The following is a 142,835-nucleotide window of genomic DNA, read 5'->3' on the forward strand; positions in this document are numbered from 1 at the left end:
TGTGGGTGGGGGAACCAACTGCAGACACGATCTCTCGCATTTCGTTTCCTGGTTGCAACTACAATCTTCAGGAGACATCAACGAGGACGAGATTATGGTATCTTTCGACGTCACAGCTCTTTTTCCCAGCGTACCGGTCAAGGAAGCGATCAACCATTTGGAGGACTGGCTATTAACACAACGAGAGGATGCAGCATGGAGAAACAAGGTTCGGACGTACCTTAAGCTGACCCGCCTTTGTATGGAAGAGAACTACTTCTCTTTCCGAGGTAACTTCTACAAGCAGACGAAAGGAGCCCCAATGGGAAACCCCCTATCCCCCTTCTTGTGTGAACTTTTCATGGCCAACTTGGAGACAATCCTGAAGGAGAAAGGACTATTACCAAACCGTTGGTGGAGGTTTGTTGACGATATCTTCAGCGTAGTTAAACGGGAAGCCCTTCCACAAATTTTAGATGAGATCAACAGAATTCATAAGGATATCAAATTCACTCACGAGGTAGAAAAAGACGGGAAACTCGCATTTCTCGATCTTCTAGTCATCAGGGAATCGTCATCATCTTCCTCGCTTGAATACGAAATTTACAGGAAACCAACAAGCACCAAAAGAGTTATCCCCTATACTTCCAACCATTCGTTCCAGCAGAAAATGGCCGCCTTTCACCACATGATTCACCGAATGCAGACTCTTCCACTCAGCGATACAGGAAAGGTTAAAGAATTACAGTACATCTTCGAAACAGCAAGACTCAACGGATACAAGGAGACCACAATCCAGGCAATCATCGATAAAAAAGCGAGAATTCTACAAAGAAGATTATTTACAACCCTCACCACAGCACCTGAACCATTGAAACGAGTGTCCGTTCCATTTGATCAAGATATTACTTGTAAACTAAGACCACAGTTAAAACAATTCGGATTAGATTTAGTTTTCACCAGTAGACATAACCAGTTGAAATCATTGTTAGGATCCACTAAAGACCCAGTTAATGTTTTAGGTAAAGCAGGCGTATATAAAATAAGCTGTAATCATTGTAACAAAGTATATGTAGGACAAACCAAGAGAACTTTAGCAACTAGATTTAAAGAACATATAGCGGAGGTTAATAAGGCCAAAAAGCAAGAAGAAAAAGGCCTAACATATGATTTCAAATCAAAGGTTGCAGAACACATCTTCACAGAGGACCACCAACTATCGACGGAGGACATAACGATTTTACGAACCGTATCTACACCATGGAAATTGGATGTTGCAGAAAGCCTCGAGATCAACAAACAACGTAATTCAACTTTACTCAACAGGGATCAAGGAAACGGACACACATGGCTTTTCAAGTTACTACCTAGGACACATCAACGAGTAAGCAGCGGAGTACCTGGTCCTATAGAAAATTAAATTTAAGTTTACCTAGTTTCTAAGTGAAAATGTACCTGTGTTAATATATATTCGGTAAATGCGATGTTTTTCTTCAGTCGAGTATTAGTACAAGACACTGAAGAAGTCTGCACATTGTAGACGAAATACGCGTATCTGTCAAGGATAAGCAAATAAAGTAGTGGAATTAAATGGAAAATACTAATCCTTCTCTCTCTCATTATAATAATTTGTTGCCACGCTAAATTTAAAAACGGTCAAAAGTAGGATATTTTTTAAAGCTAAAAAAGTTTACAGCAGACAGTACACCTCTAAAACTAATCGCATTCCCACTGACTTCAACGTTAATCGTTCACAATCTGTCCCATTGTGCCTACAGGAACCCTTAGTTTACCCGTAGTCATTTACACAGTTGTCAGTCTCCGTAATGTTTGTCGTTTTTATCTACGTTGAGCCCCGTGCAACTACATCGGCAGCCAAACAATCAAATCCGGACCACCCCAACGTCTGTACTACATTCGTTATGGTATTACCATAGAGATAACTCTAAGACTAGAAGGTCCCGAAATAACGTGCTCATCTTTTGGCTCAGCTCTGGTACTCTCTTCGCTCCCAAGCTAATCGATTCACCCCTCGAAACATAGGAAAAACCAATAACCCCTCATTTTAGCTGTCAAACTTTCATAGCGAATCAAAACAAACAGTGCGTAGTACTAGAATTTCGACTAGAATGGGGTACGTTAATCGTTTGCTTGGGACCAATAGGCTAGTCAAGTAGTGAGCCAATTTCAAATCGTTAGTTTCGTATTGATTGTTGGTATTACCAAGCCAACACGATTGATTCCCCATCCAGTCGAGGTTTTTTTTCACGTTAGAAATTTTCTCGACTTCCCTCGGGATTGAGTATCATCATAGAGGTAACTCTAAGACAAGAAGGTCCCGAAGAAACGTGCTCAACTGTTTGGCTCAGCTCTGGTACTCTCTTTGGTCCCAAGCTAATCGATGCACCCCTCGAAACATGGGAAAATCCACGAACCCCTTATTTTATCTGTCAAACTTTCATAGCGAATCAAAACAAATATAGTGTAGTGCTAGAATTTCGACTAAAATGGGGTACGTTAATCGATTTGCTTGGGACCAATAGGCTAGTCAAGTAGGGATCCAATTAAAAATCGTTAGTTTCCACCGGTTGGTATCATTGCGCTTGCCACAGGATATACAAATTCATGCATTGGTTGGCATAGAAAGCTCGCAATTAATAATTGTGGAAGTACATCTAGAACAGTAAGTTGAGAGCCGGAAAATCGCTCGCAAAAGAAGCGTAGAAAACCTAGACGAAGAAGAAGCAAAAGTTAATTGCCGCTTAAAATGGCAATTACAGAAGTTTTAGTGAAAAGACAACTCATCAATGCCCACGTTGAGCGTTCCATGTTTCTGGTAGAACAAATTTCTTTCAGTACAGTATTGATTAGACAAACATAATTTTAGCGGGAGCCGATAATAGCAATAACACGCTGAACTTCATCTTTGCCAAAAGGCACGAAAACAACTCAGTTCAAGCAGAAGTGAAAATTTACCCAGGCCTCGAATCGAAAGGATAATAATACCACCCCCACCACCCCAGAACCACTACTAGGTCTATTAGGTAGAGCTATACACAAAATTCTGAACAGTGAAACTTTCCTCCCAATCATCACCGGCGCACCACTCGAAACCACACCGCTTTTTAGTAGCTGTATATCGTATATTTGGCTTTCCCATTGCGTACCTACTGAATAGATGACCTAGACGACCTGAAGAAGTTGGTGAATGGTGACGAGGCACGCGGAAGGGCCACACCACCGGCACCGGCACCGGCAACGACTCGACTAGCCTAATCGGTCGAAAAGCGATGAATTGTGGGAAGTTTATGGTTTTTCATTATTGTAACCCGCTTCCGCGACGACGTTCACCCGCCATCAAGGGTGCCCTTCATGCACGTTAATCGATGGAGAAAATTGCTTTCTTTTGACGAGCTAGTTCAGACTTTCTGCAGAGCGAGTGATTGCACGGAACTTGTTTTGTTTCAGTGCAATATCAAAATCGATACCCGAACGAAACTTTAACAATAATGTTTCCATCCCTTCGATGATGTATACTGCTAATTTAGATGGCTCTACTGTAAACACGTGAATTGATATCGTTCAAGAATTTATGTTTAGACATGTGCTACAACGATATCAACAACAGAAATAACGACAAAAAATAAAGCAAAAATACGGGTGCATGTTGTTCATGATACCACAGACAAACAGACGTAACTCTTTGAAAAGTTTTTCTTGAAAACATAGTATCTCAAAACATAGGACTTTAGTAACGACATCTCTCGGGCTTCGCGCGGAAAACAAGCTTGCTCGCTAACTCGCAAACAATATTGCATCAAAGTTCTATAGAATGTATAGAAACGTCAAAGTGATCCGATGCCAGCGCTGCGGTGAGTAGTTCGTGGAACTTGAAGTAATGAAATTAGGTTGTTAGCGGAATGCTTAAATAAAACAGCAAAAAAGGGGGTTAGATTTTGATAAGTTCTTTAGTAGGAAAGACACTGATGAAGACTGCACATTGTAGTCGAAATACGTATCTGTCATGGATACTAAAATTAATTAAGTGAAATTAAATGGAAGATAACATTTTTTTCGCGGAACTTATCAAATCAACCGTTAAATGCGCGAACGAAGATAAACAATGAAGTTTTACGTCTGTTTGTCTGTGATGGTACCTAGGTGCGCTGATGCCAAGCAATCAAGTACAAAATTTCAACAGCTTATTTTCAAGTGTCAAGGGCACGCAGTCCTACCGTATTTAACGAACGAACGAACGAACCGTTTAGCGAGCGATTTTAGATTCAATAATTTAAGGGAACTCACCAACATTGTTATTGTTTCTTCTGGACTTTGAAAATTGATGTGGCGTATTTTTTTTTCGGAAAAGGGATTTCCAATATTAAATTCCATTTTTGGGCCAATCGCTTAAATTCTGGTTAGAAGTAATCAGGGATGGAAAATCATTTACATTCATTTCATGCATTCATTTACATTCATTTGCCTCGAACTTTTGGGTTGGAAACTTTTGTAGGCTTTGATATTAGCTACATCTTTTGTCAACAACTCAAATCTGTATCTCTTATACATGATGAATAAGAGCGATAAGAACCCACCATTGTTTTTCAGTGAATGTAACTTGCATTCACTGGAAAACAATAACATGTTCTGCCAGCTCTATTTCGTCATGCATAAGAGATTCAGATTTTAGGTACTAACAAAAGTTGTAGTTAATATCAAAAGCTACAAAAGCTTCATAGATCATCTTACGGTATTCTGTTGATAAAAAAAGTTAGAAGTAAATGAATGTAAATGAATGCACTAAATGAATGTAAATGATTTTCCATCCCTGGAAGTAATGTTCTTCTTCATACGTTTAATGAAACAGAATGAAATTTCATAACACAGGAAAATCAGTGAACGCTACTTCAATAAAAGCTGCCGATTTGAGCGATAGTACTACAATAGAAGAATACACAGAAAAACATTCTGAATTTTAACTGTCACGTAAAATTTCCTTTCGTTTAATTTTGAGTTATAGTTGGGATAAACATCGAAATTTCTAACAAGCTTGTATGCAATATTGTAGCTTTATGCGGTATTGTGCATACATTTACTTGAAAGATCGTGTAAAATTTCGTCAAATCTGTGCGCTATACATCGCAGAAATTTCCATGAATGAAAACGGTGTAGGCCTAAATTATTTTCCGAAAACCTAATCAAACTTTCCAGAATGCTTTCAAGTTAGCTTACAAGTTAGGATGACTGCGGCAGATATTTGGGTCTTAAAAGGGTTCACATAATTTACATCAGCTTTACGTGGGCAAGGTTCTTCATAACACAGGACAATCAATAATCCGAGAAATAGATAACACCTATACATTTGTTAGTATAATTTATTACCTATTCATTGTTCAATAAATCTTCACAGTATTCTATTATCGACATTGACTCTTGTTTTTACGAGGCCACAGTAACTAACGTTCATTTAAATGCAAATCCAATTTGCAAGTATACACACTTCATGCCGCGCAGGTAATTTATAGATATCCAGGAACAATCTGCCACACGCTGCTCTAAGCGGCAGTTTACAATGGCCAGCTTAGAAAAGTGATATCAGTTTTGCTTACAGCAATCAGATAAATCTATTCACATCAAGAAACTATCAATAAAGTATACAAATATCATATGAATTAGAAGCGTTAAAAATTGTAGACTAGCACTAGCTTAGCACGATTCAGACAGGAGACTTTTGACGTTCATATTCATCTTTGGACAGTTCGTTCAACAGTTTGTACTTCTCCGTATCGGTCAGATTGATATAGCTGTTATTATCCATCAGCTCTTTCTTAATACTGTAAACCAAATCACAGGGTAGCTCAACATTCTTTTCATTCTCTATCTGCACCTGAGTGGTGTGCACTTCTAAACTACGAATCGAAGCAGTATCGTCATTCGTTTTGGACGGCTCATCGATTTCCACCTTGGTGTGATCACCTTTGAAACCTTGCGTCAACAGTTGCACTGCAGCCGACTCCCTCGGCAGTGCTTGAATCACCGTTTTCAGCAGTTTAGGAGACTTGTCATGATTAGGATTATTTATGACCACATCCGTATCACCATCGGTGGCGTCAATACTCTGCTGAGATTCCGCTTTCTCACGAGCTGCATTCTTGCGCATCAAACTCTTGGCACGTTTCTTCAGAATGGCTTGCGCATTCGGGTAGTATACAATTGCTTCATTTAGGTCCGATTTTGACAGAACGAACAAATTCGAGAATCCTTTCGATCGGACATCAGCCGTTCGACGATTGCCTTCGGCTCCATTGATCGCCAGTAAACTGATCTCCCCAAACACCGATCCTTCATACAGCGTAGCTAACACGACATCATTTCTAGGACCACCCATAACCTGAACTTGTCCAGTTTTCACGATGTACATCTCCTTCCCAACCTCCCCCTTACGGCAAACATGATCTCCTGGTAGGAAGGTTACCGATCTCAGCTTGAGCACCAGCTCCCGAAGCAATGCTTCCTCACAATCGGCGAACAGCTGTACCTTGGACAGAGTCTGAATGTGAACCGATATCGCAATATCGGTCTTCAAATTAGCCGGCAGAGCATCCATAATGTGCGTCTCATCCAAGCTACGTTGCTGTTCCCAGGTGAACGTGAACCACATCTTAACCCTCCGCTGGAGATCGGTCGGCAGGTTAAGCTGTCGCATGTACTCCAACGTTTCGTCCACCAGTTGTTTGTATTCGGATTTTGATCTGGTCGCAGTAGCAATGATGTCCCGAATCTGACCGATCAGCAACGCAAATACGAATACGCCCATCAACCAGGCAGCCGTCATGAATAGGAGCTCACCTTCCTTTTCCGGTTTGGGATTCTTGCCGATGGAGGTTGCTGTTTTCGTGGCAAAGGCAAAGCACCGGACGTACGCGTGGCCTTTGTCGTTGAACACCCACCGGTTCGAACCGAGACCTACGAGACAAAGAAATAGCATTGATTAGGATGTTTGTGTTTCTAAATTCAGGTTAAAATTGTTTTGCAGATGCACACACTTAAAATAATTGAACCCCCCTCCCCATGCTCCCTACACACTTAGAAATCTCTATTTTTACACGGGACGTAATCCATCGTTGACGTAAATCATGTGTCATGTGTGTAAAAATGAAGTGTCCCAAAACCTAAGCATTAGCATATCTACGAAAAGTGTGTTTGATTGTATTGAATGTCTCGTTTCATTTAACTGATTCTTCTGTCAGAAGGGCCACTTGCATGTGTCGGTCTCAGGGCACCGAAGTTTACATGACTTTTTCGTAGTGTGTATCAAAAGTCTGGTCCACTTAGAATCCGGACACATTATTTATTCCATAGCAGTGCCTCCAGTTGTCGGATATGGAAAATTTTGACAGCGATTTGTTTTGAAAGTACACGTGTTTCAGTGTCGATTCGTGCAGTATTAAAAAAAATGAACTAGGGAAGAGCGCTACTTCGTCGTAATCGCCCATTTCCGTTCTATCGAGCAGAAATCATCAATAATATCAATGATTTCACAATGCACAAAACAATAATACGTTTGTTCCGATGCGTTAGTTTATTAGCTACAACATAAATCCTTTTAGAGCGCATTGTATGAATATTTACACTCATTGTTCTCAAAACAAAAGAAGCCTCCTAGCGCATCCCATTTTTCTCCGTCTATCTGTAGGACGAAGAAAATCTAATGGCGTTTCAATGCGTTTGGACGGAATTGAAACGCGTAGGACGAATTTAGAAGCAAGAAGCAGTGTTAGATTTTTAATAATATCTCAACATTGTTTGACTCTTTATCAAATCCAACGGTACGTATGGAAAGGTGGATAAATTTAAAAGTTATCTTTGATGAAAACATTCCATATTTTGTTCAAACCCTTTCCAAAAAGCGTGGTAAAGTGCGCGATGGAAACTTTCATAGCGAATCAAAACAAACATTGCGTAGTACTAGAATTTCGACTAGAATAGGGTACTTTAATCGTTTGCTTGGGACTAATAGCAACAATCAATACGAAACTAACGATTTTAAATTGGCTCACCACTTTAGTAGCCTATTGGTCCCAAGCAAACGATTAACGTACCCTATTCTAGTTGAAATTCTATTACTACACTATGTTTGTTTTGATTCGCTATGAAAGTTTGACAGATAACATCAGGGGTGTGTGGATTCATGCATAACATGCAGGGGTGAGTGAAATAGCTTAGGACTGCTTGGGACCGTTGTTCTGGTACTGAGTGAGCCAAAAATAATAATGATTTTCTTCGGGACCCAGTGGTCTTAGAGTTACCTCAATGCTAATAGCACAAACGAAGTGACAGACGGAGCGGCTCGAAGTTTGATTTGACGCACTTTCATTTGAAATTTTCGAGTGTACCTCACGGCAACACTATCTACTCATATGTACTAGCTTAAAGTAGTTGATGCTATTGGGGCACCGCCTGTTATCTCTTTTTCTCTAACGAAAATTGAAAGGGAAAGCCTGTTGTCAAACAGCATGTCACTATGTTGTGTTCATTGTTATCTGCACTTCTTTTGTATAATGGAAGACCATAGGCCGAAATGATTAGGGGTAAACACATCGAGTTAACGTTTGCTTAGAAGTAAACGATGTTGAGCTGTCAATGACTCGCGCTTGTTGGCGGCAATTGTTGCTAAAGATTTCATCAGTCGGTGCTCCTAACCAAAGCCACGGTCATTCGCGACCGAGAAGACATCGTTGTTGGACGCCAAACAGAACCTGCCCGTGAAAAAAACCAATGATTTTGAATGGAGATTTTTGTTGATTAGGGGTAGGAGGGGCATAGAGAGCATTCCGCACTTTGGCTCTGAATCTCCAGCTGCATGAACCAAATCAACTGATAGTAGGTTGATATTGATCCTACCACCAACCAATTTGTTCCAAACGGCCGGAAGACCAAGCTGGGGCATGGGATCCTCACTATGCTCCTCTTACACCTACCATAAAATCACAACGAAAATCGTGGTATATGAGAAATGTACAGTAAAAAAGGGGGGTTGTTAAGCATCCTAACAATAAAAAAATAAAAAAAATCACTCGACAGCTCGGATTCGTCACATCCAGACGCTGTCTCTTACGTATTCCATTTATCGCGCCGTCGCGAGTGTTTTTCGTAGTGATTAGCTGTGAAACACATCGAGTCCGCTTCTCGGTCAACCTGGGAAGCGTTCTACAGTGGATTTCGGCCTGAGGGCAACGCGGTCAGTGGAAAAACCATAATTTAATTAGTGCCATCAACAGCACAGAGACGCTATCTTCGTGTCAGCCATCGCTGCTGACGATCATACGATCGTGGTGAAAAAGCTTTCAAGTCTGCGATCGACATAAGTGAATTACGGACTGCCTATCGAAAGGCGAAGATATTTGAGGTGGTGATTCGATAACCGTCGCCGTGCGTAGTGTCGCACTGCGTGTTATTCTTTCCTGTGTGGTGCGGTGCTAATCAACCGAAGAGTGATCGTTACAGGGATAGTTTTTTCTCTCCCCTCCAGCCATGGAGCTGGATAGGGATTTTCCTCACCTCCCTGGAGACACCGGGGGAGGATCAGCAAGCTACATAGATGGATCTCATGCTGGAGCAACGTTACCCAATTACATGGACCCCCATGATGAACACGGTGAGATTGTTGTTTTGAAGTTGCAGCCTGTTACCGGTAAATTACCGGAACATCCTTTCATGCTGCGTTCATCGGTAGAGAAATGGATAAACGGAAAAATTGAAGGTGCGTTTCCGGAAGCTCAAGGACAAGCCTATGCCCTGAAAGTCAGAAGTAAGTGGCAACTCAATCGACTTCTAAACATGACCCAACTAAACGACGGTACCGCAGTAAAGGTTACTAAGCACACGGGCCTAAACAGCGTCCGTTGCGTAATTAACTGCAGGCAGATGATGAAGGTCGATGATGAAGAAGTACTGGACTACATGAAGGATCAGAAGGTGACGAGCTTCCGGCGGATTACTCGCCGGGACGGTACTGAACAGGTTAACACGGCGACAGTCATACTAACCATCGAAGGTACCAGGATGCCGGAGCATGTAGACATAGGGTATCTACGGGTGAAGACGCGGCCGTATTATCCGGCCCCGATGCTATGCTACAATTGCTTTGTTTTCGGACATACCAAGGCTCGCTGTCAACAACAGGTTCCAACATGCGGCAACTGCTCTAAGCAACATTCGATCGTTGAGGGTGTTAGGTGCACAGATAACCCGTTCTGTCCCCGCTGCAAAACCATTGAACACTCCTTGTCGAGTAGAATCTGCCCCGTTTACAAAAGCGAAGACGCTATACAGCACATCCGAATCGATAAGGGGATCTCATATCCAGCGGCGAGGAAGCTGTTTGAGGCCTCGACGAGTCAAAGATCCTATGCCGGAGTCGCTAACGCCAGTAAAGATCAGGCGTTCGCAGACCTCTCAGCGAAGTTCGATAATCTCTCCAGCCAAATGGAGGAAAAGGACCGCAAGATCGCAGCCTTGGAGGAAAGGCTGCAACAAGGACCTACGACCACTAGCAGCTCTGAAATGCATGAACTCCGACAGATGATTGCGGACCTGCGAACGGAGGCACTTCGCAAAGACGAACGTATCCAAGCCCTGGAAGCAGCCCTAAAACGGGAAAATCGAATGGACATCACACGTAAACACGGGACCATTGAGGATTTAGTCGCCAGAGTTAAGATACTTGAAGCCGCCGTCTCCAACAAAGATAAGGAGGTCACTAATCTCCGGTTAGTGAACCAACAGTACAAGGAACTCATCGCACAGTCAAAATGCCCGAAACCATCTGTACCAAGAGAAGACAAAAAAAAGGAGCATGAACAACAAAAACCCCAATCTCAGCAACCAGAAAAACCCACTGGAGCGAAGAAAAAGATACTCAAGCAGACAAGCGGTGGAGCAGATCCGAAACGACCAAAAAACCACCCTACACCGGCATACATATCTGACACCGAAGTCGAATCCCAGACTTCTCCCTCTGGAGATAAGATTACCGTCGACGAGCTCATTTCCTCGGAAGACGAGGTGATGTCCGTGGAGGGTAGCCTAACTCCAATGGAAAATTAAACCTCCGCAGTCCAGTCCGTCTTCTAACGCATCAGAACCGAATTCCCACAACCTATCCACCAAGATGCATCCTACATCAACATCATCCTCTACTGAGGTTGAGAGCTATCAACAACCAGAGCGGACTGGATCTACCCCAACTATCAAAACAACGACATCGACCTCCAACGCACCGGATAAGGCCTCGGGCAGTCGGGGCCCTGTCAGTGCAGACGCCATGGACCAACCCGAACTGGCAGACACCCCCCGACGCTCGTTGGCAAACTCCGACGAACTCCGAAACCCTACCAACACAAACGACACGACTCGTTCCACCATCCCGGTTGAGCCACGGGGCAGTCGAGGCCCCGTCGGTGCGGAAGCCTTTGCCACACCGGAACCGGCGGACAACCCCCGTCACCCTGTGGCTACCGGAAGAGGGACGGAAAAGGGAGGCAACTCCTATTCCCCTGAGGACGACGTGGGAGTCAAGACAACTCTAGCCAACACTATACATACCGAGATTCAAGAACTGACGACCAAGCTGACGAATCTACTACTGGTGGGTCCCTCAGTGAAACCTCACTTGAGTAGAATATCACCGCTTATGGGAGCAAGAGCCCATCCCCCTCTGGACTACGTGGGAGTCAAGAGGGACGAGTCTGTCCAAAAACTATCACCGAAGGATGAAGTGAGAGGGAAGAAATCTCTGGCTAACAAAGTTACCGATGCAGCCGGGAAATCCGTGCCGGCGTTCAAAAACTCAATGCCTTCTTCCGGTGGAACCCTACCGGGTTCCGCTGTCATTCGTAGTGCGACGCACAAATCAACAAAGGACGATGGAATCAGAACTCCTCAAGTGCGTAGGAGAGTAGCCAGAATCAGATCGGGAAAGGCACTTCCCATTAGTGTTCTAGTCTGTGCGGATGCCTACGACAAAATGCAGCACCAACGGCTGGGAATTCCTTCTCCGGAAGCGGGCCCCTCAAATACGCCTTCGTCAAATGAGCGAGCAAGCCACGATCGCCACAAGCACCCAACTTCACACCTACTAACAGGAACCCTCACAATGGGGAACCGTTATAGAATGCAACCAGGTCAGTCCAACGCAAGCCTACTGGAGGCTTATCCCCTCACGAAACCTCCCCGCGGTAAGAGGACACCTAAGGATCCAGTCCATTATCCTACCTCTGCAACACGGATCCCTAGAAACCCAACGAACAAACTGTCAAAAAAACCACCGCTTGCTATACAGTGGAATATGAACGGCTTTTATAACAACCTTCCAGACTTAGAAAACCTAGTTCGTGATCAGATGCCCTCCATCCTGGCCATCCAAGAGGTCCACCGGGCCACCGTCAGCGGCATGAATCGTACGCTGGGCGGTCAATACCAGTGGACCTTAAAGAGAAACGAAAACATATTCCACTCAGCGGCAATCGGGGTCCTGGCACCAACACCGTTTTCGACCATACATCTAGACACAGACCTCCCAATCGTGGCGGTCAGACTCGAACACCCATTCCCGATTTCAGTTGTTTCCGCTTACCTTCCATGCGGGAAGATGCACAACCTTAAACAACACCTCAGCGATCTGCTTCAAGACCTCGAACGACCCATTCTGGTACTTGGGGATATGAACGGCCATCATCCAGCATGGGGAAGCCCAAAAACCAACCCCAGAGGCTCTACACTTATGGAAGTTGCAGAAGCCTCGGATCTCGTCGTTCTTAACGACGGGTCCATCACTTTCACCAGCGGACAGAGGGAATCCTCTGTAGACGTATCTCTTGCAAGCGCCAGCGTTGTCAGCAGGCTCCTCTGGAATGCCGAGGATGATCCCATGGGCAGTGACCATTACCCACTGGTAATCCAACTCGATGACCGACCGCAGGACACATTACGTAAACCACGATGGAAATACGACCAGGCTGACTGGTCCCTTTTTCAGAAGTCCGTCGACGCCGCATGGTCCAATTCATCACCGGGCAGTATCCAAGACTTCATTAGCTCCATCCATCAAGCGGCACTTTCATCAATTCCACGAACCAGTCCCAACCCGGGATCTAAGTCTCTACCATGGTGGTCCCCAGAGACCAAAGCAGCAGTTAAAGCCAGAAGGAAGGCTCTTCGGGCTGCTAAGCGGCTACCTTCAGACCATCCAACGAAAGAAGCGGCCATGGCCACCTACAGAGCAAAACGCAACGAGTGCCGACAAACTATCCGGTCTGCCAAGAGTTCAAGCTGGGAGCAATTTCTGGACAGCATTAATGCTGACCAGACGGCCACTGACCTGTGGGTTAAGGTCAACGCATTAAGTGGCAAACGGAAAAGCCGCGGAATGGCCATCCGGATAGATGGTACCACCACTAGAGACCCTGATAAGATCGCCCACGCTATGGGGGAATATTTTGCTTCTCTCTCGGCCATTGACGGGTACGATGATCGCTTTCGTCGTGTTAAAAACCTTTCGACACACTCCTTGGACAGCATCTACATCCCAGAGGATGAACTACCGCTGGAGATCAATCGGCCTTTCAGTCCACGGGAACTTGACCTAGCTCTATCCAAGGCTACCGGGAAATCGACCGGCCCAGATGACGTCGGGTACCCCATGCTAAAATACCTATCACCGGAATGCAAGACCACACTCCTCAGACTTCTCAATAGAGAATGGCTGGATAATTCCATCCCAGAAGACTGGAGACACAGCCTAGTCGTCCCGATCCCGAAGCAGGGCACCTCGGGTCGCGAACCGAAGGACTTCCGGCCGATATCTTTGACATGTTGCGTCAGTAAGGTGCTGGAGAGAATGGTCAACCGTAGACTCGTGCTCTACTTGGAGAGTAACGGCTACATTGACCACCGCCAGCACGCTTTCCGTCCTGGACACGGAGCCGGGACCTACTTCGCCACTTTGAACCAGGTACTTCGAGACGCGAGAGATTCTGACCAGCATGCTGAACTCGCTACGCTAGACATCTCTAAGGCTTATAACAGGACATGGACACCCGACATTCTTGCTCAACTCACGGACTGGGGTCTGTCGGGCCACGTTCTCCATTTTTTGAAGAACTTCCTCCGACACCGTACTTTCCAGGTATGCATCGGAAACCATAGATCAAGAGGATTCCCAGAAGAGACTGGCGTTCCACAAGGTTCGGTGATCGCAGTTACGCTGTTTCTAATACGGATGAACGGAGTGTTCCACAGCTTACCCAAAGAAATATACATCTTCGTGTATGCAGACGATATCGTCTTGGTGGCGGTCGGATCCACAGTGAAGGCCCTTCGCAGAAAACTCAACGCGGCCACGAATGCAGTTCTACGCTGGACTAAATCCGTCGGATTCCACCTATCGGTGGAGAAATGCGCATATACCCACATTTGTCCGTTCAATCACCAGGTGCTCCGCTCTCCTATCAGCGTCGACGGAAGGATCATGCCGTTTAAGAAGTCTATCCGCGTCCTCGGCATACGCCTGGATCGGCATTTAAACTTTGGAGACCATTTCAACGAAGTGAAAGGGAATTGCCAAACAAGAATCGGCTTGCTGCGGACATTAGCCAGGAGGCATCTAGCGAACAACCGTGCTGTCCGGATGCGCGTGGCTAAAGCGGTAGTCGATTCAAGATTAACATACGGTATAGAACTGACCTGCCTAGCTGCCGACAGGATGATTTCCCAACTGTCCCCGGTATATTATCAGGCCATTCGAATCACATCAGGTCTCCTCCCCTCCACCCCCAGGCTTGCAGCTTGCGTGGAGAGTGGAAGGTTACCCTTCGACAAATTTATCTTTGCTACCGTTTGCAAGAGGGCAGTTGGCTTCGCAGAGAAGACAACTGGAACAAGTGATGGAGTGTCCCTCCTTATGGAGGCGAACAAACTCCTGAAGGACGCCGCCGACCTGGAACTCCCCCCGGTAGCCAGGGTTCACTGGTGTGGAGCCAGGGGTTGGAACTCACCCGGACTTTCTATCGACTTGGCGATAAAGAACAGATTCCGGGCGGGAACCAACTCCCCCGCACTAGTGAGATCGGTGGCCGAACTACAATGAACCAAGTACCCAAATCACCTAGCAAGATACACTGACGGATCTCGAACAGGCGGAAGGGTAGGCATTGGGATATCCGATCCGGAGCTACGCACCTTCTACCGACTTCCGGACCCTTGCAGCGTTTTCTCTGCTGAAGCTGCCGCCATACTAGTAGCCGCCACCTCGCCTACCAACAAACCTGTCGCCATATTCTCTGATTCAGCCAGCGTACTAACAGCTCTTCAGTCCGATACAGCCAAGCACCCTTGGATCCAGGCTATCCAGAAGCTCGCTCACAAAGGAACAACTTTCATCTGGATCCCAGGACACTGCGGGATCAGAGGAAATGAGGAAGCGGATCATCTGGCGGCATCCGGAAGACAGGCAAACCTCTATACCCAAAAGGTCCCTGCTCAAGACATCAAGCGGTGGATCGTGACTTCAGTATGGAATTGCTGGACAAATGAATGGCTGCGATCTCAAGATCTGTTTATCCGGAAAATTAAAGGGGATACCAGAAGATGGGATGATCCGCCTGAACACCGATCTCAAGTAATTTTATCGCGGCTGAGAACCGGTCATACCAAAGCCTCTCATAACATGGGAGGCGGAGGTCCTTTTAGGAAGCAATGCGAGACTTGCAATGTACCACATACAGTGGAACATTTCCTATGCAACTGCCCCCAGTACTATGGACCACGCATCCAATACGGGATCTCAGCAAGCGTCAGGGACACCCTGAGATATGACCCCTCTAGCACCACAGCGCTCTTCTCATTTCTGCGGGAGACAGGATTGATCAACCAAATTTGATATATGACCCAATATGGACCCAAGCAACGACAACGGACAAAGGATTGAACTACTATTGGCAAAAACCACTGACTCAAAACGGACGAGCGACTATATTAAGATGATGCACGAATAAGGACACGAAAATGGACGGATGATGGCATAAAATTACGCACAGCGACAACAATGGAACTGAACACGGAAAACTACTACACATAAAAGCAAAATCATTACAATAATCGGACACAAGACCACGCGACGACAATGGATTATGACAAGGACCAACTACTAGATACACCGCAAGTTACCTGAATATCTGCCAACAAAATTAACTCCGTTATTATAACTCTGTCCAACACAATTGTACCCTGTACAGTCAGGGGGGCCTCTCTCCGAAGCCCTCTATCCCTTTTAAGTGACGAACCAGCCAGTGGCTGAAAGTCACTCTAATAAAGAAAAAAAAAAAAAAAAAAAAAACAATAAAAAAATTGATTTTTCTCGAACAAAATTGATCTCATCAAATTAATTTTCATTGATAATTGTTTCGTTAAAAACGAAATTTATTTTTTCTCCCGTCCAATAATTTAACAATAAATTTTTAATGTGCCCAAAATTCAACCGTAAAAATCATTGTAATTTCGTTATTTAACTATATTTTTTTGCGGCCATACTCGGTATGCATTCGCTCCTCCGTAGCGGAACCGGAAGCTCTCGACGAGGGCGATCTGAAGGAGGAAAATTTACTCCAAAATCATGTCGAGATCCATCGAATCAAAGAGGCGATCGACGTGCTGGAGGTGAGAATGAAGGAGGATCGGATGGAACCGATTTTTTTTTAAATTTATTACGGCTAAATATGCTGTATGTCAAGCGTTTGAGCATGATTGCGGTACGATGCTCTATTCTGGACCGGTCTACTAGACGTGAAAAAACTAGTCATTATACCTGCTACGTGTATCGTGTTACCTGAAGACGAGGAGGGAATCTTCGGATACATGGAGGAGGACTTCAGAAATGAGGAAGCTCGTATGCGAGGACAAAAGTGTTACATCTGCAAGAAACGGTATGCAAACGTTTTGTGTTGCGCGAAGAAGTGCTTCCGTGCATTTCATACGCCTTGTGGGATGCAGAATGAGTGCCTGTCGCATTACGTGCATACGTTCCAGTCGTGGTGCGATAAGCACGTAGAGCTGGTGGGTAAGGTGAAATACTCCGAGACCGAAAAGACGAACCACTGCTCGTTTCTTCGAATGGCAAATAAATCAGTCTGGAGGAACTGGTCAAGAAGATTCCACTCGAGATTCCACTGCCACGAGGAACTTCCGTCGAAAAATTGCTTCGAGCCAAACCGGTCGTAAGGCTCGAGAAGCTCAGCTCGGAAAAGATCAAATCATTGACTTCTTCGGACAATGAAGACGGAGCATCCTCCTCCGGATCGTCAACCGTGTGAAGTTAAACAAAAAGTAGTGCCGAAAATCGATGGTAGAATTGCAGTCGATCAAAGAGGTCATCCGTTCCGACACGGACACGCTAACGGATGCCTCGGTGGGACAGGAAATCGTGCGTCCCAAGACGCCTTACAGAAATCTTTTGAAAAGCTAATTGAAGCTTTTTGGGTCGAAACCCGACCCACGAAAACGGTCCCTCAGCGAGTCTGATACGGAGTACGTTACAGCGAAGAAAATTAGGTTGATTTAATTTTAATGGCGACCTTCCTTAGACGGCGAATTTTCCAGCGCTAGTCAGGTCTTTCCCACGGCGCAGTAGATTACTGCCAACGGTGCCACCTCAGTGGGAATGCGATTCGAAACCGGGTTGATGTTGATGCTCAAAAGTGAGAAAATGTTCCGGATTTCACATATTAAGCGAATGTCAGCTGGTATCACGTTGCTTGCAGGTACTGAGGGAGAACCTTCCAAAACTTCTAGTGTTTGGACTGGTGGTATAGAGATTGCTAAAGTATGATTGTGTCAGTGATTTGTTTTCATCGGGAAAATTTTTCGCTATGAAGTTTTTTTTTCTCCCGATGAAAACATTTTGCGTATACGTATACGTGACGTAGTGTGCGTACGATAAACGTCAGCAATCACTATGCACAAATAATGCACCTGAAACCGACGGAGAATCGCAAGTGCTGTGATCACTGTGATTGGTCAGGCAGAAGGAAAGAAGTCAGCACTTTCATTATCACGACGTTCTTATGCATAATCTAGTGTGACGAAACGTTGGATCATGCGTAAGAACACCGTGAGAACGAAAGTGTCGACTACATTCCTTCTGCCGCACCTATAGTAACGCACACGGTTCCCGCGCTGACTGTTCCTTACTTTCTCACTCTAATCAAAATTTCCTTCGATGAGTGAGAAAACAGCTCCCCGTCAACGCGAGCGAGAACGCGAGTTGCCAGATCATTGCACACAAAACCAACTTGAATTAATTCAAAACAAAAATACTAACGAACCTGGCGGTGAGGGGCGGAAGGTGGACTAAAATTCTATTACTGAGAACCACATTATTTTAATTATTTTCTTCGGAGAAAGTCGTCTGTCACTTCGTTTGTGCTAATAGGCTAGTCAAGTGGTGAGCCAGTTTAAAATCGTTAGTTTCGTATTGATTGTTGGTGGTACCACGATAAAAGGTGGATTTCGCCCGCAAATCCGCCCAATCAAACAAACAAAAATCGCCAATGATCAAGCGGAAGTTAAATGAAAATGGATGGCTTGATGAACAAATATTGATATCATGTATGGCTTCATCTCCGCTCTTCTTTAGCACCCAGTTGGTGCAAAGGATATCCGGAATTGGTTCAAGAGATATCTGGAGTTTATTCCAACATTGCAAAAACATGGCCGCTGAAGTTGACCAGTCCAGTGTGCGCCAGATGAGTAATTTAATAAATTTTTATGAAAGTACTATCAAATATCTTAATTTTGACTAAATTACATTTTTCTTACGTCAAATCAATAACGAAAAACACCTGGATTTATGTGTCCGGATTATAAGTGGACCAGACTTTATATAGTTAGAGGAATAAACTCCAGATATCTCTTGAACCAATTCCGGATATCCTTTGCACCAACTGGGTGCTAAAGAAGAGCGGAGATGAAGCCATACATGATATCAATATCGCACGGAACTTTGAGGCGATGGTGAAAACGTTCTTCACACTGAAAGCTGAAGTCAAGCTGATTGGACTTGTCATTAATGCACATTAGACGAAATAGAATCCAGAGGAAGCCAGTAAGGTTTCAAAAATCGGAAGAAAATTCTAAAGGGTGTCCCACATCGAATTGCATCACGGAAAAAACGCTGTAGAAAATTACCTAGTTGACCAATCCTTTTCAAACTTTCAGACAATAAAATATAACCCATCAGTAAACTTTTGACATATTTATTTCATTCAACTTCAATACCATAACCGTACGCTCGCACCTTACGCTTAACCATAGAGGTAACTCTAAGACCACTGGGTCCCGAAGAAAATCATTATTATTTTTGGCTCACTCAGTACCAGAACAACGGTCCCAAGCAGTCCCAAGCTATTTCACTCACCCCTGCATGTTCTGCATGAATCCACACACCCCTGATGTTATTTGTCAAACTTTCACAGCGAATCAAAACAAACATAGTGGAGTAATAGAATTTCAACTAGAATAGGGTACGTTAATCGTTTGCTTGGGACCAAAAGGCTACTAAAGTGGTGAGCCAATTTAAAATCGTTAGTTTCGTATTGATTGTTGGCTTAACTCCACTCATTCGGTTCTGTACAACATCTGGATGCAGCTTCTTCTGTACGGAAACCCACTTTTTCTTCATGTCTTCCTCAGATTTGACCTCCTTGGGATGCTTCCGTAGTGCCTGCCTCATAATAAAGGGCGAACACGAAATTATTACGACACATTCAACAGGGCATAACTTTTTTTCCATTGGGTAAAAATCAACCAAATTTTGCACACTTGATGTGTATTGTGTACATGCTGTCAAACTCGAAGTCGTGTTTTTCGATTCAACGAAAATGGAGGTGAACCAACGCGAGTTGAGAGAACAAATTCTTTCCAAACACCTGGAATTTCCTGACCTGTCGCACCGGCAGTTGGGAAAAATGTTGAACATTCACCATTCAACCGTCTCCAGAGTGTTGAAGCGGTTCCAGGAGCGGTTGACGTTGGACCACGGCAAAGGAGCTGGAAGAAAACCGGGACCCGAGAACAAAAAGACGGAGGGAAAGGTGAAGCGGATGATTAAAGCAAATCCCAACGTCTCAAGCCGTGATTTGGCTAAAAAGATCGGCATGTCGCAGAGCTACGTCCAGAATGCAAAGAAGAGAGCTGGACTACATACATACACGGTACAGAACTTCCCAAACCGTGATGAGCGGCAACAATCGATGGCTAAAACTCGGGCACGGAAGCTCTACGAGAAGATGCTGACAAAATATGGCTGCTGTGTGATGGACGACAAAACGTATATAAAAGCCGATTTTAAGCAAATTCCGGGGTTGGAGTTTTTCACCGGCAAGAGCAAGTTCGATGTGGACGACAAATTTAAGAAGAAGAAAATGTCGAAGTTCGCCTCCAAATATCTCATTTGGCAGGCCATCTGCTCTTGCGGACTGAGGAGTGAGCCTTCGGTGACAAAGGGCACAGTAAATGGCGAGATCTACAAATCTGAGTGCCTCGAGAAGCGCCTTTTGCCGTTCTTGCAGCAGCACGACAAAGCTCCGCTATTTTGGCCAGATTTGGCATCATGCCACTATTCTAAAAGTGTCCTGGAGTGGTATGAGGAAAATTCTGTCCATTTTGTTCCAAAGGACATGAATCCGCCAAACTGTCCGGAGCTGCGCCCGGTGGAGCAGTACTGGGCAATAATGAAGCGGCAACTTCGGAAGAGCAAGAAGACAGTCAAAGACGAGAAGGACATGTTAAGAAAATGAAAAAAAAAACTGAGAAACTGGTACCGGATGACACTGTAAAGACTTTGATGGAGCGCATCAAGCGAAAATGCGTTCAATTTTACACTCAAAGCTCCATCGATTAACTTTTTTTTTTGATTTTTGAAGTAAATATATGTATAAAACTACCCTAAAATTTTGGTTTGATTCTAAACATTATAAGAAAATTGGCATGACATTTTCGGTGTCGCAATAATTTCGTGTTCGCCCTTTAGCCCAGTATTTTTCGATGGGCCTTTTTTTTCGGTGCGTTGAGGGGGTTCATGTCCTTGGGTACGAAAGTGACCCGGTTGGCTTCGTACCACTACAGGACAACATTTGAATAGTGGCACGAAGCTAGATCCGGCCAGAAGATCGTAGGGCCCTCGTGTTGTTTCAACATAGGAAGCAGTCACTTCTGTAGACACTCCTTGAGGTAGATCTCCCCGTGCACTCCGTTTGCCACATGAGCAGATCGCTTGCCAAATAATGTATTTCTTGGCAAACTTTGAAAGTTTCTGCTTCCTTACTTCCTCCGGAACATCAAACTTGTCCTGAGCGGTGAAGAACAGTAGGCTCGGAAGCTGCCGGAAGTCCGCCTTGACGTAAATCTCATCATCCATGATGAGACAATGAGGCTTCGTCAGCATCTGGGTGTACAGTTTCCGAGCCCGTGACTTTCCCACCGTATTTTGCCGTTCGTCACGATTTGGAGCCTTCTGCACTTTGTACGTATGCAGTCCCTCCCGGTCCTTGGCTCTCTGAACGACTAGGACAGATTCAACTTTTTGATCACATCCCTGACCGAAGCATTGGGATTCCACTGAAAAGCTTTCACGATACGCTTGTGATCCTGATCACTAATAGAACATTCATTCTGACCGCATTTTTCCTTCCGTTCGATGCTCAGAGTTTCGTAGTAACGTTTAATTGCACGACTCGTCGTTGACTGCACCATTCCGAGTTGTTTTCCGATGTCCCGATGAGAGAGTTGAGGATTCTCAAGGTGCTTGCGCAAAATCAATCCGCGACGTTGCTTTTCGGGTGACGCCATTTTTTTCAACTTTCGGAAAACTGACAGCGATAAAAATACAGTGTAAACAGTACACTCTAAACTACTTCTACCCAAATTTTCAAGAGAAAATACCCCATGGGTTATTTTCTACAGCGCTATTTCCGCGATGCAATTTGATGTGGGACATCCTTTAGGAGCAGCAATTTCCAGGGGAAGCCAGAATAAATTCGGAAAAACCTTCCAATAGAAGTCAAAATAAACCTCCGGAGGAAGCTTATGAAAAAAAACTTCCACAGATGGCGGAAATGTACATCAGACTGAAGGCTGAAGAAGCTAGGCGGATTGGACTTGCCATCAACGTATCGAAGACGAAATACATGAGAGAAATGTTTGGCCTCCCATCCCGAGTTTAGATTGACAGTGACAAAGTCGAGGTGGTCGACGAGTTTGTGTATTTGAGCTCACTGGTGGTGACCCGCTGAAAATGGTACCAGCAGAGAAATTCTAAAGACGCATTATGGCAGGGAATCATACCTTCTTTGGACTCCGGAGGACAATCCGGTCGATTAAAATTAGCCGCCACACAAAGTTCATTATCTACAAAACGCTGATTAGACCGGTTGCCCTCTATGGCCACGAGACCTGGACTATGCTCATGGAGGACCAACCCTTGATGTTTTCTAACGGAAGGTGTTGTGTACCATCTACGGTGGAGTGCAGATGGATGACCGAACGTGGTGGAGGCGAATGAACCACGAATAGCTTCTGCTGTTAGGTGAACCATCCTGTCGTGACTGGACCGGTCACGGTTCCACGAATCTGCCGCTCAGCTGGTGGTCTGATGTAGTTACTGGACCGAGGTTTCCAGCCTCAGTCACGGTTCCACTGCTGCTCCCTCTGTTGGTCCGCTAGTGAAGCTACCCCTTCTGCTGGTGGTCCTTTGCTGGTCGTCCGCTCTCTTCACAGTCCATGTAGTAGATATAGTTAGTCCACACTGCAAAAATTGGGCGACTTCGGTGGGCTGAGCACGCCGTAAGAATGCCGGACAACGAACCAGTGAAAATGGTTCTCGAAAGCGACCCAACAGGAACAAGAAGAAGACGCGTGCAGCGGGCAAGGTGGATCGACCAAGTAGAAGGCGACCTGCGGACCCTGCGCCAGACTACGAGCCTGGCGACGTGTGGCCATCGATCGAGTAGAGTGGAGATGACTTTGTCGGATAGCCGAGGACATCAAGGCCTTAGGTAAGGTAAGTAAGTTAAAAAATGAACATTCTGATGGACCTGTTTGGTTACATAATAGATAAAAGTATTTTCCTATTACCTGGATTAACCGGGATGAGCCATCCGCTGTTTCTCGATTTCTGGGTAGTCGAAAACGGCGAAAAAATGTCACTGGTCGAAAGAATATCAAGCATAAAGTAATATTAAAGATTCATAACTTTGTTTGCATTGTGAGAGACTTTTATCTTTTTGAATGGGGCGACCCCGACGTAGTGGTTAACATCCATACCACTCACGCCAAAGTCACGAGTTCAAATCTCACCCCCGGACAAGTCACAAATGACCCAAGAGTGTTAAAGTGACTATAATGAAAAAAAGAAGAAGAAAAACGATCTTTTTGAATATCTCAAATTTTAAGAGCGTTCAATCTAAAGAGATCCACAATAGTTTCTCAGAAATTTAGGCGCAGGTAAGCAATAATAATTTTGATTACCATAAATTGAGGTGATGTTGATCATTGAGGTGAAAGTTGATTGCTATACCCTTCAATTTCCGTTTCTCAACAATCCATTTTCATGATATTGTAATAATATAATTTGTTTAGTATTTCATCAAGTACTTTTGAAACGTTTCCCTTAACCAGGCTTGATGCGAGGCTTGATGCCTCATTCGCGAGTTTGAAATGAGCTGAGCGTAGCATTTTTCTGAGGAGTAGAATTCGCCTTGACACCAGTCCCGAAGTGACGTTTCTTCACACACATTTTGACAGTTCCTTATGGGGTTTTGCGTTGGAGTGAGACAATAAGAAAAAGTCCGCCATGTTTCACACATAGACTGACAGTTACATATACGAGGTTACATATGAGATTTCTCCATAGGAGTAAAGAGTTAAGGGGTTACGCCTACCTGTAAACTTTCAAAAAATCGATTTTTTATTGTCCTAATCGAAAGTATATAAAGTCAAGAATATTTCCTTAAAAGATCAAGTTGATCCGATGAAAATTGTGAAAGTTATGCGACGTACAAGAGTGTGGACTTATAGTGGACTAAACCCAATTTGAAACTTTAAACGCGATTATCTCGGAATCATATTTTCAAAACCGGTGCCAAAAATTTCTCGAAATGTATACATTCGATTCGTCCGATTCGTTTTGATTTCTGTTCAGTACTATTTTGTGCAGTCCACGATCGTTCGGATTTCGTCTATCATTTGATTTCGATTTTTTACAGCCGATCAAAGACAAATTTTAAGGATAAAAAATCGGCACTTCAACTTTGCAAGGCTGCCATTTTGTCAAAAAATTTAAAAAAAAAACCGAACGATCAAGGGCACATGCTTAACGATTTGGCATGGTTTTTTTTTTTTATTTCAGATGATTACATCACAAACCGCAGTTGGCACCGCAAAAAGCGTTTTTTAGAACATCGTCCACGGGGAGCAGCCGTGCGGGGCACCAGGACCTCGTTTTTACAGCATCGACTGATGAATGTACCATTTAATGTGTGTTCAATAAACGGCAGAAAACCGATTTGCAATATGTTGCGTCATTTTCGAGAAAAAAAAATCCAAACTTTCGCTTTTTTTCGGTCTTGCAGGTAGGAGTAATCCCTTAAAGAGCTCGCGTCAACGCCAATGCCTACTGCCATGGGAAGTAAAGCCGTTGGTCCCCGGTTCATGAGTTGATGGGTCGATAGGTAGGGTCCAGGTGTGGGAGCTGCCTTCCTGACACGTCGGTAGCATTGGTGCTCAGCACGGAAAACAAGATCGACGGAAAAAAAAACAAACCAAAGGAAAAAAAAGCCATCTGGAGTCTAGAAAAGCGCACCTCACGTCAAATCATCCTCTCGCTGAAGTTCACTCTCGCTCTCTCTCGAGGAGTTTTTGTTTACTTCTTCCATATTCCTGCCGCCACTCACTCGAGGTAAGGGCTGGCTAAACTCGCAGGACAAGAGTGTTTTAAAACCTCCAGTAAGTTTGTGCCTTAACACACGATGCATTCTACCACTCTAAACGTACAATTTTGTGGAAGTAATACAATATGACCTGTTTAACTGTTCCTAAACTGATGACTGGTTGGTCGGTTTCACACGACGTCAACATTTATGTCGTATTTTTTATGAATTTAACATATAATTATAAAAAAAATCGTGATTAGGGGAAAGATCTGCCTTTCTTGTTTCTAATAATAACATAAAAAGTTAAATATTATGAACAAATGATTTTATAAAACTTTTTTATTCAGTAAAGAATTATGATGTTGGTTGGACCTATACTGATCTTGATTGGACCTAAAATATGATGATGGTTGGACCTATTTTTGCAAATGCTAGTTTAGCCCATATTTGTTCAAAAACTTTGTTTAGAGCTTATTGGTATAATGAAAAAAAACCCTTTTTATACAGTTTTTATGAATTTGCTATTTAAAAAAATCAATAAATTTGAGTTTAACTTCGTTTTTAAAAAAGTTCACTTTCCACGCATTAGCTATTCATCATGGCTCATTTTCTCGGAAATCATTGACCCGACTTGGAATTTTTTTTAACGTGTAACTATAGGTATTGTGGTCCAATTGAAAGCTATCGAATAATTTTGAAATCGGTCAACTGGTTCCGGAGATATGGCCGGAACAAGTTCCAGGGTATATGGAACATGGACCTAATTTTGACATGGAAGGAATAAAACCTATCATGCGACACTTCACAATACTTCCAAATTCGATAACAAAATCAATAACAAAATTCAGTGCCTTGGACCACATTGGTCAGTTCCGGGCATGTTTTGGGTGCCCCCAGGGAATTTAGGGTCCTAAAATGACAGAATATCAGAACTTAATTCCGGTTTGCTAGTTTTTTTTTCTCCTAGGAGTTTTTTTTTTTGGAAATAAGTTTCAATTAGCAATTTTTAGTTTGTTAACATTTTATTTCAAGTTAATTCACACACAGAAGGTGTATGAGAAGTGCTTAATGTAAATTCATAGTAACAGATTCGTTCGGCGCTTTCGTGGTAGTTCGGATGGTTACCCTTTCAGCCAACCTGACGATGGAATTCCTCCTTTAAATTTACGCCCAACTAGTGACGCAAGGTCTTTAGCATCTTCCAGTTCTTTTTGGTCGTCTTGATATTGCCAGAAACAGCGCACATACAAACCCAATCCCCTACACGGATAGAAATTTCCTTATACCTTTTGGCAAATTTCTATTGCTGATTATACATAAAATGTATAAGTCAACTAATAAGCAGACGCCATGCAAAAAGTTAATGAAGATCATGTGTCAAATGAAATGTATAAGCGGTCACACATACCTTTTATGCAATCTTATAGGACCTATGATGTTTGTCTTATGGAATGTATAAGGCTGAGGTTTGGCAAAAATGTATAAGTGAAACACATGGATAAAATAATTGATTTTCGTTTCGTGTAGCTGGTTCTCCAAATCAACACTCAACACTATTTCCCTTCCATATTTCTTGCCGTGGCTTCCCTTAATTTTTGCGTGAAGTGTCGGTTTCGGAATATTGTACCTTTTCTGTGCCTGATACGCGGTAAGTGATTTATTTCTTACTAAAAGAACAGTCTCTTGAAGATTTTCGACTGTATAACTCTTTACTTTAGCCATTTTTTCAATCGAAGAAACTGATCACTCGGCCAAAACGAAATCGAATTTCAAATCAGCTGCGCATGAAGGATGTAGACAAACCGTAGCGCACCTAGCGGCCGTCTTAGGAAACACATAGGTCCAACCATCATCATGCGTAGGTCCAACCATGATCATATTTATCTATTCGAATTTCGTCAATTATTCAAACATTTTAGTGAAACCAATGAATAAATGGCGTACTAACGTGTTGTTTACACCTTAAAGCAGTATTTTACTGCATGAAAATAAAAATAAATGGAAAAATATTCCTTTTTTGTATGTTTGAAAGTAAGGCGTGATGACGAGCTAATGCTTGGAAAGTGAAATGTTTTGAAAACACATTGAAACTCAATTGTTTTAAAGTTTTTTCAATAAAACACCCATGCAAATTGAAGAAAAAGAGTTTTTTTATGATAGTAAAGTGATCTTTGAAAATAAAAAAATTAGCGAAGATTGACTAAACTAGTGATTGAAAAAATAGGTCCAACCATCATCAGTTTTTGGATAGGTCCAACCAGAATCAATAACCCTACTATCAGAATCAGCATGTATTCTGGTGCTGTGTTCAGTGAAATTACTTATTTAACGTAATTTTTGGTCCCTGAATCCGAATTTGAAATCCAATTTTGTTAAAATGAACGATTTCGTATCATAAAAACTATTTTATTTGAAAACTACATGTAGGCGTATTTTTAACTATTTTGCTTCAAAAATTTGATCCGCGAAATCTGTGATTTCTCAAAAAAAAAATCGCGGCTTTAAATGCTAATCCACGCCAGATTAAAAAAAACGTTTTCATTGCTTAAAAATACCATTTGAATTACTAATACATGGCATTTCAAGATTATTGCTTATAGCCAAGGAATCAAAAATATCTCCAAATGACAAAATGACAAGCGATCAACGAACCGAATGATAACGCTATGTCAGAAGTGGAAAGCAATAATGATATAATCTGCTTCCTCTTTTTTCATGACAAGCAACCCGTGCGACACAGCTCACTCGAGGCGGTAGAAGGAAATGAGCAAATTGTTGGCAGGCTGGTTCACGAAGTAAAGCCGAAGATGATACACGTGTGTCAATGGGATTTTTTTTGTTATGGCTTTTCTCGATTCAGATCAAGCTATGTCCTCATCCGTGTATATTGCAACAAAGCAGGCAAGCAATAGGGTTAACTAACCCATTTCCGGCCTATTAAGCACAATCCGCACTTAGTCTTTCTTGATCTAGCACAATTTAACACCAAACGGAATGTTATTATTACTGATGGCTTCCAAATTTAATAACCTTTCCGTATGTACCGTAAGATTTGATAAAGAGAAACCAACCGTTGAGATATTGTCAAAAGTCTAACACTGCTTCTTGACGCCAAACTCGGCCTCGGATTCTAAACTCGGCCTAACGAATTGAAACGCCAATGAATTCACGTCAGCCTATCGGATGCAGATAAACATTGATTCAGTCGGAGCGCTTTTTTTGTTTTTGGGAATAATGGGTGCAAACCTTCATATCACGCGTTCTCGTTGACTTCGTTCTGTAGCTTATTAACTAAAGTATCGTACCAGAAGCATAATTGACTTGTTAATACTGAAATCATTGATTTATTTGAAGTTTTCTGCTCGATAGGCCCAAAATGGGCGATTAGGCCGTAGTAGTTCTCTACCCTATACCATTATTCTTCTACCACTCTGATCGAGCTATGTTACAGAGCGAGTTTGCCATGGTAGTCGTAGCAACCGTTTTGTCTGTATCGTTGGTTGCTTTATGTGTTTGGATTCGCTGCTTATAGCATATTTGCTGTTTACTTCCTCTTAACTTAGTGTTTTAGAAGCGTTTCCACATTTTAATACAAACCTATACCCAAGGAAGTCGACAACTATTTAGTGAAAATAAAAAAATAAAACACATTATGAGATTCTACTGAATAGCTTGTCTGAAAAATTCTTTAAAACATTTATGCATTTTGATTTAAAATGCAAATTAACTTGAAAATGATTAACATCCAAATTCAAATAAAAAAAAAAGATGGTGCATAGCACAAATTTCCATTAAAAAAAAACCGTAAATAATTCAACTTAGAAGTATTTCAAAGGAGTTTTAAAAAACCTTTAAGATAATTCCTACGAAAATTCAAAGAAAATTGAATTCTGAATTCCGAGGATAGTTCTTACAAAATTTTGAGGAAAATTTCTAAGGAATTCTGAAGAGTATTCCAAGGATATTCCGGTGATAAGTTTTAAAAAAATTAAAAGAGATTTCCAAAGAAATTATGAGGAACATTTCAAAGAATTAATGCGAATTCTGAGAAGAACTAAAAAGGAATTCCTATGGTTATTCCACCGACACTTAATTCTAACGTATGCCCGAAAATCGCAAACGGCCGATTTAAATGTGCAGTGATCCGAACTGTTTTTGATCTACACTCAAAGATAAATTAAATCATAAAAGCTTAAAAAGTATGCAGTTTCCCGCTTCACCTTATTGAGTCCGAGCCATGATTACTTCGGCAATAGTCATGCATGATTAAAATCGAAATAATCTTTCCAGTATTAAATTTTATTCTTTTTGAATACTGATATATAATCAAAAAAGATTAAAATTCAATCAAAAATTATTAAAATAGAATCTAAAATGATTAAAATTTATTCAAAAAAAGATAATCTACAATCTAATCAACCATGATTAAACTGGGATTGATATCAGATGCTTATTTTTTAATCATTCGATATGATTAAACTGAGTTTAATGTCAAATTGATTAAATTTCAAGCAAAATGGGAATAGTTCAATTTATCAGTGTAGATAAAAATAATTTGTCCAAAATAGATCAGACAGAAGCCATAACTTATGCATGAGGGTTCATGGCTTAGCGAAATATTTCCCGCGAACACGGAGCCAGATGTCAGTAGTGTGCTTTGGTTAGAAATTTTATTGTATTTGTTATGGTCATTCATGTCGGTTTGCCGGTGGTAATTCCATGGGAATTTCAGGAGAATACTTGAGAAGAACGTGATTTTTTCAGGGAATTGCTAGAATTATTCATTGGTCAATATGTCAATATCAATATGAGCAGCATTGTAGAGTGAATTGAGAGAGTGTTCGGCAGAAGATTTTTAAGCGTATTATGGAGGAAATTGAAAAAGAATTCAATTTTTCTACAACTGAACGCAGAAAAAGGTCATATATGATCATGTTTCAAGGTGTTTTATTAAAACTGAAATATTCCGGACATGGAGTTAGGGAGAATATTAGGGAACGCAAGAAGTTTTCAAGTTCCACAACTAGCAACAATATTTGAAACACCGAACATTGAAATTTAGGGTTGCGAACTTGAAGTTAATCAAACAGCTGAGACTTCATCTGCTAATTCTGGGATTTTGGAACTTTGAAAAGCTTCTAGATCTCATGGTGACCAGTGAATTCCGGTTTTTTCTCGATGCTTGCCCGTAATTTTGGAAATTTTTCCGGTTCGAGGAATATATCGCGAATTGGTAATCATTAATTTAGACGCAACCAATTTGCAATATATTTCACATGAAGTTGATCGATGTTACAAAACCATCTATAGACCTTACTGACTGCCATAACCATTACTATTAAATTTCTCAAATCATAAATAACAAGGTTGCAATATAATTCCTTTTCCAAAAATGTATGGAGAAAACATGTATATGGAATGGTAATGGTTCTTAAAAACCCATTGTTTGTAAGGTTCACTTCCAAAAAACCATAATACATAAGGTTAAAACTTTATCACCAAAACGTTCGTGTTCCATAACCAATTCATTTAAAGTTTAGCAGGAATTGTATACAATTTTTAACCATTTCTGGTAAGGTCAAATAATGGTTCGCATTTATGCGGGTCGCAAACCAACAACATCATCGGGAAGGGGAAAGTTTCCCCTACCGGGTGATGTTGATGGTTTGCGTTATGGGTGGCGAAAAAAGGGCATAAGGAGGTTTGTTTACAAAAAGCTTGTATGCCATTTTCACATGTTCTTCTTGATATGGTTTGTGTCAAATCAGTTTTTAGTCGACGAGATCAAATTTTGGATCCCATTTGGAACCGTTTGAACACTGTGGAGCAAAAAATTTCAAAGTTTGCATTTGTCTACTATTAAATAATGAGATCATCAGTATTCAAATTGAAAACTTAATACCTCATTGATTTTCTTCCCAACTGCAGATGGCTGAGAACGGTCAGATCTCACCGCAGGTAGATTGATTAATGTTTATTAAGTCAATCCTGATGCATAAACAACACCGATAAACCCTCACTTACCTTGATAGGCGCTGTACGCATAGTACGAGCAGGCGGTCAGGTGAATCATGTACAGCATATAAGTGAGCGTCTTGACGACTCGTATCTAAGGAGAATGCAAATGAAATAAGGTAAAGTTGGATTGATTTTGCTTTGCTGGGGTTGAAACGCGTCAATGTCACACTGGTCGCCTCTGTCGGTCGGTCGATCGGTCGTTTAGTTGTCGTTGTTTTATATATAGACATTTACTCACAATGTGTGGTGACGATAAAACCCGATCAATCAGTTTGAAAAACTCCCAGAAGCTTTGAATCTTCAGCAGACGAGGCGCCCGGAATACCACGTGTTCGGTACCGAATTTCAAATAGAGCAAGTCCAATGGCATCAGGGCTAGGAGGTCCATCTTCAAGTAGATTAATTTGACTTTTTCTATCCCACTGCTAATCGAATAACAAGCTTACCTTAAACTGTAACTTCCTCATATAATTCTTACGCGTCAGATCGGTGTCCTTGACCCAAAAACCTTCAAACAAGTACATAATTCTGTGCTTAACGAACAGGATGTCAATTAGATAGATAACATCAGCGCAAATGTCAACAGCGATCCAGTATTTTGTGTTTTCAGGAGTTTGGTAGGGGAACGAAGTCCGCAGTGGGATAACCCACGCATTGTACAGGAAAGACAGCGATACAATGAACAGCCAAGAAATGTAAAATTTTCCCTGCGGATCCAGCACCGCATTCGTCGCTCCGGAGCAGAAGATAGGACAAAAGTAGTGACGATCACACGTTTGAGCCCCCGTGGTTGATTGCAAGGTTAGCGCAGAATTCTGAATGGCTAGTACTGGAAAAAGAGAGTAATGTCGATTTAATCTGAAACATTGGAATGTCAACAACGTTAAACATACATTCAGCATTATGCTTCTGAGTTGAAGGAGCCGTCGACGGGGCACTGGCACTACTAGAGGGTGTGGGTGGAATCTCCAGTTTACTTCTCATGCGCTTCGTTCTTTCCGAGAATCGATTCGCGAGATGTCTCAGACGACCTGTTACGAAATCGTTGTCTTCCGGTGGGGGACTCCTGAAATACAATTTAAATCACATGCATTCGATCGTTTTTGATAAACAATACTACTATGCTCACGTGACTTCCATGTCTTCGATGATTCTCTCGTTACTATCGCTGCTGTCGGCCTTCGGATCGGAGACATTATCTTCGGGTTCGTCGCTTGCCTCTTTATACGGTTCATCGCAGAGAGAAGTCGCCGATTCCGTAACGCACATCTGCAAACTCTCCAGGGGAGTTCCAACCGAGGTCGGCGATTCCGACTTGGGGCCCATCGTGAAATGCTGATGTTCTAATTTGACCAACATGTTATTCTCATCATTGATAATCCGTTTGACTATTTCATGCGTACTTTTCAGATTGGACACCGCTTCTTCCGCATCCAGGCAGCCAATTTTCCCATTTCTAAAGTACAACTTGGACTTATAACCCTTTGGACTTAACGATTTGATACGCCTCTTCTGCGTAATATTCACTTTGAAGGTCGGCGATTTGACCCTGGAACTATCGGGCCTTCCGAAGCACATTTTCGTTGGACTGCACTTATTCTTAATCTGTTGCATCTTCTTCTCGAAAGCCTTCCGTTGGCGTTCCCTTTTGTACAGCTGTTCGTCAAATTCCCGCTCCTTTTTCAGGATTTCCTCCGTAACGGATATGAAATCTTCCAGTTCCTTAATGTCCTTGGAAATTTCTTCCAAACTTTTGTGCAGCTTGATCTCATCTCTGCTTCCATTTCGGGACATTCCACCGGAATTGGCGGAATAACGTCCTTTAGCTGAAGCAGAATACCTATCCGGGCAGAGAACCGTCTCCGAGCGGGACTTGTTGTCCTCCCAGGCGCTCGATAACCTTGCCGAGGACATTCTCACGCGGTACGCGACGACGCGCAATAGTCAACAGTCAACTCGCAACTAGAGGAAAAAAGTATATCGAGAAATTAAAAGTTACAAGCAATCGATGTGCTGCTAAGCAAATACTAGGTAGATGATACTAAAGTAGCGGTCACCATCGTAGTCTTAGCACGGTACCATCAGTATGAACGTTGTGGACCGCATCAAATACATTCGTGGGGAGCGCTATGGTGAATACTAATCGCGTGATTGGCCATAAATTATGGTTGTAATATTACTGCACGCGGGGAACAGCAAAACGCTCGTTGGCGGTGGTATTTTGGAGCCGGGCCGTGTTAGTGGAGGGAAAAACTTGTCTTTGGTAAAACAAACATAACGCGGAGGATTAATTCAACTAGGAGTTTGTTTCCCAGGCGCACTACTGACACCATCAGTTACACACTTTTGCATACATGATTCTTCTGTAGAAAGCCTGACGGGTGGGTTTGATTCATAACCCCAAAATATGAGGCTGTGCAAGAAAATGGCAAAGAATAGAAGTTTATATGGAAATATTGGCGAATGGAAAATTATTAAAATTCACTTAAATCGTTCTAACTTTGGTTCTAGTTGTTGAAACGTTAATATGAGGATTTGTTGACAATGACCAATGCCTGTTATTGTTGTTGTGATGAAATTAGTGTTGTTGTGAGGTGCATATTAAACTTTCAATATACCCTAATTTGTAATTTTTGTTTTCACTTTTCTACTGTTGGTCATTGTCATAGCAACCACATACAGCGTTTGGTTAACCAGAACCAAAGTTAGATGGATATAAGTGAAATTTAAAATGCCTCTACAGTAATTCCTATAGAGGGTCTAGTATAAGAGTGGAGCGGATTAAAAACAAACTGCCTTGGCAACCTATGCCTATGTGATTTCTGGCAACAGTGCCAATTCAATCAATGCACTGCTCAACCATAGAGGTACACAGCAAAAAAAAATGTAATATCGATCAATGTAATTCAAGCTGATGTATGAAATAATGATGTAATACCAAAAAGCAGATACAATATTACATCAATGGATGTAATTTTGTTCGCAAAATCGATGTACATCGTACAACGTTATATTACACAACCGATGGATTGACCTGGTTGCAGCAGTTTGGATGTAATATTCAACAACTTTTTTTTCTGTGTAACTCTAAGACAAGTAGGTCCCGAAGAAACGTGCTCAACTTTTTGGCTCACCTCTGGTACTATCTTCGGTCCCAAGCTTGTCGAATCACCCATCGAAACAAAGGAAAAACCAATAACCCCTCATTTTATCTGTCAAACTTTCATAGCGAATCAAAACAAACATTGCGTAGTACTAGAATTTCGACTAGAATAGGGTACGTTAATCGTTTGCTTGGGACCAATAGGCTACTAAAGTGGTGAGCCAATTTAAAATCGTTAGTTTCGTATTGATTGTTGGCTCAACTGGCTCTGGCTTTGACAGTTCGTTTGGCTCAAAACCAGCCAGTCCGCTCCTCTCTAGTAATTCCCATACAAAATTTCAAACCATTTGCGTGACTTCTAAGCCTTCATCAATCATTACCGTGTTTTCACTGACTCATATCTTGGGGCTATGATTCAAACCGGAGGCTGGCCTATAAGAAATCTATCTTTTTTTTCAAAATGAAGCACCCTAACGTTATTTCCACTTGTAAAATTGACAAAAAAGGAAAAAGTGAACCTTCAATTCCGAGACCATTTGAATACAGTTTGATTGGAGCATTGACAAAATTTTGAATTTTAACCTTCACTTACTGATCACATGATCACATGATCTAAATTTTACAGCTCAGATCAAATGATTTACTTAGATCAACAACGAATGGTACAATCAACCAGTGGAAACTAACGATTTTAAATTGGTTCACTGCTTGACTAGCCTAATGGTCCCAAGCAAATCGATTAACGTACCCCATTCTAGTCGAAATTCTAGTACTACACTTTGTTTGTTTAGATTCGCTATGAAAGTTTGACAGATGAATCGAGGGATTCGTGGATTTTTCTATGTTTCAAGGGGTGCATCGATTAGCTTGGGACCGAAGATAATACCATAGCTGAGCCTAAAAGTTGAGCTCGTTTCTTCGGGACCTACTAGTCTTAGAGTTGCCACTATGGTACAATCATAGAGGTAACTCTAAGACTAGAAGGTCCCGAAGAAACGTGCTCAACTTTTTGGCTCAGCTCTGGTACTCTCTTCGGTCCCTAGCTAATCGATGCACCCCTCGAAACATAGGAAAATCGACTAACCCCTCATTTTATCTGTCAAACTTTCATAGCGAATCAAAATAAACATTGTGTAGAACTAGAATTTCGACTAGAATGGGGTACGTTCATAGAGGTAACTCTAAGACTAGTAGGTCCCGAAGAAACGAGCTCTACTCTTTGGCTGAGCTCTGGTACTATCATAGAGGTAACTCTAAGACTAGAAGCTAGGGGCACGCAATAACCTTTAACTCCTGCGCAAGCCTTTTTTAAGTACAATAATTACAGTTAATTACATGATTAATTACTTTAATTACAAACGCCGGATAATTTTTGATTCAATTAATTTTAAGTACAAATTTCAGCTTTAATTACAAGTAACATAAATTAATTACATTAACTCCAATATATTCATTCATTAAGTACAACGAGAAATGTACTTTAATTACACCCCACCCTTTCGTACTTGATGTACCTGTTCAAGCGGGAACGGTGACAAAGGTGCAGAAGGCGGTAGTTCTTTCGCTGGCCATTTCGCAGGATCAGATTTTTTTTTTGAGCCCGATAAGAGCAAGAGCCAAACGAAAACTGAAGCTGGTGTATAATTTGGACATTCTGCGACACGCTAAATCGGAGCTAATATGCAATTGACTTCCCAGCACGGATAACTTGAGTGTGTCAAGTTGATCGGTAGCGATTATTTCGTGTCCTGTGCAGATGGTACTCATCGTTTCCTATCGGTTTGGAGTTCTGCCCATAGTATTGTTTAGTTTACCCATGGAAAGATGAACCACAGACAAACAGACGTAACTCTTGGAAAAAGTTTTTCTTGAAAACATAGTATCTCAAAACATATGACCTCAGTAACGACATCTCTCGGGCTTCTCGCGGAAAACAAGCTTGCTCGATAGCTCGCAAACAATATTGCATAAAAGTTCTATAGAATGTATAGAAACGTCAAAGTGATCCGATGCCAGCGCTGCGGCGAGTAGTTCGCGGAACTGATAATATTCAAATCAACCGTTAAATGCTTGAACGAAGATACACAATGAAGTGTTACGTCTGTTTGTTTGTGGATGAACAATGGGGAGGCGAATTTCATAAGTGCTATCGCGTCAATTTTGAATACGGATGTGATTTTTTCCGGATCATATGATGGCCTGTTTACTTTTGCCTAATTTTCCATATCTAAGTTGGCTCTCTTCAATCAATTTTGCCAATCCTCTTTTCATCATATGCGCATCCATTTTAGTATCACAGCAAACAAGGAGTAGCAATTTCAAATTTGTATGTTTTGTGGAAGCAACATTTGTGCCTTTAAAGTTTCACGCTAAGGCTTCCTTAGAATATCACCTTACGATTTTCCTCCCTTCAGTGTCCTTTGAGTGTTTTGGCAGCGGCACAAGCCCTCTCGCTCTTTGTGTGTGTCTACTGTTTTAGGTTTAACAAAAGGTGAATTTTCCCAACCAACAAAAACTCATACAGACGAAAATCCACGGATTGCAACCAACTGGTTACAAGCTGTCAAATCAAACAAGAATATCCACGTTTATTTTCGACATGAATACTTTTATACGATATCACATAACTTTTCTCTTAAAATACGTTTGAATCAACCTAGTTTATTTTTGTGGTCAGAACAAACTGAGTTTACATTTATATTTACCTCAAATATTTTTATTTCGATGATAGTTTTTTCTGCGTGTCATCATGACAAAAATTTGGACCCTCAGCAAAGCCGAAAGTTTGATTTTTTGGGGTTCTTATAGAGATTAGTGACGTTTAACGCTCGCATACTAGCGGGAGCAACGCCGTGTAAAGTTGTTTATTATTTTCCTCTGGCTAACCTACAAAAATGTATGAAAGTAGATCTGTAAAATGAGTTTGACATCGATTTGTTATGTATTTTCCTCGGATATTCACTAACACGCTCTCACATATCGCACCAATACAACCGGCCGTGAAAATCTCTATAGTCTAACTTTATGCCATGATGCCTTACAAAAAATGTTTTTGTACGTGAATTTTCTTTAGAAAATAATAAGAAAAAAAAAGATTCTTGATATCTTTTTCCAAAATTTTCAGAAAAATCAAATCGTAATATATTTTTTTAGCAGTGAACTTTCCCTTAAATCTTTACATTATTATTTATATTATAATATTTAGTTTGAGAAAAATATTGAAAAAATCGAAGAATTCACGCGTAACATTAGAAAATTAATGCAACTGCAAATGCATCTTTCATTAAATCTGTCAATTCAGGTATAAGCTAATATCATCATCTTTCGAACTGTGCTGTGAGCATAGCTTAAAATTCGAACATTTTTTAATCAGGAGGAAATCGTTCGAGAATTTGGTTGAATTTAAGGAAATGTAAAATTTGAAGACTCAAAGTTGAGGTTCTAATTAAACATTTTAAAACTGATATCCCAACAAACAATAATTATTGCCTATTGTAGAAACGGCTCCATGACGATTTTATTCAACTGCATGCTTAATAATACTTGTACTATTTTGAATAATAACTTCTGTTCAGGCTTTGTTCACACAAATCTGGAGAATTTATTCAACCACAACATTGAAATATTTGGTGTTGAATAAGGTATGTCGAGAAGCTTATATTCGACTTACAAGAGTTGTAACAGAGCCTATTCGATCAAATTTTTGATTATTCAGCGTTTATTAGACATCATTACTTCCTTAAACAGCGATGGTATAAAGGATGCTTGATTCTCATGTGAAATAATGTTTAATTAGACACTATTATACATTTATTTAACGATTATCCAACTACGAGATAATGAATACGAAAATAGGAACGGGACAAAGCAGGGTTTGTTCTCGTTAGTGTTAATTTGGTGGTGTGTCATTATTTCTGTCGAAGCACAATACTAGAAAATTTATTACATATATACATACATACACACACATGTCGTTAGATGGGATTCCGACCACCAGCCGCTTGCTTTGCCATTTGAGCTATCCTAGAATACATCCTAAATAAGGAATAAAAGCTTGAATATGAATACCTATCAGCACTCCTAGCCGTAACTTTAGCTAGTTCAAGGAGATGTGAGAATGATTAACTCATTCATAGTTGTTTTACATGACACCAATGTTACCTCTCCCTTTCTCTAATTTCGATGGAAAGGATGCTGGGCTATTCTTTTCGATAGATCGATGAATTGGTTGTCGTGAGTGATACGATCTATGATTACGATTTAAATTAATTAAACGTAGAAAATAAATAAAAAAAAGGATAGAGGTTGGGATTGAACTTGCGACCTTCTACTTGGAAAGCGGAAACGGTAACCACTATGCTACCAATTTTGTTTTGTTGTTAGCCTGAAACAGTGTTGTGGAATAATGAATGAAAACGCCGTTTGTAAAGCATTTACAAAGCATGCAATTAAAACATGGACGCATAGTGGTATAAGAGCTATTATGCTGACTGTATTCACCTTTATTCAGCAATATTGTCAAGCAATGCAATGGAATCTAATAATGGAGCTAGAAAACAATTATTAGACGTATAATAAAGCATGTTATTAAATCAATTGAAACAGTCGAATCAAAGCTTGTGCAAATTACACTTATTCAGTATGTTATTAGATCAAACTTGTGGTGTTGCTATAGCCTATTGGTCCCAAGCAAATCGATTAACGTACCCCATTCTAGTGTAAATTCCAGTACTATACTACATTTGTTTTGATTCGCTATGAAAGTTTGACAGATAAAATGAGGGGTTAGTTGGTTTTCCTATGTTTCGAGGGGTGAATCAATTAGCTTGGGACCGAAGATAGTACCAGAGCTGAGCCAAGAAGTTGAGCTCGTTTCTTCGGGACCTTCATAGAGTTACCTCTATGGTTACGCAGAGTGAAGCTTGCAACACTGATGTCGATCAATGGGAATTTGTTTAATTTTGGCAACCTTTGTTTTTGTTTACACCTCGGATGACTTCACCTGGGTTGTGAAAATTTCCTCTAGTTTCGATAACAAAACTTCCCACGCAACAACAGAGTCAGTTTGTCTACTAGGCTCGATAAGTAGACGGTTTGACAGTTCGATAGGTAGATTTTGGTTTCAGTCTGCGTAACTCTTCTATTATTAACTCTGGTCTCGACTCTGGTTTTGTGCAATTCGACAGTAAGCATGCATAAGGGCCTATACGCGATGATCGATTCTCTTCGTCGATTTTCTCTTTTGTTAATAACTCGCTAGATTTAACGTTTCTCGGTGCGTTTGCTGTTGCTTTTGATAGCCAATACAACCTGTTACTACTCTGCATTGAACAAATTCTAGAAAATTGTTTCACCTAGCTGTAGCAATGCAAAGAGAAAATCGATGAAGAGAATCGATCATCGCGTATTCGCCCTTATGAATGCTCACTGTCGAATTAATCTCTTCATCAAAATTCAAAATTTCCACATTACAGAGCCACACCAACCGGTGGAAAGTAACGATTTTAAATTGGCTCACTACTTGACTGTCCTATTGGTCCCGAGCAAATCGATTAACGCACTCCATTCTAGTCGAAATTCTAGTAATACACTACGCAGCAAACAATCGCCTATGAAACGACTTCTTGACGATTTTATTCAACTGTATGCTTGATAATACTTGTACAATTTTTAATAATAACTTCTGTTCAGGCTTTGTTCACACAAATCTGGAGAATTTATTCAACCACAACATGGTGTTGGTTGAGGTATGTCGAGAAGCTTTTATTCGACTTCCATGAGTTGTAAACAGAGAGCTTATTCGATCAAATTTTTAATTATTCAGCGTTTATTGGACATTTTGTTTCCTTAAACAGCGATGATGTACACGCTTGACTATCATGTAAAGTAACGTTTAAATTAGACACTATTCTACATTTATTATACGATTATTAAACTGCAGGAAAAATAACCCGAAAATAAAGACTGGTAGAGACCGACAGAGTTGTCTTTTCTTTAGTGATATGAGCTATTTTGCTGACTTTATTCACCTTTATTTTTTTTTTATTTTTTTTTGTAGTGATTCAGTGGCAGCAACTTGCTAAAACTCTACACTGGACCCCTTTTATTGATAAATTTTGCTTCTATGAGCCTCTATTTTAAATCAACACACAGACGTTCCTAGGCTATGGTGCCCGTTTGGTCACTGTTGTTTTTGTGCTGATCCAAATAGTTTTGATAATATAATTGCGCATTCTTGTTTTTTTAAAAGGTTGATTTTCGTCCCAGTCTTGTTTTCTGTCGTCACTTATTTTGTCATTTTGTCTTGTGTATTAACCCCCACTTGTCTTGTTTATTGTGTCAACTTGTGTCTATTGTCCTTGCCCATCTGTTACTCTGTCATGACTAATTTCATTGATATATAAAAATAGTAATATTACAGGATAATATGGTTATTTCTCGATTACTTTTTCAAAGGGAAGTACCAGCTCCTGCAAACAATGCATCCGATCGTCGATCCGGCGCAACCGGCATCTCGCACACGCTTATCAACACCACCAGCAGGTAGAGGAAAATTTCCTCTATCTGATGATAAAGGGTGATACGGTCAAAATTTGGTCAAGGGAAAACGCGTGTAAATCGGTGAAATCGTTTATTTAAAAAATCAAATTAAATTTCTTTTTCAAGTTCAATTAGTATAAAATTCAGGAAAAATATTCAGTTAGGCTTCCGCTTTTCCAAATCCGAATTGCCGGGCCTTACGCTTGACCCCTGCCATCAGATTTTGTACAGCCACCTTGTCCACCTTCTTCGCCGCAGAAAGCCAGTTTGCTTTTTTTTTTTTTTTTTAAACTTTATTTTAGAGATTTTTAGCCTGAGGCTAGTTCATCTCTTAAAGCCAGTTTGCCTTGAACTGCTGCTCGCCCTTAGCAGTTTTTTTGGTCTTCTTTAGGTTCCGCTTGACAATAGCCCAGTATTTCTCAATTGGGCGGAGCTCTGGCGTGTTGGGAGGGTTCTTGTCCTTGGGAACCACCTGCACGTTGTTGGCGGCGTACCACTCCATGGCCTTTTTACCGTATTGGCAAGATGCCAAATCCGGCCAAAACAGTACGGAACAACCGTGTTTCTTCAGGAAAGGCAGCAGACGTTTATTCAAACACTCTTTCACGTAAATTTCTTGGTTGACAGTCCCGGAAGCTATGAAAATGCTGCTTTTCAAGCCACAGGTACAGATGGCTTGCCAAACCAGATATTTCTTTGCGAACTTTGACAGTTTCATATGCTTGAAAACATCTGCTACCTTTCCCCTTCCTTTTGCCGTATAAAACTCCTGTCCCGGAAGCTGCTTGTAGTCGGCTTTGACGTAGGTTTCGTCGTCCATTACCACGCAGTCAAACTTCGTCAGCATCGTCGTGTACAGCCTCCGGGATCGCGCTTTGGCCGTCGTATTTTGTTTATCATCGCGATTTGGAGTCACTACCTTCTTGTAAGTCGATAGTCCGGCTCGTTTTTTGGCTCGATGCACGGTTGTAGACGATACACCCAGCTTATTTGCGGCATCTCGGAGAGAGAGGTTAGGGTTTCGCTTGAAACTACCGGCAACTCTCTTTGTCGTCTCAGCGGCTTCCGGTTTTCGATTTCCCCCCAATCCAGACTTCCTGGCTGTCGACAAACGTTCCCCAAACACTTTAATTACATTTGTAACGGTTGATTTGGCAACTTTTAGCGATTTTGCCAACTTTGCGTGCGAGTAGCTCGGATTTTCGCGATGCGCGAGCAAAATTTTGATACGCTGCTCTTCTTGCTTGGACGGCATTTTGACAACTGAAGAGTGAATTCCAAAATCAAAATAGGAGCAACATTCTACACACACACACCTTCAAAATGAGGGGTGTTCAGGTTTTTTAAATGCAAAATTGAAAGAAATACGTCAAGTTGATATTGACCAAATTTTGACCGTATCACCCTTTAGTGCCAGCACGCGCGGGCGAGCCACCAGTTACGCCAAATCGACGACCAAACGCACCGCCTACAAAAGCCGATACGCTCCCTTGAAAAAGTTATCGAGATTTCTACTAATTAATGAATTATTGACAATTACCTCTCATGATCCTTGGCTCTGATTTTAACTTACCACTTTTTGATTATTTATCAAATACCTCTCCCAGAATATATAACTCCCCGATGCTTTGTTGGTTTCTGGTCTCATTTGGATTGGTCCTGAATTTGTTTGACATCCTGTTCGAAGTAATTCTTTGAGTTCCAGCTTGTACGTGTCTCACGTCATATGATTCGCCATTCATAAAGATAATGGGTTAAAAGGGAGTAAAACATACATAAAGGTAGATTAGTATTAGTTGTACTTGATCCAAACAATAGAAAGAAGCATAGATGTCTTAGTAGAAAAATAAAACTAATAAATAACTAAAAGTGCAATGGATAAGTGTTAGTTCCGGGATCATTTTAGTGTTAGTAGTTATGTTAGTTTTGATCCGTATTCAGCCCTGCTGGCCCCTCCAGCACTATTTGCAGCAATTGTGATAAGATTATGCGACACTGCTACTACTACTATGTTAGATGTATGACTTGTCGCAACGCAATGTCTTTCAATAAATCACTCAATCAATTTGATGTTTGAAAATTTGCTCAAAAGGGCTTTGTTGACACATCATACCTTACCGAAAACTAAAGCACAACAATCCTAATTCTTATTTCAAACCTATCAACATATTTAACACATCTTTCCTAAAATTTCACTTGTTCGTAAGCGCCTGGTTGAAGATATGACTTTCGCTATTGACATTGTCTGTAATTAACAAATACACTAAATAGGAAGATTTATTATACAACTTCATAGGCTAGTCGCCTCCCTAAGCGGACCCCCCGCGTCCTATCTCTTATGTTAATTAACTTTCTGAATTCTATAATTGAAGTTTATTTAATAAATAACTGAAATCTCTAATCTACCTACACAATCATAACCCATGCTTTTAAACTACAATTTAACGTGTTTCAAGTACTTCTGGCTTTTACATATCTTATCTTATATCTTTGTTCGTCCCAGATGACACCTTCAAGTGACTAAAATGCTTCACTTTGAAGTTAGTTTCCAAGCTAATTTTAAATTGTATATTGTATAGGGTAAATGTTCCAACTACGCTCTCACGTTTCCACTATGTCGCACCACAAAAATACATATGGGTATGTCACAATAAAAGCACACCACAGTGGAAAACCCGAGTCATAGTTCAAACACTTATCCCAAATCAAAATGAAGCACATATAAGATTAGTTACAATACCATGTACAAAAATGATGTTTAACATTGTTTTCTGAGTAATACTTCAATGAAAACAACAATGAAAGCTTGTCACGCAAATAGAAGGAGCACTGTTGGGCACTTTCTGAAATATTTCAATAGTATAATTCCCTTGCAAACCCAAATAAATCTATCTGCGTAAAAAATAAATAAAATAAGAGTGATTTGCGGCAAAACCCGCCAGTATCACACCCAACGTCAGTGCCTATATGTAAGCGTACTACGACGCGGCTCTCAATAAAAGGAGTATCAAGTGTGATACTATCACCAACAATCAATACGAAACTAACGATTTTAAATTGGCTCACCACTTTAGTAGCCTATTGGTCCCAAGCAAACGATTAACGTACCCCATTCTAGTTGAAATTCTAGTACTACACTCTGTTTGTTTTGATTCGCTATGAAAGTTTGACAGATAAAATGAGGGGTTATTGGTTTTTCCTATGTTTCGAGGGGTGATTCGACAAGCTTGGGACCGAAGATAGTACCAAAGGTAGTTGAGCACGTTTCTTCGAGACCTACTTGTCTTAGAGTTACCTCTATGCTATCACTGCTAGACTAGATCTTTGGTTCTCTCATGCAGCGGTTTATCAGAGAGGGGAAGCTTAGTAATCCCCATCGCCAACCCATGTCGCCATTCTATCGCGGCATGAGCCAGCAACGCCGACCATAAACCTATCGTCTCCAACACTCCACTATAAAGCATGAAATTAAGCCCGCCCACCAACAGCAAGGTGCAAAAACTAGCCAAGGGAAGGGACTTTATTCACCTTTATACAGCGATATTGTAAAGCAATACAATAAAATCTAATAATGGAGCTAGAAAACATTTATAAGACGTCTAATAAAGCATTTTATAAAATCAATTGAAAACAGCCGATGTAAAGAGTCAATGTTTGTGCAAATTACACTTATTCATTTTGTTATTTGATCAGCGTTTAAAGCTTTTAATAAGTAAATTAATCTTATCAGAGCAAACAGCGAAATAAAGGCTCATCTATCGATCTCAAGGAGCTTTTTTCAGCACATCCTCTTTTATTCAGCATTGTACACTGTTATACAGCATTTATTCAATATGTATGCTTATTTGTGACTTTGAATTGTTTGTTGGGTTGTTAGACTGAACCAGTGTTGTTGAAAAATGAATCTAATACGTCGTTTATAAAGCATTTACAAATCATGTGATTACAACATGTACGCATAGTAGCATAAGAGCTATTAAGCTGACTGTATTTAACTTTATTCAGTAATATTGTAAAGCAATGCAATGAAATCTAATAATGGAGCTAGAGAACATTTATTAGACGTATAATAAAGCATGTTATTAAATCAATTGAAAACAGTCGAATTAAAGTGTCAATGTATGTACAATTTCCACTTATTCAGTTTGTTATTAGATCAAACTTCTTGCGTTGAATTGGGAAGACATTTAACGCTTTTACAGCTTTTAATAAGTAAATTAATCAGATCAGAGCAAACAGTTGAATAAATGTGCATCTATCGATCTCAATGAGCTTTTTCAGCACATAATTTGACAACTCGTTTTATTCAGCATTGTACATGTTATGCAGCATTTATTCAATATATATGCTTATTTGTGACTCTGAATCGTTTGTTGGGTACCTTCAGTCCCCAGAGTTACTGGAGTTTTCTGGGGTACCCGAAGTTGAAAATTGTCAATAATTCTAGCTGGTTCTCCGGAAGATCCGTAATGCCCGGTACTGGTTCACTAGGGCTGATAAGCCAGCTGCTAGCAAAAATGGTAATCAGCATGATGTAAACAGTTTTCAGCAACTGATTTTTATCAGCACGCCAGTTTCAGGTGCCCCTGAATTTGTAAGCTGACTGACATTTTGGTTTTCAGCATGATCGGCTTACTCGCAATGTGTCAACACTTACTCCATGCTGATGGTTTGAGAAAAATTATCAGTACTTTTGAACCAGCGTATGTGTAAAAAAATAAAAGCACTTCGCATGTCATCCATGTATTTAATATACATCATAAATAAAAGGGACACTACACTTCCCTGGGGCACTCCAAGGTTATTCTCCACGGGACTAGAAACAGAATCATTAAAAACAGTCCGACGAGATCTATCAGACAAATAGCTTTCAAACCATTTATATGCAGTACTCGTAATTCCAAAGCGCTTGATTAATCGTAACAATAAGTGCCTACAAATTCATTCCACATCGAACGCTCGACTGTTTCGGTCAAGTATTGCTTGCACTCCGTAATCGGTACTAGTTTTTTTCCCCTATTGAGGTTTTTTTTCAATCCGCTTTCATACTGAGTGGTGTTGTAGTATACAACAGTGCAGTGAGCATCGCGGAATTGTAATTGCCGCTCAATCGTTCGAGAAAGGAAGCAGTCATTTCCGGCCGAGTCCGGCAGATGAGCTGTACATCTCTAACCAACAAGTTTCATCGCATCACGAAACGGCAAACTCAAGGTCATCGAGTTCACCAGCCGGCGAGCCAGCCGGTGCTTTGTTGCAAACACTCGAGGGCAACAATAGAACGATCATCACCATCATTCTCACATCAGGATAGATCATCGTCATCAGCCACACTCCGTGCGCTTGTGTGGAGAGTTAAGTAACAAACGGTTATCTTCCGTTCTCCGCAACCTGATTAATCTCCATACAGTGTTGATTAACTTTTCTGACACTGTTTTTTCCTGAAAAAATTTTCATTTTTTTTTTTTTCTCTTTTTTTTTCATTTACTGTTTTTTTTTTGCAAGTTGATTAATCTCCCTATAGTGTTGATTAACTTTCCTGGCATTATATTTTTCCATTTTAAAGTTTTTTTTTTTTTTTTGCTTTGTTGGATTAAGTATTATTTTTACCGTTATATTTTTTGGATAAGTTTATTTTTTTCTTATTTTTTTTTTTTCTCAACGCATATATATATATATATATATATATATATATATATATATAAATATATATATATATTTCCTTTTTTATGTCGAAATCTGTTGCGGAGGTACTTAAGACCCCGCAATGGATGAAACCAATGATGGCGGGGGTATTTCGCTAGCAGATATCTCCGATGATGAGTCTGTTAAATCTCCATCATTCGAAAATCTGCTTCTCACTGAAGAGGAAATGGATACCTCAGGGGATTCTACTTCGGACCCCAAAACGAGCACTGGAGCTTACCCAAAGGTGATGTCTAAACAACAACCTCCTTCACCCCCTGCCCCCCCTTCTCCACCATCGCCCCCTCGTCCACCTGTTCCCCCTACTCCAACCGTTCCCTTAAAAATTTCTGCGACCCCCCGCCATAAAGCTTACCCAAGCGACTCAAAAGGTCCATGGGTTGTTTTTTTCCGGCCCAAACAAAAACCTTTGAATATTTCTCGGATTTCGAAGGATCTGACAAAACATTTTTCGGCCGTAACCGATATCTTTAAGGTAACGTCAAACAAACTGCGCGTTACCGTTGATGACCTGAAACAGGCAAACCGGATTGTTGCCTGTGAGCTTTTTTCGATCGAATATCGAGTCTACGTCCCCAGTTGTGACGTAGAAATTGAAGGAGTGGTCACCGAATCGAGTCTGACTTGTGAGGATTTCCTGCAAGTCGAATCTTTCGGCATTTTCAAAAACCGTGCCCTCCCGAAAGTCAAGATACTGGACTGCATTCAACTGCAGTCAGTGTCGCACATAGGCACAAAAAAAAAGTATACCCTCTCAGATTCGTTTCGTGTGACCTTTTCAGGATCGGCATTACCTGACTACGTCACAATTGGGAAGGTTCGACTACCTGTACGCTTGTTTGTACCGAGGGTAATGAATTGCTTGAAATGCAAACAACTAGGTCACACCGCGGACTTTTGTTCCAACAAACCGCGGTGCGATCAATGTGGGGAGGAGCATACGGAGGGTCCTTGTCATGCTACCCCAAAATGCGTTTACTGTACAGCAGGGAGAAAAACTAAAGCGGTCTTTGCAAGCTCGCTCTAAGCGCTCGTTAGCAGAAATTTTAAAAACGACCGCTTCATCTTCCCAAACCACCCCAAAAAGCAACAACACATTCCACCTCCTGCCAGATGATGATCAGGGCTCTGACTCAGAGGTGGGTGAGAGTAATCCTTTTGTCTTTAATGGCAACACGAGGAAGCGGTCCAAAATAAACGTCACCCAAAAACCTCGTAAGGCCTCTCGTATGGACTACCAACCTACCTTGACAAATTTAAGAGGTAGCGGAAATGTACCGAAACCCCCACCACCGGGATTTAAATCTTGTAATTTTAACAAGGACTTTCCGCCACTTCCGGGATCATCTAAAACCCCAGATATCCCAGTTTTTCAGCCAGAAAAACAGCTGAATAATCAGCAAGAACATGATGCCATGTTCACGTTTTCTGAAATTGTGGAGAGCATCTTCAATATATTCAACGTCTCTGACTCAACTCGGAACATTATTAATTTAGTGCTTCCATTCGTGAAAACTCTTTTGAAGCAACTAGCTTCTAGGTGGTCCTTCCTTGCATCGATCATATCCTTTGATGGATAATTTTCCGAATGAGGTCGGGGATATGATCTCTGTTCTTCAGTGGAACTGTAGAAGTCTTATACCGAAACTTGACACATTCAAATTTTTAGTTCACAACTCACTTTGTGATGCATTTGCTCTTTGTGAAACATGGCTTTCTTCAGACACCGATCTCCCTTTCCACGATTTTAACATTATTCGCCTTGATCGAGCAGATTCGTATGGAGGGGTGCTTCTCGGGATTCATAAGCTCCATTCCTTTCATAGAATCGATCTGCCTTCCGTGACAGGCATTGAAGTTGTCGCATGTCAGGTAAATATTCGAGGTAAAAGCCTCAGTATTGCCTCAGTATATCTTCCTCCAAGAACTGCGATTTCTCGCCAAGGTCTCTCAGATATCTGCTCAGCTTTATCTGAGCCTCGGTTGATATTAGGAGATTTTAACTCCCACGGTACAGGCTGGGGGGAACTGTACGATGACAACCGCTCAACCCTGATATACGACCTTTGCGATAACTTCAATATGACAATTCTAAACACTGGGGAAGTAACACGAGTGGCCAAACCTCCAGCAAGAGAAAGTAGATTAGACCTCTCCCTCAGTTCGAGCTCACTATCGTTGGATTGCTCGTGGAAAGTAATTCAAGATCCCTACGGTAGTGACCACTTGCCAATCAAAATTTCTATTACCAATGGTTCATCTTCCACTCGCTCGGTTGACATCGCGTACGACCTCACGAAAAACATCGACTGGCAAAAATTTGCGTCCGCGGTTCTCGGTGGTACTGATTCGGTTGAGATACTCCCTCCGCTGGATGAGTACTCCTTTTTATCGCGACTTATCGTTGACTGCGCTCTTCAAGCACAGACGAAACGCGTTCCGGGTGTTTTCGTTCGCAAACGACCTCTCACTCCGTGGTGGGATAAGGATTGCACCGACGCGAACAGCGAGAAGTCCGCCGCGTTTAAACGCTTCCGCAAACACGGTAAGGTCGAGGATTTCGAGCGGTACACCGACCTCGAGAAAACTTTTAAGAGCTTGATTAAAGCCAAAAAACGCGGTTACTGGCGTCGGTTCGTCGATGGTTTGTCGAGAGAGACTTCGATGAGAACACTCTGGAATGTCGGCAGGAGAATGCGCAACGCGTCATCACCGGTCAACGAAGACAAGGAGTACTCAGACAGTTGGATATTCAGCTTCGCGCAGAAAGTTTGCCCGGATTCGGTGTCGGTTCAAACCAACGTTCGTGATAGTCCGTCGGGTAGTAACGAAATAGATTCTCCGTTTTCGATGGTGGAATTCTCACTTGCTCTCCTCTCATGTAACAACTCAGCTCCAGGAATGGATAGAATCAAGTTCAACTTGCTCAAAAATCTCCCAGACGTCGCGAAGAGACGCTTGTTGAACTTATTCAATCAATTTCTGGAGCACAACATTGTTCCGGATGATTGGAGGCAAGTAAGAGTTATCGCCATTCGAAAACCCGGTAAACCCGCGTCGGATTATAACTCGTACCGTCCCATCGCGATGCTGTCCTGTATACGGAAATTGTTGGAGAAAATGATTCTTTTTCGTCTAGACAAATGGGTCGAGTCGAATGGTTTACTTTCAGATACGCAATTTGGATTTCGGAGAGGCAAAGGAACGAGCGACTGTCTTGCGTTGCTTTCAACTGAAATTCAACTGGCCTATGCGCAAAAACAGCAAATGGGTTCAGTTTTCTTGGATATTAAGGGGGCTTTTGATTCTGTTTGTATCGATGTCCTTTCGGATAAACTCCACGATAGTGGGCTTTCACCAATTATGAACAACTATTTGAGCAACTTGTTGTCTGAGAAATATATGAGCTTTTCTCATGGAAACTCGACAACTTCACGAATTAGTTACATGGGTCTCCCCCAGGGCTCATGTTTAAGCCCCCTTCTTTATAATTTTTACGTTAAAGACATTGATGGTTGTCTTGACGAAAATTGCTCGCTAAGGCAGCTTGCAGATGACGGCGTTGTGTCCGTTATAGGGCCAAGTGCACCGGACCTGCAAGGACCATTGCAAGATACCTTAGACAATTTGTCTACTTGGGCTATGAAGCTGGGTATCGAATTCTCTCCGGAGAAAACTGAGTTGGTTGTTTTTTCTAGGAAGCATCATCCTGCACAGTTACAGCTTCAACTAAAGGGTAGAACAATCACTCAAAGTATATCTTTCAAGTATTTAGGTGTCTGGTTCGATTCCAAATGCACATGGGGAAAACATATTGCGTATCTAAAACAAAAATGCCAACAAAGAATCAATTTTCTTCGTACAATTACCGGAACTTGGTGGGGAGCACACCCGGAAGATCTTATCAGGTTGTATCGAACAACCATCTTGTCGGTTCTAGAGTACGGTAGCTTCTGCTTTCAATCCGCGGCGAAAACACATATCTTGAAGCTGCAACGAGTTCAATACCGTTGCCTCCGAATCGCGCTTGGCTGTATGCACTCGACGCATACGATGAGCCTCGAAGTACTCGCGGGTGTTCTCCCACTGACAGATCGTTTCGCTGAGCTGTCTTTCCGGTTCCTCATCCGTTGTGAAGTATTGAATCCTTTGGTAATAGAACAGTTTGAGAAGCTGCTCGACCAAAATCCTCAAACAAGATTCATGAGTTTGTACTATGAGTACATGACGCTGGAGGTTGGTCCTTCTTCATTAATCTCCAATCGTGATTGCTTCCAAGCCTTCTATAGTTCCTCTGTAAATTTTGATCTGACCATGATGCAAGAAATCCATGGAATACCAGATCACCATCGGTCGATGGTTGTTCCCTCAATTTTTGCAATCAAGTACCACCATGTAAGTAACGATAAAATATTTTTCACAGATGGGTCAACCATAAATGCTTCCACTGGATTTGGTGTATTTAATCAATTTCATAGCGCCTCCTATAAACTGCAGAAACCATGCTCCGTATACGTTGCGGAACTCGCAGCTATATTTTACGCAGTAGAGCGAATTGCCTCACTACCTTCTGACCATTATTTCATTTTTACGGATAGTCTTAGCTCATTGGAGGCTATTCGTTCAATGAGGCCGATGAAGCACTCCTCGTATTTCCTGCCTGAAATACGATCTAAACTGAGTGCTTTATCTAACTGCTCCTATACTATCACCTTAGCTTGGGTCCCATCTCATTGCTCAATTCCGGGTAATGAGAAAGCGGACTCATTGGCTAAGGTGGGCGCTATGGAAGGCGATATTTTTGAGCGACAAATCGCCTTCAACGAATTTTTCTCCATTGCTCGCCAGCAAGTCCTCATCAGTTGGCAACAAAAATGGAATGATGGTGAATTGGGAAGATGGTTACATTCCATTCTCCCACAGGTGTCGAACAAACCATGGTTCAAAGGGTTGGACATGAGCCGCGACTTTATACGCGTTATTTCAAGGCTTATGTCCAATCACTGCTCGTTAGACTCGCACTTCTATCGAATTGGGCTCTCAGGCAGCAATTTATGTGCGTGTGGCAGTGGTTATCACGATATCGAGCATGTTGTTTGGTCGTGTACCTTACACCGTGTTGCCAGATCTGAGTTATCCACATCCCTCAGGGCCCGAGGAAAACAACCCGCGATACCCGTTAGAGATGTCTTGGCGAGCCGAGACCTTGACTATTTGAATTTAATTTATGTGTTTTTAAAACGGATAGATTTGAGGATTTAGAAGTTAGTGTCATCTTGTGTTCTCCCAAGTTGTTAGCTACCCATCGGTGTACCCCCATGTTTGTCTTTTTCATCAGAGTGTCGCCTAGTTCGAGATCAAGAGCACATTGCTCTCCAAACCTTGTGTTCACAATCCCTACCCTGCCATCCATTTGTTACAATTTGTTACCCCTAACCTCGAGATAGCCGCGAGTAATCGGCCCCCGCTTTACTAACGTTAGTTTTAAGTAATTTTGTTATCTAAACAATGAATATCGGCTCCGCAAAGCTACTGCAAATGAGCCTGGAAAAATAAACGAATTATTAAAAAAAAAAAAAAAAGTGCCTACAAATTGTTTCAAGAGCGCGTTTTAGATCCAAAAAACAGCAACAATCGTATCTCTACGCTCCAAGATATCTTTCCACTTCGCTTATACCCAATTCAACGCGGTTTCACAAGAATGACCTTCCTGATATCCCGATTGTTCTCGGGAATCGACTAAAGATTGAGATCCGCTATCCATGCTACTCTTCTGGAACGTGGACCATTACTGCGTATACCCGTGTAACGGTAGTATGGTGAAATCAATATTTTTTTTATTCATGCCGAATTTATATTCTTATTGTAATTTATTAAAAGTTAATTTTAAAATTAATGAAAAATACAGTGGAGGTACGCCCGGCTATAATTGTAGCTTTTGAAATTCTGGATACCTAAAATTCTATTCCAATACCATTCTCCTACCATCAAAGGGAAGTTCATCACCCTAGTTAGCGCTGCACATGAAACATCGATTTGTACAATTACTGCAGCAGCGGTCTTGGTGGACGCCTAATTCTACCACCAGACAGCGTTCGCGTGCTTTATCAATTTCATTCCTACACCTGCAATTTGGACTGCACTCTGACACTTTACATTTCCTCTCTTCAATTGAATATTATTTTTGCTCATGTTGCAGGGATTATGGGTGAAACATTACAATGTAACTGCGAGCGTTGTATGAAATCTGAAACTAATGCTTTCTGTGTTTCAATTTTCAATATGGCTAATCGATTCCAGGATACCAGGATTTAAAATTTGAATTACTTCACGCGAATGATTTCTTTCTTTGAACAAATAGGTACCTCAGACTGCATAACTACTTACCAACGATTTAGGACATTGATAATTGACGAAAACTGAGTGAGAATATTGGAACTTTGCTTTTCGTTCCAAACAATGAAACTATTTTGACAATTTGCGTGCGAAGAAAATGTGCAAAAGAGGCCGTCTGAATATCGGCGCATGTCCTTTGATATCATTCCCATCCCATCCCAACAGATGGCCGTCATGAAACAGCATGCCAATCTGGGTGTTTGTTTATCTATGCAGATTGCACGTGGACCGAGGCGGAGGCGTCGTAAGCAACAGGTACAGCACCACGTGGTCGTGTTTACCAACAAAAATCTGAAATTTATGACCTGCGCTCTTTACAATACCGGCGGAGATACTCTGGAGGATTTTCTAGTATAAAAAAGAATTAGGTAAAAAGAAATTTATTCGAGACATACGGCATCATAATCATAATAATACTAGCCCCTAAGATAATCCATGAAAAACGGAGTGTCTTCAGGAGCGTAAGGAATTATCGGAACGTCATAAGGCATGGGAAAGGTGGGATGCTGTTGATCAGGCTTCGATTCCATCGGGAAGAAGTTTTCCTCAATCTAAAAGAAGAAACAAGTTGGAAAAAATATGCGTAAATCTTGCCTCAATATGCTAGCTTACCACAAACTTTGGCAAGAATAAGACACCTGCCTCGTAGCTGTTGATCCTGAGCGGCGCTTCAAACTTGGCCGATTTATTGTACACACCCCAGGCAGCTTTCGAAAGATTCGCCGACGTCAGCAAGAACCAATACAGACCTCGATGGGACCACCGACAGTAGGTTTTGATGTGAGGTACTGCTTTGGTCCTATTCCTAGAATCACTTTTCCACTGATGCAAATAGTCCTTCAACCACTGCTGCTTATCGTTCGTGGCCTTCATATATGGTAGGCATCCTCCTCCCAGCAAATGATCGTGACTGTTCCTAACATTGGAGAAACTTGGGAATATCATCTTGAAAGCAGGAACTCTTCGCAGTCCGATGGGGGCCGAGTCCCTCCTAAAACTGGCCATTATTTCCGACAGGACCCAAGACTGTGGAGTTGGACCAAGGCTGCCTATGCTGGAACTTTGAGCCACCAGCGGACAAGTATCATCGACAGGAGCGGAATGCTTTCCCAGTAAATAACCTAACCGAGGATGTCCCCATAGCGGTCCTTTAGGAGTATTAAGATGGCCACCAGGAACTGATGCAACTAGGAAAACGCTGAGAACGAATTACTATTTAAGTATCCTAGTTAAATCTATAGGAAATCAGTCTAAAATACTCACTTAACCTGACTGAAATCGCTCTTTTGAACTCTAGTCACCCACTGTTGCAGGTGACCAATTTTATATGAATTCAAATATGTGATCAAACTTTCCCGGAAACCTGTCTTGCTTTCGCCGAAACCTGTATCCGCATCCTCCGGAACCGCCGGTAACCTTGGACTGACCCACAGCCCCTGTGTGCGGTTGTGCCAATCGTCTTCGTATAAATTAGCCGTCGACACTACAACTCGCATCGACCCGTCCGTATATCCGTACAGCCCCATTTTGGTATGGTGGACCCCGAAGGGTGTGCTAATGTTGACTTTCACTGCCGTTACGTTCGGCTTTTTCGAGGACACCATCTTCAGCTCGGGAGTTTCATCGCCATATAGAATCAATAATGGACGATCTTCGTATCCGGCAAAAAAATAATGCCCCAGAAGCCACCCGATATCCACCATAAAGTTCATTTGAACGGAACATTCCAGCTCCCCCAGGCTGCCGTCCAGCAGTTCCTGAAACGTTACCGACAACGGTTCCGAGTGGGTCACTTTGGCATCGGTTATAGTCGTTAGGAAGTAGTTGTAGGGAGCTGCATCCGCAAGCTTCTTGGCCATTTGACCTTTGGGAGCTACCACTGGATAGTAGTCGTGAATATTCCGTGGGATAACCTTTTTCAATGAAATTCCCGTCTCTTTGGGTGGATCTGGTTTTTTCTGAGCCTGTGAACTGCTGGTCGACGGTTGGGGTTCTGTTTTCTTTTGCTCTTCACGTATTTTAGCCATTTTCGCCCTACGCTCGGCAAACAGATCAGCCACGGCGTTACCTTTCGGTGGAGATTTTTTGCTAGAAGAGGAACTGATCGATTTGGCATCACTATTTGCGGTGGATACACTTCCGGGCTGGGAACTAGCTACTTTCGGCGACGATCCACTGGTGGAGCTCGGTTGCGAATCGAGTTTGGTGTCGTTCTTAGAATGCTTCGTCGGAGGACGATTATTGTTTAGCAGGTCGGGATAAATTTGGGCTAAAATTTTGAGCTGTTCTCCAACCACCTCCCGGCTCATGAATAGCTCGTCCGGTATGCGATACTTGTCCTTAGCTGGAGCTTCCACTAGAATCGATTCCACTACAAAACAGCAATGCGTGAAGGTTAAACGGTGTGAATCGGGTGTAAGCAGTTACTGATACTTACAATGTGGATGGGAAAATTCCTTGAAATGCGCGGGATTCTTGCGGTAACAATCGGAACCATACTGGCAAATCTTATCTGGCACTAGAAGTGTAGAACAAGAATGGTAAATGCTGAGAAAGCTAACGGACATGGGTCAAACTACTCGAAACTACTTACCTTTCTCAATGGTCCTTCTTTTATTACTTTCCATTTTATTTTATCAGTCGCTTATTTTTTAAAGGGATTAACTTTTACAATAGCAAATAAGAACACACTAATTTAAAAACTAGAAACCTTTTATTTATTTCCTTCGAGAATTTCGAGCCGCGCAAGCATCAGATGCTGTTCAATCTGCAAAAGACCGGAGCATCGGTGGATTGGACAGAATAAGAAAACCAAAACAAAATTTGCCAAAATGTGACAGGAAGAAAATGCCTTACAGTAGAGGCAACCATGGCGCTGAGCGGTGAGCAATAATAGGGATTGTCACCTACATTTTTGAAAGTGATATTACCCGAGATTACTGCTTGTTCGTTTCCCTTCATAGACTGCTTTTCAGAATTAATTAATCCAAAATAAATTTTAAATTCTCTCCGAATTCCTTGAAAATTTATTAAAAACAGAACACTCCGAAAAATTCATATAATTCATCCTTTGATGCTAATAGACATTGAAAGTTTTTTTTAAAATAGCAATTGAAGCTTCCTTTTATAATTCTATTTAAAATTAGCATGAATTCTCTTTAGAATTCCCATCCAATTCACTTCAGAATTATCCTGGAGTTCTCCTCTAAATTGTTCTCGAAATTCACTTAAAATTCTTCATCTTCACAGATTTCCTTTGGAATTTCTTTCCACTAAGCTATTTTAAAATTAAAAATCTACTCTGAACTCACACAATTGACTTTCGAGAGTTATTCCATAGAGGTAACTCTATATTACCAGTTACTGACCATCATCAAGGCTGATTGAATACTCGTCATATTGGGTGGGTTGGAAGTGCTTTCGGCCTTTCGTGATTCTACCTTTTTTGATTCGGCCTTTCGTAGTACTCCCAGGAGGTCTCAACATGTTCCATATAAAATAATGACAGCAGTCGGTGCAATTAAGAAGACTTATAAAAAAAACAAAATTGGGTATAAAGCAGAACTATCACCAACGGTTAAATCACAGACAACAGACATAACACATTGCATATTTCTCCCTGTAAAACATCGTCGCTAAAACATTACCGCCATCTGTCGAGTACAATGTGGTGGGCACTACGCTGAACAGATGGCGGTAGTGTGTAAACGTCAAACTCAAAGGAATTGACTATGCGCGCCACAGGTGGCGGTACTACCAACTACGATACTTTTAAATTGTCCGTTACATGCTTGTTCGATGAAAAATAATGATGTGTGTTCAAATGTTATCTTACTTTAGTCTATGTAATTCATATATTTATCATTCAAAGTAAAAGGTACAAATCAAGTTCGAATTACGCTCCATTGCTCCGAACAACCGTTTCACTTCTCATTTTCTCCCCCGACTGTTTTCTTCTCGAGTCGGTAGAAATCCTTGCTGTTCTCCTTGTGCAGATTCAGCTTCAGAGCGAACCCATCGGCCAAATCCTGAATCGTATCCATCTCCTTGCTGGTCAACCCTTCCGGGAGGGTAAGCTGTTTGCTTTTCTCGTCTTCCACAAATGCCTCCAGCGTTTTCGTCATCGTTTCCGTAAATTTGATTTGCTCGTCGGTTTGCCGCTCGTCCTTGCGTTCTTTCAAACCGAAAGCACGCGCACATATGGTTCGTTCTTCTTGTCGATGCTTTTCCCAGCGTTCGTTTAAAATTTTCAACTCCTTTACGATGTCCTTGTTGGTCGGTTCCAGTCGCTGAGCTTTCAACAAACTGGTCTTGGCACGCTGGTAGTCTCCCAGGTTCATCAGGGCCCGTCCCTCGTGGAACAACGGTCGTGACATACGATCAATATTTCCGAGACGACGGATTTCGTTGATCATCGAACAGGCCCGACGAGGATTTTCCTTTTTGTTGTAGCAAACGGCCAGGCTCGTGTACAGCGAAATCAGTGTTTCGGTTTGCTCTTTCTGTTCTTCCTCGTCCTTCACGTTGCACCGTTCCAGGAAGTTGACGGCTTTGTGGTAATCGTTGATTGCATTCGCAACCATGTTCCGCTTGAAGAAGTCCTTGGCGTGAGTCCTGGTGTCGGTAACTTTCTGCTTCACCACAGCGTAGGTCATTTTCTCCTCTTGGGTCAGTTTATCCAAGGCCTCTGCATCACCTGGATCGGTAAAGCTAACCAGCTTCACGATAAACAAGGCGTCAGCTTTGGGTTTGATCCGTGGTTTGCATCCCAGTTCACCAAACAGAACCTGATATCCGATCACGAATTGTGCCTCCTCGCTGGGTTTCATGGACTTGACCGCTTCCTCCAAACCTCCGACCACTTCGTCTTTGCCGATGGTGAATGTCTTGAATTCGCCACGCATCGAAGTGGAATCGAACGCGTACGTCTCGCTCTCAAAGTACCCATTGTAATCGATTGTGACCCGGGCGCGATCCGGCACCAGCTCTTCACCAACACCCTGCTTGGTGATGCGTTTGTACACAAACTCCGACACCATAAACATTTGCGCACGCAGCTCATCGAAACTCCTATCCCAGGGGCTCATTATCTTCCGGTGGGCATCCTCGTCCTCGTCGGCACTACCGTAGTCGTCTTCCATGAAGAACTCCTCCCCGTGGTCGTTGTACTTTGTGCTGATCTGAAACTGGGCACCATGTTCGCCGAGCAAATCGCTGGAAGATGGAGGAAGGGGTGAAAACAGTGTTTCGATGTACAGTTGAAAACAATTACCTGATGTTCAGCGCTTCCTTCAACACTGATCCGTCCATTGTTTACAGGTTCTAGTGGAATTTAACGCGTAAAATTACTAAAAAGCTGAGTAAGCAAAAAAAATGGTTCAATCAGCTTTGTCCGGTAGCGTGGTCGGTTCTCTTTTGTTATTTACTTCGTTTTCGTAGAAAAGTGACAAGCAAGTGCGCCGAAAAAGATTCGTTCGATGCAGAATCCAACTTCGTTGTGGAGTGAAACGTTTCTGAAGGTTCTCGAGCTTGCTGCCTTTGTATGCCAAGTGCAACAGAAACAAAAACATCAAACGGTGCGCGCTGCACCATGGACGCATACCGGAATTTAGAATGGTAATTTTCCATTCATTTATCACTCTTATTTCACCAGTTAATAATAAATCTCACCCAACCGTAGGTCCAAACAGAACCGGCGTAGCGAACAGCGATTGCTGGAGTACTTTTCCGTCGATTTTTCCCAATACGAAGAGGACATCTTCAATCTGCACATTAACGAAGTCGATGCGGTGCACCAGCTGAACGATACGTTCCGGGATGACAATGCGGTGGCCTTGGAATACCCAGTAGATCCGCGAACCGGCATGGAAGTAAGGCAGCTGGATATCGATACAACCAAGGGTATGAGATTGTACGATAGCTTTCCCAGTGGGTCCATGCTGACGAGGGCCGAACACCAGCACTGCTTGATGGTTTTGAACAGAAAGAACATGAGACTTGGGTTTGAGAGTGCCGAGGATCGGGAAGCTTTACACAAGTATTACGCCCTGAAGAAGAAACTGGGCAAGGAGCCTTTGCTATATGCAAGCTTTGTCAAGAATTACTTCAACAATCACTTGGTCTGTAGGAAAAGCACGATCGAGAAGGATTTGGACGATTTAGTCGTTGCTATCTGGAAGGGAAAGGCCGGCAATATGTTGAGCGAGATCTCCAGTAGAACATATATATTGAGTACGGCAGTAATGTGGCTAAATTACAAAAGCCATGAACAAAATGTGCAGTTTGAGCCCGTGTCCGAAAATGTGGTGGAGCATGGAGTTGTGAGGAATATTTTTACCGAGAATTTGCTACAGTGTAAAACTCTGAAGCGAAACAAACGAGTTTTGGACAATTTTTTCAAGGATCAACATTTTTCGATGCCGATGAATGATGCTGTTCAGGTTGATACAGTACTGAAGCAAGACGAAGACGTGAGGTTCGTAGTCGATTCGGGGACACTTTGTCATCTGTTGGACTGTGCAAGCAATATGGACGAGCAATGGATGGTGCCTTTGCGGATTGAGACGGTTGAGCATCGAAATGTAATTCTTATTGGGAAGAAGTTTCCCGCAACGAAAATGTCCACGCACGCGAGAAACGTAAAAGCGCACAAGTATCTAGTGAGAAGCTTTATGTCGATTACCAAAAAAGAGGCAACCCATGGTTTGGATAAGAAAACGGAGGAACGAGATGCCAAATGCTCCAAAGAAATCGACTACAAAGTGGTAGAGTTCGATGAGTATCTTCGTTTGATCGATGCGAAATCTAAAACGCAATATCATCCTCATCGAAACAGTCGTCTTCAATTATGGAAACTACAGGATGGAGATGATCAGTATAGGTTCCTGATAAGATCCCGAATGGATTGCTACGAATCTCTGCGTAAGATGAAATTCTACATAAATATATCGATCAAACTGGAATATCAAGCAGAGTTCGGTGCTGAGCAGATGACCAAGAGTGAATTGATTCGAGAATGGGTTCGTCAATTCCTTAGGCCCAATTCCAGGACACTTCGGCTTCGGATCAACGTGGTCACTCATGCCATCCTCTCACACCATTATCTGGAACTGAAGGACATCGAAGAGGCGTTGAAACGAACGTACGACATCGAACCAGCAAATCTCATTACAAACCTCTGGCAAACACTGAAGCTCCTGTTGAATTTCCCTCCTGGAGAGCACATAATGCACCACGATATCAAAAACAAAGAAACCATCATGATCCTCTCCAGCGATAACATGACCAGCACAGTGGGTTCATCCATCGATCTGGGAGAGCTGTATTCTAACGTCGAATACGTACAACCAGCCTTGGAATCGTACCAGTGGATTCCTATCGACACATCTGTGATAACTCAACTGCATCGCGAACACACGCTTCTACCGTGCACTTTTCCTCATTGGAACAGCGTCCAACGCATCACTTCCAGGGAGAAATTCAAGCACAAACGTCCTGCTGCTGCACCACCACCTTCGGTGGTGAAAACTAAGAAGAAATCCAAACGTCGCAAACAGAAAGATTACGAGAAGAAGCTTCAAAAGAAAAATCAGAAGGTTTTCGTAAATGAGATACAGCAATCGTTGAACACATTTGCACCTTATGAGGGACCTTCACGGAGTAATGCCTTCATGACCAATGCAACGAAGAAGGACCCGACGGACCTGGTTAGCTTCGCCAAGGCACGGGAACCGTTCGATTATCAAGCGTACATGAAACAAGCAAGTGCGAAGAAAGAAGACCAATAAACTGTAACGAAACAAACTTTTTTCTTCCTACCAGTTAATGTCTAATTTATCACAAATAATCCCTGTTTGTGTGTTACTCTAACGATTCACCCCGTTGGTTGATGTAGGTACTTTTCCACCATTCGCTATCCAGTTTGTGCTTTATCGAATCCCACGTGAAATGCGTTGGCGGTTGTTCTTCACCATTGAGGAAGGTAAAATGCCTGCTCAGCTCGATGGCCAATTTGGAACGGATCAAACCCACCGAGCCGTAACGTTCCGGTGCCGGATGGTACACGCGTCCACTGAGCGGAAACATACAGATCCGGTTGGGCTCCCATGGTACGTTCAGTAGATCTCCCGCGTGGGCGAACGCCAGCCGTTCTATGCCTTCTGCGAATTTTCAACATGCAATCATTACATAAATTCGATATAGTATCTCAATCTATCAAAACCTACCCGCATCCCGAAAAACGTGGGTGAACACAACGGGAACGTCATCGCAGCGGATGTAGTTCCGTTCGCGACCGCAGGGCGATACGAAGGGAAAGTGCTCTCGGTAGCGGTCGCCATCGTTCAGGCGCAGTCGCTTGAAGAAAAATTCCAGGAATTTCTTCTCCTTGAAGCAGGATGTGAAGTTTTTGATTCGGGCATCATCCAAGAAGAGCTGGTAGTGGAATATGAATTTTAAATATTTTTAACACGTATTTTCTATATTCGGCGTATATCTGGAATACGACAAGAAGTGAATTATATTCAGGTCTTCGTAAGTGTGACGAGAATTGCCTAATCATATACTATCGTATCTGAAAAACTGGCATTGTTTTTCGATGCTTACCGACAGAATTACTATCTTCTGTCTGTTCTTAGTTCGATGATATTTTATCTATTAATCAAAGGTTTCGTTAGGACGTTAGGGTCCAGTATTAGGATAATGCGAGTCTGGTCCACACTTGTCAGACGATCTGCTTGTTTATGCATTTCGAGTGGCTTACCATTCCTTCATGATCGATGTAGTAGAAATATTCGCGTAGTTTTGGTGCTGGCGATTGGCCTTGAACGTAGCTTACACCGGACGAAAAACTTCTTCTCGCTGCCGATATCATTAGCCGTTTAAAAATCATGTTCACCCTTAAATCAACTATTGACAAAAAATCTGCCCAGATTGAAGATCAGAAATTTTCACCATTGGATGTGTAGCCGCACTTTTGAACCAAAACAATAATCATATGATTTTGTATGCCAATTTCCAATTTGAGGACGGATCTATGCCGGTGTATGCCAACTGCCAAGGTCACGTAAACAGTTTACTGACTGACTTCCAATGAGAGGTAAACAAGTGAGGCCCATGTGAATTTGTTTGACGTCACACTCTGCCAACCATTTAAATTACACAGAGAAAAAAAAATTACCCTAAATTTAAGTTCTTTTGACGTAGGACTACGTCTTTGATTTCTATATGGGGGTACACTTTGTGAAAACCGAAAATGGAACATGTAACAAATTAAGAAAGATTTTGAACGTTAATAACTCAGCTGCCCCTGGTCCAATTTCAATAATTTTATCACCAATCGATCAGAAATATGGCTACACAGAAAAAAAGTTGTTGAATATTACATCCAAACTGCTGCAACCAGGTCAATCCATCGGTTGTGTAATATAACGTTTTACGATGTACATCGATTTGGCGAACAAAATTACATCCAGTGATGTAATATTGTATCTGCTTTTTGCTATTATGTACATCATTATTTCATTCATCAGCTTGAGTTACATTGATCGATTTTACATTTTTTTTGCTGTGTACGCATCGATAACAATGCTTCCGAATGTTGATTTTCAACAAGAAACTATTGAAAAACTGGTAAATGTCCAGCATTGTCCAAAAGCGTTGAATTAACTAACAAATCCACCAATTACCTACATGCATATGCTGCAACCCCAGCACAGTCGTCAGAGAGTAGTAAGTAGACGAAACAAGTCGAAGTGGCATTCGCCTCCGATCGTGAGTCGCTGCGGGTCGGTCATCTATGCCAAGCGTGTCACCCTCGCTCCAAACGACATACAGCTCGACAGCCTCATCCGTTTTGAACCTCGTGTTGAACACCCAGCTCAGAATTACTCAACCATCACTACAATATGGTCCTTTTCAGGACCACCATAAATTTGTTATGAGTATTATTTGGACATTTGTCAAGGTCATGGGGTTGACAATTATCCACGGCCCATACAAATTTACTCAGTGTTAATCGGCTAAACCCTTTTGACAGCTCAGTGGTACTGTTTACAAGCACAAGTTTTTTCGGAAAAAAATATTCTATGATTTCCGAATTTTAACTTGAAAATTGTCGAGGAACAGCGTGGTTAAAGAATGTTGCTCGTGGACAATGCAGAAGTGTGGTTTACATCTCACTGCAGTCTGAAAAGTTATCGCGAAAATCTACCCAAGAAAAAGTCGACTAAGTCCACGTAAACAGTACCACTGAACTGTCATCCGATTGAGGTTAACCCCGACGGTGCAAAACCTAATAGCTGGAGAACCTGTCTTCTTCTTTTTCTTTCCTTTATCTAACGTCGGTCTCTGTTCCGCAATCTAGAGCCAATCACCGACGGACATCGATTGCCATCCATTGACGGCAATCGAATGTGCAGAAAGGCCTCTTCCACACCTGCGTAGGGTATCGCGAGGGATATCGCACATGGAGATGAAAAACTCCCCAAAATCAAGTACTTTTCCCTCAATGTTGGGGTTCAGCTCGAGGGGGGCGACACATCTAAATCTCAATTCTAGATGCTCTACAAATCTCACAATAGCGAATCAAACTTCGAAAAATCTTCTTTGATTTTTTGTATCTACTTGCATCGCGCATCATCTTTTTGCAGGAAATCTTCAAAATCGTCATCAATCTTCTTCATATCTACTCAGCGTGCACGCAGCTAACCACAGCAAAACACAATTTTTCCTGCATCGTAGATAGAGTCGCCCCCCTCGGTTCAGCTTGGGTTCAGCCCAATAACCCAAATATGAGTAAATCAGATATGTATAGTAGTTTCCATTTAACACCAGCAAAAAAACGCCTACTCTTAAATATATTCTATCCAAAATTAAGTTTAATTCACGTAAATTGGAGAATATACAATTTACTCAAAAGTAACTAATTGGGTTGAACCATAGAGGTAACTCTAAGACCACTGGGTCCCGAAGAAAATCATTATTATTTTTGGCTCACTCAGTACCAGAACAACGCTCCCAAGCAGTCCCAAGCTATGTCACTCACCCCTGCATGTTCTGCATTAATCCACACACCCCTGATGTTATCTGTCAAACTTTCATAGCGAATCAAAACAAAAATAGTGTAGTAATAGAATTTCAACTAGAATAGGGTACGTTAATCATTTGCTTGGGACCAATAGGCTACTAAAGTGGTGAGCCAATTTAAAATCGTTAGTTTCGTATTGATTGTTGGTTGAACTATATCGTTGGGTCGAATCTCTCGTTCCTTTTTTGACAACAATAAAGAGTGCAAGTGAGAGGCTGAACTCAATATTAAGTAGAAAGAACTCAAACTTTGTTTAGTATTTTTTCTCCGTGCAGCCATTCACAACACACACATCATGGGCCGGGACCAACGGCTTTACTTCCCTTCCGAAGGAAGACGTGACCAGACATTTTTATGCTTCAGAAGAAACCCACCGACCTCGGCTCGGATTGAGCCTAGACCCATTGGGGTGAGAAAGCAGTCACGCTTACCACTCAACCACCGGCGCCGGCCATACCACTAAGGCTCTGAACCATTTGGTGGATTATATTAATTTTTGGTTAAAATTTGACAGATGAAAAGTTATTGATTAACCCCTCTTAGGATAAACCCTGCTATCCGAACACGGTTATTTCTGAAAGACAAGAAGTTAAATTTTGACAACCATGGCTCGAAAACCGGTCGATTGACAGCACGGGGATTTTCGAACATAGAAAATAACTTTCGAAATGTCACTTTTAACCACGAGTTAAATTTAACTCGGCAAATGGTTCACAGCCTAAACCGAGCACTAAACCACCGGCGGGAGAACCATTCACTGAAACGAAATTCATTGGAAAAATACTTATTGCTAGAGTTGGTTGGAAATGCTAACATGAAGCTTTAGTGTGATGATTTATTAGCTAGAGAATGATCTTTAGAAGAGTGTAGGTGGATAGTTCCGTTAGAGTACGGCAGTATGAAAATTGAATAGAAGTTGAAAATGAGCGAAGGGCCATTAAAGCGACAGTTTACATGATAGACGCACATTTTTGCCTAGCCCGTACGATGTACGCGGGGACTTGAAGTATGTCTCCAAGTCCACAGGCATACTTCAAGTCCCCGCGTACATCGTACGGGCTAGGCAAAAATGTGCGTCTATCTTGTAAACTGTCGCTTTAATGGCCCTTCGCTCATTTTCAACTTCTATTCAATTTTCATACTGCCGTACTCTAACGGAACTATCCACCTACACTCTTCTAAAGATCATTCTCTAGCTAATAAATCATCACACTAAAGCTTCATGTTAGCATTTCCAACCAACTCTGAAAATCGTTAACTTCGCGTATGAAGTAACATAAAAAAAACACTTTGGACTTATTGCTAGTTTAAATTAAATACCTTCACCAATAGATTTTTGCAGAGAACAATTTCATTTAATTTTACTATTATTTCCATCAAAATTACTATGCATTTGGGGAAAAGATAGTAGTTTTGCCAGAATCATAGTAAATTTGTTAACATTTATAGTCAACTATACTGAATTCATTGTAGATTTAACGGTAATAAGCGTGATTATATTTAAAATAAGTGTTTTCTACAAAATAGTATTTCTAACTATGGTCCCTCGTATGGTCCTTGTTTCAGTGTTGCCTCACCTGTTTACACCGAGTTCACACTCATTGGGTCTGACTCGCTTGCTGATAACGCGTTTCCAAAGGGCCACAATGTGACGTTTATCGATGTCATTCCGTTTTTGACTCATCGCTCTCACCGAAACGGTGGTTCGAGGTTTTTTTTTTGCGTTTGATGATCACTTCGATCTTGTTCCACATCGCATTTTCTCTCTCTGTGCCGACGACGGTGTCGTCTGCGGCTGACGATCGTGAAAAACAAAATTTTCCTCGGTGAAAATGAACTCATAAATTGTAGATAGTTTGATTAGCTGTAAGTTTCGTGACAATTTATCCTTCAAAGTGCATCAAATTAAAAAAAAAGTGAAGTAACCCGAGCACAGAATGACTTTCCTCAGTTTGCTGAGCTATGTCTCACTGTTGGTGCAGATCTGCTTCGCAACCGTATCGATAGGTTTGTTTTGGTTCCCGCCATCAAGGTGGCCAATGGGCAGCTCCCAGAAGAAAAAAAATCTGTTGTGAATACGCAAACCCTACTGCACAAAAAAGCAGGAGTTTCCCATTGGCACGGGGTGTTTTTGGCTTCGGTCCAAATGATGATCAATGTTCTGTTTACTTGCAGCTGCTGGCCTTTACTATCTAGCCGAACTGGTAGAGGAATACACGGTCATGGCTAAGAAGGTCATTACTTGGATGATCGTCGGGTCGGTTCTACTTTACGCGGTGTTCATATTTACGGAATGTTTCACCTGGACGTTGATACTCTGCGGTGTTGGAGCCCAGGGCTTACATGCAGCCATACTGAAGAACTTCCCATACGTGAAGTTCCTTTCGCCCAGCTTTCTGGGCGCTGTGATATTACTTTTATTGAATCACTACTTGGCTTTCATCTATTTCCAACAGCAGTTCCATCCATTCACGGAGGTAATTGGATTACGCAAACTTGAGGGAAACGGTTTTAATCTATTTTCTTTTTTGCATCGTTCTGTTTTAGGTAATGGCATACTTTACGTTGTGCCTATGGTTGGTGCCGTTTGCGCTGTTTGTGTCACTATCGGCCAATGACAATGTTCTGCCAACCAGCAACGAAAGAACGCATCTTTTAGGTGATAACGACGTGGTGACAAACTACTTCTCCAGTCGGAAGAAGATAGGCTTGCTGTCGCTATTTAACTTTGCCAAGGAATCGCTTCTACCGGAGCGAAATAAGAAAGCATTTTAAGCAAACGATCTCCGTACCACCGTAATCAATCCAACTGAAGAACAAAATGTGAAACGTTCTGCCATCATCAACATTATCGACCATCGATAGACACATCTCCGTTTTTTGCTCTTTTGTTATTTATTTATTGAACATATTATGATAGCTGCATCAAACACCAATAAACTTTGAGTGAGAAATTATTGTACGTTGTTGTTAGGCAGCTCTTTCGGTGACAGATCCATCGGCAAGACCGAAATAGGCTTTCGATGCCATTTTTACAAACAACCCAGTCTCGACCACACCAGGAATCATCATGATGTCCCGATTGACGGCATCCCAGTCGAAGTCGCCTTCCGGGAAGTGCCAATCGAGAATGAAATTTCCATTGTCCGTTACGACCGGACCAGCCTTTGCAACGGCCATTCGAAGATTCAATTTACCCCCGTATTTGGCAGCCACCCTATTCCTTATCGGAATATACGCCATTGGAACAACTTCGATCGGGATACCCTTTTTGTACTGTTCTCCGAGCTTCTTGGAATTCTTAGTATAATCGGCAATTACGATCAGCTGATCAGCACAGGAAGCCACTATTTTTTCCTGTAAAGCATGAACACCATTAGAGCAATGCTCAATTGTAAAATCAACCCCCAAAACTAACCTGCAGCAAACATCCGCCACCGCCTTTAATTAGGACCATATCGGCGTCAACCTCATCGGCACCATCGATGGCACAGTCAATCTTAGGATTCTGCTCCAAATCCCCCAGCACCAGACCATTATCTATAATCAACTGACGCGCCTGGAAGCTCGTCGGAATGCATACTAATTTCAGTCCTTCGGTTTTCACCCGTTCGGCCAGTCGCTGCACGGCGTAGACTACGGTCGAGCCACTGCCGACTCCTACCACTGTATCATTCTTTACATACTCATCCACGGCTTTGAAAGCGGCGATCTTCTTGGCCTGATCCAGACTCATTTTTGCGACACTTTCTCCGATGGTAAACGTACGATTGATACAAGTGAACGCGGCGGAATTTATGTAAGCAGTAACCAATCCGGTTCGGAGTAGCCGTTGAAACATGGAAGGTTTGCTGTAGAACTACTGTACTTTTCTGTTTACCAGCGCAAAAATGATAAGAAAAGTAATCGTGATATGAAGGATATCAATTAGTTTGTTTTTCTATAACCATGTGCGTAAGATTGTTGTGTACTTATTGTTCTATGTTTCGTTTGTACCGGTTTTGCGAAATACGATTATTGGTATCAATATTACAAGCCGCTCAAAGGCAGATAGTACACTCAAAAATAAATTAAATCAAAAAAGCTTAAAAAGTATGCAGATTCCCGCTTCACCTTATTGAGTCCGAGCCATGATTACTTCGGCAGTAGTCATGCATGATTAAAATCGAAATAATCTTTCCAGTATTAAATCTTATTCTTTTTCAATACTGATATATAACCAAAAAAGATTAAAATTCAATCAAAATTAATTAAAATAAAATCAAAAATGATTAAAATTTATTCAAAAAAAGATAACCTACAATCGAATCAATCATGATTTAACTGGGATTAATATCAGATGCTTATTTTTAGAAAGAGAGGATTATTTTTTAATCATTCGATATGATTAAACTGAGATTAATGTCAAATTGATTAAATTTCAAGCAAAATGGGAATAGTTCAATTTATCAGTGTAGTATCCCATTGAAATAGTAGTTATTTGCTAGATATTAATACATTCTTTATTATTTAATAATGCTTAATAATATTTGAAAATATCATCTAGTTAAAGGTTTGCAATCTAACTAATTTAGGTGAATTAATCACGCTTATCTACTAAACAATCGCATTGCATTAGTGTGTGTTAGCATGAATGTAACTCGGAAGTAAAACAAAACACACATAATTTTTTTGGCAGCACGGTTGATAACGAGGGGTTCATGTGCTTATGGTTGGTCGGGTCATTATTTTAGGATTGGGCGATCTTCAGAGAAAGATCGATCTTATATTTGGCTCTAGAATCGATCGACTGATTAAATTGATACCAAAGAATCGATCTTTGGCACATCGAGATTTTTTTTTAATATGCTTGCTCATGTTGGTACCCAAAAGAAATTCTTTCCTGTATAATATTCAATCAAATCTAGAGTAACATTTGAAATGGGACTATCTCCAAAACGTAAACAAACCAGAAAATGAATTTTATTTTTTTCCGCCACTTCAATTCATATTTAAGAAAATTGAAGTATTTTAGGTATTTATATTCTTCACAATAACAATAGTAACTGTATCTCAGCATACAGCTTCCAAAATATGTGAAAACCTTGCAAAAATATATCACAATCGATAACAATTTAATTCATAAATTAATAAGCCTATTTTGTGAATCTTTCGATTTGTTAAGCCGTTGTGCTTGTCATAAAAATTGGTACGCCCTTTGCTAAGCCTTTTTGCTACGTCAAATAAATTCAAAACAAATCATCGGCCCTGCCTCAAGCAGTAGGGCTTAACTTTGGTTTGAAAATTTTCAATCATTGGCTCTTCTACGTCACAAGGTCTTTCAATGAAATGAAATAAATGAATGGTTGGCCGTTTTAGCGTGAATTGAAAAATTTCGTTGATCGGACGTTTCGAAAATCGAGTTATTTTAATGATTTTTCTAGATTATGCGGAACTTTCCTACATGATTAGTAGCTATCAAGCGGTGCTAAAGAATGATATCAAAACCCGATTTGTTTACGTTTTAGACATAGGCCCATTTCAAATGTTACTCGAGAAATATTGTCGTGATGGTAAGGAGCAATGAGTACAGAAGGGAGGTAGTGCAAACTTTCAAAATGTTAAAAATGTTAAATCGTTTTTTCGATGTTAATACCTTTTTTATTATATTATCTGTTTCTTTGGTAACAAAACACGCCGAAAACGACGCAGAAATCGTCGCCATAGGAATTTGTATGGCGATGATTTCTGCGTCGTTTTCGGCGTGTTTTGTTACCAAAGAAACAGATAATAGTCACTTTAACGCTCTACGGTCATTCGTGACTTGTCTGGAGGTGAGATTTGAACTCGTGACTTTGTCGTGAGAAGTATGGATCCACTACGCCAGGATCTCTCCTGTTAATATACTTCATATATAGGGGAAAAGGCGAGGGAAAAGGCTCTAATGTTGGCCATGGATCTAAGATTGGGCCCATCGCTAAAAATCTGTTATTTATCAATTTTATCTAGATGAACGCATCATTGGGATGGTACTGATGGATATTTTTGGTTGCTTTTGAAAGTTTAGTCGATAGCTGAATTTATGTATGAGCCCAAATCAGGGGCATTTAGGCCGACATTACATCCATTTCCCCTATAACACCTTTTTTAAAGATCGAAAAAATCGAAAGAAGCGAAAGAAGAGATCGAGACAAAGCTAGATAAACATTTCAAAATGACCTATCTGCATTGATCGATTCTCTTCATCGACTTTCTCTTTCGTCAATAACTCAACTGCAAATCCTTTCCCTGTTGTATTTGACGTTTTGGACGCTAGATAAGAACCTTCTTTATCAAACTATGTGGTAGAATTAGCGCGAAATCTGTTTGTATAGCAGTGGTTATGAAAAGAGAAAGTCGATGAAGAGAATCGATCAAAGCAGATAGGACCATTTGAAATGTTCATCGAGAAAGAATCGATCCGAAAAATCCAGGCCAGTGATAAGGCCTATAGAGATCTCCAAGCGCAATCTCACGAACACTAAAGTCCAACGTTCATATATAAAAATGAAGAAGAAGAAGAACCAAAAAGGTATCGCGATATCACAACTACTTAAAAAGGTAGCGCGCGGTCTCACGCACACTTTTGTGCATCTGGAGAACTCTATACCATCAGCAGCGTTTGACAGTAGGCAGCATGTCTCGGGCTCAAATCGTTTATTTTGCTGTTTTGGGCCCAATGAGGTACAGAGAGAGGTGAAGCAGATCGTGAAATATGGTTGTATTAGTAATCCAAAAAATCAACGTAAACGCAATTAGTGACGTCACTAATTGCATGTATCGTACAGGGGTTTTACTCACACAACTTAACCGACTGCTTCACCTCGGTAATCCAGCTCATTGTTTTGGGCCCGCTGTTACGGTACACTGTACCAAACCACCGTCCTCTGTTCGAATGAAACCTAAGACCATTCAAATCGAAACATCGAAATCGCCTTTTCGAATGAAAGCTGCAACCGGATGACGGTTGTTTTGAAATCAGATGATTTTCCTCTCGAATACAGGATGAACATTGTTATGAAAAGGCATAGGGCCTTCAGTTGGAATGCGTAATGCTCTCTGCAGAATGGTAATCATCTTAAATTGAAATTAATTTGGTATATGCTGTCGAATTTCGGATGATTTCCTAATGGTTGAATTCGTCATCAACTGATGAGCATCCATATGACTGTCCTCCAAATAAAGTATGATATTTATTTGAAAATTGGCTGTAAAACATACAGGGCTCAGAGGACAACAATTATGAATAGGATGACTTGCAAATGCTTTAAATTAGATTATTAATTCGATTTTTTACATTTTCATATTGATTAGCCATGAACAGCTATTCATTATGGATACAAAAAATCCTTTTTGGTTGGTAGAGGAAACTTCCTCCACCACGAAATAGAAAATTTACGGTTTCCACTCTTTACCAATGCTCGTACCACCTCTAATAGCGATGGCTATGCTTTCACCTCGTTTGTCTGCTCAGAGCAAAAAATGGCGTTCAATAGAATTATTTACATCATCGTTTTGAATGATTTGTGTTAAGAGGCTGAGCCAATACCAAATTAATTTCAATTTAAGATGATTACCATTCTGCAGAGAGCATTACGCATTCCAACTGAAGGCCAAATGCCTTTTCATAACAATGTTCATCCTGTATTCGAGAGGAAAATCATCTGATTTCAAAACAACCGTCATCCGGTTGCAGCTTTCATTCGAAAAGGCGATTTCGATGTTTCGATTTGAATGGTTTGAGGTTTCATTCGAACAGAGGACGGTGCTTTGGTACAGTGTGGAAAATCGGAAACTGGATGAAAAAATCGATCTTCCAAAGAACGACCCAAGATCGCCCAATCCTACATTACTTTGACAGTGCCTCATAGAATCGCAAAAAAATATTGGTTTGGAGTTTCACTTTTATGCGTCAGATTTTCCACTTTCGGGAATATTAACGAGAAAATGGTCAATAAAACCGAGACAAACGATCGCGAAGGAAGTGACAAAAAGCGGAGGAAAACGTCCGTAAACGAAACATCCCCAACGAAGCTATCCAAGGAGGACCTGTATGCGGTAAGTTCAGATGAGCATTACCGTTCCCATTTTTGTTTACGTTTGTTTCTCCGGCAGAACACCATCGCTTTCGAGGAACAGGAAGCCGCCAAGCGGCCACCGGAGAAAGATGCCCAGGTGTTCTACAGTACGTGCGACGAGTTGCGAAAGCTTTTCGATGAAATCGCCACTTTGAAGAAGGATAATTCCGATGAGGCGAAGGCTAAAATCGCCGAAAAGCGAGTTGATGGCTCGTTGGCATTCGTGGCATTGAAGAAATTGAATCGATTGGACAAGGTACGTATTCGCGATGGAAGGGAGGCTCTGCACAAGGAAAAGCTACGGGTAGACAGTAACCGACTGCAGTTGCAAAATCTGCTCTATGAAGCTGATCACCTGAAGAAGGAGGTTCAGCGGTGCTATTTGTTCAAAAGCCAGGATGAGGAAATTGAACTGGTACCGGTGGAGGAGTTTTACGATAAAGCGCCAGACACGATTTCACGTCCCGAGAAGACCAAGAGCGATGAACATGCCCGGCGAATCGCTAGGCTGGAGTGGGAATTGCAACAGCGAAAGGAACTGGATGCTCATTGCAAAGAGTTACAATCATCGAAGGCAAAGATTGCACAGGAGATCGTATCGAAAACAGAACGGCTGGATTCGTTGGCTCCGAGGTTGAAGGATTTGCTGGTGGCTACACGGCCCCTGCAGGAGGCACTCGATATGCCGATTGAGAAGGGATGGGAGATTCAGAAAACCGTTCGACTATTGGTGCAGCCGCTATATATGCTGTATGCTAATGTTACTGCCTACGGGGAAGCTTGCGGTAAGATAGGTTTTGTAGGTTGGTTTTGAACATTATATCAAGATTGTGTTTTGTTTTTGTAGATCCAATGTTATTGACATCCGTTCAGGGTGATGAGGAAGAAGCTCGTCAAATAGAAATAACCGGTAACATTGACTGTGAGTCTGATGACGAAGGGGATAACGAGCGAGAGACCAGAGGAAGCTACAACCGTCGCAAGTCTACCAAGCAACAGGACCCGATGAGGCAGAAACGTAAGGCTTTGGTTAGGCCTCATCCGTTGAGCGTTACGATTACCATCAAAAGCAGAGACGGAAAGGAGTCGCTGGCTCTGACTTTCCAGTACGTCCCGAACGCAGGATTTGTTACGGTCAAATGTGCGCTGGTTGAATTTGAAGTAAGCGGAGTTGCAGCGGGAGACGTAATGTCTCAGGAGAACATTCTCAATGAACTGTTCCCGGATGATAATGGTGAAGGCAGTCCGAACCCGAAGACCAAGTTCCAAATTCAGGAGGTCAGCATCGGAATGGAGAAATTCATATCGATGATGAAGGAGAAAAATCTGGGCAAGCCCTACAAATGGGCCCAGGAACTGTGTGGAATCGAGTTCGTGGATTCTGGCGAAAAGTTCCTCGCTGCTAGCGATAAATGGCAGAAGACTATTCCGACTATAATCAAAGCGATTCGTACCAGATGGGAAGCAAGGCTCAGACTGTATCAGCAGGTTCACGAACTGGAAACGGGCAACGTGGATACCACGATCAACATGGAACATAACAATCCGATTCGCATCTCGAGTACCTTGGTTCAGTGGACCGCACTTTCGGACTCGGAATACGTGGCTTCGAACGTAACAGGAAAGTTTATCGATCACAGCGATTCCACTGGAAATGACCTGTACTTTAGGGCGATCATCACTCGTGGATCAGCAAAGCTGGAGTGCTACATTTGCGTTCCGTGTGATTTCCCGGAAACTACTTCATTGTGGTCGCTTTCGCTGAATTGGAATGGAAAGCACTCGGCCTCTGATAATGCTGCTGTTAGGGTGAGCTTTGAGCCATCGTTTCCCTGTACCTGTTGATTATTTTTTTTATTTACGACTTTCCACAGGACATGGAGTACTGGATCAACAGCCTGCAGGCACCGAAGCACCCGAAAACGATTCTCTCATTGCAACTGAAGCGTGCTATGTCCTGCTTGGATATCTACCTGGAAACCGAAGGACCGTTTTACACACCGGCTGAGTTTACTCAGGACAAAACCTATCTCAAGCCGTTCCGTGGACGGGCCCGTTCCCGACCATTCCGCATTGCTTCGAACGGAAGTAGCTCCGTTTTCACACAAATTTAAGTGTAATGATGTAAGTCAAAACTTTCGAGATAGATTAACATGTAATAAAAGGAAGTTATGCCATTTTCTTCAAAATATGATTTTATTGTTGTTTAGTGTCTTGTCATGAAATCACACCTTCCGTTCGGAGACAGGTTCGTATAATGACGCTGACGCCACTGATAACAAATTCCACGGAAAAAATAGAATCAAGCTTACACGTAGTAGTATACATACTATAATATACTATTAGTCAGAGTGAGTAATAGGCAATACAGGCAATAGCCGGCGGTTATTCATAAGCAAACAAGCACCCATAGTGAGCAGGTAACACATTCCATACACGGTAACCGCAAAATGCTCAATAATGACTATAAAGCAGCATTTCTCAATCCATGGATCGCGGGCTGCCCTTAGGTGGGTCACGGAAATTCACACAACCTCCTCCCTTATATATGTTGGCGTCCTAAAATCAATTATGAATTCCAATGTCATTTTTGCGATGAATGGTTCAATTATTTTGACCCTGAAAGGCTGTTAAAATAATTTCAAGACTAGTTTTGTGTTTTCAGACCAAATTGAAGATTTCAAGGCCAGTTTGGAATGTTTTATGAAGGGAATTGAACTCAAGCTTTAGAATTCAATATCTAGGGACAACGATTCTTCTGACTTTTACACAGTACCGACATTTGTCTCCGTACTCGCGGAAAACGTTTATCTAAAACGCTGTCCAGACTGAGCAGTTATAACATGTTATAACGGTTGTCAAATAATTGCAACACAGAAACCACCATCAAGATAGCGCTATAACATGTTATAACTCTGTAGTCTGAACGTACTATAATCATAGAGGTAACTCTAAGACCACTGGGTCCCGAAGAAAATCATTATTATTTTTGGCTCACTCAGTACCAGAACAACGGTCCCAAGCAGTCCCAAGCTATTTCACTCACCCCTGCATGTTCTGCATGAATCCACACACCCCTGATGTTATCTGTCAAACTTTCATAGCGAATCAAAACAAACATAGTGTAGTAATAAAATTTCAACTAGAATAGGGTACGTTAATCGTTTGCTTGGGACCAATAGGCTACTAAAGTGGTGAGCCAATTTAAAATCGTTAGTTTCCTATTGATTGTTGCTAATAGTACGTTCAGACTACAGAGTTATAACAACAATCAATACGAAACTAACGATTTTAAATTGGCTCACCACTTTAGTAGCCTATTGGTCCCAAGCAAACGATTAACGTACCCTATTCTAGTTGAAATTCTATTACTACACTATATTTGTTTTGATTCGCTATGAAAGTTTGACAGATAACATCAGGGGTGTGTGGATTCATGCAGAACATGCAGGGGTGAGTGAAATAGCTTGGGACTGCTTGGGACCGTTGTTCTGGTACTGAGTGACCAAAAAATAATAATGATTTTCTTCGGGACCCAGTGGTCTTAGAGTTACCTCTATGGTACTACCAACTAAGAAACATTTAAATTAGCCGTTAAAAACGATTTTGATGAACGTTTTAAGAGTGTTATGTCTGCTTTTATGTGATCATACCTTCACTATCGCAACTTCGGGTAATCTGCGAAAGTACTTGCATTTTTCTCAGGCACTTTTGATCTAACTGCAATTACTCTCTCATACTCGAAATGTGCACCGACCGAATTGGCACAACGACGCCCTATACGCTCTCTGACCGAAGCGCAGGGCACACTGTCAAAGAATCATTGTACACAAAATCAACTTTGTGCAAAACCAAAACAAAAATACTATTCTATCTGGTGGATGATGGCACAAGCTTCTAAGAAAATTCTATTACAGCGAACCACATTATTTTAATTGATTTCTTCGCCAGTTAGTCGTCTGTCACTTTGTTTGTGATTATATGGTTTTCCAAATATGAATTAGATTGAAAATGATTTTGAGACGTGTTTAAATTCAAATGGTACACCTTTTTTGTTTCCAAATGTGTTAAACTCAATAGCGTTCAAGACGTGAAATAACCAAAAAGTTCATTGTTTTTCGTCAGCGTACCATCAAAGTGCGACTCAAAATATTCCCAAAAATCCAGTCACGACTGCAACAGACAATAAAAGAACCAAAAAATGGCTGCCAAGAGGAGCAGGTTGGCGCACTATGCTATCCTGCAGAACTCTGTGATTGCCGGAACCAGTGCATTAACCTTTTGGTGAAGTGGACCAGAGCAACTTTATGCAAAAGTACCTTCATCCCGCTATATTGCCGAAAAACGACGCATACGCCCTACTCTCGCGAACGAATTAATCATGTTGTTCGACCATTTTCCACAGAGATGGCGCTGTTCCGCTGGTAGGAAGTGAAAAAAACCCCATATAGAAATTGAGAGAAGTGGGAATAATTCGCTTTCGGTGCATATTCAGGTCAAAAAAGTGAACGACAACCTAAAAAAATTAATCAGGGACTTTGTCGTTCAGTTTTTTTTCCAGAAATTGTTGTTAAACAAGCTACAATTAAATAAAAAAGGATTTTTCCCCATACAGTTTTACCTGCTTTACTACCAGCTTCCAGAGAGCCAAAAAAAAAAAATCAAATTTGAGAGAGATAATTTGCTCTCACGACCTCAATCTCTCAACATGCCATGTATTTTGTTGACACTCGATTTGTGATTTCCCTTGCACAGATTACAAAATAGAGTACCTGGCACTACAAAACATGTATGGTACCTCCATAGAGGTTACTCGAAGACCAGAAAGTCCCGAAGAAACGTGATCAACTTTTTGGCTCAGCTCTGGTACTATCTTCGGCCCCAAAATAATCGATGCACCCCTCAAAACATAGAAAAAACCACGAACCCCTCATTTTATCTGTCAAGCTTTCATAGCAAATCAAAATAAACATTGACGTTAATCGATTTGCTTGGGACCAATAGGCTAGTCAAGTAGTGAGCCAATTTAAAATCGAAAGTTTCCACTGGTTGGTACCTCTATATACGCATTTACTCTAGCATTTACTTTAACATTTGAAGTTTCTCCTTTTTTACATATTCTGTACAAAAGATACTTAATGCCCCGCCCCATACATAAAATCGGCGGGAAATTCTGTGAGGGGTGAGCTATTTAGTGTGCAGAATGTGTAAAAAAGGAGGGACTTCGAATAATCTAAATGCATATATAGAGGTACCAGACATGTTTTGCACTGCAGTGTCCTCTGTGAACAATAATAGGAAAAAAGATTGTGTGTAGTTTCCGATAGATGTCACCGCAAACAACAGCAGTGACATCTGATGGAACATGAATGCAGAAGCTTGACAAAATGATTAATTGCTTAAAACCCAATCGTACAAATGCACCCTTCCTTCGGCCAGTGATGACCCTATTGTAGTTTGCCGAAAAAAAAATTCCTCGGGTACGAAGAACACTGTGGGTATGTATTTAATATACAGGTATACTTCGATATAACGTAACTGTCACTTTTGACTTCCATCGGCAATGTCTCGCTAAAAACAATTGAATCATATACATTTTTATTACCAATAGATTGGAGATTATCTCATCTGTCCGATGTTGTTATTATTTTGCTTGTTTGAATGATCGTTTGCTAGAAATCGGGGCCCCTGAATAGTAGTTATTGTTATGTAATCACGTCTTTTAATTTTCAGTAATATTATGTATCAGTGCAATGGCAGATCCGAAAATGGCGAACCTTACCATACAAAGCGGGGAAAGTATACCAGGACCTCTAATATGCGTGATTCTATCAAAGCTCACATATTGAATTACGGGCCAACGACCGACGCTATCTTCCATCAGATTTATCGCAAAGGACAATGCACAAGCATTACCAGGATACGCATACTAACCAAGTTAGTTATCCACTCTACTCACGAGTTCTTAACGAAATGAATATATCATTCGTTAAGCTGGGTCACGAAGAGTGTGAGCACGAAAAGGTCAATGTCAACAATTCATGAATGAACCAAAGAATGTATCCTCTGTTCTGACTACAGTAGGCTCGCATATATGGAGATACAGTTACCGTAGGCCAATTGGTAATGGCAGTTGACATCCAGAAGGTAGTTACATATTTATTGTTTTTAATCTATAGATCATACATACATACATACATATATACATACATACATATATACATACATACATACATATCATCATACATATAATCATATATGACTTAAAACTATACCTTTCCAATTGGCGTTGACGGCACCGTCGAAAAATTTTCTCTTTCAGCAAATATAGACAGTTTCTTATGAGAATTTTCGGTGGAGTGAAAGGATAGTACAAAGTCCGCCATGTTTCACGCACAGTCTGACGTTTGCTTATGGATTTTCTCATAGGAGTAAAGAGCTACAGAGTCGCCGTCAACGCCAATTGCCTCGGCTGGACGGGCAAAAAACGATTGTTTTTCCCAACGGAGTTTAGCTTTCAACCAGACATTTGCGCCAGTCGGGCCATTTGCTTGAATATTTCCAGTTGTTGCCTACATCTGGCCAGAATATGTCAGCGGTCGTAGCAGTCCTGACATTACCAGTTGCTGCTTTAAGTTCATTCTAAACTATGGTCATCTCGAGAAGTTTACGGTCTGGTTAGAGAACTGTTCTGCACAGAGTAAGAATTGGAATTTTGTCTGCATCTTATTCTGCTCATTAACAAGATGAATTTCAATGTAAAGGAGATTGTACTCAAATATTTTGAGTTTGGCCATACATTCATGGCAGCTAACAGTTTTCATGTTGTGGTCGAAGGTTCAATGTGACATGATCATGTAGTGGACTTCGATGATTTCAAGAAAGCCGTTGATAGAGCCAAAAAAACAGATTGAAGGACTGGGCATGAAGGAATCGGATTTCTTCAAAACGGAGCTGACTGTAACTCAATATACGCTGAATCAACTACATTCGCGGCCGTATATTGAGGACATTCGTATGATGAAATTCACCAAAAATAGATACGAAGTTGGTTATTCAGATGCCGTGAACGGCACTCAGCTGACCTACTGCAACCTTTTATCATAGAAACAAAAAAACAATTGTTGTAGTTGATAACTTTTTGCTGAATGAGTAGAATGAGTAGAAAGCTCCTCGAGGAATCCGAGAACAACGCAAGAAATTGTTGTTTTCCGTGTTACTTCCGGTTGTTGCAGAAGACAAGCAGTCTTTCTTTAAAAATATGCCTACCATGAAAAATTTTGACGCATAGTTACTTTACACCTTGGACTGCAGACTCACTTTCAGAATCCACTACAATGACATCATCTCCAGAGCTAATCGACAATTGGGCTTTATTTTCTAAATTGCCGACGAGTTTCGTGACCCGCTATGTCTCAGGTCACTCTACTGCTCGCTTGTGCGATCCTTATTGGAGTCAAGTTCAGTTGTTTGGTGCCCTTTCCATGCTAGCTGGATCACTAGAATTGAATCCGTTCAACGCAAGTTTGTGAGATATGCTCTTCGTTTCCTCAACTGGTGTGACCCAACGAACTTGCCACCGTACGAGGAGCGTTGCCGTCTCCTGGGAATCGAGCCATTAGAGGTGAGACGGACGGTCGCTCAAGCTATGTTCGCTGGAAAGCTGCTTACAGGTGACATTGACTACCCAACACTGCTGTCACAGCTAAATATGTATGCCCCTGAGAGGTCTCTTCGTCAACGCGACTTTCTGTTTTTGGAACCACGGAGCCGGAATTATACCCAACACGAGCCAATTCGAGCAATCAGCCGGCAATTCAACAACTTTTTTATATGTTCGACTTCAATGTATCAGCTGACGTGTTTCGTCATCGGCTACTTGGCCTTTTCCGTACCGTTGACCGTAACTATTTAATTTAAGTTTTATTCATTTAGACAGTATTTGTCAGTTGAATTTTTCAATAAACAATAAACAATAAACAATAAACATCATTAATTTACACCAAATATTTTGATTTTTATTCAATTATTTTATTTTTAAATCACCGATTAAATTAAACTTCTATTACGGAAAATATATGAGAAATTTGTGTTTCAATATAAATTTTATTTTCACACGCATTTTATTCAAATGTGCCATGGCCAAAAGTAAAATGGGACAGTTATGCGTAGAACGGGGCAGTGTTCCTATCCCAAAAAATATTGTTGTGCTCAGATAACGAAGCCCTGTCAGGTGATGTAAAGCTCGATTTAAAGTAAATCTGGACGCACGGTTTAATACACCATTGGAATAAAAAACGTTTGACAGACATTTGTTGATGTTTCATTGACGAAGAAATTGTTGAAAAGTTTTTCTCGATTGATCGACGCATCCCGAAATTACGGATCATGGAACTTGAGAAAAGAAAATTAATTGTTCACAAACATCTAGAGAACCCTTCGTGGTCTGCCTCAAAAATTCCCAAAGTCAACGGCGAGTCTTGTAATCAAACGTTACAAGGATACTCTGAGTGTGGATAGAGCACAGCGCATCTATCATAAAAGTGGCACTAGGGACAAAGAGCTGAGGAGAAAGGTGTTGAGGAACGTGAAAAGCAACCCAGGTGGCTCCATACGTGATTTGGCAAAAAAAAATACGATTCCAACTTTTCCACCGTGCGTAACATCCTTTCAAGAGAAGGATATCAGTCTTTTTGTGCCAGTAAACATCCGAATCGCTCCCTGAAAAAAACTATTAGTGGCCAAAAAGCGAGCACGATTACTATACGAACGAGTTTTGACGAAATTTGATGGCTGTATTTTAATGGATGACGAAACATATGTCAAAATGGATTATAAACAAATTCCCAGACGAAAATTTTACCTGACAACTGGTCGTGGGGATGTCCCTTCCAGGTATATTTTTTTTTTCTTATAAGTTTGCTCGGAAACTACTGATTTGGCAAAGAATCTGCAGTTGTGGCCTTAAAACCAAGGTTTACATTAAAGAGTGTCTGAAAAAGCGAATTTTACCCTTCATTCAGCAACACAAGACCAACGTTATGTTTTGGCCAGATCTAGCCAGCTGCCACTACTCTAAGGAGGTACTAGAATGGTATGCTGCAAACAATGTTAATTTCGTCACCAAAGAGATTAATCCTCCGAATTGCCCTGAGTTCAGACCGATCGAAAAATATTGGGCAATTGTCAAGCGAAAACTTCGAGGATGCGGTAAAGAAATGACAAATGCACAACAAATGCGTTTAAAGTGAAATAAGTTCACCGGTACAGTGTCATCAGCAGCTGTGCAGATCATGATGGCATCGATCACAAGTAAAATGCGACAGTTCGTTCGAAACGGTGAAATGTAATAACTTGTTATATATCGTTTGAAAGTTGAATAAATACCCGTTTGTTTGACATTTTGATCAACCGTGTATGTTGTTTAATTCTTGAGTTATGATCACCAAATTTACTTTGGATCGGACTTTATAGTAACCGATATATTTTTCAAAATTAAAGAACCCAATTGAAGATTGTGAGGCTTATACCAACAATCAATACGAAACTAACGATTTTAAATTGGCTCACCACTTTAGTAGCCTATTGGTCCCAAGCAAACGATTAACGTACCCTATTCTAGTTGAAATTCTATTACTACACTATGTTTGTTTTGATTCGCTATGAAAGTTTGACAGATAACATCAGGGGTGTGTGGATTCATGCAGAACATGCAGGGGTGAGTGAAATAGCTTGGGACTACTTGGGACCGTTGTTCTGGTACTGAGTGAGCCAAAAATAATAATGATTTTCTTTGGGACTCAGTGGTCTTAGAGTTACCTCTATGCTTATACAGTGATGGAAAAGTTCGCAAAAAATCACTATGACTCACGATTTTTTTCCCTTGGTGAACTTCGTGAAATATCGCGAACTTTTCCAACACTGGGCTTATATATTGTTCCAAAGTTCTTTTTGAGATTTTATACTTCAAAGAGGCTCATACCATCATTTAAAATTATTAATTGTTCTTAAAATGTATTGATTATAGAGTGCCCACTATTGGGCCATAGCATTTTAAGCAGGCAGATTTGACATGAAGTTTTGAAAAATTCGAAACACCTTTCGATGTGTTTTAATTTGAATTGTATTTATGATACATCAAGATAATGCCATAAACTCGCAGTGAGGTGTACGAACTTTTGTAAAATTCACGTTATGGAATACATAGAAAGAACGCAAAAATCGTTAGGGTGGCACACTTGCCCATAGATCCCCTAACGGCCAATACATTTACAGCGCTGCTATCTAATCTCGCTTGCCGTGTGGCGGCAGTGTTTTATCAGATAACGATAGCCGCGGCCACCGATTATGAGTGTGGAGTACTTACAAAATTCTGCATTTCGATCGAAACTGCCAGTTTAGTTCGTCGTCGCGTTTCGAAAGGATCACTTCTCATCGCTGCCGTCATTTTATGGCATTATTGGTTATGAGATAAGTGAAACATAGCTTTTTATAGGTGGATAAGGTTTGATTGATTATCAGTGTGAAACGGAAGTTTATTCCTTTATCCAAAAATGGCAAGGACAATCAGTGCGGGAGTGATAGTGCTTGTACTGTGTATTTTGGGTAGTACTAACGGTCAATTGGTTGGTAAGTAGCAGCTTGACGAATGATATCATGGAAAATGGGTGCGGTTCAATCGAATGATACGATGCAACGACGATTGAATGCCAAAACTAAGTCAGGCCATGTGATATGGTGATTGCATAATGTCAGCTTCTGTCTGATATTGAATTAAAAAATAATAATGAAGGAATCGAATCTTATATAAGTGCAGTGCAGGCTAGTTTTATATGAATCAACGGTTGATTCATTCATTTAAATTGGTTATACTTTAACAAAAAAAAAAAACAAGGTAGATTACGGTCCAAGCAATTTGATACGAGTTTCGATAAAGCCGGTAACAGAACGGGCAAGTGCTGAATTAAATTCATCATGATAACGTCCAATTGCCGTTGAAATTTGTCGTGGCTCAATCAGTTCTCACGAAAACATGAAAGAATAAATAACTGTTGCGTCGAATCATCGTTACTGCACCGTTATTTATTTCGAGTTACGTTCACAACGCGATAAGATAAGAACCGTAGATACTTACCTGTTATTTATTATTTGACCCCACACCTAAATATTCTGTTTCGTTTTACCAATGTATGCTTACGTTGTAGATAGGATATGCGCGAGCTCCAAGTTTTCCGAACAATGCCTTCAGCTTCAACGGGGCAATTCGGAAGTGGTATGCGTCACCGTTCAGGACAGGTATGGGCCTTAATAAGTACTTGTAAACAGTGTGACTAATTTCCTACTAAATCATTGAAACAGTATCGAGTGCGCCCAACGGATTCGTAATGGCACCGCCGATATGGGAATCTTCAGCGCGGAAAGCATGCTGCAGTTGGCCACGCTCGCTTGGGGTGAAATCACCGTTGTGAAGGAGCTCCGACACCAGGAGAGAACGCGCGAGACGGTTGACTTCCGTTCGGTGGTGGTGGTGTCCTCTCGGCATCAGGGAGGAGTCGATGGGCTGCGTGATAAAAAGTTCTGCCATCCGGGATTGCACTACGGTCGACAGCAACGGTGGAGTGAACTGTTCCTGAAGCACTTTGAACGGATGGTCGTTCCTGCCGACTGTACGGATCTTTTTAATGCAGCGGAGATCGAAACGGCAGCGCTGTCCAAGTACTTCCAGTCTGCCTGTCGGCCGGGCAAGTGGTCCAATGTACCCCAGGAGGATGCGGAATTGAGTGAGTATCAGAATGTTTTCATCATTACAGCACAGTGCACTATGATTGTTCCAATTACAGTCAACTTTCTACAACTCGATTGTCAGAACTTTGGGATTATAGGGGAAATGGATATAATTTCGGCCTAAATGTCCCTAATTTGGGCCTATACATACATTCAGCAATCGACTAAATTTTCATTAGTGACCAAAAATATCCATTAGTACCGTCCCTATGACGCGTTCATCTAGATAAAATTGATAAATAGCAGCTTTTTAGCTATGGGCCCAATGTTAGATCCATAGGCCAACATTAGAGCCATTTTCCCTAGAACAGCAATTCTTTTCATGGAAAATCACTTGATGGTTTCGTCTTAGAAGTTAAAAAAGGTGTGCTTTACTGTGGTTGATAGTTCAACACCGAGTTGGTGAATATCATCGCCATATGGAGAGTTGACTGTAAAATCAAAATCAAATTATTGGTTTCTCAAAATCAACTCAAAGGGTTTTCATCTAGCATTGCTACAGCATTTTAGGGAGGATAGAAAAGGGAGCCTGCAATGGTTGGTTTAGATAGGGTCTAGGACAGTTCGTTTGGCCCCTAATCGTAGACACTCTTTAGTTATGATCGGTCATGTATAAAGTACAGGGCTCTACATTTTCGAAGCTCAAAAATGAACTCGAGGTGCATATAACGTGTTCAACGCATCATTTCTATAACACCTTGCTAGACTATCAACACGAAACGAAAATGAAAAAGAAACACGCTTAGAACGAAAGGTTGGCTGTGGATTTTCTCTTAACTTCCAATGAAAATAACGTCGATTATCGATATGAAACGAAACCTCCTTATGGCTTACAATCCCTTTCACCGGCACTTTCAATTAGTTTAATATGCTTCTTTTTCTTCGCATTTCAAGCTTATTGCATATCACATATTAGCTTATTGCGTGCTCTCAACTTAGTGTTCTAGATGCACTTCCACAGTTATTAATTGAGAGCTTTGCCTGTACCATTTTTGCATTGGTATAATTGTGTGGCAAGTCCAATCATACCCAACAAACAATTCAAAGTCACAAATAAGCATACACATTGAATAAATGCTGTATAACAGTGTACAATGCTGAATAAAACAGGATGTCGAATTATGTGCTGAAAAAAACTCATTGGGATCGATAGATGCGCTTTTATTCCGCCGTTTGCTCTGATATGAATAATTTCCTTATTAAAAGCTTTATAAACGTTGAATGTCTTCCTTATTCAGAACCAGAAGTTTGATCTAATAACAAACTGAATAAGTGTAATTTGCACATACATTGTCGCTTTTATTCGAATGTTTTCAAATGATTGAATAAAATGCTTTATTAAACGTCTTATAAATGTTTTCCAGCTCCATTATTAGATTTCATTGCATTCCTTTACAATATTGCTGTATAAAGGTGAATACACTCAGCAAAATAGCTCTTATACCACCCAACAAACAATTCAAAGTCACAAATAAGCATATATATTGAATAAATGCTGTATAACAGTGTACAATGCTGAATAAAAAGAGTTGTAGAATTATGTGCTGAAAAAGCTCATTGTTCGACTGTTTGCTCTGATCTGATTAATTTACTTATTAAAAGCTGTAAAAGTGTTAAATGTCTTCCCAATTCAACGCCAGAAGTTCGATCTAATAACAAACTGAATAAGTGTAATTTGTACATACATTGACACTTTAATTCGACTGTTTTCAATTGATTTAATAACATGCTTTATTAGACGTCTAATAAATGTTCTCCAGCTCCTTTATTAGATTTCATTGCATTACTTTACAATATTGCTGAATAAAGGTGAACACAGTCAGCATAATAGCTCTTATACCACTATGCTTCCATGTTGTAATCACATGATTTGTAAATGCTTTAAAAACGACGTGTTAGATTCATTATTCGACAATACTGATTCAGTCTCACAACAAGGCGAAATCAGTAGAGTAGTGGTTACCGTTTCCGCTTTCCAATTAGAAGGTAGTGAGTTCAATCCCAGGCTCAACCCTTTTTTTTATTTGTGTAGAACATAATTAGTTTAAATAGTAATCATCGATCACATGACTCACGATAAGAATGCATTGATCTAGTTTAAAATATAACCGAACATCCTTTCTTTCGACTTGGAGAGGTGAAGAGGCAACATTGGTCTCATTTAAAACAACGATGAATGAATTAATCATTCCCACAGGGCCTTGAAGGAGCTAGAGTTGCGATCGGGTGTGCTGATAGGTATTTACTTTCAAGCAAGCTTTTATTGATTATTGAGTTACCCATATGATGAATTCTAGGATAGCTCAGATTACAAGGCAAGCGGCTGGTGATCGGAAGGTACATGGTTCGATTCCCATAAAACGGCATGTATAAGTATTTAATAAATTTTCTAATATCTGTGTGATGCGAGCCAGGTCAGCAATATTGAAATACAATACACTTAAGAAACACACACACCCTTCACACCCCTTCCCTTGTCCCTGTCCCTCTTATTTTCGGATTAATTTTCCCACGTTGAATAATCGTTTAATAAATGTATAATAATGTCTAATTAAACGTTACTTCACATGAGAATCAAGCGTATACAGAACATCACTGTTTTAAGGGAAGCAGTGATGTCTAATAAACGCTGAATAATCAAAAATTTTATCGTATAAACTCTGTTACAACTCATATAAGTCGAATAAAAGCTTCTCGACATACCTTATACAACACCAGTAGTTCAATGCTGTGGTTGAATAAATTCTCCAGATTTGTGTGAACAAAGCCTGAACAGAAGTTATTATTAAAAATAGTACAAGTACTATTAAGCATGCAGTTGAATAAAATGGCCAAGAAGTCGTTTCTTCAATAGACGATTGTTTGTTGGGTACTTCTATGCCCAGGGAAGTCGAGAAATTTTCCAACCCGAAAAATTCCTAGACCGGACCGGGAATTGAACCCAGCCACCTCCAGCATGGTCTTGCTTTGTAGCTGCGCCTTTACCGACTGAGCTAAGGGAGGCCTTGCTTTTTCGCTATGGGATCGGAAATCGTGTCTCCAATTTATTCCACGCGCTTATGCCTTCAGTAACTATTTTTTCCCGGTATATTTCATTGATACAACAATTCGGGTGGTATCGTCTGTTTTTGGTAGCTTTAAATTCAATAAATTTCAACAGACCGGAACGGGAGACTCTTCATAAGCGGAATTGTCCTGCTCCTTGCTGTGGTGGATAGTTTAGCTGGAAACTGCAATGTGCGAATAAAAATCAATCAAAATGAATAGTACAAAAGTACATCCTTACCATGCAATTCATTTGTAAAATTTGTATTAATCTTCTCCTAAAATTTTGCGAAAACACAATTAAAAATAGTGAAGTGAAACAAATTATTTGTGTTTGTTTACAATCGCTTCCATTGCATCTTCCTGATGCAAAGAACAATACCATACAGAAGAAGAATAATAACATGGTATTTAGAACCGCAAAATATTATCAGTAAAAAACTGCATTCGATTTTACTACAAATGTAATGTGGTTGAATGCAATCGAAGAAAATGGTTTGCGTCATCAGTTGCATGACGCATGGTAGATTCAATCATTATAAAAGTTACTATCAACCGTTAATATCAACTAGAGTTAATGGCAAAAATACTATTTAATTTCTGGCTAGTGCATGGTAATTTTTACTGAATTGCAATATATAATAAGATTTCTCGTAATGTTTACTATTTTTGAACATGAAAGTAACGAGCCAGACGGACTACGTTCAAAAACCCCTAACCCCTGGTCAAGCCACGGAGGTCGTCTGGGGTGGGCTTCATCCGCCTCTTTTATGGGTTAGCTCACCTTTTAATTCTCAGGGTCTCCAACGACCTCGGGAGGGCTCAGAAGCAACCGATCACTTACCTTACACATCAACAACTAACCACCGAACGGACTACAAACCCTCATCTTCCGAACAGGCTGGCTCTTTCGAAAAAAGGAATATTAATCAATAGAGAGAGAATTTAATTTCAAATGTTTATTTGAGCCGTTCTGTATAACCGTTGCAGCGCTGGGTCCCGTTGGTGGTGGGAGTCGGAAGAATGGATGGGGAATGAAACGTACCTTTCGCAGGATTAGCCGAATAGTGACGGCGGGCTTCTATCACCCGTCGAAGGCGACGGCGACGGCGGCGGTACTTTCAGCAGCGGCGGCGGCAGGGTTGCTACGGCGGAGATGTGTGCCATCCGTATTCTTGCCACGTAGGTTCCACGTACAGTGGAGTCGGTCGAATCCGCTCTGAGACCGTTAACGGTAGGTTCCCAGCGGAGGTGGTCGGGTTACGGTTAATTTGCCTACACGCTAGGAAACGGCGTGCCGTGCAGCAGAACGGGCGCGTGAGTATCGGTGGATCTTCTGCTATGACACCATATAGCGTGGTGTATAGCAGACCTCACAATTGCGGACACTTAATCACGAACTGTTCGCACTTTATTCACGTTACTTGTTCAGTAACCGATCCAATAACTCACGATTTAGCTCCTCGGAGCGCCACTTACACCAAATCGACCGAACTTCAATAACTTTTTGTGAGGAATTTTTAAAATGACTTAATTGTTTCCTGGTCCCTACAAGAGTGATCGAGGCCTTGCCGATCCACTCCTATCCAAGCCATCCATCTCCTATTCCTTTTCTCTTCCATCCCATCCTCTTCTTTTCACTCCCGGATCCAGTGCTGATGTGATGACTCCAATTCCCTTTTTGGTCCGCATTACTCCAACAACGGTTTTTTACACCACTTCATCTCTGGCAGTGGCTCCATAGTAGAATTAATTTTGAATTCATTTTAACAATACTAGGTATCATATTTATGTTTTTATATTTATGTTTTACTCGCAGTTTTCCATTATTACCAGCCCAAAAGGAAAAGTTCTAATTAATATCAAAATTCAAGAATACTTAATAAACAAAACGTAGCTATAAATTCGGACAGATGACGGTTCTTGAACGAATTATGCTCAGTGTAGCGGCGTAGAAGCAACCGGTCCGCACTATAGTCGCTATATTCATAGTCTGGTGGATAGAATTTCGATCTTTCAAAAAGCGAAACCAATTCAATACATTGACAATCGAACGCAAATTACCGGCATCATCCGATAGGAGAATCTTTCTCCAACACAAAGATAGTGTTAGTTTGCGTAGGCGATCCTTGAATCACGAGAAAACGGTTTCCGACATTTTGTTCGCAATAGCTGATGTGCTCTTTTCTGTTGTTGGTCGTGATTTGCTCGATTGGTTCCGCTATTTGACAGTTCAATTGGTTCCCGAGATTCTATCCGCCAGTCTATGAATATAGCGACTATAGTCCGCACTCGTGTTTATTTCAGTTACCGTGGGACCGTAATTTGTGATTAGCCCCGGTCTCTTTCAAATTGTATCATTATTTATGTATGGTCCTTATATTTGAAATGACGTTCCACATTCATCTAGTGATAGCCGATTAACGAACCGAAAAGTTAAATATTGGTAATCGGTTATATCATGCCGATATAAGCATTAACTTCTCTATAGGATCATCGACCATCGTTTCAAACATATGCTGCACTCTCATTGGTGGAAAAATGGCAGCACAGCGAACGAAAAATAAACGATTAGTTGTTAATCGAGTAATTAAAAAATGCGACATCTCTGATTTTGGTGTGATTGTTTTGATAAAAAATAGCGCAAAATTTCATCTCTACCGAGGGGGCAGCAGAACCACAAAATTACCTTGCATACGGGGGGTATTCATTGGATGAAAGGGACCTTGAAAGAGGATACTAAAATAGAAAGTTTTTCTTTCGACTGTTTCATCTTAGTATTCTTATTTGGTAGAAGGGTCGATGATTGAAAATTTTCAAACCAAAGCTAAGCCCTACTGCTTGAGGTAGGGCCTTCTTTTTCTTCTTCTTCATTCCTTTATTTAACGTCGGTCTCTGTTCCGCAATCTAGTGCCAATCACCGACGGACATCGATTGCAATCCATTGACAGCAATCGAATGTGCAGGAAGGTAACTTCCACACCTGCGTAGGATATCGCACCCATTCAAACACACATGGGCCGGGACCAACGGCTTTACTTCCCTTCCGAAGGAAGACGTGATCAGAGATTTTTATGTATCTGAAAAATCCCACCGACCTCGGCTGGGATTGAACCCAGACCCATTGGGGTGAGAAAGCAGTCACGCTTACCACTACACCACCGGCGCCGGCTGAGGTAGGGCCGATCATTGGGTTTGAATTTATTTGACATTGCGAAAAGGCCGAGGGGTTTCTACCAAGCTTGTAAGGTGAACGGTAATAAAAAATAACCACAAATTGTTAAATTAATTCTAGACAAACATCTGCATTGATCGATTCTCTTCGTCGACTTTCTCTTTCGTTAATAATTCAGCTGCAAAACCTTTCCCTTTTGTATTTAACGTTTTGATGTGTTCTGTTGATGTGTTTAATGAAAGACGAAACTATCAAAGTCAAGCGCTCTTTCACTCGTCCGCTTCACCGAAGCTTGAAAGAAAATTCAATGAAGCGACGGGAGAAAGAGAGACAAGCGATTGAAAATTTGTTTATAGAGGCCGACTGAGGTTCTAGAATACTGCGAAGCTGTTCGACTTACTAGAAAGCTAGTAAAAACACTAGAGGGAGGGTCTCCTAAAATTGCTAAAAATATGCTACGTCATATCAAGCTGCATTAGGTCCTAAGTAACATTGATCGATTATCTTCGTCGACTTTCTCTTTCGTTAAGGTTCAATTTACTTTAATGCTTTTGGAAAATTTCAAAAGTAGTTTTTTCCGACGCATTATTTCAGATTGCAAAAAGCTAGTACTATTCGATTTCTTTAGATATTTTACACAAAATGATGCGAGCTTTTTGCAATCTAAAATAATACGTCGAAAAAAACTGCCTTTGATTTTTTTACAAAATCATCAAAGTAAATTGAACCTTAATAACCTGAGCACATAACCGTTTTTTATCGATCGGTGTGCTGAAAATATCTGGAAATGTGTTTACATGGCCGTGGGAATACAAAGAGAAAGTCAACGAAGGGAATCTGTCAATGTTACTTAGGATCTAATGCAATGTTCAGCTTGATGTAAGTACGACTCTACACTCAAAAAATTTCACACGTTTGATCGAAGTGTTTAAACACTTGATTTTTTAAATGCAGAATCACATTTACTTTAAGTGTATTTCACCTTGGTTCAATGTGTTATACGTTAATTTATAGTGTTTATAACTTTGAAATGTTGAAATTTTTTCACTATCTATTCAAGTGAATCACGCTACTGTTCAAAATAGATGGATTTAAAGTGTTTTGCATTTCAATACGATGTGAATTGCTTGCTCAGAAAGGTAAACATCGAAAACAAGAGTTGTGACTTTTTCCTATCAACCCGCCTCATATATGACACTCAAAAAATAAATCACATTTCCGATGGAAAATATCAATTAGAATTTCACATAACATTCATGTGATCTCATAATTGGGAATCGCACCACGAAATCACATGAACCTTATGTGTCCAATGAAGTTCATGTGATTTATCACATAGAATTCATGTGATCATATGAATGTTATGTGAATTTCAGGTAAAAATCATTAATTTTGTTATTGGAAAAATATCACGTGCGTTCCCAATGGAAACTATATGAAAACTTTTTTCAGTGGAGAACAACCGTGGCACAGTGAGATCGAACGAAGACTCTGGCAGCAGCACACCCCAACAGTTCATAATCGAATCCAAAATCAGACCCATTCAAAAGATATGTGAAAGCTCTGGCCTCTGGCAGTTTTGTTTATATACAATTTGTCGATTCATTTTTAGAGCCGGTAAAGTAGAAGTCGATAAAGAAGAATATTGAACTATGGTGTGCAAAGCTATTGATATCACCATATGAGGCACATAGAATCCAAGTGTGTCACAATTCAAATCCATAGTGTTCAGGCATGGTTCATAGCCTTAGATTCACACATGAAATGGATGTGTTTCACAATAAGCGCAAAATGAAGTGTGAGACACATGATGATGGCGTGTGGAATTTTTTGAGTGTATATAGAAGATCGTAGTATACACTCAAAATAATTTTCACGTCAATGCTACGTGAAAACATACATAGATTTTTTCCATCGCACTTTTCACGTAAGAGTTACGTGATTCATACATGGAAACACTCATTCCAGTGAGCGAGATGGTTACTGGATTATCACGTAGAAGCTACGTGATTCTGTCGATGGAATTTATAATCATCTCCAATGATTTTAATTTCGTAGTAAATAAAATGTATCATTGATTTCGCATTACAAATGATTCTATAGTATTAATTGATTCAAATATATCTTTGTTGCGGTCAATATATACACAGGGGGAACATAAATTCGAACGGGACAAGTAACGGAAACTTGGTTACAATCATATGATGTAAAAGAGTTTAACTCGCATTCATACTCATGGTACTTCTTGCCGGTATACTGAAACAAAAAAAAAAACAATAACTTTTAATTCTATACATAATTTGTTTAGTATCATACTTACAACACGAAATTGTTCCACGCAAATAAATAGGTAACAAAATTATCTAGATTTTCACTGGAATATAAACATGCACATTGCAATGCCACCATATTTATTGTGACTAACTCATTCATTTTTTCAGATGTGAAAATCACTTATAGGGTTTACGTGAAATGCATTTAAAATTTCTGTATGTGCAAATCACGTACGTTTCATAAAAAAAAAACTACCGACTTTCAAAGGAATTTCCGTTGATGCATATGTGGAAAACTCTACTTGTGTCACGTAAAATTGACAGAAGCGGAAATAGAGTGACTCTATGTGATTTTTCACGTAACAATAACGTGTGAATTATTTTGAGAGTAGAGATTTTATCGAATTACAAGACAACTTTACAACGATTGCGATTATGATTGTGATTGTGTAGTTTAGAAGGGGGTCAAGGGCCAGGTCTCCGATGCTTTTAGGCTTCGTACATGCTATGTCAGTAGACAAGGGGATGCTGTGATGCCAATCGTTACCAGCAGGTTAAATTAAAACAGGCCGAGCCACAGTGACATCACCGATAAGCTGGGTTTATACAAGGCAAGTAAATTGATCAAAATTAGTAAGAAATTACCTGACTGTCTATGATGCCTGATTTTACCGTGTTGTTTTTGTTGGCGCTCTTGAGGACGCCGCCCTCTATAGGTCCGACGATGAGTCCGAAGAAAATCCCAGCATGGCGTTTATCTCCTAATCAGAAAATCCCTCGAATACCGATAGGTAAAGGTCATCACTGCTGATATCGTTTGATACTGTTCCATCTACATTTTGTTGTTTCTTTTGTTGTTCTAAAAATATACAAGCAGAATCGCCAATCGGTCCCAAAAAAACTCAAAACAAGTGTAGAATCTGCGTGGTGATGCTTTCCAAAAGATTGCAGACCCATAATAATAACGCATATATAATAAAAAAAGGATTGAAATAAAGAGACGATTATTTAATACTAATTTCAATACCAACTTTATAATTGAAATTATGCAAATGTAATTGAATATGTAACGTGCATTACAGGACAATAAAATTAACATATAAATACGAGATTGCTTACGAATTAAAATTTAATATGCTATTACTAGGTAGACGATTCAAATGCACCTTTGGTCCATGCCACCTCTGGCAACACTAATGTGTATCTTTCCTGTTTGGGTAAAGTTCCAGATAAGCTCTGAGCTGATAAGTTAGTTTTCAAGTTCCTCAAGGTTTTGCCAATGCTAAAGGACAAAAAACTTTACAACGCATGCGAATGCTAATTTTAAGATCGAAAAGCAAGCGAGAAAATAAGTAGCTTTTCTTTTTTGCTTTCAAACGTCCTTTGAAGCAATCCTCTGCCAAGAAGGAGGGTTGCTGAAGCCACCACCATTAGAGGTGTCAGCACTGTAACGGCATGTGGCATGTGTCTCCAGTGCGATGCCTAGCCCCTTTATCATTATCATGAGCTGACATCTACTACTAGACCTGAAAAAAGAACTGGCATCACCGATAAGTTAGAAATGTGGTGGCTTGCTCAACGCTTCAGTGGCGCCACCATGACAAATGTGAGCATATTCCCCACTAAAACCTTATTTGCGAAGAATGTGATTGTGAGAGTTATGTCTGTTTGTCTGTGGTTAAGATAAATAATTAAGATTTCTAAGCCTAGATCAGTGAATTAATTAATTAATTTAACTTTATTAGGAAGGCTTTCAGCCTTGGGCTGGTTCGCCCCCACGTCAGATCAGTGAAGTAATTAATAGCGAATTCGTTTATTTTTCAGTTCCAACCTAGATCGGGTATCAAGATTGGGTCTGCTTGTTTTTTTCCAAACGCCAGTTTGATTGGTTGTTTTTAAAATCTAAAATTTAAATCGCATACACTCAAAAAAGTGTACATGTCTGATCGAAGTGTTTAAACACTTGATTTTTCATATGCACAATCACATTTATTTTAATTGTATTTCACCATGGTTACATGTGTTCTACACGTTGATTTCTAGTGTCTTAAATTTTGAAATGTTGATAATCTTTATCTATCAATTCAAGTGTATTGCACATTGAATCACACTACTGTTCAAAACAGATGGATTTGAAGTGTTTTGCATTTCAATGCTATGTGCATTGCTTGTTCTGCAAGGTAAACATCGAACACATGAGTTGTGACTTCATCCTTATCAACCAGCCTCATAATATATGAGAACAACCGTGGCCTAGTGAGATCGTACGTAGACAAAGGCAGCAGCACATCCCAATAGTACAGGATCAATTCCCAAATCAGACCCATTTAAAAAGGCATGTGTATACGATGATGATGGTTCGATTCCGAAGTTGCCGAGTATGTGCATAGAAATAGAATTTTGAAGTTCTGTTGAGACAATGCGCTGCGAAACGATATCGTTACAAATTAAACCATTGCATATTCAAGACGCTCCATTAATGTTGGTACGTTTATAAGCATGCATCTGCTATGCATGCTATCGTGGTAAGAAAAGACGTTAGCTGCTAGTTGTATTTTATTCGCTCCCTGCGTCGCACCGAGAGTGCGCTCATTGTGTGGATCGCTTTCTCAAAGATAAGATGGAAAGAGTTTGCAAAGCAAATGGGAGAACCACACACTCTTAATCGATAGCTGTGCTATGCATGCACAAAGTTGCTTTGCAAACGCTCTGAGGCGCTTTCCAGCCTTGCTTCGAGGGGATGTGCGTGGGAAAATTTGCGGGGCGGCTCACCCTACTCACACTATATTTTCAACACTATCACATCTCTTTCACAGAATCGAAATACCCGAATCTCTGCGACCTGTGCCAAAATTCAAACCAGTGTACGTACGACACATCGACCACATCGAACCACCGTGCAGCGCTGAATTGCCTCCGGTCCGGTGGAGACGTCACCTACGTATCCCAACAGGACGCGATCGAGTTCTTCGATGCCAACAATGACATTGTCAACGATTATGGTTTCCTGTGTCCCAATGGAACCATTGAGCCAATAGCCGGAAACAACAGCCCATGCTCTTGGCTCACCCAGCCTTGGCCGGTGGTGATATCTACTGCTAACCGGGCGGTTGAAATTTCCTCTCGAATTGACCGTTGGTTGAGAGGTGTAACCGGTTCGGCATGGGAACAGGCTATCCAGGAAATCATCAATCATGACAGTCGCACAGCCATTTCGGTTGGATCGATTCAAGCCCCGGTGGACTACCTTCGTCCGTATCGTCAACTGCCGATTCCGTCGGATCTGTGCCAAACTACTTCCCGTTGGTGTACGACGTCACCGGAGGAGAAGGACAAGTGCGACGTCCTGAGGACGGCTGCCCTCACGAGTGGAATTTTCCCCACGATAGAGTGTATTGATCCCACCACTAGTCGGATGACCTGTTTGAATGAAATTGCCAACAACCGAGCCGATTTCACCGGAATCGATTCGAACTATGGATATCTTGCGAGGCAGTGAGTATCGGATGGGTATGGGTGGCGAAAATTGTATAGTAACTGGTGGGTTTATTTTCAGTCCATTCAACCTAACGGCGGCGATGTTCCAGGAAACGGAAAAGGAAAAGTACTCTTCGGTGGTGGTGCTGGTTCGCGCCGAAAGTCGGTTTACTCGTTTTGAAAACCTACGTAGTGCGAGGGCATGTATTCCAGAGTTTGGAGGAATTGGTAGGCAGGATCATAGGTTCTAAAGATATTCGGACACTTACAATTTCTATTTGTATTGCAGCATCTATTGCGTTCATCAACGTGGGTAAAACTCGTGGCATCTTTGATCCGCATGAATGTGACTACGGACGTTTGTTGGGAAATTTCTTCAGTGACTCGTGTGCTCCAGGTTCTCGTGACAGTCTGCATGATCCTCGAGGGGAGAATCCGGAATCGCTTTGTGCGTTGTGCCATACTCCCGCCAGGCCACAAGATCCAGTGCCACTGGCCGCCAGAGATGGCGGTGACGAGGAAGGAGAAGAAGATTCGACCGATGTACCGGATGATGTGGAAGATCAACCAACAGGAATTCAGGGCAAGAATGAAATTGTAGTGACGGTTGATAGGAACGTAAACTGCGCGGCTAATGTTAATAATCCCTTCTACGGAACCCGTGGGGCTTTGAACTGTCTTGCCACTCAGGGAGAAGTGGCCATTGTAGAAATTCAGAACCTGGCAGAGCATGCTCGAGCTTTGAACATCAATCCAAACGAATATCGAATTCTTTGCAGAAACGGATCTTTGGCTGCCTATACCGGATTCCAGGTAGATGAAGACTGCTACCTTACCACGATCGTCGACGGTGAAATTGTCGTCAGGCGTCAATCGTCCAAGACAGCCGGCATTATTAACGCCCTAAGCTCGTTGGATGTTTATTTGCAAAACGATCCGGACTTCCGCATGTACAACATCTTCGGAGGTATGAAGAATCTACTGTTTGAAGATTCGGCCTTGGGACTGGTCTCTCCACAACACGCCGAACTCGGTCATGCTGTTCAAAACTACATTCGTCTGTTCGAGAACATTGAAGACTGCACCAGTGCAGGCATCAGCACTACGACCGTAGATCCTAATAATGGTGCCATTTTTACCATCAATATTTTTATGGCAATCCTGTTCACACTGTACAACATCATTCGAGGATAAGTCACGCATCAGGGTAGGTAGTTCTTTCACGAATGATCACACAGCATTTTTTTTTTTCAAAATTCATCTAACTGTACACAATTGTATTATTTTTAAAGAGAAGAGCGTGAATAAACTTAATACGATCCTTAAACCGCTGTTTGTTATGAATTCAAGAGATTGACCGTTATGTTAAGTACGTTGAAGAGATCATCATCTTCGCAGCGCTCCAGCAAGGAACGCTGTTTGAGCAAAGCGTTCAGTCTTCTCGGGATGGGGCTACTCTTAATGGCACTTTTGCCTTTGTTGTTGTTGGCAATTATCTTCCAAATGGAACTTACCACAAGCAGCTGCTCGGCCGGATCCGTTTCGTCCAGGACGGATTTTAGAGCGTACATGTAATCCTGGGAGGCAAGCAGCGCCGGTCGATTGTTGTTGACGAACGACATGTTGCGCATGATCTCCAGTGATAGACGACGGAGCTCGGGAGTTGACTTCCGGATGAACGCTCCCAGCACTGTTAGATGTCTGATGGTGGAAAATTAATGAGTCCAACTCATGTGAATAGAAGGTTTTAAACTTACTTGACTTCGGTGACATCACTGTGCCTCGTGTAGATCTCCCAAAACTGCAACCATAGTTTGGTCACCGTGACCCACGGTTTCTGCAACTTCGTAACGGCCGGGTGCAATTTGCTCATGTTGTCCAGCACATTGAACTTGGTGATCATCACTCGACCCTCGTGACAGGAACAACAATTCATCAGCACCCTCAAACAGAGACCCAACAGAGTGATTTCGCTGTTCGGTCCCTTCACCTTTCCTGTTTCGGCTGTTACCGCTGCAATGGTAAGTTTCAGAATTGAATGCGGATGTCCTGCATAGGGAATGGATAGGCTCTTGCAAACCACGATCGAATTTTCTGTGAGGCAAACCAATGCCTTCATGAAGGCAGCTTCCAACTCACGATTGCTCTTGATCCACGGCCAAAACTGCAGGAACAATCGGCAGATGTAGTTGATATTAGCCTGGTGCACCAGAATGTCCCGAACGAACCACGCCGAAAGAATGCCGGCTATGAACGACAGTTCCTCCACGACCGGGGCCTTTCGACCTTCACCGAACTTTTTAACAAAGTCTTGATAGTTGATCCCGATGCCACTGTAGATAGCTTCCAAGCGATCGAGCAGCATTTCGAGAAACTTTCTCGTTCTGGCTACTTTTCGTGCCTTTTCCGATTGATGCAACATCACTTGGATCGCGGAGAAGAGCGTCCTCTTTTGGAACGTGGAAAGCAAGGCACCATTTTCGGGTTTATCCTTCAAGCAAGAAATTTGAAATTGTTCCATCAGGGCGGCAAAGATACATTCGCTGCCGGTTTGGGGAGTGTGCGAATCGTCCGGTTTCACAGGGGCTGTGAGACGTTTTCTTACTCGATTGGGGTCGTGGTTTTCTTGATCCTCATCCGAGGAGAAACCGTCGGATAGGTGGCGCAACCGTTGGATTGATTTCACAGGTAGGGTATCCGCTGCAGCAGTGGATTGTTGGGAATGGTTTGCGGCATTCGCGACCGGGACAGTCTCCAGTAAACCTAGGAACGATTGGAATTCACAGACCGAGGCGGCACTGGAGTTTGAAGTCACAACTAGCAATGTCAGAAAGCGGAGGCATGCTATTTGGTAGTCTGAAAGGAATTGGGTCAGTTTCTTTTGCAAACACCGAGCAGATCATTCATTACCTTTCTGTTTGTGATTGGAAATCCCTCGAATGAGCAGCCGTATTAAAGGTTCCAATTTCAGCTCCGATAGTACACCAGTAATGAGCTGATTGCCAACCTTTTGGACGACCATTGCATTCAGGAGCTGCATAATGTTCCCGGTGACTTCACGGAACACTTTTTCATCGTAATTTTGATATAGGTCGGCATTCAGTAGATAAATCACACCACCAATTACCGCCTGATAGGGGGAAATGAGTTCGCAGATTTCTTCCTTTTTATGCTTTAGGCAGCGCATCATTAGATTGCACACTTCCGACACCATCAGCAGAGCGGATCTTTCCGGATGCAAAGGAACGTTTGAGACGCAGCTGAAAGATCAAACGAATCGTTAGGTGTGATCGTAACAGTTCAAGAAAAAGAAAAAACAACTTACTTCATCAACCGCTGCAGACAGCATTTTTCAGTTAAGTGATCAATCAGTTCCGGTACTAGGTCCACCAGACAGGAGAAAATCATACTGTAGCTTTTGACCACATCACAGTTGACCATCTGGATCCCGTCGAACTCTCCAACTGCCATTTCATCTCGGGTGGTAAAGTTCTGAAGTGACTCCAACGCCTGTTCGAAGAATCGATGTTTCCTCAGCACGGTAAACACCGTTTCCAGGGCATCCGCATCGCTTAGATGGTTGCTAACTTTATCACAAGGAATCACGTACTTATGCAGGGGACCATCCTTATCGCCCTTATGGCTCAGCAAATTTATTAACAGACCAGCTGCAGATTCCTTAACCAAACTGGCTTCCTCCGGATCGAGGATCGTGTTGATGCAGCACGCATGGATTCCGCCGGGTAAGTACGCGCATTCTTTGATGATCGAGTGAGCCCCAGACAGAAATTTGGCCACCTTTGCTAGCACGTTCCAAGCACATGATCGGATCAGAATACTGGTATGGCTGCATTGCATGGCTATCACCTTGAAGTGCTTTGTTTTCAGATGAACTTCTCGCATTTGGTCCAACAGCAGCGATATGATGATCAAGCAATTCTTGATGATCGTCGAACCCGAATAGGTGATCATTCCGATCCGGGTGATATACGAACACAGTTTGTTGATCACGTGATTGAGGAATTTACTCTCGAATTCGATCAAAGCGCTATGAACGATCACCCTGGCCAAACTGATCAGTGAAATCATTTTGCCAATGTTGCATTTCTGCAGATCACTGTCCAAGCGGCTTGTAATGATTTCGAAAAGTCTGTTCAACAAATTGAAGTTGTGCTCCCGTTTGACCTTCATTTGAAAACCTTCTGCATTGATTAGCAGACTCGTAACGTTTGGATTTTCACAAGCCAGAGCCCCCTGCAGTACTATCTGTATGAAATCGACATTCTTCATGAACAGCTCCTCTGAACAGGTTTCCGATTTGAGCAACTGGATGAATATGCTCGTTTGTTCGAACAGCAAAGACACGATCCAAACTAACACATTTTCGTATCCAATTTGAATCAAATCTCCCAGCAGATTGAACACGTCGATCAACAACTGCTCATCGGCTGGAGTATTCGGAGGCGTTAGAACGAACTTTTTCAGATGCTTCACGATTGAGTTATGTAAAATTTGCTCCTTCATAGGCAATATCAAGTTACTTTCCAGTCCCGCTAGCCCAATGGATACCTCGGCATGGGAAGCAGCTGCAGCGATTGCTTTCAAACTGTTACGGAAGATTTCATCCGTTTGAGATGTTCGGATCATGTTCAGGTCCTGCTTGGCGAGGTGTAACGCTCGATCGAACTCCAGCGAGCTGTCATCTAAAACGATCACCTCTTCGTCCTCGTCAGTTCGCTTCGGAGAGATCAGATGAGGTGGAAGCAGATTGTAGTCCACAATGAGGGCACCTTCTTTCCCCGGCGATTGCCGGGATCGCTTAGCGTTGATCAGAACATTTTCGAAAGCATCGAACCACTGACACGCAAACGCTAGCCGAAGATACTGCCAAGCAACCTGACGATAGCTGTGCAAATAAACGGAGCTCTCTGTCGTTTGATTCATACTTTCGCCACCGCTCGTCTCCAATCTTCGCATCCGCGAAGTCGCACATTCGATTCCACACGGCCCACTCCGTCGTAGGATGCTATTTCCCTCAACTGCTCCCATCCCAGAACGATCTTCTCCTTCAACATCAACGAAAATCTCCTCCAGATAACTCAACTCGTTAAACGGACTGCATTTCCAGTGGTACTCACAGACAAATGGAATCCTGTAGTTCTGACAAATCACCGGAAGCGACACTGCTTTCCCGCTTCCCAAGGTATACTCACTGAACAGCAACAGGAACAGAAGCGAACAGCAATCCGGCTTGAAGATCGGAAAATGATGAAAGCTCAACAAGGCTCGCACGATCAGGTAGTACACATTCACATCATCCGCAAGGAAGCGCCTAAACTCCGGAATGGTAAAACACAGTTTCGTAAGAATGCCTATTGCCGGCACGGCGCTATCCGGGTAGTCGAGAAAATGCTGCTCCCGCAAGGCATTATCCAGCACTTGTAGCACAAACGCCCACCCGTTCGCCTTGTGGATGATCTCGCAGAGAATCGGATCTTCAGCCATGGCATTCAGCTGAATGAGTGCACTTCGGCGGATCCCGGGATCGCAGTTGTCCTGCTCCAGCGTATCCAACAGAGGCTTCACCGCACTCACTTCAAACACATCCGTCGACAGGTGCTTGGCCACATCGTACCTGGATTTCGTCAAACAGATTCCATTGGATAAGGTATCTCGGATGTGTTCGATGTTGGGCGAGTACTGGTGCGCGTTGGGTGCGATGCTCATTAGGAACATCACCCTGGTTAGGGCTTCCTCGCGAACTTCTGGATCATCCTGGAAGAGGTAGCGCAGATTTCCTCGGAGTAAATCGACCGGCGAGAGGCGGGAGTCGGGGTGCAACAGGACGAAGATGGCTCGTGAGAGTGTCGATTGTATTTTGATGATGCCGATCGTTTGGAGCAGCGGAAGGACCGGAGCGATTATGTCCAGAAGATCGGTCCATCGGTCCAACAGGAAGGCGCGGGAATTCAGTACGAACAGGAGAATGGTTTCCGCTTGCTGTTGAATCTGAAATGGACATTTAATGCATGATAAGATAGATTATTACTTTTTTCCCGATTTTACTAAATCGTTTTTTTAAGAATCAGACATTCCTAATAATATATTTAAGATTATTCAGACATCACTGGTGCAAAATTGATATTGTAGGTGCCACACTCAGGCTTATTCTGAGAGGCGTGTGAGGTGACTCTTCATTTGATTTGCATGGAGACTCACTGAGGCAAAAGAACGACAGTGAGCATGCATAAGGGCGTATACGCTATGATCGATTTTCTTCTTCGATTTCTATTTCAATTGCTACCGCTAAGGGAAACAATTTTCTAGAATTTGTTTAATGCAGAGTTGTAGCAGGTTGTATTGGCTATCAAAAGCAACAGCAAACGCACCTACCGTATGCGTGATAATGTTTGCACCATTGAGCAATGTCAAAATTAAAAAAATTCTCAAAAATTTCGTTTTTGAGTTTTTTATTTATTCAAAGGGGGGATGTTTCTCAGAGTCTTAAACTATGTTAATCATCGATCGAGTTTCCACTTGCTGCAATTACGACCACCACACGCTTCCAGAACACGGCTGGTTCTAATGACGTAGTCTGGATCCATTTCTCTCCAGATACGCGTCAATGTTTGTCTGAGACTTGCTGTACTCGGGTGGCGTTTAGAACAGGGCTTGACCTTCATGACGCGCCATATTGAGTAATCCAGCGGATTAAGATCGGGGCTAGATGGCGGCCACATATCCTTCGCCCAGAACGGAAGATGTTCCTGCAACCACTTCTGAGTGCGCTTCGAACACTATGGTCTTTGATCCACGGAAGAACATACTTAATTAAAATCCCGATGTAGACTTCCGTGTTGACCTTGTCGCCTTCTGGAATGAACACCGGGTCCATTTGTTTTGCCATCGGAAGCCAACAATCCAAACACCATAACGCTAGCAGGATGCTTGGTCAGATAAACATTCTTGTGCTCGTCGGCCACGTCTTTTACTGGAAGAGAAATAATATACCGGTCGGTTCTGGAATTTGATATGGGATCGACGTTAAAAAATGTTCTCGTCGGTGAATAGGATTACCGGATTTTTTCGCTTAAGAAAGTTCAAGATTTTCTTGCATCGTTCTACTCGTAGCTCCCGGATGCGGTTGGTAATCATGTGAGTTTTTTTTCCGTGCCCTCGACTTCACCCCGCAATCTTTCTTTACGATCTTCCGTGCCGTAAAGTCACTGATCCCGTGTTCCTTTGCCATTTTCCTTATTGAACGCACTTGATTCACCCGTATCTTCCTTTTGATAGCAGCGATACCCTCGGAACCCGAGCTGAGCTCGGACGACCTGTGGCCACCTTCGCGGATAGTTGTCCTTTCTTTTCTCGGTCTAAAACCTTTTTGACGGCCCACCGGAACACTCCCACGGCGATTGATATGTCAGTTTTTTTTTTTTTTCTTTGTGTTGTCCTTATTTTGGACGGCTAAGACCGCTCACGGTCCATCTCGCCACTGTGGTTGTCGTGTTTCGTGTTTGGTGGTTTCTTCGTATTGTATCGTCGGTTTCAGTTTATGTTTGGATTTTTGTTCGTTTAATGAAAGCTACAATTTCTTTCAGGTCCGTCTCGTTGTTCTCTTTTAGGATGGTGGTCAGCGGACTGCAGTATTCTAGTACGATATGCTCTGATCTTTCGATGTTGAACTTGGGGCAGTAGTATAGTAGGTGCTGTAGGTCTTCCGTTTCGTCGCACAATTCGCAACTATCGTTTATTTCCCACCCCCACTTGTATCTGCGCTCCTTTGTGTTTGTGTGTCCTGTGCGTATCCGCCCGATGATAGTTTTCTCTGCTGTGTTCAGGTTTAATCCATGGAACCAGATTTTTTCCCCCGGCGTTTCCATTATTTCCAGGTGCCATATTCCTTTCTCCTTGGAAATTTTTCTGTACGATGTTATCCAGTCGTCCCAGATGTCAGCTTTCGCCAGCAGGATGGCATCGGGTAGTGTCAGGGAGTTGTAATTTGTGTGTGGTCCTTGAGTGGCTCGAACCGCTTCTTCATCAGCCTTTTCGTTACCCGGAATCCCTTGGTGGCTGGGAATCCATTGCAGCTTGATCTTGTGGTTCCTGTCTTGTTTCAGCAGTTTGACGATTTCCCACGCCAGGAAGTTTTCATTCTGCTTGCTTCTGTTTCAGATGGTTTGACAGGCTCCCTTGGAGTCGGTAAAAATCACTGCTTTGTGATATTTTTTCTCCTTTGCGAGTTCAATGGCCGAGCGAATAGCCAGTAGTTTGGCGTTGGTGATGGTGTAATTAGGGTTGATTTTCTGCGTCAAAACTTGCTGGTCTGTGTGGTCGTACACCGCCAGTGCCGTTCCCGTCGTCGTTTTGGATGCATCCGTATAGAGGTGGTGAAAGTCTTCATAGTAGAGATTCTTTATTTCCAGGAATTTTAGGTTCCAGAACTGCTGGCTGTAGTTTTCCTTTTTGTTTTGGTGCTCAAACATGTCCTCTTTGATGTTCCTCTCCAGTGTGTAGTCCGAGTACTGCCGTCTATTCAAGAAAGCTATTTCGCTGTCTTTCGGGTTCATTTGGCATATGATGTAGTTGAATTTGACGGCCGTTTCCGTCCAGTAGGATCCGTTTCCCAAGTTGTTCCTGATTGAACGATCGGAGAAAGGCTGTAGCTAATTGGTGTGGTAGGTGCTTTTCAGGAGCTCCTTCAGAGTGAGCAGCTCCCTTCTGATGTCCAGCGGCGTCTGTCCGGTTTCGGCGTGGATCACATGGATTGGTGTGGTTTTTAGGTAACGCATAGCGCTGCGAAGGTACGAGTTGTGTACAGTTTGTAGCTTCTGAAGGTTTGTTTTGGCCGCATTTCCGTATATTTGAGCTCCATACTCTAGTCGGCTGCGGATGATGGCGTTCCCAATCTTGACTAGTGTGTTCGGGTTGGCACTGCTGCTGCGCTTCCCGAGCATCTTTATTATTTTTACTTTTGCGGCTGCTTTGTCTCGGATGTCCTCGATGTGTTTTCTGTGTGTGAGAGTCCTGTCGACTGTATATCCCAAGTATCGATGAGTGTTGTTCAGGTCCACGTTCTCTCGTCCTATCCTGATCCTTACTACGCTGGTGTCTTTTCTCGTGAAAGCGACTGCAGCGCTTTTGGAAACGTTGATTTTGAGTTCCAGTCTGGTGAGCTCAGTTTGGAGCTGGGATAGATAGTTGTTGGCTTTTGTTGCTGCATCTTCTGGACTGCTGCCGGTTGCCACCACCGCAAAGTCATCCGCGAACTGGACGAGTTCACATCCTTCGTGTTCTATCCGGTGCAGACCACTGGTGTAGAGGTTGAAGAGGATGGGTGACAGTGGGCATCCTTGGGGGAGGCCTTCGCTAACCTCTCTGTGAGCGTCTCCTTCGTTTGTTTTGAGGACAAGATGTCGGTTGCTGAGGTAAGTGTGAAGCCAGGAGATGATCTTGTTTGGGATGCTTAAGGTTTTTAGGGTGTTGAGCAGTGTTTGCAGGTTCACGCAGTCGAAAGCCTGTGATAGATCGAGGAATACGACGACGGTGTCCTTCTTTGCCAGCTGGGCGTCCTTCACCTTGTTGACGACGTAGTTGACGCAGCTCTGTGCCGAACGGTGTTTCCGAAAGCCAAACGATCGAGGAGGGTGTAAATTCTCTACTTCTGCTATATCAGCCAGTCTGCTGTTGATCACCGAGTTGATCAGCTTGAGATTGATGTTCATGAGAGCGATGGGTCGGTTCGATCCTGGGTTGAGCGGGTCACCTTTGTTTTTTGGAATTGGCTTTATTTGGGTGGTCCTCCACCTTTCCGGAATTACTTCCGAAACGAAGACTTCGTTGAGCATCTCACATACCTTAACTTGCATGTCTAGCCTGAGGTTCTTCAGGATGCCGTAAGACATGCCGTCTTCTCCTGGGGCCGAGTGGGACTTTTTCTTTTTTAGGGCTTCCAAGATTTCCTCGACCTGGAGCGCCATTTCGTAGCCCTTTAAGTGGGAGGGGGTTACGGATGTGGGTTTCCCAACCGGTTTCAGCTTCCCATCGTAGTAGTATGCGAGGAACTGTACTGCGTCATCCAGCGTGGTTTCCGGTTTTCTGCTTACCGGCTGGGTTAGCGCGGTATCCAAACCCTTGATGATGTTCCACAGCTGTCTGGGGGGAGTGTCCTCGTCAACTGTTTCAGCGAGTTCCTGGCAATAAGCCCGTTTTGCCTTTCGAATGAGCCTCTTGAGGATAGCCCGTGCTTTTTGGAGTTCCAGGTGGTTGGTTATGCTCTTGTTTCGGTTGTAGATTCGGAGCTTCTCTCGTTTGGTCTTATAGCATTCGTTGATGTCCTCGGACCACCAGCGCTTCAGGTAATTTCCTTTTTTATCTTTGATTATGAAGCTGGCTTGTTCTATGTTATCCTCGAATATTGTCTGCATTTCGTCGGGGTTATAGATGTATTGAGGCTTCAACTGGTTGATCAATTCCGCTGCTTTGTCCTTGTTGAACCGTTTCATTTTTCCTAGTGCCACCGGAATATCACTTGCGATTTCGATGACTATCGATAGATGGTTGCTTCCGAATTCTTGTGGGACCACTTCCCAAAAGGCCTTGGTTGCTAGACCGGCGGTTGCCAGAGAAAGGTCGATCGCTATGCTGCTTCTGTTGACCGTGGACATACATGTTGTCGTACCGTCGTTCAGGAGGATAAACTTGGAGGGTTCCAAGATGCTGTTGAGCAGGTTTCCTTTGTAGCAGTTGGTCGCACCGGGGTCCCAGCTTCGATGGTGACTGTTGAAGTCGCCTCCGATAAGAATTTCACCATCCATGTTGTCCAGCTTCTCGAAGAGTTCCAGTATCTTGCTTCTGATTTCAATGAGAGGACTATATCCAGAGGGAACGTATACGGAAACCAGTGTGAGCGGAAAAAACCCCTTGGTTATTCTGACCCCTACAACTTCGACCGGTAGAAGGTCCTCGAACTGTACCGTTTCGTAGTCCAGGGTCTCGTGTACTAGAATTCCGACTCCCCCGTATCCTTGATTTCGCCTGGCAGATTCCAGTCTAAAGTGAGCCAATCTAAAATCTTCTTCCTTCCTGAGCCAAATTTCCTGCAACAGTGCCACGCCCACCGAGTTTTCCGAAAGGAACTGGCTGAGCTCTTCGCGGGTATCGACAGGGCGAAGGCTTTGGACGTTGTGCTGCAAGATTATCAGCTTTTACACTCCACTGTGAAAGCTTGTGTTGGTTCTCGTGGTTTCTCCTTGAAGCGGTTGCCCCTCGATGATTGATTGGGTGTCTTGTCCGATGTCGACGAGTAGTTGGTCCCTGTCCAACTCTGACTCCGCGTATTGTACCCTTAAGCCGATCTTTTGTTGCAGGTCTCTCAGTGCTCCTACCCAGCGTTTGTGTCGCACCTCTGCGAAGAATTGTTGCCGCAGCCACGTGATGAAGCGTTCAAAGTCCGTTGCCTTGAAGGGGTTCTCCTGGCATATGGGACAGGTCGAAGCGAGTTTCCTTAGCCCCCCACGCTCACGTTCCTCGTTGGGTGTGGTGGGTTCCTGCCTTTCCCGACTCATGTCTCGGGAGCGAGAAGACTGTCTTCTCTGGGGCCTAGGTCCTGCGAACGGTCAGTTTGCGACAATTGGACAAATCACGAATTCGCTGCCACTTCGTCATGGTGCAACTGTCAAACTAAGTAAATCATTTTCTTTTATACACAGCCTACTACGGTATGAGCTATTGGCGTTGATGGCGACTCTGTAGCTCTTTACTCCACTGTTAAAATCCATAAGCAAACGCCTTCGTACTATCCTTTCACTCCACGGAAAATTCCTATAAGAAACTGTCAATCTTTGCTAGAAGAGACGATTTTTCAGCGGTGCCGTCAACGCAAATAGGTTACATGCTTGCATGCATGGTGGGTATATAAATGGTGATACAGCTTTGTCACTATATAGGCGAGGAGGTCGCGGGGGGGAATAGTGCGGTTTTACAGCAAATTGTAAACAAACTCGGTCGCTGTCCTATACAAAAATCCAACATGGCTGAATCATAAATTTGACACATTAGAACACCTATATGTAGGCACCTTGCTTGCATGCATGCAAAGAAAACCAAGGCATTTTATGCACAGGTGAAACGGGAACCTTATTTGTACGATGGTGCAAACATTATCACGCATACGGTAGAAACGTTCAATCTAGCGAGTTATTAACAAAAGAGAAAATCGCTTGAGAAAATGAAATGGTTAAAGGCGTACAAGAGCTACCTCATGTTAGCCGAAAATTATTCATGTCACGCCTATGAATTTCATACGTGTTGTTCATAAGTCGAGTCTTATCAAATTCTAAAGTCTATTTGCCTCAGTCCTTCACTGTCACCTAACCTCACTCATATGTTCTAAAATTCCTGCACACGTTGAACTTAATTATTATTACCAGAGTGTTGGCAGAAATTGAGGTTAGGAATTTAGGAGAGTGGTCTCCAGAAATTTATATGAACACCAATGGTTTTTACCTGGGAGGGAGGCCCTAATAAAAATACAATAAACGAACGATAACCCAAGTAGTCGAACTTTTCAATAAATGGTTTGGATGATACCCCGAACACGTCGTTAAGCAAAATTACCATACCATTTTATTTTTTTTTATACGATGCTCCCCTTATTAGGGGAAGCAAATAGCACAAACGGAATTTATGTCATAGCTTGTTCTTCTAGTCATGAAAATTTGTGCCATTGAAATCAAATCAAAATAGGCGTTTGCGTTCCGTGTACGTTTTTTAAGGACAGCCCCTTATGGCATATAGATACATTTTATTGATAAAATTTAAACAATTATTTATTTCAATAAATTTACATCGCATTAAGATGTTAAAAAATTAAAACTTAAAATTTCACATCATTACGTTAAACAATAACCGTCCGGTCGAATTACTCGCTGGCAACGCTCCGGACGCGTTTCCAATAATAGCTTCCGTTCGCTTCATTCACATCATCAGAAGTGCTGTTGGCGATGACTCCCTTCGGTGTACGCATTCCAGCGCGGACATCCATCATTCCTTCCTCAGTCAAAACTTTCAACTCGAAGCACCGTTTCCTAGCGTGTCCCAACCTACCGCAGAAGCCACAGGTCGAATTTGACTGGTCCTTTGTCCGTTTGTTCTTGGTGGTTTTGGTGAGATCTTCGTAGCCCACACTTGCTCTTCCAACTCGAACCACTCCAAGCCTCTCCTTAACCGATTGACCCCTACTCTGCCCTGTCAGCTCCCACGTAGCTATGATCTTCTCCGTTGACGCTAGTGTGAGCTCTTCCTCGCACAGAAGCCGCCGCTGCAGAACCTTGTCGCGAATTCCGATCACTATTCGATCAACGATCGCCGTCTGCTTAAAGTTTCCAAAGCTGCACAGGTCAGCCTGTAATTTGACGGCATCTATGAAATCCTGCACCGCTTCATTCGGCAGTTGGACACGGTTGTGAAACTTGTATCGCTGGATCAAACCGCAATCCTTCCGATCGTACCGGTCCTGGAGCCTTTGCACAATTTCCTCATAAGTAACCAATTTAAGATCCTTGTTCGAACACAATACCTTCAGCTCGCTGAACGCGGTGGAATCTAGCAGTGTGATTAGGTAAGCTTTCTGCATTTCGGGATCGATTACGTCGGTGGCCTCGAAAAAATACCCGAGGCGCTCGACCCAGTTGGTGAACGATGTTCCCCTTTGGTAGCGTTCAAAGATGGCAGTCATTTTTCAAGGTTATGCTTCGATCGTTGATTGAATCTGGCCGCCGAACAATAGAGGAATTAGTTTGCGATCACTATTTTAGCCTAGCATCTAAACTCACCGCGTAAAATCGAAATCGTTTTCTTCGATGGGATTAGAAAGAACTACGTGGATGTCGATTAGGTGTCGCAACAAAATTGATGTACCACCTCAACTCACTGCTAGGTGCAATCTGAACCACAACCTTGACCTGTTATTGTTATTCCATTTCGTATAGGGCAATAAAAGCTTTTGTGGTGATTTATTATTTATTATTGCTTCTATCTATTGAGATACAGATCTAGATCTTCCTATACTGGCGATCGCTCTTAATGCATAAAGGGTGTCTACGATAAAAATGGGCGACACAACATAATTCGCCAAAAATAATTTATTGGATGATTAATTTAAACACATCTTTTTAAGTGATTAATTTAATGTTTACCTAAACTCATAATCAATTATTGCCCACCCCTTCTTCTTCACCCCTTCGACCAGAATCTGTATCATCTGCGGACCGACTATTTTTCGGTTCGGTTAAGTTTTCGTGTAGCCGGACTTGTTCAGGATATCATCCACACCATTTGTTAAATAGTTCAATCATTTGGGTTATCGTTCGGGTGTGGTATTTTTTCTTCATTAGGTGTGTTCTTAATCAAAATCGACCGCCACTTTTCGAGTTGATGCACAGAACCGCAGTTTGAAAAAACGACAACCGGTGTGCTAGAATTTTGGCTTTGGTTCACAAGATCTGAACCATAGAGGTAACTCTAAGACCAGAAAGTCCCGAAGAAACGTGCTCAGCTTTTTGGCTCAGCTCTGGTACTATCTTTGGTCCCAAGCTAATCGATGCACCCCTCGAAACATAGAAAAATACACATAGAATGGGGTACGTTAGGCTAGTCAAATAGTCAGCCAATTTAAAACCGTTAGTTTCCACCGGTTGTATGAACCGTGTGCATGATTCAATTCTATGAAATCAAAACCGGGTTCACCGTTCTTGGTTCAGACCATTGCACTGCTCCCGAGGGGCACGCAATACAAAGAACCGGTGCGTTGTAGTTAAAATGCAATCAAAAGTACTTAAAGTAATTAATGCGTTTTGAAGAAGTACTGACGAAAATTATCTATCCATAATTAATGTAATTTAAAGTATTGAAAATGTAATTAATGTACTTTAATTACAAAATTTCAACTGTAATTAATGGAGTTAAAAAGTAGTTAATGTTCTATATTGTGTAATTAATGTATTTAAAGCAGTAGTTAATGGAATTAATTTAATTACAGCCGTTGCCTGCGTGCCCCTAGACTGTTCCCAAAAAGGTGAGTAAAATGTTTGTGCAAATCGACAGTTGTTCATAAACAATTGTCACAAATTTTGATTGACAATATTGGTAGCGAACGAACGGGAAATCATTTTGAAGTCTGACAAATACCCTTCAATAGACTCCGGAAATCGATGACCGATGCTATCTTGAAATCCAATATGGCGGCTTCCCGGTTATAGGAAAACTGGGAAATACTGTCAAATACCCTTCAATATAGGTATTTCCGGAATCGGGGTGTAGTGATTCCCACTAACTGGCAACACAGTAATGTATGTACGTCATAAACTTTGGATTGGGGAAATATAATAAAAAGTTACTTCCTCGTGTACGCGTGTATTTTCATTCGACTCCTAACATTTTGACGACGATCGGAGAAAACCGGAAGGCTCTATACGTAATGGAGCAAAGATTAAATTCGGTGAACGTGAGTTTACGATTCGGAATAGTGGTTTTACGTTAGAAATAAACCAAAAATAATATTTGGGGTATAACCACAGACAAACAGACATAACACATTGAATATTTCTCAATGTATTTCTCATCGTCGCTAAAACATTACCGCCCTCTGTTAAGTACACTGTGGTGGGTAGTACACTGAACAGATGGCGGTAGTGTGTAAGCGTCAAACTCTACTACAAACGGTACTACCAACTACGATACTTATTAATTGACCGTTAAATGCTTGTTGGATGAAAAACTTGCGAGTGTTATGTCTGTTTGTCTGTGGTATAACCTCAAATCGGCGCCTTTGTGACAAGGACGGCAGACGAGCTGAAAGCAAGACGGAAAACGCATCCGACACTAGGGGTTTTTCGACGAAGGGAAAGATTTCTGTGAAGAGGAGCCAAAACAAACGTGAAGATAAACAGTGTCTCGCACTAGTTGCGTAAAAGAAGATGGAGTACAGCAAATCTAATTTGTTACCTTACCATGCAGGCGTTTACCGATTCCCCTACAGGACGTAGTTGAACAAAAGCTGAATGATCTATTAAAGCAGGATGTAATAGAACTGGCGCCGTTGAATATTACATGGGCATCACCTTTGGTAGTCACGCCGAAAGATGGAGGGAAAAGTGTACGCCTGTGTGTTGACATGCGTATGGCTAACAAAGCTATAATCCCCGAACGACATCCGTTACCAACATTCGACGAAATAATGCCTCATCTAGACGGTTGCAAGTATTTTTCGAAGATTGATCTGGTGAAAGCTTTTCACCTAATCGAATTGGATCCAGGTTCCCGAGAAATAACAACCTTCGTGACTCCGTTCGCATACTACCGTTACAAGCGTCTAATGTTTGGTATGAACTGCTCCGCGGGAAATTGAGCGGATCTTGAAAGGCCTAAAAGGAATTCGAATATTTATCGACGACATTCTTATATATGCGAAGAACATGACGCCATAGTCCAACTAGTTCTAAAGCTGCTTGACGAACATGGATTGACGGTCAACACCAAGAAGTGTGAGTTTGGAAAGAGGTCCGTAAACTTCATGGGTCACACCCTGTCAGAGCAAGGCATACTGCCAATTTATTTTTTTTTTCCTTGATTTGTTTTCCGTCGATCTTGTTTTCCGTGCTGAGCACCAATGCTACCGACGCCAGGGAGGCAGCTCCCACACCTGGACCCTACCTATCGACTCATCAACTCATGAACCGGGGACCAACGTGCATACTGCCAATGAACGATAAGATAAGTGCCATCCATGTCTTTTCGGTATCCGCATGCTTTGTTGGCAAGTTCATTCCAAATCTTTCAGAAATGTCGAGTACGCTACGGCAGATGACAATCAAGGCCGCCAAATTTGAATGGACTGGAGAACGACAACAGTGCTTCAAAAGAATCAAATCTTCTCTAGCTAACCCTAAGCATCTTGGATACTACAGTCCACAGAATCGCACGCTGCGTATGACTGATGCCAGTGGAAATTGGTTAGGAGCCGTCTTGGTGCAGATTATCCACAAAGAACCTCGAGTGATTAGTTACGCAAGCAAAAGCTTAACAAATACGGAGCAAAAATACTCGACGCTAGAGAAAGACGCTTGGGCGACAGAGCGGTTCCAAATGTACCTAACAGGCAGCGTTGCCAGATTGTTTTAAAGCTTAACGGTATCAAAGGTATTAAAAAATCGGTATTTATCGGTATTTACTATTTAATTAATTTTGGATTTTTGCCGTTTCTGAAAGCGAAAATTTTAACGATGGTGACGACTGGGACTTGAGGGGATTTGCTTTGTTTAACGGCTCTCTCAGTCTTAAAATAGTCTTTATTTTTTTTTAAATTTAATGTTTAAATTATTGTTGTCCTCAAGTGGTGATCAAAATTGTGAGAAAGCATTTTTTTTTTCAATTAAATATAATTTAATGGAACCAAAATATGGAAAATTAGCCGCAACAACGACTAAACTATTTGCAATAACGCCAAACAATATTTTCACTTGAAAAAGGCCACAACCCATGGCCGAAATATCGAGCAGATTACATCGTAGTCGTTGCAGTATATTAAGACTTAGAAAGCCGTTAATCAAAGCAACATTTTATCTTTTGTACAATGATCGGAAATTCGGGGAATGTTTGAATGTTTCGGGGAATGTTTGAATTAGCTTCTGAACGAAGCCGAAAAAACATCCAGAGAAAGACCACAAAAGCTCTCCTGGATGAAGTTCAAGGAAAGTTCTAAGAGAAGTTGGAAAAACATCCGGGAAACTTCCAAGACATGAATTGAGAAACTTGTGGCGATAATTTAAATAAACTATCGGAAAAAATCGGCTTTCACATCTAAAGGAAGCCAGAAAAGTTTCGGAAATCGGAAGTAAATTTTCAGAAGTAGCTATTTGCAGGAAAAGCCAGAAGAAACTCGGAAAAATCTTCCAATAGAAGTCGAACAAAAAAAAAACTTTGGCTTTGGCTGGTCAAACTTCCAGAAGAAGATGAAAAAAAGTTTCTTGGAGAAATAATTGAACTTCCTGGAGCAGACGAAAGAAATTTCCTGGAGACGCTGCCAGAAACTTTCTAAGGTAGATTGGAAGAAACATCTGAAGAAAGTCAGAAGCCAGAGCGCTTACGGAACAGTCGAAAGAAACAAGGACATAATTCCGGAAGAAAGAGATTCCTGGGGGATGTTCTAATGATCCAGAAAATTTTCCTGATATTCACAAAACATCCCAGAAGACTCGGCAATTTCCCTGAAGTTTTCGGAGCATTCCTGAAATACACTTAGGAATATTCCATAACTCCTCGAAATTCCTTAAAAGTTTTTGTAATTTTCCTGAAATTAGAGGCTGTTTATGAGTTCTCTGGTTATCCTCGAAGTGCTCGGAGCTTCCCTGATTATAAAAAGACTACCGGAATATCTTTTATCATCTTTGAAGATCTCTGGTTTTTCTTGAAGATTATGAAATCTCTTAAGTGCTCTCACAATTTTCTTGAATTTATTGTAACATCAGCATTGAAGTTCTGTGATCTTCCCATTTTTTATTAATTTTTAAAAGTTATCGACACTGCCATTAAAAAGCATAGAACTTCCCATACAATGTTCTCCCAATGTTCTAATGTTCATGTAACTTCCATTACGTTTCTTAAGTTTGTATGAGCCCTCAGGACAATGCTGAAGTTTTAGAAAATTGCCTGAGTTTCTCGGAACTCCTTTATAATTTCAGCAATTTCATTAATTAATTGATCTGTGCTGGCATTCTCTGAGCTTCACTAAAGTTTATGAAATTAAATTTCCCTGAAGTTCTTGGGACTTGTGAAGTTTTCAAAATATTTTTTATGCTGGAGTTCACTGAACTTTTCTGAGAAATTTCCGGGTTTTCAAGTTTTAACAGAAGTTATTGAAACTGTCTTTAATTTATCGAAACTTACACAAAAGTCTGGACTTTTCTGAAGTTTCAGAACTTCTTAAATGTTCCTGCAGCTAGTGTGAATCCGCAATAAAAATCTGATAACATCCAGTTCTGGAAAAGTTGAAAAAATTGGCGGGAGAAGATGAAAGAATAATTCGAGTGAAGGCTGAAGAAACTTCCAAGGTGAGGTAGAAGAAAATTCCAGGGAAAGTTTGACGGTATCACCATAGAGGTAACTCTAAGACTAGAAGGTCCCGAAATAACGTGCTCAACTTTTTGGCTCAGCTCTGGTACTCTCTTCGGTCCCAAGCTAATCGATTCACCCCTCGAAACATAGGAAAAACCAATAACCCCTCATTTTATCTGTCAAACTTTCATAGCGAATCAAAACAAACATTGCGTAGTACTAGAATTTCGACTAGAATGGGGTACGTTAATCGTTTGCTCGGGACCAATAGGCTAGTCAAGTAGTGATCCAATTTAAAATCGTTAGTTTCGTATTGATTGTTGGTATCACGGCTGCCAGAAGAATTGAGAAGCAAAAAGTTCGACAAAGACGCGGAGGCAGCACTATACGCTATCGCGGAGGTTAGCATGCCGGTAGCAGTGACGATGGACCAGGTGATACAGTCAACAATCAATACGAAACTAACGATTTTAAATTGGCTCACTACTTGACTAGCCTATTGGTCCTAAGCAAACGATTAACGTACCCCATTCTAGTCGAAATTCTAGTACTACGCACTGTTTGTTTTGATTCGCTTTGAAAGTTTGACAGATAAAATGAGGGGTTATTGGTTTTTCCTATGTTTCGAGGGATGAATCGATTAACTTGGGACCGAAGAGAGTACCAGAGCTGAGCCAAAAAGTTGAGCACGTTATTTCGGGACCTTCTAGTCTTAGAGTTGCCTCTATGATACAGTGCTCGCAAGAGGATCCGGAGATACAAAAGGTTCGAAAAGCTCTAATTGATGAAAACTGTGAAGGTAATTTGAAACGGTACGCACCGTTCAAGGGTGAACTATGCTTTGCAAATGAAGTACTGCTGAGGGGGTCTAGAGTTGTTATTCCAGCAACACTACGAAAAACGGTTCTAACATTGGCGCACACCGGTCACCCAGGGCGTGAGAAGATGAACCGTAGAATGAGGATTGCGGTTTGGTGGCCCGGCATGGACGCTGACGTGGAGAAAACTTGCCGAGAGTGTTTTAACTGTCAACTAGTTGCATCATCGGGACTTTCCTTGTCGCTCCGTGGGTTCATCTGGCAGATGATAACAGTTATCCGCTACCGGATAACATTTACATATTTGTGCTGATTGACCTCTACAGCCGATACGTTTTGACGGAACGGATAACTCGAACAACCTCACGTGACGTGATTCGTTTTTTGAGGGAGAATGGGACTTCCGCTAGTACTGGCATTCGACAATGCTAGACATTTTCCAAGCGAAGAGATGAAAAACTATTGTTTGGACCATGGCATCAAGCTGACTCACACTACGTCGAACGACAAAACCGATCGATCCTAAAAGCAGGGTGCCTTCCATTCATTTTGGGTAAAAAAATGTTTTATTAAATTATGGAATAGTAAGATATTATAGTAAAATTTTGTTTGCGTAAGCAACAAGAAAAGACTGTGAAGTTTGTGTTTGACACATAATACCTGCCAATTTTGGTACACGAGAGTCGCAATAAGCGATTTTGTCATTTATCTCACCCACTCTTCGCTCTTCACTCTTCGCGAAGAGACGATTAGAAAATCGCTCATTGTGACTCTGCCAAAGCTAAATTTGCAGGTTTTATGCGTCAAACACAAACATTACAATCTTTTCTTGTTACTTACACATACAAAATATCATCATAATATCTTATTATTCTATAATTTAATAAAACAGTTTTTTAGCCAAAATGAATGGAAGGAACCCTGCCTAAAAGTGCTGAAAATTAGCAAACAGAAGAACATCGACTGGAAAGAAGCTCTACAAGAATACCTGTATATGTACTCTGTGACTCCACATTCCGTAACAGGTGTTCCACCGGCGCAGTCAATGTTCGGAAGAAGATTCCGAGACTTGATCCCGCATTTCCAAATGCAAGTTTTAGATGACCATAAGATGCGTGATAGGGATCGAATGTTGAAGTACCAAGCAAAAACTTACCGAGACCAAAAAGCTGGTGCGAAAGAATCATCGGTGTCTGTTGGGGATGAAGTGCTAATGAAGAACATGTTGCCGCAAACAAGCTTGATTCCAAATTCCTGCCTACACCTGTGAAGGTAGTCGACCGACGTGGGAACAGCTTGACACTCGAAACCCCGGATGGGCAGACTTATAAGCGCAACACATCACATGTGAAACGTTTCGCACGTCAACCTGTTCGCCGACATCAGTGGATCGAGATACCTCTGTGCACGTAGAAGGGGAGATCAACCAGGAGCCTGCTAGAGTGCCGAGACCAAGTCGGCAGGTAATGCGACCCAAACGATTGACGATTACTGTCTTGAACAACCTATCGGTTGTTCTTTCAAGTTAATTAAAATAAAATAAGGGAGATATGTAGTGATTCCCACTAACTGGCAACACAGTAATGTATGTACGTCATAAACTTTGGATTGGAGAAATATAATAAAAAGTTACTTCCTCGTGTACGCGTGTATTTTCATTTGACTCCTAACACGGAGTGATGTCTAGAGACCAAAAATCAATGTCTGACACCATTTTGAAATCCAAGATGGTGGCTTCCGGTTATAGAAAAACTGGGAAATAATGCCAAATACCCTTCAATATGGGTATTTTCGGAATCAGGATGACGTTTATATACCAGAAATCAATGTCTGACGCCATTTTGAAATGCAAGATGGTAGCTTCTGGTTGAAGAAAACTGGGAAATATTGTCAAATAACCTTCAATATGCGTATTTTCTGAACCGGGATGACGTATAGAGACCGCAAATGTATGTCCGACACCATTTTGAAATCCAAGATGGTGGGTTTTGTACTGTTACGCAGTCAATCAACTAATAAATCAACTAATGTATTTCCTGTTCCTGTTACAAAACGCTCTCGTTTCACTTTCGACTTTATTCTCGACGGTTGTCACACTGCGTGGTTGCCGCTCTGCGAATACGTGTTGCCAGTTTCAGCGTAAGGTATACGCCATCACTCCTCCTCAACGACCCATTCGCAGGCCAATCCGTTCACGTAATATCTCCAGCTTGACTCGTGCCAACGGCTTAGTCAGCGCGTCCGCTAACATGTCTTCTGATGGACAGTAGACGACGTCAATCTTCTTCTGCTCAGCCATGTCACGAACGAAGTGGTATCTGGTGTCCACGTGCTTGGACCGTTTAGCTCCTCCGTCTTGCTTCAGTAGTTTAATGCAGCTCTGATTGTCCTCGTAAATTCTTACAGGCTGCTTAACTTCCTCACCAAAGTTCTTCATGAGTTTTAATATCCACTGCAACTCTTGACAACTCTCGGATAGCGATATGTATTCCGCTTCTGTAGACGAAAGCGCCACACAAGCTTGTTTCCTTGCAGTCCAAGATATTGTACCGTTACCAAGTCGAAACATATAACCAGAGTTGGACTTCCGGTCGGTAATGTTTCCGGCCCAATCAGCATCCGCACAGCCCTCAAGATCTCCTTCTCCACCAACGTACAGTTTCAAATCACAAGTACCTACCAGCAGTGTTGGAAAAGTTCGCGATATTTCACGAAGTTCACCAAGGGAAAAGTTCGCGAGTCATTTCCATCACTGCCTACCAGGTAACGAAGCACACGTTTTGCCTCTACCCAATCGCCAGCGGTGGGTTGGCTCACCTTCCTTCCCAGAATAGACGTGCTAATAGCAATGTCTGGTCGTGTATGCACAGCTAAGTAAAGCAAACCCCCAATGAGACTTTGAAATTTGTCATTGGTTGGTAGTCTATCGCTCTCCTCCTTTTGCTGCATGTAACCTGTGTCCATGGGGATCTTTGACGGTTTAGCATCCTGCATACCGAAACGATCCGCCAATTTCCGAATGTACGCCTTCTGACTGAGGCAATACTGATCGTTCTTCTTCTCTACCTGTATTCCAACGAACTGTTGAACATCTCCAAGTTGGGTTAGGTCGAATTCGGCTCCCAAGCGCCTGAAAATCTCATCGTACTCCTGCTGACTTGAACTTGCGACCAACATGTCATCGACATACAGCAATATGAATGTCGATTTCTGACCTCGATGACGCACATACAAACAGGGGTCTGCATCAGACGGTTTGAATCTTATTTGTCGTAGAACACTATCGATTTTCTGGTTCCACATCCTTGCCGATTGTCGAAGGCCGTATATGCTCTTCTTCAACAAGCAAACTGTACTACTCATCGTAGATTTCACTCCAGGAGGCACTCGCATATAGATCTGCTCGTCTAGATTACCGTTGAGGTACGCGGTCTTGACATCTATATGTTTCACTATCATACCTCTCCTAGCTGCGATAGTAAGTAGTGTTCGAAAGGTTACCTGCTTCGCAACGGGAGCAAATATTTCATCGAAATCCGTACCGTAGACTTGGGTGAATCCGGCATCCTACGATTTTCCTTCCAGGTGGTGCATCGGTTTCCTCCCAGGTTTGATTTTTCCGAAGCGATTCCAGTTCATCCAATATTGCTTGAATCCACTGCTCCTCTTCAGATCCACTGACAGCCTCCTGATAAGAACGTGGTTCGCCAGACAACTCTTTCACGGGACCGTTAACCTGATAACGCTGTGGCGGAACTCCAAAGTTACTACGCCGCGACCGACGCATTTCGCCGTCCGGCAGCTCCTCCTGTTCCTCGTCTCCGCGGTAAAATGAACTTGCTTCAAAACCTTCGAAATCTTCTTCATCTGCATCTTCATATTCACTCAATACACTTCCATTTTCATCATCAATTTCAGGGCCAACTTCATTCTACACCGTTAGTGGGAACTCAACGACACTATCTGATTCCTCCGAAGCCTGCTTTGTTGGACGGAAAATCTCCAACTGCTCCTGCTTCAGAAATCTTACATAAGGATGACGACCTTGTCCGTTTTCAAATCAATCATTCGGTACCCCTTTTATGCTGCGAAGAGTACCCGATGAATGTCATCCGTACGGCCTTTGGTTCCAGCTTGGTGCGTTTTTCCGAAGGAACTAGAACACACGCCTGCGAACCGAACACGTGAAGATTCTCCAAATCTGGCTTCTTCTTGAAAACGGTCTCGAAAGAAGTTGTATCTTTGACCCTTGTCGGAAGTATGTTCTGCAAATAGTTGGCAGTATTAACAGCTTCCGCCCAATATTTGTAGCCCATGTTGGCATCGAGCAGCATGCATCAGCCCATCTCCACAAGCGCCCGATTTTTGCGCTCCGATACACCGTTCTGCTGTGGTGTATACGCCGTAGTGAACTGCTGGAATATTCCCTCTTGTACACAGAACGCTTGCAACGAATTAGCCTTATACTCCCCTCCTTGATCCGAGCGAAGCACCTTCGGTGGCCTTCCGAACTGCGTTTTGGCCATCCACACGAAGCGTTTGAAGCAATCTTCCGTCTCAGACTTTTTGCGAAGGAAAAAAATCCAGCTGTAGCGACTGAAATCATCTATAAATGATACGAAATAACGGCACCCTCCCGGCGTTGGAGTATTCATAGGCCCACACACGTCGCTGTGGATGATATCAAGCACTGCGGTCGACTTTTGCTCTGCCTGTTTGGGAAACGGAAGCCTCGCCATCTTCCCCTTCAAGCAGCACTCACACACCGCACGGATACCACAAGGTTGTATACGGATACCGTTCGCTAATCCAGTTATCTCCATTTCCAGTATGGCCTCTGGGTCACGGTGTCCCAATCTTCGGTGCTATTAATGGATGCACAACGGGTTGTGGCTCTTCGCTACCGCCACTGTTGGCTTGCTCACCAGTCTCAGTAAATACAAGCCACCGACAAGCACAGCCTCGCCTGCTGTTAGCCCTTCGCGAGAGATAGTACAACCAGAAGCAGAAAAACTCACCTAAGCTCCCTTCCTGATCAAGCAACCAACGGATATCAAATTGGCCTTCATCTCTAGAACGTAAAGCACCTGAGTCAGCAACACTTGCTTTATACCTTGGCTCTCAACGAGGCAAGAGATCCGGCACGTTCCTTCGCCTTCCACCGGACACTTGCGGCCGTCAGCCACCACCACAACACTAGGTGTTTCCAATCTTCTTTTCTTCACGGTTTCGAAAAAGTCACGATTTGCACAAATGTGCCACGACGAACCAGAATCGATTGTCCATTCACTAGTCGAGTCACCGATCGCGAACGCGAAAGCTTCTTCTTCTTCTTCCGCGTGTGTTGCCACTTTGGCCTGTGCATTCCTGGATGACCTCGAATCGTCCCGAACATCTTCGTCTAGTTTCGGTTTCACTCGACAATCTTTCTTCTTGTGTCCAACTCTCTGGCAGTTGTGACACACCACACTTTTCTTCTTCTGCGTTTTCTCATACACTTTCAACGCTTTCTCACTTTTTTCGTCTCCTCTACGCTTCAACATACACTATTGGTCCTAAGCAAATCGATTAACGGACCCCATTCTAGTCGAAATTCTAGTACTACACAATGGTTGTTTTGATTCGCTATGAAAGTTTGACAGATAAAATGAGGGGTTCGTGGATTTTCCTATGTTTCGAGGGGTGCATCAATTAGCTTGGGACCGAAGATAGTACCACAGAGCTGAGCCAAAAAGTAAAATGTTCTCTCAACAATAAGATACGGTTCATATCAGTCACTTGATCATCAATAGTCTATGATAGGTCTTGTCCATCTGAACAACTTTAACAAGACGGAAACCTTCTAGCTAGTCCATATGTTAAGTTAGGGCAAACAATGAAACTTGAATGTCACACTAGTGCTGCCTGGCGAGTTAATTCTGAGTTGAATTCTTAGCCATTATATAGGTCTTGTTCATCTGAAGAACATTGCCGAGGGCGGGAACCTTCTATGTAGTCAGGATATTAAGTTAGGGCAAACAATTCAAAATGAATGTAACACAAGCGCTGCCTGGTGGGTTAATTCTGAACTAAAACGCTGACCTTAGGATAGGTCTTGTCCACTTGAACAACTTTACCGAAGACGGAAAACTTCTATTTAGTCCATACGTTAAGTTATGGCAAACAAGGAAAATTGTGTCACATTAGCGCCACCTGGTGAGCAAATTATGAGCTGAACTCTTTACCTTAGGATAGGTCTTGTCCATATGAACAACGTTACTGAATCTTCTATCTATTTCATACACTAAGTTAGGGTGAACAGTTCAAAATTAATGTCGCACTAGCGCTGCCTGGTGAGTTATTTATGAACTAAACCCTTGACCTTAAGATAGGTCCTGTCCATCTAAACAACTTTGCTGAAGACGGGATCCATCCATATGAGCAGGATCTGTAGATAGCGTTATATAATGTGTATATAAGAACTTCATCATTTTCGTTTATGCGCCATCTAGTGAGTCAATTATTTCATACACATTGCATAGTTTCGAAGAGTTTGTATTCTTGAATATCTTTGCACTAGGAAGCAACGTCCTATTTGGTTGAGATCTCGTGATATAAACTGCCGATACTCGCATAATTGTCCCATCTTTGCTTGATTTCCTATTCATATGGGACAGTAATGCTTTTATGGGCAGTAAACATCATCATCAAAATATGCCCTTCATTGGTATATTTTTACAATGGCCCCTCACTATGAGAGATCCGCCTCTTTAAATAAAGTTTGTTCATTTAAACTGAATTAAATTTACTTTACAAAGCATTTGAAATTTCAAAAATCCGTTGAACCTTCGCTGCGATATGACAATTTGAATTTGGGTCAAATTGATCCCAAGGTACAGACAAAGTAATTTTTTGGCACAGACGAAAGGTTAACCGCTCAAGGTTGAAAGAAAGAAAATCTGCGATTATTAGTTTCTAAAATATCTCAAAGGACTTCGGCGAGGATCGGGGAAGAAGCTTGAAAATTAGAAGAACTTTTGAGCGGTTCGGTCAACTACAGATAGGTTCAATGAACTTTGGAGAGGGTCTGCGAAATTCAAAGCTGTTAAGATTGTCTAGAAGGCTTTAGAGTGGTGTAAAGAACTTCGGTGGTATCAAAATCTATCGAAAATTGCGTCAAGTCAGGCCAATAGTATCGGTTTTCCAAGTCAGAATTATTTAGACAAGAAGTCACCTACCTTCCTATTCGCACTGCAGTACCCGAAGCAGATGACTTCGATGAGAATTTCCACCGACAAGGGTATGCCAAGGGACGCAAGCTTACCCTCCGCCTTGGGCATTCCTTTGCGATGCGTCAGTATGGCTCCCTCGTCCAGCGAACTAATGAAGTCCTTCATAACGACATTGCACTGATCGTAAGCAGCGCTGAAATGGTTCAAAATGAAGTTTCCTTTTTTTTCGAATTCCTGTAGATAATGTTACCTTTTGATGCGCTCATCCGAATGTGATAGTAAGCGGAGAATGAGTTTTTCAGCAGCATCTCTGAGCTTGTAATTGCCTTCGAAGTACCCGTGGCAGCTGTAAAGGAGAATAGTATTTTAATTGTTTAAACAAGACATTTTTCTTTCGGGAACTCACTTTCCCACCGCTCGGATCAATAGCTTCACCAACCCTATCGAACGATGCAGATACAGCGAATCGATCGCATTTAGCCCGTTCATGACTAGTTCCTCATCCGTCAGGGCAGTCGGTTGCCGAAGAATTGCAATAGCTGGAGCGAGTATCTCATCAGCCCCGAGAAGAATTTGCATTTTTCGATTGCTATCCGACTTTAGCGCCAGCTCCAGCACTGGTCCATGAATTGATGGATAGATGTGCTTCATGGGATAATCTAGAGCCGCTATCTGCAGTTCATGGAGCCAAATTTGGTCCTCGTATTCGATTATCCGCCGTTGGTTGGTCGAGTTCATGGTTTCGAATTCTGTCGGGTTGTAACGAGGTTTGTGTGGGAAGCAGGTGTCATTCAAGGGCGCATGCTGATCTGCGGATTCGTGCGATTGTGTGTCGCTGTAAATTTGAAGAAGACGAGAAAGGATGTTGATTGTGACCAGGTACTTTGTCCTGATGGCAAAGCTCTTGCTGTTGGATTCCCAACTCTGCCGGAAATGCTTCGCCAGATAACCCAGTTCGTGGCGTATCTCGCGGAATTGAAACTCTTCCAGTGGTTGGACGATCGTCAGTTCTAGGAGTTCATGTAGCAGATTCACAATTTTATTTGACACTTGTACGTCGATGTCATCAGACACTTCTTTCAGGCTGTTGATTCCCAAAAGGAACAATTCATGCGCGAAAGCAGATACTGATATTTGGACTTTACTGGTTTCTTCTAGGCATTGTTTTTTTGTATCCTGGTAGATGTACATACTAGTCAACTGTAGTGATTTCAAACGCTTCTGAATCGAAATGGTTAGTCGGTGGAACATCTCGATCGTAGTCCTCAAACTTGCCCGTTTCGCATCCAGTAGGCGAATTAGAGAATGTAAAACGTACGGAGGTTGTAGAAAGAACTCCGGGGGGTAGTCGTTGATGGAACGTACCAGATAGCTGAAGGCGTGTTTGATAACTTTCTCATCCCCTTGAGGATGCAACGACTCGTTGAGATCTTTAAATACTTTAGCGTCAGGAGGCGGAGGAACTTCCCAACATTTGGTGTAATAGTTTGGACCTTTTGCTTGATTGACGCTCAGACTTTGTCGGGGCGAATCCGTCAGATCGACGCATTCGATTTTCAAACTTGCAAGGCTCTCGGCAATGCTTTCAGGATTTCTAGATCGTTCTGTTTCTTTAAAGTCGTTTACCAACTGAATGATGTTGTCCACGAGTTCCATAAGTTCTGACTTTGAACCAACCAGGTATTTTACTTTTCCCATCTCGGTTATTAATCGTTTGCTGGTGAAATAGTTAACAATGCTCGAACCATGGTGACTCTGAAAAATCCAGTAGACCTTTCATGGACATATTCGGAATAAATTTTCGATTGTAAATTCTCACCGCAAGAAGCAACGACATCAGTTCTAGCACTGCAGCCTCCTCGCAGATGGGAACGTTTCCGAACCAACGGATCAGATTTTTCACCAGCGAAGAGGGGTTGAATTTGATGTCCTCATGTTCCCACAGGGCCCGTTTGACTTTGTTTTCGATGTCATGCAGCGTTCGGACTCGGATTTCCAGGATTTCGTGAGCTGAGATGGGATGCATTCTTAAATGTAGGTTCTAAGAAACAATATTCACTAATGAGTACTTACATAACTTTGCCAACATATCACTGCTAATTACAAGTGTCATTTTGTTGGTCTATTTCATGGAAATATTACAGTAATAAATTCACAAATTCACAAGTTGTAAACATAATCGTAAACGGCCGTTGGAAAAGATGCAAACAAAATAAAAACCGGCTTTTTACTTTGACGTTTCTCGCTACTGATCGACACTGTAACTGGAAAGAAACCATTAATGGGTAAAAAAGAGCCTATTTTGAAGTAAAGTACACTCTAAAGATTTTCAAATCTAAATAGTTTAAAAGCTACGTTAAATCAAGAAATACTCAGAGGGAGAGATGGGCGGAGAGAATGTTTTGAGCTAAATGAACAGTCAAAATCTGAGCCAATCGAACATTCTAATTAAATTTTTTTCGGCGATTTCTTATTTTTACTAGAATAAATTTGAGAGTATTGCAATCGAACAGAAATTCAATCACCTCTATGTTTTGTGTGCTTCTCAAATTCAACTAGTTTTTGAAACCAAAAATAATATTCTAACTCTATTGATTAATTGATCTTCGTTGGTTAATGAATGGCAACAAGAAATGTGCAAAATATTACGATGCAATCAATTATTATTTTGCACGTAAATCGGGTAAAAATACTACACGCATAAACGCGAACCATCACATGACCTTACCGATAATGGTTATAAATTATTTATAATCCCTGCTAAACTTCAACTGAAATGGTTATGGAACTTTACATGAACGTTTGTGTGATAAGGTTTTAACCTTATGTATTATGGTTTTTTGGAAACGGACTTTACAAACAATGGGTTGTTAAGAACCATTACCATTCCAAATTCTTGTTTTCTCCATACATTTTCGGAAAGAGAACTATATTAGAACGTTTTTAGTTATGGTTTGAGAACATTAATGGTTATGGTTATGGTAGTCAGTAAGGTCCATTAATGGTTTTGTATTATCGCTCAACTTTACGTGAAATATATCGTGAATTGGTAATCAGTAATTTACAGGCAACCAATTCGCGATATATTCCACATAAAGTTGATCGATGTTACAAAACTATTCATGGACCTTACTGGTTACCATAACCATTAACATTAATGTTCTCAAACCATAAGTTAAAAGGTTTTAGTATAGTTTTCTTTCCGAAAATGTATGGAGAAAACAAGAATTTTGAATGGTAATGGTTCTTAACAACCCATTATTTGTAAAGTCCACTTCCAAAAAACTATAATACTTAAGGTTAAAACTTTATCATTAAACGTTCATGTAAAGTTCCATAACCATTTCAGTTGAAGTTTAGCAGGGATTATAAACAATTTATAACCATTTTAGGTAAGGTCAATTTATGGTTCGCGCTTATGCGGGTAGCTTCTAGCAAGGGTTGCAAGATAATTTAGGAACAAATCCCTGCTGCCGAATTTTGTTTTGTTTTCTCCACCTATCTCTCCCTCTGAGTATTTCTAGTTAAATCCAAGGGGTTTCTACACACCAAATTTAAATTTTGAATTTCAGCAAAACAGTTTGCTGAAATGGGTTCAGCATAGGATTTTTGATCTAATTTCCGTCCTACTAAGCACAACTTGCGCTTTACGTCTCTTTTTTGAGCGGGATTGATAAAAAAATTAATTTTTCTGTCAAAGATGACTTCTAAATGTATTCACCTTTCCATACGTACGATTGGATTTGATAAAGAGTCACAAATTGTTGAGATATTGTTTAAATGTAATACTGCTTCTTGATTCTAAATCCGTCCTACGAGTTTTAATTCCGTCCAAACGCATTGAAACGCCATTAGATTTCCTTCGTCCTACGGATAAAAAGGGGATTTGCTTGGAGCGCTTCTTTTGTTTTGAGAACAATGAGCGTATATATTCATACAATACGCTCTAATAGGATTTATGTTGTAGCTAATGAACTAACGCCTCTGAAGAAAGCTATTATTGATTTGTGCATGGTAAAATCATTGATATTATTGATCTTGTTTGACCGATACAACGGAAATGGGCGATTACGACGAAGTAGTGCTCTACCCTACACACAAAAAATTATCGTTAGTAAAATTGAAAAATCCATTGGTAGAATTATAAGTTTCCGTTGGTTCTTTTTGGTAGAAAGTCTTTAGCTTTCAAAACAAAAGTCAGCTAACTGTTAATTCAAAAGTAACTCGTTTTTTACTTTTAAAAGTTGAAACTTTCAAATCGAATTGTAGAACTGTCAATATGAAAACCTATTTTGTTAAATAGACTTATGAAAGGATTTAATTTAAAAGATGGGCAGTTTTATCGCAATGATTTATGTTTTCATTTCAAATATGAATTCTTTTTAATTCAGTTGCTTTTTACTTTGAAAAAAATAAAGCATAGAAACATTTAATTTAATATATTTTAGTTTATTTATATGATGGAGGGCACGGCATTATGGAACTTCAAAGCATGGGAAGCGTATTACGCAAATATACAGTTGGTTGAACAGCTGGTGATGGTGATGGTGGGAGTAGCCTTCCTTTCCGGCAATTCTGACGAGGCTGCTGAAAATCAAAACACATCAATTAGGAAAATCGGAACCAAGCAAACTCTTCAAAAATTTCATCATCTTACCTCCAAATCCCGCAGCTGGAGGATCCTTCCAATCCTTCCACTTCATAGCGTCACCACGAATGTCTCCATTTTATTATTTGTATCTTACAGAAGAGAAACAAGCGCACCGGTGGATGAAAATGTGGAAAAGTTCAAGAAACTGCTGCTGCTCATTCTAATTCTCACAGCTGCTTTTGTTTTGTTTGTTTGTTTCGCATGTCCAATTTGGCGGGAAACACAGGTCCAGTACTGTCAAACACATCGCAAGGAAGAGATTTTTTGACAATTTTACAACTTTTATTCTAAAAAATAGACTCTTAAAATTACAAGCCGAAAGTGACAGAAACACTTTTAAATCAAAAAAATTATTTTACATTTGAAAAATTTCATAGTTGAAACTACGAAATTTGGGAAACTTTTAATTTGATCATGCATTATTCTTAAAGCAACAATTTTTGTTTTTTGTGTGTAATAATATTTTACTGGAATTCAGAATTAGCATTTTTGGCATTGCCGACATCCAGCAAACAGACGAATGTCAGAGTATTTGTTGATAATCAGTAAAACGAACTTCCTGTCTACTTAAATGACAGTCGGGAAAAGCTTGCCTACACTTTCTACCGTTCCGATTCAAATTTCGGACGATTCAAATTTCGGACACTTTCATTTTTAATTAAATATTACATCCAGTTAGAAACAAAGTAATAATGTTAGATGATCGTGGAGGACACTAGTCAAAAAAAATTAAAATTTACGAGACATGTGGATCATATTCGACCGAGATAATCAACTTTTAAAAGTGTCCGAAGTTCGAGTTTAAGTGTCCGAAATTTGAATCGGCACGGTACTTCAAATTTAATTTTTCATTTACGTTTTTTCGTATTTGTTTTTTTAACTATAAGATATTATAAAGTTTCGTGTATACATGAAGCCATCAATGAAAATTGTTGTCGAAAGCGATAGACAACTGGGATGCTGAGAAATTGTTTTGTAAGTTGATTTATTGCTAAAAAAATATGTTTTTGCAGGCGCTCCAGTGCTTTTTTTTGCAAGCATATAATTGGAGGATAGCAGGAAAGTTGATTTTCTTGCACATCTAAAATTGCCCCACGGGCAGTGCTTAAAAGCTTCAAATTCAATTCCCAAAATATGCCCTGCCAGAGACAACATTTTACTCATCAACTACTTCCTCTGGCAAAGTTGAAATGGATGTAAATCTATGTAAATAGGCTTACCTGAGCGTAGCGCTTCGAGTGATTATGGTTGTTTTGTTTTGCAATATGTTTCAGCAAGAACTGAATGACAATGAGCGCAGACAACTCATTCATTTTTATTGTGCTGTAGAGAATGAAATTAACAGTCTCTCGGTTTTAAAACTATTTCAGTGAGCTTTTTTATTCAACGTTACAAAAAGAGCAATAAATAATTGTCGGCATCAAAAATCTTTTTTTTTATATGTAGTTACTTTCAGCGATTATCTTTGGAAATCTTCAAGATCTGCAATGCCGTGATGTAAGAAAAGGGTAGATAATCAGTCATTTGTTGCTTCACTCATCACCATTGTTATTGAACCATTTATTTGGTAGGTGGGTAGCAAGGTATTTGTTTATTAGGGATGTTTTGAGCCAAATGAATTGTCAAAATCTGAGCCAAACGAACATTCCCATTAAATTTTTTCCCGAGGATTTCTTATTCTTACTAGATTAAATTTGAGAGTATTGCAATCGAACAGAAATTCAATCACCTTTATGTTTCGTGTGCTTCTCAAATTCAACTAGTTTTTGGAATCAAAAGCAATATTCTAGCTCTATTGATTAATTGATCTTCGTTGGTTAATGAATGGCACCAAAAAATGAGCAAAATATCGAGGGGGGCGACTCTATCTACCATGCGGAAACGATTTTGTTTTAGTGTGATTAGCTGCGCGCACGCTGAGTAGATAGAAAGAAGATTTATGACGATTCTGAAGATTTCCTGCAAAAAGATGATGCGAGGTGCAAGTAGATGAGAGAAGTGAAAGAAATTTTTTAGTAGATTGTTTTGCTAGTGTGAGATTTTTTGAGCATCTATAATTGAGATTTAGATGTGACGCCCCCTCGCAAAATATTGCGATGCAATCAATTATTAATTTACACGTAAATCGAATCAAAAGTAAAAGTCATGTGAAATGCTAAGTTTTAGCAAGGGTTGCAAGATAATTTAGATACAAATCCCTGCTGCTGAATTGTATTTTGTTTTCTCCACCTATCTGTCCCTCTGAGTATTTCTAGTCAAAACCTCCCCAAAAATGGGTAAACTGTGTTGGGAGTTACAAGTTGACAAATAAACAACGTTGATCGGATTCATGTCGATGGTGTCGATGTTGTTCATTTGTCAACTTGTCACTCCCAACACAGTTTACCCATTTTTGGGTAGGTTCAGTTTTGATCGATCTGGGTGTATTCTACCCAAATTTAGGAAGTTTTGAAATAGCGTGTAGAGTATTTACCAGACCCGTTTTTTAGAACATTGCAGAGCGCGCGCATTTTGCTTTCTTTTGCTCTCTTCATTCTGCCGAACATATTATGAAAAGGGCCTGTAAACAAACCAAGATTTCTCGATTACGTTTTCGAAGGGACGTATCCAGGCCTCGATCCAGGCTTGCAATTGCTCATTACAGCTAAAATGCTATTTTTCGTTATTATGAAGCAATGGGATACTATATTGATAATTTTTATTTGTAAGATGCAATTAGCTGTAATGATAAGCAACGCGATGAGCGAGCAATCAGCGATCATAAAATCGCTAGTTGTGACCTTCTGAAAGCAAAATTGACAAATTTTATATATCATATACAATCTCTACCACCAATTATATTTAATACTCCCTGTTATAAATCCCATCCAATCAGATGCGTTTGACAGAAAATTGGTTCTTAAAAGTCCCCCTATTGGCTCCTCTTCCTCTTAGATCAGTACTGCTGCAAATTACTCAATGTTTACTTGTTGGCACATAGGCTTTTTTCACATGTTTGTCTAGCATTCATGTTTTTGCACGAATGATTGTTTTTGGCAATCCTGATCGAACAACACACAACACAAATGAAAACAAAAAGTCGCTCGGTTTTTAGTCAAAATATTTAAAACGTTTTATCGTGAACAATAAATACGTACTATTCTACAGGTTGAAGTAGGGAAATGCTAAATTATAGCATTTTTCAAATTATATATTGTTTACCCGAAAAGTGCACAATTTTTGTGTGGAAATCGTGGAAATGGATTCGCCGCAACCCAGCTCCAGTCGGAGATGTTCCAGTCGGCTCTCACTGTCGAAAAAGTTTAGTGAGTCAGCTTCCAAAGTCGGTTGTACAAGACGTTCTTCCAGGGTATAGATAATCCGAACACGTCATGTTTGAAGGCCACAGCTTACTGACCGCTCGCTCTATTCCAGAACAAACCACACGCTTTGGCCAATCCCGGTGACGACGAAATGATGCATGCACTAAGTCAGGACCCGTTCAAGCTGACCAAACTTACCCTGGCCGAGGAGGATGATCTGATTTCTCAGGCACCGGATGCTGTTACCCTCTCTTCGCGGGAATCAAATCTCGATGAAGATCGTAAACATCGGGTTCCCATCTCGGTGATATCAGTCAGTAGTGGCAGCGATCGGGAAGCTAGTCCAACACCGAAGAAGATAATCATTTCCGAATACTTCACTCCCACGAAAGCGTGTAGGAATTCGTCATCTTCCGCGATGGATGTCAGCACGTTGAAAAGCACGACACAAAAATCGTCATCCCGTAAGGAGACCTATCCAAAGACTGACCCGAAGAAGGTCAAAAAGGTGCGAAGACAAATTTGCAAAAATACCAGCATCAAAATGCTGACCAACAAGTACTTTGATGAGTCGCAAAAGCGGATTACGAAATTCTTTGCTAAGACTGATGAAGACCCGGATCGGGTCGGGTACCATCGGGTGCTAAAATCGTCTGCCATGCCGGCTATCAATACGGGCGATGAAAACATGGAAGAATTCCTGTCGATTGATATGAACGTCGGAACTCAACCATTGCGAGCTAGTCAGATTCGAGGACCTGCATTGGATCCGATTCCAGATGACCCGGAGAAGATTATGGAACGAATCGAGAAAGTACAAAGTGCTTGTTACGATAAGAAAAAGGAAGACTGGAACATGGAGATTGAGAATGTTCCCGTGATGGTTGTCATCCCTGGGAACGAAGATGCGGTCGATTCGGGCTATTCGAACGATGGCCCGGCATCAACCGAAACAAAAGCTGCTGGTCAGCAATCAAAAACAGCCGCCGTGAAGCGGAAGTCTGTGGCATCGAAATCGACGGCGAAGAAAGGTCGTCCGGCAAAAAGTCCTGCAGCGGTGGGGAAGCGCCAAGGGCGAAAAATCGTTTGCCCGAAGTACAAAATTATTGCCGGAACGACGTTTGCGGTCGATGGATTCCGATATGGCGACATTGAAGGAGTGTCGCATTACTTTCTGACGCATTTTCATGCAGATCATTATATTGGACTGAAGCGTAGCTTTGACAAACCGTTGATCATGTCTCCCATTACGTCTCGGTTGGTGAAGGCATTCATCAACGTCGGTGAAGAATTCTATCAGTTGATCGAACTGCACGACACGATCGTGATCGATGATGTTCGGATAACGGCGCTGGATGCTAATCAGTAAGTCGAATTTTATCTAGATTTTCTCGACTACTTGCTGCTCTTTATCCCTGGTTGTTAATACTGGCTGTTCCTTTTCAACTTGGTGCCGCGTTGGCTTACTGATACCGCATTATTAAATCTTCGATTGATTTAAACACAATGCGGCTCAGAGGTTCGTCCTTTGTAACCAATTCCGATTTGAGACTTATTGATTCGATTGTCTGTTGGAATAACGGTGTCAAGTGCATTTAAGAAGCCGGTAATTTTGCAGTAGAGCATTCATTGGTGAATTCAAAACAAATTGTGCGTTACAACATTTTAAGGGGTATCAACATTTCAAATTGGGCATGATAAATCCTTGACAGTTAATCTTTCAGGTTTGATATTTTGTCAACTTCCCTGGCTTGGCGCACAATATACGAAATTATGCATAAGTAAATATGGAGAGCTCTCAATTGATAAGAACAGGCATAATAATAAGGCTCGTTTAAGAGCGTCAAAGCCTGAAAGAAGAAGCAATAATATTTGACGTATTCTAGCTGCCCGGGTGCGGTGATGTTCCTGTTTCAGCTGCCCACGGGGACCAACATTCTTCACACGGGTGACTTCCGCGCCAGTGCCGATATGGAAGAATATCCGGAATTTTGGAACATCGACATCCACTGCATATACTTAGACACGACATATCTCTCCTCCAAGTATGCCTTCAAATCCCAGTATGAAAGCATTACGCAAGCACGCGTTGCGGTGAAAACACTCCTGGATCGAAACATTGGAGCTCGGGTACTCATCGTTTGCGGTAGCTATCTGATTGGAAAGGAAAAGGTTTGGACCGAACTTGCAGAACGATTTAACTATAAAGTTTGGACGGAACCGAACCGGCGGAAGGCACTAGCGGCGATCAATGAACCTCTGCAACAGGCGCGGTTGGTAGACGAGCCTAACGATGCCGACATTCACGTACTTTCCATGAACAAGCTGTTTTATGATGTACGCTTTACTTGGTTCAAGTTTCCAGCATGTATATTCAAACTAACAAAACATTTTTATTCGTAGCAACTAGTCACGCACGTGGAGCAATTCCCGGATCGGTATGACTTGATCATCGCGCTTCGGCCCAGCGGTTGGGAGAAGAACAGCCGGCCTCAGTACCGAGGCCGGATAAATATCATTGGTGTTGAGTACTCGGAACATTCCAGCTTCGACGAATTGAAGCGATTCGTTCGATTCCTACGGCCACAGGAAGTTATCAGTACGGTTCCGTATGGCAATTCAAATCAAAACCGAACGCCCCAGGTCCCCATGAATTGGTACCGAGGTGACATCCGACCGGAGCGACCGGCCTTGCAACTATCGATGACAAATTTTGTAAAGGTCGGTTCGAAAACGCCCGGCCCCAAGATGGACGCTGCTGAAACATCGGCAAAACTCCCTGTGGCAAACGGTGACAATGATGATGATTGTATGATAGTTACGGATCAGGACACGGTTGATACGGTAGCAAATGATCAACATGATAAATTGAAAGAAGCAGACCACGAAGATGCGGTGCATTCCGAGAAGGGCGAAGACGATGGAGATTCGGATAGTGATTGGATGCCATAGCCTTAGATTACTTATTTTGTTCTTAAACTTGATGTTTTTGAATTGTTGTTTATTATTAAGAATCGAATTTTGATGCAAGAATTTTATATCTACCTACCTTATTATGTTTATTAAATAAACAGGTCAACATATGCACAAAGGTGATTAAGCGGTGCCGGTGGTGTAGTGGTAAGCGTGATTACCTTCTCCTCAGCAGGCCTGGGTTCAATCCCAGTCGGCACCGTCGGGATTTTCTGAGGCATAACATCTCTGATCACGCCTTCCTTCGGGGGAAGTAAAGCCGTTGGTCCCCGGTTCATGAGTTGATGGGTCGATAGGTAGGGTCCAGATGTGGGAGCTGCCTCCCTGGCGTCGGTAGCATTGGTGCACGGAAAACAAGATCGACGGTAAACAAATCAAGGACTTAGTGATTATATATATTGTTTATGGATTTTTTGTTAAATTGTATATTGTATTAAACTGAAATTTTATATTGTCGTCGGATTAATCTTTCTTTTAAAGATAAAGACATAACTAATAATTGGTATTTTTTAGCCACTATTTTTAACGTGAGCAGTTATTTGGAGTTTTGATGATCTTATTATTTTTTTTTCACAGTAAACGCAGCTTGTCAGAAAATTAAGACAAATCAGAATTTAAAAATGAAGACTGGACTCGGGAAAAATGAGACACACAAAAATGATCACCAAAAATTCATTTTAAATCGGATACTTCTCAAATTTTCAGGGATTAAATAACTATATATTAGCTATGTTTTGGCATAATTTATTTATTGAATTTCATTTGAGGCCGGGGATTTGTTTGATGTCCGCCTTGATGTATGTCTCGTCGTCCATGACGAGACAGCCTGGCTTGACCAGCCACTCACGGTAAGCTTCCGCGCACGCAATTTGGCCACCGTGTTTTGCTTGTCAGTCCGGTTTGGCGCCTCCCTGACCTTAAAAACACGTAGCCCAGCCCGCTTCATGGTCTGCTGGACGAACCACTTCGACCTTTTTGGCCACGTCTCGGGTGGAAAGGTTCGGGTTATTCTTAAAGTACTGCCTTATCTTCCGCGCCTTCTCTGGGTATTCCGTTTTCGGCCGCTTCCAGCGCGCCGCTCGATAGTCTTCGTCTTCTGGAACATCTTCACAACGCGGGACACGGTGGAATGGTGGATTTCAAGCCTTTTGCTGATCCATCTGTGCGACTGACCAGGATTATCGATCACCGCGCCCAAGATTTGCTGGCGTAGCTCTTCTTGTTTCGAATACATCTTGAAAACTACACAGAAAAACAAAACTACCCACCGCTTGGGTTTTTTAAACTCAAATTTGAGTTATTTGACCTCTGTCCGTTTCATTTCCTCTCGCTATTGTTGTCAAAAATAGAACGAAAGATTCGACTCAACCGTCTAGTTCCGTACAAGAAGCCAAAATTGAGTAATATGCGATATACCCAAATTTGAGTTAATTGAACTTAATTTTGGGTAGAAAAAATTGAAAATAACTTAGCGATGGGTATTTTTTTTTTGCCGTGCTTAAATGCAAATACTTTGAGCCGGTTTACCCAAATTTGGCTTATCGTACGATGGGAGATGAGTGAAAAGAACTTAATTTTGGGTTGTTTTGAATTTCTGTGTACTTGATAAATCGCGATAAAATTTTGCACACATATACATAACACTCTAAACTAGTATTACCCAAAATTTCATTAATTTTTACCCCACGCGATAAAAAGTTACACCCAAAACAAAGTGTCGCATTTTTTCCTAGTCCAGTCTTTAGGAGATTTTTCCTTCTTTCAAATATGAGCAGTTCTTTGGAGTTTTGTTGTTGGGCATTCGGCCAAACAGCATTCAGCCAAACGGCATTCGTCCAAACGACCTGGAACCGTTTATTCTACGTTTCGCGTGAGGCGAAACGATCCGAGTTGTTTATGTCGCCCGATTCTGGTAGCCGAATGCAGTGACAACAATGTCGATATGAATGAATTTCGACAAAAATCGAATTGGATTGACGTTTTCGCGCAAGTCTTACGTCTGAATCAATCGAGAACGGTTCAAAATAAAAGAAAATGAAAGTGAAGCGGTAAGTTTTTTGTTGTTGTGCTATTTGAATTTAGTTTTTAATATTGAAAATCAGGCTTGCAATTGCTCATTACAGCTAAAATGCTATTTTTCGTTATTATGAAACAATTAGATACTATAATGATAATTTTCATTTGTAAGATGTAAGAAGAGGTGGTAAAGATTGTATATGACATATAAAATTTGTCAATTTTGCTTTTTTTATGATCGCTGATTTTATGATCGCTGATTGCTCGCTCATCGCGTTGCTCATCGTTACAGCTAATCGCTAGTTGTGACCTTCTGAAAGCAAAATTGACAAATTTTATATGTCATATACAATCTTTACCACCTCTTCTTGCATCTTACAAATAAAAATTATCATTATAGTATCCTATTGTTTCATAATAACGAAAATAGCATTTTAGCTGTAATGAGCAATTGCAAGCCTGTTGAAAATAACGGAAATCAGAGTTAGAACAAAGACAAACAGACATATATCCTAAATGAAAACACTTCAAAAAACATCGTCAAGCTTATTTTGCATGCGCACCGGTACCCGACATGTCACGGGAGCATTTCGTATCAGCGTTGCCAGATTGTTTTCATGATTATCGGTATCAAATGATTAAAAAATCGGTATTTGTCGGTATTCACTATTTTAATTTATTTAATTTTTTTCAAACTTTTGGACTAAAATCAAACTTTCTATGTAAGTCGGAAGAAATTTCTGGGAAATATTTAAATTAGTCTCTTAATGGGACCGACAAAACTTCCAAAGGAAGAATAAAGAAGATCTTGTGGAGGAAGTTTGAAGGAAGTTCTAAACATATCTAAAAAACATCGAATGGGGATCTTCCAAGGCAAATATTGAGAAAATTCTGGCTAAAATTTCTAGAAACTTTCGGAACAAATTAAGACAGAAAAGTTTGGAAATCGGAAGCCAATCTCGGAGGAGCCATTTCCAGGGGAAGTTATGAGAAGCTCGGAAAAACCTTCCAATAAGTCGGAAAAAAAACTACGGAGAGTGACTTATTGTGGCCATACTGAATATGACATTCTACTTGCGAATACGGAATTCTACTTCCTGTTCATTCACGCTAAGAAAAAAGTATGCATTAATGTTTAAAGTTTAAACAGTTTCGAGAAAACCCGCACATATTGATAAAATGAATAAACGCTGTTTACTCATTGGATGAATAAACGCGGTTTTCTCGAAACTGTTTAAATTTTAACCATTAATGAATAAAGACGTTTTTCTCAAAAGTGGTTAAATTGTATACATCCAAATGATTTTAAATTATTGTATTTTATTTTCAATATCCTTAATAATAGGTCAATTTCTTCGCCTTTACTTAAACCCTAAACCAAGGTGGCTACATATAGGTGTTCTAATGTGTCAAATTCGTGATTCAGCCATGTTGGATTTTTGTATGGGACAGTGACCGAGTTTGCTTACAATTTGCTCTAAAACCGCATTCCCCCCCCCCCCCCCCCCCGCGACCTCCTCGCCTATATAGTGACAAAGCTGTATCATCATTTATATACCCACCATGCCCTAAACTAGGTTTATCCTTATGGGTGAATCTGATTAACCAGTATCAAGTACAAATGTAGCCGAGGAAGTAGCTCGGAACACCTATGCGTGGCATATCAATTGTGCCTTTGTTGGTGATTCGTTCCGATGGATGCATCTGTGGTAACTATGCGATTGGTGTAGTGCACTTGAAGTTCTGCCGCGTGCAAGTGCATCTGCCGAAAGGACTGCCAAATGGTAACGTTGACCGCACCAGCGATATCGCCGATCTCTTCGAGGCCATGTAGATAGTTGCCGTGGCTATTAAACGCCCAGGTACGATGTCCATCTCAGCCGCTTTACAGGAGATTGTGTTGCTGCTGGTCTGGAAGAAGCTACTGTGTTAGTTGAGGATTAATGGATATTCGCAGGGAAGGTTCGCACATACCAAGATTTGTGCAGAAGCGGGACATTGGGATTAGTTGAAGACTTCCAATACTAAAAGGATCAACTTACTTCTTTCTGGTTTCATGTCCGATTATTGTGAACCGTAGTACTGGAATCTACAACACGTTATACCGAGACTCCGGTCGGTCGAAGTTCATGCCACATTTAACCTGAAAAAAGTATTAACATTAAGTTCAATAGGCATTAATCAAATTAATCAACCAACTTACCTAATATTTATGCTGTGTTCCCTAGAAACAACACAAACCGTCGCTCTAAAACAAAACTGCAACTACGACTTCCATTTTACACTGATCGTGAATGTAAACAAAGATATTTTTCAGTCAGTAATGAATAAAATTCAGACACTTCCTGTGTTGAACGTTTTTCTCGGAAAGTGTCTAAATTGTATGCACTTTTCTGATATAAATTTTAACCACTTTATGACAGCTCGAACAAGTTCTAAAAGTGGTTAAAAAATAGTCATTAATGGATAGACTCGTTTTTCCGTGTTTGAGACCAGAGTGGTGGTCTACCGACTATCACTAGTCCGTAAGTCACTCTTAAACGCTGTCCAGACTGGAGAGTTATAACATGTTATAACGGTTGTCAACTAATTGCAACACAGAAACCACCATCAAGATAGCGCTATAACATGTTATAACTCTGTAGTCTGAACGTACTATTAGTCAATGGCTTTCTTTCTTCAAGAAGCGGTGGTTCTCCGACTTACGTCGGGACTCGCGTTGAAGTCAGTGGCACAAACGAAGTGACAGACGACTTACTGGCGAAGAAATCCATTAAAATAATGTGGTTCACTGTAATAGAATTTTCTTGGAAGCTTGTGCCATCATCCACCAGATGGGTTAGTTTTTTGTTTGGATTTGAAGAAAGTTGATTTTGTGTACAATGATTCTTTGACAGTGTGCAAAGAGTGTATATCATTTTGTAATTTTTTTTATGCATACCAGTTTTGAGTAGAGTGAAAGAGATAGAACCAAAACATTCTAGTACATTTGGTGAAAATGCTAGTTCAATCCAGTAGTAGCAACAATCAATACGAAACTAACGATTTTAAATTGGCTCACCACTTTAGTAGCCTATTGGTCCCAAGCAAACGATTAACGTACCCTATTCTAGTTGAAATTCTATTACTACACTATGTTTGTTTTGATTCGCTATGAAAGTTTGACAGATAACATCAGGGGTGTGTGGATTCATGCAGAACATGCAGGGGTGAGTGAAATAGCTTGGGACTGCTTGGGACCGTTGTTCTGGTACTGAGTGAGCCAAAAATAATAATGATTTTCTTCGGGACCCAGTGGTCTTAGAGTTACCTCTATGGTAATAAGGGGATGGTTTGTTTTCCCACTAATCTGTTTCCCTCTCGCTCGCACTCCTTCAATTTAAATGGTGCATTAGTGTGTGCCGATTAAACGTCAAAAAGCTCTATATCGCACATGCTTGGCTGTCCGTTCAATGTATGTCAAACTGTATTTTGTGTAAATGGTATCGATGGCTGCGTTTGCTATTTCAAATGAAAATGCATTTACTACTGGCTGATTGAATTATTGAATGGAAAGATGCATAGTACATTATGGAGAAACTTCCAGAGGAAGACGAAACAAACTTCTGGGAAAACTCAATAGATACATCCGGTAGAACTTTAATTGAACTTTTTGGAGAAGACGGAAGACATTTCCAGGAGACACTTGGAGAAACTTCTTAAGGTAGATTGGAATAAACTTCTGGAAAAAGTCTGACGCCAGAGGGCTTACGGAACAGTCGAAAGCAGTGATGCAAAATATCATGACACTCACGTGACACTCGTTTTCGCATCAACCGACTATCGCTGACAGATCGTTTTGTCACGCAGTGAGAGTTAGAGCCATGGCAAACAACAATCACCAGTAATGGTCGCTGCTCACAAGCAAAACGTTACACTCGCTGCTGATGATGACAAGCACAACGAAAACAGTGAAGACTTCTGCAGTACGATCATGAGAAAAAGCGAAACGACAGAAGAAAAAGAAAACAATGCTTACGCATTCCAAGTTCGTCTCGGCAGGCGCGACTGTGTGAGTTACAAACAAAGCAGGCAACATGAAACGGAAGCTGTTGGGCTCACTCGCCAACACACTCGCATAAGCAAACAAAGCAGCAACTGCTTCAAAAAGAGCACAGATGAGTGTCGTGATTGTCGGGAATGACCAGATAGGTGATGGATCACAACAGAAGACGACATTCACCAGTTGCTTTTTACTTCTTTCGTCAACTTGATGGATGGTCATGGAGAGAGCTTCGACGAGCACATTGATAGGAATGTACAAAGCGTTACTACCATCAGCTGTTTGACGATCGTGATTGTGATGGGTCGCAACTCTGGTCGAAAGATACTTCAAGGAGAAGATGGGGAAATATATAGAAGAAATAGATTTCTGGGGGATGTAAGCACAATATTCCCTGAAGTTCGTCACATGCTCTATTGATCCAGCAATTTTCCTGATATTCATAAAACATCCCTGAAAATCCCACAATGTACCACAATTCCTGAATTATACTTCGAAATATCCCATAATTCTTCGGAACTTCTTGAAAGTTCTTGCAATTTTCCTAAAGTTAATGGGGTTGTTTTGAAGTTCTCTGATCATCCTCGAAGTACTTGTAACTTTCAGGGTTATTATGGAACTACCGGAAAATCTCTTATCTTCTTTATAAGTCCCTGAATTTTCTTTAGCGCTCTCATTTTTTTGACGTAGGACTACGTCTGTGATTTCCATATGGGGGTACACTTTGTGAAAACCGAAAATAGAACATGTAACAAAATTATGAATGATTTAAAACGTTAATAACTTAGCTGACCTTGGACCAATTTCACTAATTTTATCACCAATGGATCAGAAATGTTTATACGCATCTGTTAAATTGAAGACTTTATCATTTTTCAAAATGTCAATATTGAAAATTGCATGAATGTGCAATTGTTGCTATGATAATTAAAATTATCACCGATTGCCTTCGAAAAGCGGTTCCCCTAATACAGATTTCAAAGTTGAATTCCAACCGGTCTAACCAAACGGTGTTTATTCAATCACCGCGTGATGAGTGGTGGTGTTCTCCAGTACACAACGAAAGGCTCCTCGCAAGCAACTAGCTATCAAGGCTGTCCTCATCAGCAGCGGCAGTGCTTTCGGCGCGTGGCGTTGAACATTGTTATCCAGCACACAACGAAAGGCTGCCTGCAAGCAGTGAGCTGCAGTCCACATCTATACCAAGCGCATCACCCTCAATCCAACCAACATAAAGCTAACCAGCCTCATATGTGTTGAATACCCTAATAGCTCAGCATTACTCAACCATAACGGATGTCAGTTGCCATATCAAGATATAGCTGGAATTAGGGCGTAACAGCCAGTAAACAATGACTTCTTTCGATGATGTCTAGAAAGTCAAAGCTCGCCCACGCAAATCAACATCCTCATTAGGTAGGGTAAGACTTCCCCTACTCGGCGATAATATTGATTTGGGTGGACGTGCCATCCACAGAAGTCATTGTTTGCAGGTATCCACTGCCATGTTACAATTTACCTAACCAGGTACCTACAGTTAGTCTCCAACAGGTAGAGGCATGCTACGATGTGTGGTTTTGCGTGGCATGCTAAAGAGTCTCGAGTATCCGTTTCCTTGATCTCTATTAAGGTTCAATTGACTTTGATGTATTTTCGAAAAATTCAAAAGCAGTTTTTTTCGGCGCATTATTTCTGATTGCAAAAAGCTCACGCCATTTTCTGTAAAATAGGAAAGGGAATGAATGACGCGAGCTTTTTGCAATCTGAAGTGATGCATCGAAAAAAAACTACTTTTAAATTTTTCGAAAATGCATCAAAGCAAATTGAACCTTAAGCAATGTTGATGGATTATGTTTAAATATTTCTAAACTTTCTGCTACGTCTAGTTTCCAAGGAGAAGATACACTCCGCAGGATATTAATGTTATCCTTTGTCAAATTGTGTCCCTTTGTAAAGATATGTTCTGCAACCTTGGATTTAAATTCATAACACTAGTTTACAGCATTTTTGAACTCGGTAAGGTGATGAACATTTCTAATGCAAAATCTTACGCTGAATTCAATGCCGTGGTCAGAAAAAATTAAAGTAGAGCCATTTTTGAGATATACAAAAATTTTGATTTTTTGAATTTTGGACAAAAGTACGATTACTAAAATGTCAATATCTTTGGAATTAGTGCACCAATTTTAAATCTTTTTTATGAAAACGAAGCTAAATAAATTTGCTATCGTTCACTAGAATATTATGTCTTAATAAAAAATTTAATTTTGAAGTCATTTAAAAATTTACAGCATTTATTTTTTATTTTTCCTGCGAATTTTTCATAAAAATCTTGTTTTAATCAACATTTTTAATGGGATAAAAAGATTCAAAAAATCATTCCATACTTTATTCTTAAAGTCCATTAAAAACCGGAGAAAATGAGCCTTTAATGGATGAAATCGGTTGGAAATTGTCGAAGTTATGAGCATTTTTGTAAAACACTAAAAAATGTTGCTGAAATACAACAGCTTTAGAGTTCCTTTTCTAGGTGTCGTTGTAAGCATCCAAATCGCATGTAAAGTTTTCATGGGAGATTCTTTTCTCTACATATCAATTTGATTAAGGCATATCAGGATTTAAAACCGAGTTGATACAAAAGAAATTTATTTAGGTTTTTTTAAAAATGATTGAGAATCGAATGACTTTGTCTTCGATGTTTTGAACTTTTTTCTCGAATCAGAAACCAACAATAGTCACCCATCATTGCTTCATCCCAAAACCCTTGGTAACGACGTTCCATCATCTTAATTTGTTGGTGAAAACGTTCGCCGTGCTCATCACTCTCGTCACCAAGATTTTCCGGGAAAAAATCCATGTGAGAATGTAGGAAATGTATCTTCAAAGACATATTCACACCTGTGTTCAGTGAAATAAAAGGATTTGAAATTAATTATATGTAACAAACACAATATTTTTGATTTATACCTATTTTCTCATAATTTTTGAGCAATTCATCGACGGCTTCCTCATAATCTGGGCTTCTGAAATTTCCTTAAAAGGTTGTGA

At 41.4% G+C, this 142,835-nt stretch overlaps 13 protein-coding genes across 14 annotated transcripts; 6 read left to right on the forward strand and 7 right to left on the reverse strand.

The window, feature by feature from the left end:
- Window positions 1–5,413: 5,413 nt before the first annotated feature.
- On the reverse strand, window positions 5,414–52,788 carry LOC135700153 (cyclic nucleotide-gated cation channel beta-3-like). Its single transcript, XM_065220575.1, has 7 exons — window positions 52,714–52,788; window positions 32,110–32,942; window positions 31,874–32,046; window positions 31,427–31,809; window positions 31,219–31,368; window positions 30,987–31,071; window positions 5,414–6,945 (listed from the first exon to the last, which is right to left on the reverse strand). The coding sequence occupies exons 2-7, from the start codon at window positions 32,892–32,894 to the stop codon at window positions 5,696–5,698; spliced, it is 2,826 nt and encodes a 941-aa protein (XP_065076647.1). The 5' UTR covers window positions 32,895–32,942; window positions 52,714–52,788; the 3' UTR covers window positions 5,414–5,695.
- Window positions 9,820–11,245, forward strand: LOC135700177 (uncharacterized). The gene has a single exon (XM_065220599.1). The coding sequence runs from the start codon at window positions 9,820–9,822 to the stop codon at window positions 11,086–11,088; it is 1,269 nt and encodes a 422-aa protein (XP_065076671.1). The 3' UTR covers window positions 11,089–11,245.
- Window positions 52,789–53,103: 315 nt separating the features above from the next.
- Window positions 53,104–55,481, reverse strand: LOC135699444 (probable tyrosyl-DNA phosphodiesterase). Its single transcript, XM_065219710.1, has 5 exons — window positions 55,316–55,481; window positions 55,160–55,240; window positions 53,986–55,093; window positions 53,335–53,920; window positions 53,104–53,273 (listed from the first exon to the last, which is right to left on the reverse strand). Exons 1-5 carry the CDS (start codon window positions 55,347–55,349, stop codon window positions 53,139–53,141), a joined length of 1,944 nt encoding a protein of 647 aa, XP_065075782.1. The 5' UTR covers window positions 55,350–55,481; the 3' UTR covers window positions 53,104–53,138.
- A 1,099-nt stretch (window positions 55,482–56,580) lies between these two features.
- LOC135699457 (inactive peptidyl-prolyl cis-trans isomerase shutdown-like) lies at window positions 56,581–58,068 on the reverse strand. Its single transcript, XM_065219722.1, has 2 exons — window positions 57,995–58,068; window positions 56,581–57,936 (listed from the first exon to the last, which is right to left on the reverse strand). Exons 1-2 carry the CDS (start codon window positions 58,030–58,032, stop codon window positions 56,646–56,648), a joined length of 1,329 nt encoding a protein of 442 aa, XP_065075794.1. The 5' UTR covers window positions 58,033–58,068; the 3' UTR covers window positions 56,581–56,645.
- A 228-nt stretch (window positions 58,069–58,296) lies between these two features.
- LOC135699461 (uncharacterized) lies at window positions 58,297–60,529 on the forward strand. The gene is made up of 2 exons (XM_065219737.1): window positions 58,297–58,338; window positions 58,403–60,529. The coding sequence occupies exons 1-2, from the start codon at window positions 58,313–58,315 to the stop codon at window positions 60,507–60,509; spliced, it is 2,133 nt and encodes a 710-aa protein (XP_065075809.1). The 5' UTR covers window positions 58,297–58,312; the 3' UTR covers window positions 60,510–60,529.
- A 38-nt stretch (window positions 60,530–60,567) lies between these two features.
- On the reverse strand, window positions 60,568–61,676 carry LOC135699466 (UPF0598 protein CG30010-like). Of its 2 annotated transcripts, none has more exons than XM_065219757.1 (3): window positions 61,484–61,676; window positions 60,948–61,155; window positions 60,568–60,878 (listed from the first exon to the last, which is right to left on the reverse strand). In XM_065219757.1, exons 1-3 carry the CDS (start codon window positions 61,610–61,612, stop codon window positions 60,583–60,585), a joined length of 633 nt encoding a protein of 210 aa, XP_065075829.1. In that variant the 5' UTR covers window positions 61,613–61,676; the 3' UTR covers window positions 60,568–60,582. The 2 variants fall into 2 exon arrangements, with proteins under 2 accessions (XP_065075829.1, XP_065075822.1); XM_065219750.1 differs by having other exon boundaries at window positions 60,568–60,881.
- Window positions 61,677–65,527: 3,851 nt separating this feature from the next.
- Window positions 65,528–66,765, forward strand: LOC135699493 (protein TEX261-like). The gene is made up of 3 exons (XM_065219778.1): window positions 65,528–65,815; window positions 65,984–66,285; window positions 66,356–66,765. Exons 1-3 carry the CDS (start codon window positions 65,746–65,748, stop codon window positions 66,581–66,583), a joined length of 600 nt encoding a protein of 199 aa, XP_065075850.1. The 5' UTR covers window positions 65,528–65,745; the 3' UTR covers window positions 66,584–66,765.
- On the reverse strand, window positions 66,685–67,721 carry LOC135699483 (ribose-5-phosphate isomerase-like). Its single transcript, XM_065219768.1, has 2 exons — window positions 67,227–67,721; window positions 66,685–67,165 (listed from the first exon to the last, which is right to left on the reverse strand). The coding sequence occupies exons 1-2, from the start codon at window positions 67,647–67,649 to the stop codon at window positions 66,779–66,781; spliced, it is 810 nt and encodes a 269-aa protein (XP_065075840.1). The 5' UTR covers window positions 67,650–67,721; the 3' UTR covers window positions 66,685–66,778.
- Window positions 67,722–71,739: 4,018 nt separating this feature from the next.
- On the forward strand, window positions 71,740–74,093 carry LOC135699503 (THO complex subunit 5 homolog). The gene is made up of 4 exons (XM_065219784.1): window positions 71,740–71,884; window positions 71,942–72,689; window positions 72,752–73,713; window positions 73,779–74,093. The coding sequence occupies exons 1-4, from the start codon at window positions 71,774–71,776 to the stop codon at window positions 74,016–74,018; spliced, it is 2,061 nt and encodes a 686-aa protein (XP_065075856.1). The 5' UTR covers window positions 71,740–71,773; the 3' UTR covers window positions 74,019–74,093.
- Window positions 74,094–82,316: 8,223 nt separating this feature from the next.
- On the forward strand, window positions 82,317–96,985 carry LOC135699773 (transferrin-like). The gene is made up of 6 exons (XM_065220092.1): window positions 82,317–82,533; window positions 83,109–83,199; window positions 83,263–83,684; window positions 94,998–95,676; window positions 95,738–95,886; window positions 95,948–96,985. Exons 1-6 carry the CDS (start codon window positions 82,458–82,460, stop codon window positions 96,850–96,852), a joined length of 2,322 nt encoding a protein of 773 aa, XP_065076164.1. The 5' UTR covers window positions 82,317–82,457; the 3' UTR covers window positions 96,853–96,985.
- On the reverse strand, window positions 96,980–125,006 carry LOC135699761 (protein rotatin homolog). The gene is made up of 9 exons (XM_065220084.1): window positions 124,877–125,006; window positions 124,623–124,813; window positions 123,210–124,558; window positions 123,054–123,149; window positions 122,810–122,996; window positions 98,984–101,667; window positions 98,569–98,918; window positions 97,416–98,514; window positions 96,980–97,359 (listed from the first exon to the last, which is right to left on the reverse strand). The coding sequence occupies exons 1-9, from the start codon at window positions 124,914–124,916 to the stop codon at window positions 96,996–96,998; spliced, it is 6,360 nt and encodes a 2,119-aa protein (XP_065076156.1). The 5' UTR covers window positions 124,917–125,006; the 3' UTR covers window positions 96,980–96,995.
- LOC135699510 (uncharacterized) lies at window positions 108,571–109,577 on the reverse strand. Its single transcript, XM_065219792.1, has 2 exons — window positions 109,497–109,577; window positions 108,571–109,432 (listed from the first exon to the last, which is right to left on the reverse strand). The coding sequence occupies exon 2, from the start codon at window positions 109,397–109,399 to the stop codon at window positions 108,584–108,586; it is 816 nt and encodes a 271-aa protein (XP_065075864.1). The 5' UTR covers window positions 109,400–109,432; window positions 109,497–109,577; the 3' UTR covers window positions 108,571–108,583.
- A 5,684-nt stretch (window positions 125,007–130,690) lies between the features above and the next one.
- Window positions 130,691–133,723, forward strand: LOC135699520 (uncharacterized). Its single transcript, XM_065219802.1, has 4 exons — window positions 130,691–130,803; window positions 130,869–132,121; window positions 132,643–133,093; window positions 133,160–133,723. Exons 1-4 carry the CDS (start codon window positions 130,693–130,695, stop codon window positions 133,706–133,708), a joined length of 2,364 nt encoding a protein of 787 aa, XP_065075874.1. The 5' UTR covers window positions 130,691–130,692; the 3' UTR covers window positions 133,709–133,723.
- The last annotated feature ends 9,112 nt before the right edge of the window (window positions 133,724–142,835 follow it).

Source organism: Ochlerotatus camptorhynchus, unplaced genomic scaffold (assembly GCF_037179485.1).
Source record: "Ochlerotatus camptorhynchus isolate MF236.1 unplaced genomic scaffold, CSIRO-AGI_Acam_v1.1 ptg000010l, whole genome shotgun sequence".
Lineage (NCBI taxonomy): Eukaryota > Metazoa > Arthropoda > Insecta > Diptera > Culicidae > Ochlerotatus > Ochlerotatus camptorhynchus.

Coding starts and splice junctions, on each gene's coding strand:
- LOC135700177 (XM_065220599.1), top strand. CDS start 9,820: ATGACCCAACTAAACGACGGTACCGCAGTAAAGGTTACTAAGCACACG.
- LOC135700153 (XM_065220575.1), bottom strand. CDS start 32,894: ATGTCCTCGGCAAGGTTATCGAGCGCCTGGGAGGACAACAAGTCCCGC. Junction 31,810..31,873: donor TCAGAAGCATAATGCTGAAT/GTATGTTTAACG, acceptor CTCTTTTTCCAG/TACTAGCCATTCAGAATTCT. Junction 31,369..31,426: donor TGAGGAAGTTACAGTTTAAG/GTAAGCTTGTTA, acceptor ATCTACTTGAAG/ATGGACCTCCTAGCCCTGAT.
- LOC135699444 (XM_065219710.1), bottom strand. CDS start 55,349: ATGGAAAGTAATAAAAGAAGGACCATTGAGAAAG. Junction 53,921..53,985: donor AGCGATTTCAGTCAGGTTAA/GTGAGTATTTTA, acceptor ATTCGTTCTCAG/CGTTTTCCTAGTTGCATCAG. Junction 53,274..53,334: donor TATTCTTGCCAAAGTTTGTG/GTAAGCTAGCAT, acceptor TTCTTCTTTTAG/ATTGAGGAAAACTTCTTCCC.
- LOC135699457 (XM_065219722.1), bottom strand. CDS start 58,032: ATGGACGGATCAGTGTTGAAGGAAGCGCTGAACATCAG. Junction 57,937..57,994: donor AAGGAAGCGCTGAACATCAG/GTAATTGTTTTC, acceptor TCCATCTTCCAG/CGATTTGCTCGGCGAACATG.
- LOC135699461 (XM_065219737.1), top strand. CDS start 58,313: ATGGACGCATACCGGAATTTAGAATG. Junction 58,339..58,402: donor GCATACCGGAATTTAGAATG/GTAATTTTCCAT, acceptor ACCCAACCGTAG/GTCCAAACAGAACCGGCGTA.
- LOC135699466 (XM_065219750.1), bottom strand. CDS start 61,612: ATGATTTTTAAACGGCTAATGATATCGGCAGCGAGAAGAAGTTTTTCG. Junction 61,156..61,483: donor ACATCGATCATGAAGGAATG/GTAAGCCACTCG, acceptor TTCCACTACCAG/CTCTTCTTGGATGATGCCCG. Junction 60,882..60,947: donor CCACGTTTTTCGGGATGCGG/GTAGGTTTTGAT, acceptor GAAAATTCGCAG/AAGGCATAGAACGGCTGGCG.
- LOC135699493 (XM_065219778.1), top strand. CDS start 65,746: ATGACTTTCCTCAGTTTGCTGAGCTATGTCTCACTGTTGGTGCAGATC. Junction 65,816..65,983: donor CTTCGCAACCGTATCGATAG/GTTTGTTTTGGT, acceptor GTTTACTTGCAG/CTGCTGGCCTTTACTATCTA. Junction 66,286..66,355: donor AGTTCCATCCATTCACGGAG/GTAATTGGATTA, acceptor GTTCTGTTTTAG/GTAATGGCATACTTTACGTT.
- LOC135699483 (XM_065219768.1), bottom strand. CDS start 67,649: ATGTTTCAACGGCTACTCCGAACCGGATTGGTTACTGCTTACATAAAT. Junction 67,166..67,226: donor GTGGCGGATGTTTGCTGCAG/GTTAGTTTTGGG, acceptor CATGCTTTACAG/GAAAAAATAGTGGCTTCCTG.
- LOC135699503 (XM_065219784.1), top strand. CDS start 71,774: ATGGTCAATAAAACCGAGACAAACGATCGCGAAGGAAGTGACAAAAAG. Junction 71,885..71,941: donor CCAAGGAGGACCTGTATGCG/GTAAGTTCAGAT, acceptor TTTCTCCGGCAG/AACACCATCGCTTTCGAGGA. Junction 73,714..73,778: donor CTGATAATGCTGCTGTTAGG/GTGAGCTTTGAG, acceptor GACTTTCCACAG/GACATGGAGTACTGGATCAA.
- LOC135699773 (XM_065220092.1), top strand. CDS start 82,458: ATGGCAAGGACAATCAGTGCGGGAGTGATAGTGCTTGTACTGTGTATT. Junction 82,534..83,108: donor TACTAACGGTCAATTGGTTG/GTAAGTAGCAGC, acceptor CTTACGTTGTAG/ATAGGATATGCGCGAGCTCC. Junction 83,685..94,997: donor CCAGGAGGATGCGGAATTGA/GTGAGTATCAGA, acceptor TCTCTTTCACAG/AATCGAAATACCCGAATCTC.
- LOC135699510 (XM_065219792.1), bottom strand. CDS start 109,399: ATGACTGCCATCTTTGAACGCTACCAAAGGGGAACATCGTTCACCAAC.
- LOC135699761 (XM_065220084.1), bottom strand. CDS start 124,916: ATGACACTTGTAATTAGCAGTGATATGTTGGCAAAGTTAT. Junction 124,814..124,876: donor TGATATGTTGGCAAAGTTAT/GTAAGTACTCAT, acceptor ATCCCATCTCAG/CTCACGAAATCCTGGAAATC. Junction 97,360..97,415: donor AGTGATGTCACCGAAGTCAA/GTAAGTTTAAAA, acceptor TTCCACCATCAG/ACATCTAACAGTGCTGGGAG.
- LOC135699520 (XM_065219802.1), top strand. CDS start 130,693: ATGGATTCGCCGCAACCCAGCTCCAGTCGGAGATGTTCCAGTCGGCTC. Junction 130,804..130,868: donor GTACAAGACGTTCTTCCAGG/GTATAGATAATC, acceptor GCTCTATTCCAG/AACAAACCACACGCTTTGGC. Junction 133,094..133,159: donor TGAACAAGCTGTTTTATGAT/GTACGCTTTACT, acceptor TTTTATTCGTAG/CAACTAGTCACGCACGTGGA.